General features: G+C 33.7%; 12 protein-coding genes across 17 annotated transcripts in view; 2 read left to right on the top strand and 10 right to left on the bottom strand.

The window, feature by feature from the left end:
• The first annotated feature begins 4,177 nt into the window (after positions 1-4,177).
• LOC120338730 (unconventional myosin-Ie-like) lies at positions 4,178-25,024 on the top strand. 3 transcript variants are annotated; one of them, XM_039406670.2, is made up of 26 exons: positions 4,178-4,335; positions 5,801-5,935; positions 6,712-6,801; positions 7,343-7,498; positions 8,510-8,789; positions 10,998-11,120; positions 11,498-11,611; positions 12,131-12,275; positions 12,858-12,990; positions 13,153-13,323; positions 13,576-13,709; positions 14,100-14,219; positions 14,472-14,583; positions 15,130-15,299; positions 15,721-15,865; positions 16,229-16,351; positions 16,540-16,701; positions 16,834-16,979; positions 17,878-18,027; positions 18,437-18,585; positions 18,945-19,229; positions 20,639-20,758; positions 21,304-21,505; positions 21,956-22,058; positions 22,499-22,577; positions 22,962-25,024. In XM_039406670.2, the coding sequence occupies exons 1-26, from the start codon at positions 4,333-4,335 to the stop codon at positions 23,036-23,038; spliced, it is 3,627 nt and encodes a 1,208-aa protein (XP_039262604.2). In that variant the 5' UTR covers positions 4,178-4,332; the 3' UTR covers positions 23,039-25,024. The 3 variants fall into 3 exon arrangements, with proteins under 3 accessions (XP_039262604.2, XP_039262596.2, XP_039262613.2); XM_039406662.2 differs by having other exon boundaries at positions 20,627-20,758; XM_039406679.2 differs by lacking the exon at positions 20,639-20,758.
• A 2,561-nt stretch (positions 25,025-27,585) lies between these two features.
• Positions 27,586-36,905, bottom strand: LOC120338891 (large neutral amino acids transporter small subunit 4-like). The gene is made up of 13 exons (XM_039406881.2): positions 36,720-36,905; positions 36,225-36,301; positions 34,101-34,267; positions 32,866-32,921; positions 31,899-32,068; positions 31,683-31,816; positions 31,403-31,525; positions 31,125-31,324; positions 30,382-30,499; positions 29,939-30,059; positions 29,788-29,861; positions 29,412-29,535; positions 27,586-28,725 (listed from the first exon to the last, which is right to left on the bottom strand). The coding sequence occupies exons 1-13, from the start codon at positions 36,874-36,876 to the stop codon at positions 28,444-28,446; spliced, it is 1,803 nt and encodes a 600-aa protein (XP_039262815.2). The 5' UTR covers positions 36,877-36,905; the 3' UTR covers positions 27,586-28,443.
• A 3,935-nt stretch (positions 36,906-40,840) lies between these two features.
• On the bottom strand, positions 40,841-48,655 carry LOC120338936 (alpha-tectorin-like). 2 transcript variants are annotated; one of them, XM_039406961.2, is made up of 11 exons: positions 48,588-48,655; positions 48,142-48,245; positions 47,802-47,913; positions 47,411-47,588; positions 46,104-46,273; positions 44,235-44,409; positions 43,555-43,625; positions 42,990-43,176; positions 42,637-42,774; positions 42,295-42,433; positions 40,841-41,619 (listed from the first exon to the last, which is right to left on the bottom strand). In XM_039406961.2, the coding sequence occupies exons 2-11, from the start codon at positions 48,194-48,196 to the stop codon at positions 41,387-41,389; spliced, it is 1,458 nt and encodes a 485-aa protein (XP_039262895.2). In that variant the 5' UTR covers positions 48,197-48,245; positions 48,588-48,655; the 3' UTR covers positions 40,841-41,386. The 2 variants fall into 2 exon arrangements, with proteins under 2 accessions (XP_039262895.2, XP_039262885.2); XM_039406951.2 differs by having other exon boundaries at positions 40,842-41,622; positions 48,588-48,652.
• Positions 48,656-49,188: 533 nt separating this feature from the next.
• LOC120338996 (uncharacterized) lies at positions 49,189-57,516 on the bottom strand. Of its 3 annotated transcripts, none has more exons than XM_039407046.2 (8): positions 57,319-57,516; positions 55,947-56,069; positions 54,888-54,985; positions 54,593-54,758; positions 53,958-54,031; positions 53,482-53,727; positions 52,804-52,909; positions 49,189-52,297 (listed from the first exon to the last, which is right to left on the bottom strand). In XM_039407046.2, the coding sequence occupies exons 2-8, from the start codon at positions 56,061-56,063 to the stop codon at positions 51,311-51,313; spliced, it is 1,794 nt and encodes a 597-aa protein (XP_039262980.2). In that variant the 5' UTR covers positions 56,064-56,069; positions 57,319-57,516; the 3' UTR covers positions 49,189-51,310. The 3 variants fall into 3 exon arrangements, with proteins under 3 accessions (XP_039262980.2, XP_039262964.2, XP_039262972.2); XM_039407030.2 differs by having other exon boundaries at positions 52,804-52,981; positions 57,319-57,506; XM_039407038.2 differs by lacking the exon at positions 57,319-57,516 and adding an exon at positions 57,025-57,183 and having other exon boundaries at positions 52,804-52,981.
• Positions 57,517-60,353: 2,837 nt separating this feature from the next.
• Positions 60,354-63,481, top strand: LOC120341211 (uncharacterized). The gene is made up of 2 exons (XM_039409688.2): positions 60,354-62,395; positions 62,791-63,481. The coding sequence occupies exons 1-2, from the start codon at positions 60,379-60,381 to the stop codon at positions 63,231-63,233; spliced, it is 2,460 nt and encodes an 819-aa protein (XP_039265622.2). The 5' UTR covers positions 60,354-60,378; the 3' UTR covers positions 63,234-63,481.
• A 1,572-nt stretch (positions 63,482-65,053) lies between these two features.
• On the bottom strand, positions 65,054-71,687 carry LOC120339168 (ras-related protein Rab-34-like). The gene is made up of 9 exons (XM_039407251.2): positions 71,424-71,687; positions 70,860-71,075; positions 69,966-70,133; positions 69,330-69,394; positions 69,055-69,106; positions 67,402-67,486; positions 66,976-67,066; positions 66,724-66,840; positions 65,054-66,425 (listed from the first exon to the last, which is right to left on the bottom strand). Exons 2-9 carry the CDS (start codon positions 71,018-71,020, stop codon positions 66,367-66,369), a joined length of 798 nt encoding a protein of 265 aa, XP_039263185.2. The 5' UTR covers positions 71,021-71,075; positions 71,424-71,687; the 3' UTR covers positions 65,054-66,366.
• Positions 71,688-74,079: 2,392 nt separating this feature from the next.
• Positions 74,080-77,284, bottom strand: LOC120338956 (uncharacterized). The gene is made up of 2 exons (XM_078117560.1): positions 75,718-77,284; positions 74,080-75,676 (listed from the first exon to the last, which is right to left on the bottom strand). Exon 1 carries the CDS (start codon positions 77,282-77,284, stop codon positions 75,881-75,883), a length of 1,404 nt encoding a protein of 467 aa, XP_077973686.1. The 3' UTR covers positions 74,080-75,676; positions 75,718-75,880.
• A 1,064-nt stretch (positions 77,285-78,348) lies between these two features.
• LOC120338883 (histone acetyltransferase KAT7-like) lies at positions 78,349-81,018 on the bottom strand. The gene has a single exon (XM_039406869.2). It carries the CDS (start codon positions 80,978-80,980, stop codon positions 79,094-79,096), a length of 1,887 nt encoding a protein of 628 aa, XP_039262803.2. The 5' UTR covers positions 80,981-81,018; the 3' UTR covers positions 78,349-79,093.
• Positions 81,019-81,038: 20 nt separating this feature from the next.
• Positions 81,039-92,117, bottom strand: LOC120338804 (tyrosine-protein phosphatase non-receptor type 4-like). Its single transcript, XM_039406760.2, has 2 exons — positions 92,100-92,117; positions 81,039-88,627 (listed from the first exon to the last, which is right to left on the bottom strand). Exon 2 carries the CDS (start codon positions 88,564-88,566, stop codon positions 85,864-85,866), a length of 2,703 nt encoding a protein of 900 aa, XP_039262694.1. The 5' UTR covers positions 88,567-88,627; positions 92,100-92,117; the 3' UTR covers positions 81,039-85,863.
• A 2,436-nt stretch (positions 92,118-94,553) lies between these two features.
• On the bottom strand, positions 94,554-101,553 carry LOC120343697 (synaptogyrin-2-like). Its single transcript, XM_039412809.2, has 5 exons — positions 101,315-101,553; positions 100,125-100,196; positions 99,360-99,507; positions 97,433-97,578; positions 94,554-96,605 (listed from the first exon to the last, which is right to left on the bottom strand). The coding sequence occupies exons 1-5, from the start codon at positions 101,417-101,419 to the stop codon at positions 96,402-96,404; spliced, it is 675 nt and encodes a 224-aa protein (XP_039268743.2). The 5' UTR covers positions 101,420-101,553; the 3' UTR covers positions 94,554-96,401.
• Positions 101,554-112,282: 10,729 nt separating this feature from the next.
• LOC120346957 (uncharacterized) lies at positions 112,283-132,486 on the bottom strand. Its single transcript, XM_039416759.2, has 9 exons — positions 132,304-132,486; positions 130,098-130,282; positions 121,381-121,571; positions 120,744-120,839; positions 120,146-120,259; positions 119,186-119,403; positions 117,066-117,172; positions 115,108-115,255; positions 112,283-114,320 (listed from the first exon to the last, which is right to left on the bottom strand). The coding sequence occupies exons 1-9, from the start codon at positions 132,363-132,365 to the stop codon at positions 112,661-112,663; spliced, it is 2,781 nt and encodes a 926-aa protein (XP_039272693.2). The 5' UTR covers positions 132,366-132,486; the 3' UTR covers positions 112,283-112,660.
• An 8,939-nt stretch (positions 132,487-141,425) lies between these two features.
• Positions 141,426-144,179, bottom strand: part of LOC120341221 (uncharacterized) — an 8,449-nt gene continuing 5,695 nt past the window's right edge. The window contains exons 11-14 of the mRNA XM_039409699.2: positions 143,901-144,106; positions 142,957-143,128; positions 142,415-142,566; positions 141,426-141,926 (exon numbers count right to left, since the gene is read on the bottom strand). Of these exons, the coding sequence (XP_039265633.2) occupies positions 141,683-141,926; positions 142,415-142,566; positions 142,957-143,128; positions 143,901-144,106 (774 nt within the window). The 3' untranslated portion in view covers positions 141,426-141,682. The remainder of the gene's footprint in view (positions 141,927-142,414; positions 142,567-142,956; positions 143,129-143,900; positions 144,107-144,179) is intronic.

Raw genomic sequence — 144,179 nt, 5'->3', positions numbered from 1 at the left:
TTATAAAAAGAACTCGACATAATACAGTACCGTAATATGCAACAACCTACATACAGACATACCTAAGACTTATTGCAGTATTGTAAAAAAAATTATTTTCTGCTATAAATAATAAAAAAAATAAATTGTAAAATAACTTATAACAGTTTAAATACTGATAACTAGCCTATGACAGTATGATGAAAAATCTATCCAGCTATCTGGTATCAACAATGGAACATTATGGATTACTTGACAATATTAGATGAACATATCTCAGTATCTGCATATGCAGATATGGAATAATTGAGAGCTTTGTTCATGTAGCGTTGAGAGCTTTGTTCATGTAGCCTATATATTTTCTTTTTGTGTGTAACTATGATTTACATGTATTATTATTTATTTATCATTATCATCTTAATTTATTTATCTTTTTTTTCAAACTTTTGAATCCACAATGTCTGAATGTGTAACCCTTAAGAAAGGTTTATTTTGCTTTCCCTTAAAAAAACAAATTGAAAAAGTAAGATTGTTTAATCCTGTTCTTACCAGTCTGCCAGTGCGCCATGTATGCTATTATTAGATTGTTTCCCCATCGGGATGAGTGGGTCTTATTATAAATCATTTCAGGATAATTTTTATGAAATGATTTATTTTAGCCATACCAATACTACTATTAGCCGAAGCACATCGTCAGACTTCCAGATTGTAGGCACATTTAGACCTCCGGGCTTTAGAAAAGAGGCCAAAGTCAAAAATTGTGTTTATTTGGTGAAAAATAAACTATTAGCTGTATAATGAGATGATTTTTAGTCATGCTAGCCATCCCCATTTTTCTGTCCTTGACACATAGCTGACCGAAACCTGAATAAGCTGTAGTCTAGTCGCTCTAGTGGTGTGAGCTGATTATCAATTTAATACGCCTGTTAAAGATGTCAGTGGGATGCAGCTTTCTATTTTCTTAAAAATGCTGCTAAGCAAAAAAAATTCTATTATGTATGTCGGTTTCACTCTCTACTGAATTGAGTGACCTTTTTGATATATTCTATAGAGAGACAGTGAAAACAAAAAAATTAGTACTATTCAACCTGAAAAATACTCGGCTTTATAAGATAATTCAAATTAGGCATTTTAATATTTAGGTTGTAACAAGACATGTAATCTGAAATATGAAATTAATTTTAAAATTTGTTCTAATCTGAATTCTGAACTCACAAATTTTAATAGAAAATGGTTTCAAACAAAACTAATAAATTTTTAATTATCCATCACCTCTTTTTCGATGTAGAGATACCTCTTATGCTTTTGCCAGATTTTTGTGATGTTGATATATTGGCTGGCACATGTTGGTACGATATGGTTTATCATAGCAAATTCTTAATGAAATATTTTGAAAATTATTTAATAATAAAAAAATTTTGATTTGTTAGAATATCCTAATAAGAAAATGACATATTTTTCATTCAATTGCATAAAAATAGGAACCTTTCTTTAATCATTTTTAAATTTTGAATTCAGCTTTCACAGAATAATAAAAATGATTTCTGTGAATTCTCACTTATCTGAAAGAATGACCTATGGATTGTCTGGCTGAAATGTTTTCTTGGGCTTTTCAGATTAATGGTCTGGGAAAAATTTTTCCACAAGACCAACTAATACACCAATCAATTTCAAAGTTTCCATGCTTAAATATTGGGAAGAAAAAGCACAAACATTTTTTTTATTATTTTCCATTGGTGTCCTGTGGACTCGCTTGACTGCAAACTCGATGCTATAAGGCAGTTATTTTCAACCTTTTTTGAACTGCGAAACACTTTTTATATCACGAAATTCCGCGGAACACCAAATAATCGTTTTTAGTCATCTGTCTTTTATTTCAAATACCTAATCACCATAACGAAAGTAATCGCAATAACATGTGGTATAACGTGGTTGCAACACACATTGTGATATTGTTGGCAAGCTGCCTACCGCTGGCAAATGTTAATGATAAATTAAATTTCTGTAATGATGTCATAACAACTCAAAAGAATTCACTTACTTGATTTATATTATCAAGCAACAGACTTGTCTTAAAATCAGTTAATTGATTTTTTAATTTGTCCTATTTTATATCATTTTGACGTGGAACACCTGGGTCAAGGTCTTTCACGGAACACAGGTTGAAAACCACTGCTCCAAGGCCTTACCAAACTGATAACGAAGCATGACTGTGTCCATATATTGTATTGCTCTTATTTAGAATATTAATTGAATACTACAAGTTTGGAAATTCTTTCAAATCATATATACGGTAAAGTAGCTTCTTTAATTTTAGATTTTCTCTAGTTTTTTTTTCCTCTATTTGGTTTGGGCTATCTCTAAGATATCATCAATATGAGATTTAGAAATTCTTTTATGCTATTATGACATCATAGAATTAACTCACGATGACACATGATTTGTACTAGAAGGAAATGTCAGTGATGTGTCATCAGTAACACACTGGATTTCCCAACAGTATTTCCTCTCCATTATTGATGCTGAACCAATGGCCTATTGTATTGTTATTTTCTCATGACTAGTCGTAGAGGATGTATTACATGTTGAATACCGAAAGTGTGTAACTTGCTCTATGTTCTTGTCTTTTTTTAGTAACATTTGATCTCATTTTCAGCCTTGCAATCAATGTAGCATGAAAACAGAATTGACATTTGAATATTCTGTCTGGTTATGCTTCATTTATTTTGTATGGTAGTTGAGTCCTAGTGTTAATAAACTATTCCAAAATTGATCATTCGTTTAGAAAATTAAGGTTATGTGGTTAAAAATAATATTATTTCATGTATATGAGTGGTAGTAAAAATACCTGCCTGACTAAACAGACCCTGCATTGTTTGATATTGCTAAAAAATAGAATAATTTAAAAATCTTCTTGAGTATCATTTTCTCACTGATACAGTGGTATTATCATTTTGGGACCCATTTTCATTGGAGTTCTGAATTTCTTCATTGGGCTTGGTTTGAATTCCTCAGTCTTTTAGTTACTGGTATGCTATTTCTGTGTATACAAATTCCAAAGTTGATGTTCTCTGAGTAGTCTGATTAAACAAAGCTGACTATTTACATATTGTCTCATTTGTTTATATTCTTAATAGTAGTGGGTGTATATTTATATTTGATTCGTACGAACCAATTTCTACAGAAGGATGGGAGAAATGGTAAAATACCCTTAATAAGAAATTAATATATAGGTAGTTTCAATAACCCTGCAGCAAACATTCAATGCATAGGTCACTATGAATGACCCTTTTGGGAGAAGTATTTTATAGAAGATAGTCCTTCTTTCTGGTATTGGTGTATACAACATGCATCTTGCTGCTATTCAATTTCTTCTGACTTATTTCTTAGTCAGATCACGGCCGCAATGGATGTGACTCACTACTGTTCCTTTCCTGTAGTTGTGTTCGGTAATATGGCAACACCCGATTTATGTTTGTAAATTTTGATCATATATTATTCAGTAGGCCAAACATGAGTTATAAATAAGTTTTTATGATTATTTATGGCCATGTTTGTAGTTTGTTAAACCTGTATATTAGTAATATCAACAGGTTGGTGCTAAAAATTATATCTTTTTTTGTAAAGTGCTAAAATATGGTTCTGTGTAAGGGTAATACCTAAACTGTGTTATGCTTTTACAATAAGGAGGAACAAGATATTGGATTGGTATAAGTGTATATAAGTACTACTATTATGTATTGCGGGTATGGATTTTCAATATGTTCGAAAATTTTATGGATGTTATGCCTGCTGGTGAATTTCATGATTGTTAAACTTCTATATAGCACATCAGTATAGTAAATTAGTGTTTCATTTAAAATTTGGGATGTTTATAAAGTTTCAAAAATTTTATATTGAAAAAGGGATTTATTGATACCATAATGTAGTTCGTTGTCTGGTACAGGTATATTAAATGATGTGAAAAAACTGATTAAACTAAAACCAACCTGGTTAAGATATTTTAAGAACTGACTTCATATCAAAATTGAAATTGTGACAGACTTATGAATACCCTGTATATCAATGCATGTTTCTATTGTCAGTCTTATGCCTTCATTTGTGGTCATTCTGAGTCCAGATTCAAGTTATGGTTTTAAGAATGCTATAGAAAGTACAATATTCTTCGTGAAGGAAGCTTGATAGAACACCCTTTAAAATATGAATTTTGTTTTCACAGTTATTGTTAATATTCATATTTAATATACCATATCACTCATCACATGGACGTAACAACATAATAGCAAATTTACATTCCAAGGATTTTGACTTACTTTTTTACTTTAAAAAGCTTGAAGATTGAAGACAGCAAAAATGGTATGGTTACTATTTTTATGTTATTTGCAATTTTGTCTCTCATATAAACATTTATGCTTGACCATGAAAGAACAAAGATAAATTGAGATATTTATGACAGTTTGACAGATTTATTAATTGTTCATGTGTGGCCAATATTCAGGTATGTCCATAATGTTCAGGCATCTCCAATATGAGTTGAATATTCAAATAAATTTGTAATTTGATATCAATCACATAATTCTAGATTCTAGATATTATAGAATTTACATCGATTTGTGCGAATTTGAATTTATCTGTTGAACATGACCGATTTAGAAAATAATTTATTTTTAAAATTATTTTCAGAAACTATTAGGTATGACAAATTATTTAATTTAAGGCAACCTTGGCTTTCTTCTGATCAATTTTCTATTTTAAACCCAAATCAGCATAATTTTTGATCCGTTGTCATGATCATAAGAACGTGTTGTTAATTAAGATGACATCATTTTTAAGCCGCAAAATTTCTGCCATATATGGATCGAGACAAAGCCATGACTTCGTAACATGCCATGCGTTAATAACGTCCATGCATTCTGCAATGTTAAATTGGCATTTTGATTTCAAATTTACTTATTATCATGTGATGGAATCCATAAATCAAATTGTTAATAAATAATTTTTATTATATTTTTTTGCGACAAATATGGTGAACTTTTTGACTTCGTCTTGCCATATATAATCATTACTAAATTTGAAACTTATTTTATTGGTCAATTTGGGGCCAGATTGCAATTAATATTTGAATTGTTATTGTGACTATGACTTCAAATTTTACATTAAAGTTTTGCATATTAGGCCTTTTTTTTAAACTTCTTTGAAAAAATAGTACAAATGTTTCTTATTTTGTAATAAAACTTACAATATAATTTTTTAACTCAAGTCTTAACTGTTTCATTTTCCATTAAAAGTCTTTTCAACTCATTCCATTTCTGCATTATGAAATGTATCACAGGTGTTTAATCACATGAACTAAGTCCTAAGACCCCAAATGCTAAAATTCAATTGTATATTATAGACCGAAAAATGCCAGATAAGAACCTGCTATAGTTCAGTAGGCAGCATCTCATAGACCTATGGTTGGTTTAATCAAACCAAGTTTCTCAGCCTCAATTTGAGTAAATTTTTTGGGCCTGTATTATATAGTCATACTTCATAATAATTGTTTACTTCAGTTTAATTCAAGTAGGATTTGAAACTAAAAGCTTATTGTGTTTCTGTTGACTTCAAACTGATATTATTCATTCGTCATTAAACTTCCAGAAAATGATATATACAAACCTATAGGGAACTAGAATGATCTAGCAACATTATCTGGCTCCAGTCAGAATAAAACCTTACAAAAATACATTTGTTTTTATATGCAGCAAGACTTATTCAATCATTTTGAATATGCAAATTTGAACTGGAAAAACTATCCTACTATTTACTGTAACTGTTTCAGACTCATCAGAAGCATCATTGGCAGAGTCACAATGTCAAACAGAGTGGGGTTGATGACATGGTGCTACTCACAAAAATTACTGATTCTGCAATTGTAGATAATCTGAAGAAAAGATACATGGATGATCAAATATTTGTATCCTTTTTGTTAAGTTTACTATTAACAAAATGAGAGAGTAAAACGCAGTAATGTACAATCAATTCCAAACAGGATATAGAGACTGTATTAGAGAAATGATAGCCTATGATGTATCCACTGCCGTGTGTTTTCGGGCCAAAGCAATAAATCAATATTTACTTTGGTGGACTCCTTGACGTCATAGTATGGTCATTTACGGCTTCTTCTACCATCTTGTCCATGTATTTGAAATATATAACTAGTTAATTATTACCATGTCGACATAGACTGGTAACTGGCAAGAGGTGGTGGTTCACCCTATGATAAGGTCATCTTATCCTAATTATAAATTTGTGCCCGTGCTCAATGTCGCCAAGTTCTGTTATTTTTACCTCCTATCTAAAAGGATTCACTTGTCATTCACTACTAATCACACAACACAAAATATGTCATTATAGGATAGATTGATTTTTTGGCTCATTTATACACCAGACTAGATTTTTATGTATCGTCATTTGTCTTGTAGTTCTCTATCATAAATGAGAGACACGAAAGTTATCGAAAGCAAACCGCAATCTTTATTTATACTTGCAAACTTGATACTAATTTGCGTGCTTCTTTGGATTCTCTATGGCCCGTTTTCTCAATCAAATTTTACTTGCTCGAATATTTCCACAGATTTTCTGCGGATTAATTTTTATGCGTAACGATTATGATTTCGGTTCACTGATATATTTGTGCGTTTCTTGTATTGATAAGATCAATTTTTGAATTCCTTGACTGATTCGTCTCAGACATACATTGGACCAGTATTGGTGTCTGTCAATCCATTCAAACAGATGCCTTACTTTACTGACAAGGAAGTTGAACTATATCAAGGAGCTGTAAGCAAAAACTACATTTTATATTTTATTACATTTTTTGGCACACATTCACTAAACGACTTATGTACTTCTATTGCGTGGCACAACCATTTTTGCATATATTATTCCTAACCCCCACCTGGCTCTGTCATCCAAAGATTATGTCACTGCGACCTCACAATCATGTCGAAGAGCTCGCCAAAGTATAGCTACGATTGCTAGAAATGGCATCTTCGCTATTTATAACGAACTCACTAGCGCCAGCGATCTCTCTCATATCAGGATCGATACGACCAGAAAACGGGTGATCGTCTGCACGTCTTGGATGACAGTATAGTTTGGAGGGCCTTATTTTGTTACTGTGACGTCATAGTGACAAAATTTTTAAATGATGTAGTCAGGTGGGGCTTAGGAATGACATATGCAAAAATGGTTATCCCAAGCCAACTAGAAGTACTTACGTGGCCATATTTTATAATTACTATATCATTTTCTGGGCCTATGATATCTCTAAAATCTAGATAAGAGTTGAATGCTTATCATGATAATTCTTTTTTATCAGGCACTCTACGAGAATCCACCACACATCTATGCATTAGCAGATGATATGTATAGAAACATGTTGATCGATTCCGAAAATCAATGTGTTATTATTAGCGGAGAATCTGGTGCTGGGAAAACTGTCGCAGCTAAATTCATCATGTCCTATATTTCAAAGGTTTGTTTGTTATGTTTGTATTGATTGGACACTAAAAGCCAGGGCTGTCGAGTCGAAGAAAATTTATAATAAACGCAGACTCGAGTTGAAAAATAATTTAAGAGAAATTAGGTTTTTATCATATTCATTATTGTAAGTAATAATAATTTTTTGAGCACTTTTCAATAATTTAATAAATGCTTTTTTCAGTCTAATGCTAATTTCTAAACTAAAAAAACTGTTCTAAATTAGAATTAAATCAAGAATTTGACAGAATCCAATATAATTGATTTTTGATGTTGATCATGTTGATCTTTCTAGCTATTCAAAGTATTCCAAAAATCGAGAATTTAAAAATATTGAATATATTTAATTTTGTATCAATTTTCATTCATTTTGGACATTGTTTGACTCTCTGTATTAAGCAACAATATTATTTTATAAATGCCTACCTTAAATGTAACGAAATTCCCCATCCTGTTTAGGTCAATATAATGTTAATGTAGGTAACAAACTGTAACAGATAATACTACAAATGACTCAAAGATCACTACTAAGAACGTGGGATTCCAAATGTAATCCAAAGTAAGCCATGTAGAAATGGCATAGTACTCAAAAGGAAGTTGGATCTAAAAGATATTAAAATTGGCTTTCAGAATGTTTGTTTTTGAAAATTGGGGCACTGGATATTTATGAACAAACCCGATTTTGAGTTAAACTTGGACTATTAGTTGAAATACCAAAAAATTTTGACTTCCACTCAGTCTCTGAACTCCCCAGAAAATTCAATTTTGATATTATTAAACGCTTTTCCGTATGCAAGCCTTCTTTAAAGGGGCGTACACAAGGCTGAGGGTTGGAATTCCTCAATTTGAAATAGTAAAAGATATCTTTTTTCTGTATCATACAACGCAATTTTATGTAGCTTGAAACGCAACTCTGATGAGTTTGAAATTATCACCCAACTGAGGTTGCAAGATTTGAAAATTATTTTTATCAAGTTTCTGAATTTTTTGTATTTTTTTGTTCCAGGTATCAGGTGGTGGAGCCAGAGTCCAGAGAGTTAAAGATATTATTCTTCAAAGTAATCCACTGTTGGAGGCTTTTGGAAACGCTAAAACCGTTAGGAATAACAATAGCAGTCGTTTCGGAAAATATTTTGAGATTCAATTTAGTAGAGGAGGAGAACCTGATGGGGGAAACATCTCAAATTTTCTTCTGGAGAAATCTCGGGTTGTCACGCAAAACCAAAATGAAAGAAATTTTCATATTTTTTATCAGTTACTCTCTGGAGCATCAGCTGAACAGAAAGGTCAGTTCTAGGTTAAATGCAATGGTACTCCCTAAGGATGTGAACAAAGATTCCGGACATCGTAACATAGTATGTGTACCAGGTTAGGGTTAGCCATAATTTCAGGTACAAATACTACAGGAATCACTTATTCACTTGGCTAGTTCCCGAACTCGTAATACAACTAAAATAAGAAAAATTGGAATAAAATTAGGGCCTAACCTGGTACACTTACTACGTTTCGTGTCCACCATCTCGGTTCACATACTCCGCACGCACCAATATACAAACGATAATTCTTATAAAAATAATTAAATACTGGGGAATGCTCTGGCCGAGTGAGTAAAGGCTTAGATCCAACTAGGCATCGCAGTTGAATATCCCGGGTTCAAATTCCTCATCCACCACCTCAACCAGAGTGTAATAATTTGAGTAGGCTATGAGTCTATGACGAACTGGAAGATTTCGATTATTCCTACTAAACTATAACAGGTTTGTATCTAGTATCGCCTGCTTGTGCAGAGTCTTGTTCAGAGCTAGAAGTGTATAAATACATCATATAAAAAAATTACTATATTTTAAATACTTGATTTAAGGAATAAGTTTGAATAGTTTTATTTGAGAAAATTATCATTTTTAACAATTAAAGTCTCACAATATGACAAAAGCCTTCTCTTAATTTTAATAATTTTCGAAATATGGAGAATCAATTAAATTCCTGTTATTTTAATTCATATTAACTTATGTGCATTTCTAAATTCAAGGTCATTTAGGATTAAATCAATGTTTATCTGTTCTGTATTTATATTTATATTACTGTGTGAGTGTGTGTTATTCTCATCTATAAATTATTACATGTATGTAATTTTCTGATGATTTATTACTATTTTAGAAAGCTTATATCACTTCCATTACCACAATATAATTTATGCATGCCTTATTTAAGTTTACAATTAAAGTTGTAACAATATCAAGATTATCACTCAGTGAAAATTAAAGTCTTTTTGGCGCAGAAGTTTTATTGTAATGTCATATTAATGTTTGCTAATTTTATTTCAATCATACATCAAGTGCATATTTAAGTCTTTTTGGCAAATAAAATAAAATCTCTATGAAATAAGTTTCAATAAGAAAAAATTTGAATTCAGTAAAATATCAATTTTGAACTCATGCTGAGGGCCAGTACAAATAGGAAATATTGGAATTCAATGGTGCCAGTATGCTGACACATACTTTTCCCAGTATTGTTTCAATCGAAATTATATCATGTTTATTGCTATTGTATTACCTCATTTCTGTCATATTCATCAAAATTGGGTTTTGATTACGGATATGAAAATGAACTGATTTGCGCTTTTTGAAAAATGTAGATATGAAAAGAGCAGTCATTAAAATTTTCGAAACATGTGTCATAAAATCATTATAAATAGAAGTAGCCTATGCCAAGTGATAGCTAAACTTGAATGATTTACTGTTACAAATACATTTTTTAATGTTGAATGTATTTCAAATTAGGTCATATTCAATGGGAGAATTTACAAAAAATTATTGTAAATTCATAGAAATTTAATTCTGTAATGAAGAGTAGTTCTTGATTGATTTTTTCCATTTTGAAAGTTTTTTTAAATTTCATAAATTTTTTTTGTCTGATCTTCTGGTGTCAGATGCCCAAAATAACAAATTTTCAAATTAAAATATTCGGACGGATTTTTCAAACCAAGAGTTTTTATTATTGGATATAACCAATTTTGATGTATTTTAATGTTCGATTCATTTGGACATCCATTATTCTGAGACAGTTTTAAGAATTAAATTCTATTTAATAGATAAAACTTTTTTCCAAATTATGTTGTTTATCAAATAGTATAAATAATAAGGATATAAGGAATTAAAAAATATGATTAGGTACAAAGAATGAATAATAAATAGAAATACTATAATATCAGCTGTTTTGGTAATTAAATCTTTAATTGAAATAAGCATTTTTTGGCAATTTTGAATATAAATTGACGAAATTATTCTATTTATTGATTTTTCTCTTTCCCAACTTCGTCGCAGAAAAGTAGCAGTTTTTATGATATCAAAATTTTTTACTGTCTAATTTATTTGAAATCAAATTTATCAAAATAGAAATTGATCAAATAGTAAAACAAATTTCGAACACTCAAAAAATTGGAAATAATTTAGTTTTCTAGGCCTTTTTCTTCAACTATCAATTTATTCACACAGAATCTCTTGGAATTGCAACTCCTGACTATTACTATTATCTGAATCAAAGTGGATGTTATACTGTAGATGAAATGAATGATTCTAAAGATTTTCAGGAAACTATGGAAGCAATGGGTGTCATTGGTAAGTTTGATCTATGACAGTGGTTCTCAAACGGCGGGGTGCGCCCCACAATGAGGGCATAGACAATTTTTTTAGAGGGGCGTGAAGCTAATCAAAAATAAAAATATTTGTTAGATTTGATCTTGCCCTCATTATTTTGGATATTTGCGTTTCATCCACATATTTCCAACGTTTTTTGAATAAAAAAAAAATTTGGACTTACTATCTATTATTTGTAGCTTATGTGGAACTAATTCACCCCAAAGGGTGTTGAATATATGTATAAGGTATAACATACAATCTATTGGATAAGCATACATAACTATCAATATTCCCGATTGTGTAAAAAAGTCTCTTTCATCACTGACAAATTCTCATTTTTGAGCTTATTTTTGCAGGTTTAACTCCTGATGACCAGTATTCTGTGTTGCAACTTGTCGCTTCTGTTTTGCATCTCGGAAATATCAGTTTTGCTGAGAGTGGCAATTATGCAGCTGTTGAAAATGAAGATTGTGAGTCAATAGTTTTGATTGTAATAAAAGCTTTTCTGGCCGGGCAAAATTTTTGTTTAATTCAAACCCAGACTCCTGTTTGACAAAAAAGTTGACTCCCTGGTTGAAGAATACCCCAATTCCCGGCTCAGATCCCAGCTCATAAATTTTTTCACAAAACTTGGCATATGGAAGCTATTTTTAGTTGTCTGTAAAATATGCTTAGTTCGTTCAATGCAAATTGTAGGAATATTTTACTTCGATAACGGCCACTCGAAATTCTGTTTTCAGCAAATACTCCATTGAATTGAAAAAATAAGAGAGGAAAGCCGATAAGGCGTCTAAATCATATGTCGAATCACGGCCTCTCTGGGTTTGTCAAACTGAGGTGAGGTGGCGAGCGTATTCCTAACGCTAAGCATGATGTGCCACACCGCCGAGCCAGCATCCTCAAGGCTTTGGCTCCATACCCACATCTTTGATTGTAATTGTAGAAAAGCCTAACGCTCAAATTTGTGATTTTACCAATTTTTTTTCCAGTCCTGGCTTATCCTGCCTTTCTTCTTGGCATCGAACAAGCAGCTCTACGAACAAAATTAACAAGTAGAGTTATGGACAGTAAATGGGGAGGAAAATCTGAAACAATCGATGTTACATTGAACGTGGAACAAGCCAATTATACTAGGTAGGTTGTTACATTTGGTTCATCATCTGCTTGGCTTGATGAACAAAAGAGCTGCTTGTACTAATTTTTTCAATAAATTTCGAATATATACCGCGTATAAGACGAGTTTAAAATTCAGCTTATGTACTCGCATAACTCTGATTGCACTAGAAATTCGGTTATATGCACATAACTCTGATCGCACTCAAACGAAATGACATTATACTAACTTAATTCCAACAGCATCCACTCGAACCATGCTAAGCTTTCACAATAAGAGCGTACTATTTGTTGGTTCGGCGTATATGCGAGTTTTTATAAATTCACCATTTTTCAGCCGCTTTCAGGTGGTCGACTTATATGTGAGGATATAGGTAGTTATCGGACACAAAGTGCCCATTTGGATTTGCTGAGTTGTTGATTTGGGGTGACTTTTTGGTGCAGAAAGAATTGCTGCATCGAAGAATTTCCGTAACTAGTGAAATAATCTAGTAGCCAAAATGCTACGGAGTTATTGTGTTATGAAAGCTTTTGTACCATTTTTAGGATGAACGATGGCTATTGAAGCATTATTTTTATCCCAATGCTGTTTTTTGTGTTCAGAGATGCTTTGGCGAAGGCTCTTCATTCACGACTTTTCGATTTTCTCGTTAACGCTGTTAACATCGCTATTCGTAAGGATTATGTCGAATTCAATATCGGAGTTTTGGATATTTATGGATTTGAAATTTTCCAGGTAGGATTCTTAATCACAGATATTGTATAACATATTATATTATTCTTCAAAATGTTAAAGTGTAACGGCTGGTCGTATTTGGCATTAGATGCATCAATTTGTAAAAATGACCGATAATATTCGGGTAAGTTCATTACTAATTTTGCTTCTTTGACTTTTTAGAGAAATGGTTTTGAACAGTTCTGTATCAATTTCGTCAACGAAAAACTCCAACAAATTTTTATCGAGTTGACTTTGAAAGCTGAACAAGAAGAATATGTTCAAGAAGGAATTCATTGGAGACCGATCGAATATTTTAATAACAAAATTGTTTGCGACCTCGTCGAATCAAAGGTATTGTTTGATAATCAATTTCTATTATCAGAATTCCTGAAACAGAGATAAGATTGTTAGATGAAATCATTTATTTTGAACACCATCATGCAATCAGTTTTTTGAGTATAAGAAATGTTTCTCTGGCCCCCAAAAAATCTTTTCGTACTGAGCAATATGCAAAAAAATCTTCTTATACTGAGCTAAATTGCATATTTCTAAAGAATTTTTGAATGAAAGTAAATTTATATGAAATGATTTAATTTCTCTCAGAGTCCGCCGGGTGTTATGTGTGTACTTGATGACACATGTGCGACCATGCATGCCGTAAGCGAAGGTGCTGATCAAAAGTTTCTCGGAAAATTAGTCGGTGCTGTCGGAAGTCATGAACATTTTCAACAGTTCAGGTAAAATATAGATAGGAGTTAAATATAGACTCTTGGTTACTGCTTAGTTAAACAATTTTTATTCATCAGTGGCTATTGTTCCTTGTTATTAAATAAAATTGAGTGAAATATCATCTCACCCGAGAATTTGGTTCTTTTAAAAATAGTAACTACCTACTTGTCGATAGATATCAGTGGCCGCTTCGTACAAGGCACGAATAAGCATCATATTAAAAAATCTCCCATTCAGGTAAATTCACACAATACAGCTCAAATGTATTGTCCTTGGTTTTATCTATTCATAACAAAAACTTTGTTATACGTACATCAAAAGTAAAATATGTTGTACATAGTAATTTTGATATAGATTTGAGTTGTTTAATATTATTTTATTTAAAATTTTGTCTACAGTGCTGGATTTGTTATTCACCATTACGCCGGTAAAGTGAGTTACGATGTTGATGGATTCTGTGAAAAAAATCGAGACGTTTTATTCAAGGATCTCATCGAACTTATGCAACAGAGTGAATAGTAAGAAACTTGTTGTATTTTGTTTGTAATCGGGTCAAATCCGCTACTAAGACTCTATTCTTTCCTTTTCAATATGAGAGATCTCGGAATTTGATGAAATCTGTATTTTTAATGGAACCTTGCTTTCATCTGTCCATTAAAAAATCAATGTGTAAAAAATCGGAAATCTCGAAAATCAATATTTTCTGATCTCTTTAGTTTTTTGGCCATTTTTGCGAGTATTTTGATATTTTAAAATGAAATCCTTTTCAGTGATTTCATTCGCAACTTGTTTCCTGACGATACATCTGTGAGGTCACGACCTTCTACAGCGGGTTCAAAGATCAAAACTCAGTGCAACAAATTGGTTGCCACTTTAATGAAGGTGAACATTATTTTTCCTATTTATTTATATTCTATATTAATTTTCCTTTTTTCCTTTTTTTTAATATTTTGAATTGTGCTTGTTCTACTTTGATGAGTTAGCAATATGTACTAGTCAAAAGCGAATATTTCTTCTCAATTGAAAAGAATACTGGTTTGTTTTATTTTATGATTCTAGAAGATTTTTGAAAATGTTTTTCTTTGACAAAGAGTCATCAAAAATGTGCCTCATGATAAACCAATTTGTTTGAATTAATAAAATATAGAAGATGAGATTTGACCAGCACTATTATTCTTACATTTTGCTCTTAATTACATTCAAATTTTTCTTACACATTCATTAAAGTGAGTAATTTCAGTTACATAAGATGGAACGACTTACTACGTATTCTTTCCTTGCGACTTTGCACTGGTTGATCCATATTATGCTTATAATACAATGATGCTAAAGCAAGAATAAAGAATTAATAGTGACACTAGCACGATTGTATTTCTAAAGAATTTGACCTTTAATCACATAGAATAATCCTGTTTATCTTTCTCAAAGTGCGTTCCTCATTATATTCGTTGCATCAAACCTAACGAGACAAAACGAGCTCATGATTGGGAAGAGAAGAGAGTTACTCATCAAGTTGAATATCTAGGACTGAAGGAAAATGTGAGAGTCAGAAGAGCTGGATTCGCGTACAGAAGGCCTTTTATCAAATTTCTGAACAGGTTTGTTATTGAACTTGTTTTTATAGTTCGGGATGTTTTTTTTTCTTCTGGGATTCAGAATTTCATGGTTTTAATAGAAATAGTCTCATCTCGCAGAAACATAAACAGAAAAACAGTTTTCATAGCTTTCTTAACAATCTATTAAAGAAAGTTTGCGGGAGGCTGGATTATACTCCTCCTAAAAATAATGTATAAGAGCCACTGATGTACCAGAAGCTGCTATTTTTTGAAAGTCTCACAATCTTTCCTATTCCATATAGCGTATACCCAACTTATTTAAACATTGAGTTTTGGATGGAGTTAGTGATATGGGGCCCAAATACTACTCCAGACTCCTAAGGCCTGGGGTAATCAACATAATGAAAATGTGAAATAGAATATTTGTGTTTTTCAGTCTTGCAAATGTTATATCTATACTCAGGTACGCTATTCTGACGCCGGAAACTTGGCCAAGATGGAGAGGAGAGGAGAAAGGAGGAATCAAACATTTGATGAACCATGTTAATATGGATCCAGACCAATGGCAATGTGGAAAAACTAAACTGTTTGTCAAAAATCCAGAATCGGTGAGATTTTTTATCAACCGCACCTTATGAAATTGGATAGGCTATGCTAAACTAGAATGATCATGGCTCCTTCCATATCTGCTTACATAGAGACTTGTTCTTAGTGAAGAAGTGAAAATGTATAAAAAAGGAACCTTTCGAAAAAATTGCCTTCTTTTATATCAGTTTGCTCATTCAGAGCGAAATGAATGAAAATTTAAAGACAATTGTTGGAAACAATATGGTGTGGACTGCCAATTATAGAATTGTTGGATATCAGAGACTGCTAGTTCAAATTTTGTGTTCGAAGCATAAATTTTTGTTCCACAAAAAAGCGTCATATAGAATAGAAAATCAATCTTAAGGTATAACTCTCTATTTCAGCTCTTTCTGCTTGAAGAAATGCGAGATCGTAAATTTGATGGTTTTGCTCGAGTCATTCAGAAAGCATTCAGACAATTTAACGCAAGAAGAAAATACCAAGAAATCAAAGAAGAAGCTTGCCAAGTAAGTATTGAATTGAAATTGTGTTTGTTTTTGAAAGGGAGGTCACACACTCGCGCACTCACTCTAAACTAAATAAGACTGTTGGTCATCTCTGAGTAATTTGAGATTGAGGTATTACTTTTGTGTTGTAATTGGTCTACTCAGGATGTGTATCATTTTCTGTTTCTGTAACAATGTACTATCTCTAGGTTGTTTGGAACAAAAAAGAACGCAAGCGAGGCAGCTTAAACAGAAACTTCATCGGCGATTATATTGGACTGGAAAATAAGCCAGAAGTTCGACAATTTGCTGGCAAGAGAGAACGAATTGAATTTTCGGATACTGTTAATAAATATGACAGAAGATTCAAGGTGAGTGGACCTTGAAGTTTTTTTATGATACTTTATATCATGTAGTTGTTCGCTTATCAGGAATTGATATAATATTGCTTTCCGTAATTTGCTTGTTTCATGTTTCCAATTTTTGTGTAATTTGTCTTGCAGAGCGTAAAACGAGACTTGATGTTGTCTGCTAAGTTCTTGTATCTCATTGGACGAGAAGTTGTCAAGAAAGGCCCGGAAAAAGGACAAATAAAAGAAGTTTTGAAACGACAAATACCTATCGAAACTATTCAAGCAATTGGTTTGAGGTATTTAGGTTTCGTAATATTGAAAATATATCACAAATTAATTGCAAAAGTTGTTTTTATAAAAATTGTTAAGTGTCACTGCTTAAAATATAAATGAGGAGCAATTTCAAAATATGAGAGACTACTCATTTTATAAGCTAAATAGTACCATCTGGAAAGTAAAATTGCTGTTGATGCACCCTCTATAAAATTGCTTACACATAAAACCACATTTGTGCGATACATTAGGTGCGATGGACTAGCGTTTGAAGCGTTAGTTGAAGCGTCCCAAACTTTTTAATATGGTTACCCCTAAATCAAATTAACAAAAGCCTAATTACCCCTTTCATAAAATACACTAGTCTAGTCTATCGTTATCACTTTTTCTTTGAAGGAAAGTGGCAATAATATTAACACCTATTGCATCCTCCAATCCGATTTTGAGATGGTAAACTTGCGGTATATCTCAGCATTTTAGCCTACAATCTGTACGGCGAAGTAATGCTATTATGTCCCTACGAAGTGCGTGACTAGATGACTAGGCTAACTGACTAGATACGAGCATTGAATGTCTCGCTTTCCCGCTGAGTAGTCAAATGTACGGAGATTACGAAACAAATTGTTGAAACAGTGAACGCCTGGATTACCACCTAAAAATTTCAAAATTACCCATTTGGTGGGTAATTATCCCCAATGTGGAAACCACTGCGTTAAACTGTGTGTTTGCATTGCACATCTCTAGTATTAATAACCTTCCCAAGGACAATTCAAGTCCTACCAAACTATAGTACCTCCTTCTACCAGTGGTTGCTTTCACAGAGTCTTGTTCTGAGTGAAAGGCATATTAATATGTTGTATGAAAAATAGTGAATTATTCGATTTTGGCTTCCTTGCTTAACATCCTGTTATATTTTGACAGTACCATGCAAGATGATTTCTTCGTACTTCAAGTGGCAAACGAATACGACTCACTCCTCGAATCTGTCTTCAAAACTGAATTTCTACATGTTTTATCCAAGAGTTACAAAGCCAAGACTCACAGTGATTTGAGACTTATTTTTGCAAATACGTGAGTTGATAAATATTTTTTGTAATGTACTGGTATTAAAATAAATTTAATTGTAATTACAAATATCAAATTTTTCATGGATTCGACTATGATTTTGAAGGTCAATATTGAGTTTTTTCTTGTGGTTTCAGTGTCTTCAAAATCTCGAAAGTAAAAATTTTTCAACTTTTTCAATTTTTAACCTGTAAATTAGATATCATTTTACTTTTCAAGTCAACAAACATTTAGTCTATTGTAATTTTTTAACAAAAAAAAAAAAAAAACTTAAATTAGTTCATCTCGTAATCAAAAATTATTGTCCATTTGAATTGGGGGTCACATTTAGATTTTTGATCGTCCTCGAGTCTTACAGAACCCAACAACCCAACCTGGGGCAATTTGTCCACATTTAATATTTTCTTCTTTTCAGTCTGGAGTTTAAGGTCAAGAAAGGAGGCTGGGGTGGCGGTGGTGCGAGAAATGTGAATTTCTCTCGTGGATCATCAGACGTGCCTGTCCTGAAAGCTTCCGGAAAAGTTATGTCGGTGTCTATCGGACAAGGACTTCCAAAGGATTCAAGTGAGTCTGGCTATTTTTTTTTTCACCATACACCAGGCTTCAAAATTGGCACTTGTTCGCGAGCCGCACACTTTTTCCTAGTGGGCCTCATTAGGCCGGAGGTTAGGCCCTGAGTTAGATTGTTCGTCATCTAGTGTGGAACCAATGAGGAACGACCCATCTCTGCAAGTGATCTTGCTGCAACCACCAGTATCCTGAGTATATGGTGTGATGAAGCCTCTTTATCTTTTTGCTTCCAGGGTTTAGCTGATATTCAGCCTCAATAAGGATCAAACTCACTTTGCTCAAAGCTTGTTTACATATGTTATATTATACTTGTAAAAATAAATGGTCGATAAAAATTTTCTTCTACGTTACAGAACCTGAGGTGAGGAACATCATGAGAGGAAAACGTAATAACGCCCCCCGTGGGGGAGGACGTGGGGGTTATGGAAGACAGCCCCAACCTCAACATCAACAACGGCATCAGCCCCAGCATCATCCTCAACAACAACAACAACAACAAGCCTCCAGAAGGCAGGCCCCAGGGAGACCTGAACCAGGTGGTGGGTATCCTCGACCCGGTGGACATGCACCCCCACCTCCTCATGCTGCTACCCCACCCCCTCCATCGATTCAATCATCATATGCACCACAAGGACGAGGTAGGTTACTAGAGCTGTTGAAAGAAAACAGCTTTTTTGTATCAAATATGCACGACCATGTATGTTTGAATGATTGTTGATGCAGGATAAAGCATGTATGCCCCATTATTTTCAGAAATCATACCATGGATAATATAAATACAAATAAATGCGAAAGCCGAAAATTTTAGTGCATTTTTAAAATTTGCTCTGTTTTGTAAAATGTTATTTTGATTTTCGTTATGAATTTAAGACATCTTCTATGTTCTATATATGTTATGCTTGGTATGCTTTGGTTTTTTATTATTTTTTATGTTATTTTTTCCTTTCTTGGGATACGTCTGTTTTGAAGTAATCTTGAAAACTGAAGAAAGGTGTAATACACATACGCTCATATTCTTTCACATGTATGATTTCTTCAAAAAACTACAAATACAAGTAGAATCTTTCTTCTGTTCTACTTTTGAGTAATATACTCATATGTGCACAGAGTTAGTATTGCACATACACATATACTCATATTCTTTCACATGTGTGATTTCTTCAAAAAACTACGAATACAAGTAGAATCTTTCTTCTGTTCTACTTTTGAGTAATATACTCATATGTGCACCAGGTTAGTAATGCATATACTCATAGTCTTTCACATGTGTGATTCCTTTACAAACTACAAATAGAATCATTCTTCCAATTTCTGATTTGGATAGATCTATTTCCAATTTTCTGTATGAGTGTTGTTTCAATAAAATGCACATGTGGTCGCACACTCTTACATGTGAAATTTTACGAACTATATTTTTTTTCATTTAATTCAATTTATATTAATGAACACTTAACTCTCTTCAATAGTCCCCATGATCATTTTGGATGAGATTAATTAATTTTGCACACATGTGTACATTTGCATGTACCTACATCCAATATTCTATATTCCCATCTTTATTCGACTATTGTATTACAACCTGATTATGGAATTCCATATACCAGTAATACACATTATTTCAGTCACACACACATGGATATTCACACACCCATTCACTTTAAGGGGGATCTTTGTTCTAAGTCTTCGTTTTTTAGTACTTTTCTTTTGGACACAGCCTGAAACACGGAATGGGTCATATTACTCATTTAGTTCAGTAATTTTCCTATTCACACTCACTAATGTATTCGGTAGAAACAAAGTTCAGTGTAAATTTAACATGTCAAAAGCTGATTCATTGGTGTTCAGCTTTGTTAAATGTAAATATAGCATTCTTACTTAACTCTAATATTCTTGTAACCTTGACGCATGTTTATTTTTAGTTCACATTACTTGCACACTGCACATGTTTTTGATTTATAATCAAAAAACGAAAAAGAATCAGTTTGTATTGCATGCTTTTTGTTTTTGACAAATTTTTTCGATTTTTATCGTTTAGTGTTTTCAATAGTATCCCAACCTCCGCAGCAACAAAGGGGTCCACCAAGGAGTCAATACAATGGTGGGGACAGAGGAAGAGCAGGTTTGGGGCAGGCCCCGCCGCCCCCGCATGGATATGCGCCTAACGGAAGTAAAAATTACGATTTTTAAATAGTGAATTATTTTCTATTTTCATTTTACAATTGATTCGGGTGTATTAGGTATTGAATTATTTTTTGTGTGAATTTGGTGCAAAAATTTATTTTGCTGCTATGTTTTGAACTTTCTCTGTGATTGCTTATGATGCAAATTTTAATTGTAAGTATGTATATCTTTTTTCGTACAAATCTGAATCCTAAAATTTGAAGTATGGTATTATTAATTTTGATTAGTACTCAAAAATTTCACACTTTATAAAGACCTCCTATTATATTTCATATTTTTATTTAAAATCTCTACTTGACCCATTTGACTGCCATGAGTCATAAATCTATATTCTATTTCTAATTTTACACTCCCGTTTTGTATCAAATTTACATTTATTCTTACTATGTTTTTTGTATTACTAAACAGTAGTACGTCTTTACAGGCCATACTTATTGATCAATCGAAATGTTCTTATCTTCAAAGACCACACTGTTCAAAGTTCCATAATGTTTCTCTCTCATCTAATTATTTATATTCTTAATTTTTTAGGAGCACCGCACGGGCCCGCTCATGGGGGTGGACCACCACCTGCTCAAAATCAAGGCAGATTCAGGCTGCCCAGCAATACTCACCAACATGCTCAACCAAAGCTACCACAAATGGGACAGCAACGTAGAGCAAGAGCTCCTAGCAATTCTTCTGGTCCTCAAGATTCTGATTTCATGAGAACACCGGATGCTGGAGTAGCAGGGTATGTGGCTAAGTTTAATTTGTGTTAATTTTAACATCCTACCCTTTCGTCAGGCTTTATTTGGCAATTGAATCTTTGTGAATGTGACTTGCGGTATTGAACATTCAAATGTGGATATTCATTCATGTGCACTGAAACAAGCCTCAGTATAGCTTTGATTAAACGTGCATATATTGTCGCAATTTTTCAATATGGTGTGGGCCGCCGTGTGGCCTGTGTTACTCTAACAAGTGAATGCCCCATGAGTCCAAGAACAAACCTACGAATTAATCCATTATAAAAAGCTTTTTCTGCAAAAATTGCATTGTAAAGCATGAGCTTTATTATGAATTCAAACACTGAAATGCAAACCAATGTTGACTTGTCACACTGTTGCAGTATTCAAAAGCATGAAATTTCATTGTGACCAGACTAGTTGAAGATTGACCAATCTATATTTTTTGTTTTTAGTATTCAAAGAAGAAAATCACAACAAAGGAGTCAACGTCCAGTACCAGGAGGCAATCGTCCTAAACCAAAACCAAATCCAAAACCTTCATTACCCAAATGCAAGGTGAAATTCTCTTCCACTAATTTTTGATATCAACTAGCTTTAATATTTTGATTTTTCAATATAAATCAATCCTTTAGTTTTCTGAGTGCTTTTAGCCAAAGAGGCAAAACTTAAAAAAGCTGATTTGAGAAAATGTGTAAAACAAATATTTTTGATTTTTGAACCTCTGTTACATTTTTAAAAAATACTTTTGAGTATTGCTTCTACCAATGATATTTAAAATATTGAATTTGCTATAATATTGCTATATGAATCTTGTTGTAGTCCCTTATATCTTGATGATTAGATCATATAGCCATATACCAAACACTATTTACTAAGCAATCAGCAACTAAGAATCATTGCATTCGCAAAAGTTTTGGTGTCTCATCATCACAAGAATTTTTATTGCTCATACTGTTTCATACACTGATTCATTCATTTTCTTTGTTATACTTCAGGCAATGTATGACTATGCTGCACAGGATACCGATGAAATCAGTTTCTCTGCCGATGATATATTAGAAGTTGTTAAAGAAGGTAAGTACAGAGTTGGAAAGAGAAAAGTTCATCTCATTTGTCAAACCAAGAATACACAATTTATGCATATATTTACAAATATTAAATAAAATTATGCTTTCAGTATATGACTGAGTGGAACAAACGATTGTTTGTGGTCGTCAGAGTTTGTTACCACTCAACCCTCAATGTTAGAGCTTAAGTCATTGACTAGTCTCGAGTAGAACTCAAGTCACCTCTTATCGAAAACTCGAGTATAAGGAATGACCTAGACTAACTAACCGCTGGTGAGACTTTCGGTAACTCAGGTATTGACTTGCCCCAAACTCGAATGACCTATGACACACACGACTTGATATTCGACTTGGGTGAACTTATTATAATTTCAATTTTATAATAACACAGATCCCTCTGGATGGTGGACTGGAAGATTCAGAGGAAAAGAAGGATTGTTCCCTGGAAACTATGTGGAAAAGATTTGAAACAGTCACAAAAAGTTGTCTGAAATTTTTTTGGCATGCTTTGACATCATTTGTTCCCTTTTAACTACTGCAAAACATGATCAATTTGCTGTTTATTTTTAACAGTGCGTGTCACTTAAAGTTGTCCTTTGTGGATATTGACAATTGACCCAATCGAGCATTCGTTTTTTAAAGCACTTGCTTATATTAGAAGACCATTCAAATTTTCTACATGATCAAGCTAGGTAAAATATAATTGCAATCGATCAAAGTTGTATTTACCAGTATTTATATTTTTCTAATTGGTCTCCGATCTTATCAGTACAAATGGATATAGTTTTTATTATGCAGATAACAGTACTTTCGTGAACACTATTCACTTATTAAACTTTTGTCTGTCTTATATAGCTGTAAGCTCTTTAATTATAGAAAAAACTTTGGGCGCTCTAGAAGTATATGTACCAATATGGAAGTAACTAATTTTATTCGCCTATTTTACATCAAGTTGTGATACTGAATGCCTATGGCAAGGAGGAATTTTACTTGGATAACACAGACAGTCCCTGAACTCGTAATAAAACTAAAATAATAAAAATTTGAATAAAATTATGGCCTAACCCTAACCTGGTACACACCTTAGAGCGGTTTGGACATTCATTATGAATTTACTCTTTGACATAAATAGTTATAACTGATATTGTGGTTGGTAACATCTTCCATATTATTATTATCATTGCGGTATTGTTCATGCCTAAATATATTTTATGACAGTTTGTTCCTATTCCATTTTCTTGTGTACACTTATCAAATTAGTGGCAATTAATTGAAATTCTCAAGAACATTTTATCTATGAGTTATTGAATGAAATATGAGTTATTCGTATTTGAAATATTACTGTATGCGTAAATGTAATAAACACTCCATGACTAGCTGAAAAGCAGTTCATGGTGCAGTTTATTTAGGGTATTCGATAATTAGCTAAACATTCACTTCCAATATTGTCAATTATTAAGTGTCATATATTACGGTCTTTACCATGAGTTTTTTCGTATCCACAAACTTTTTGCAATTATAGAACTTTTTTCACACTGCCTTAATTTAAAAATCAACTCATTTGTGACTATGACCAACTTATGTTATCATACTGTATCTTACATACCCACCTGTACTAATGTAGACCAATTTATTCAGCCTCCATAGTTTATGAACTTGTACTCTACTTTGTTTTTTTCTGGTCAATACAGTCTTAGCATGTTTTTGTTAAGTTACTGAAATGTTGAACAATTTGGATTCGTTTCGCTTCCGAACTGTAAACTTGATGATTTTTATGTTGTAATAATTGATTAGTATCATTCTGCAAAGTGTTTTATCAATTTCCGCCGATATGAACTTTGACACCGGTAGTCTAAATATTGCTGATGAAAATAATTTGTATTCTTTTCATATTTTCCCATCTTTGTTTCTCGCAATCTTTAAGAACGATCAAAAATGGCGGTAAATTCTTTCTGACTTTCAACCCATAAAGCACATTTTTTACTTTTCATTTATTTGTACTAAATTGTACATTCTAGGTAATTATTCCAAAATATGCAAAAACATAAATTTTTGCTAAAGAAAATCATGTTTTTTATTATGATTCAATATTGAAGTAATATTCTGGAATCATGTTCTAATCAAAAAGCACTTAAGCTTATGTACATAGTGACGTCATGATTATGACGTTATATTACAGTGCCACGTATTATAATAGAAGTGCACTTTGCCCTTTTTGCACTAATATTAACCTTGATTGTTACCATTTTGTAAATAATTGTCAAGTGTGGGCCATAAATGGAAGGCGCCTGAACGCTGCTTTTCCATGTATTGTCCAGGTTTGACTCTATGGTGACTAACACATATATATATTGTTAGTCGTCGCTGTAACGCTGTACTGATCGATGATTATGTATTAATATATAACTGATGATCGTTTTATTATGTATATTCCAATAGAGATAATGACTTTTATTTCGGTTTGTTTGTGAGGAACGTCTGGAGGCGACGTTCGGGTGTGCGGTAGAGATGTACCGATGTATCGGTATCGGGTATCGGCAATATCGGCCATTTTTTCGGTATCGGCCATGTATCGGTATCGGTTAGATTAAGGCCGATATTTCCGATATATTTACCATTTTGATATGGTCCAGAATATTTTGAAAGATAAGTTGGAATAGTACTTTTTAATTTATTTTTTGTTTGAAGAGATCGTGAGCTATGATCTATACATGTCCCACCCCCGCGATAGAATAGGATTCACGTGTTTTTAGCTATTTATCAGCCAAACCGCTCAACTAATTTGGCTATTTTCGCTGTTAAATATTTATACGACGACATTTTTAATATTACATAGTAATTATGAAGAAATATATCAACACAGCACAAAACAAAAAGCAACTAGGCACCCAGTTTTAAATCATACAGTGGAATTGGGGTCCCTATTAACGCCACATAGACTTTTGGCACGGGTATAATTTCTAACTTTTGTCATCAAGTACGAGTGTCATTTAGTCCGTCGACATCGATAAACTTAATTCCGACACAATTATCCCTCTACGCAGGTAATAATTTTAATTTTGTTTAACTACACAATTACTTTATAGATATATTAGCATGGCCGCCTAGCCCTATAGACTGTCTCAAAATATATGATAGCAATTGTAAAATATTATAAAATAGTAAAGTAAACAAACATTCTCGACGGTTATGGGTAATCCTCCTTTTTGTCGGTGCTGATTGATAGTCTTTCATGTTGGCTTTGACTTATTGCTTCGACGATTACGATTAGCCACGAAATAAAAAACTTGTAAAATGCTTTTAATTTGAACGTAGGCGCTAGAATGTGTGGGCGATATTCTTTTAAACACGAATAACGATATTCGAGGATCGCGATATTAACATTAAATTCAAATTGGACATCCCGGCTTATGAGTTTTCTAATTGAACACCGAGATTACTAGCGTTACTGTACAATGTATCTTAATCAGTTAGAGCAGGGGTCGGGAACCCATGGCTCGCGAGCCATATATGGCTCTTTTGGTGACTGCATATGGCTCCCAGAAAAATCTAACTTTCTGAGGCTAAGCTTACTATTATTACGATAACTCTTTTATAGCCAAATATGGCAGGAAATTTGTCAAAACGTTTTGAAAACGCGAGCCAAGCGCATGTAAGAGAATTACCAGACAGGCATTGTGACATAACTAGCCGCAACTAGGGAATTCTGTAACATATATTGTGACATCACAAATTGATGAAGTCGTATTTTTTCATATTTAGATCTGACTAGCAAAGCTAGTTTTCAAATACTACGGAAATGCCTAAACAAAAGAAGGGTGATGACTGTTGACATGAGTGTCGTAGATTTAATCTTGTGCTGTATATGAGCAGCCGTTATTAATATCCTGTAGCAACAACATGCAGCATCAGAAGTCATATAAACAGATATTGACATTGTATGTGTTGACTTTTGAGTAAATATTTCAGGCCTGATTAGCTGAAGAAATTCTATATGGCTCGCGCGAAAATCCAATTGTACCTTTTATGGCTCTCTTGACCAAAAAGGTTCCTGACCCCTGAGTTAGAGCAAACACCAAACATTAATTTCATATTCTGTGATATATCTTTTTTTTCGATCTGAAATAATGTGTACTACGAACAACGCTCAAAGACCATTGTTTTAACCCGTCTGCCTTACACAGCACACCTAATTAAGTAATATTCACATAGTATCGGTATCGGAATATCGGTAATATCGGCGTTTTTGTAGTATCGGCGTATCGGTATCGGCGACAAAAGTGGTATCGGTACATCTCTAGTGTGCGGCGGGGTTGTGTACTTGGAAGCAAACTTTTTTGCATTTATGCCAGCGTCGAACTGCAGGAGTCGTAATTGTCAAGTGTACCAAATTATATCAACCTAGAGTGCAGTGCCTTAGACCAAAATTTGTATACGGCAAACGAAACAAGCCCGAAAACTTGTACTGCTTTTTTGTACTTGGGAAGAAAATACAGTGTAGAAACTTCACAATATTGATGCATATCTTGCAGTTACAAGTTATAGATTTAGAATATTCCGATTTGAAACGGACTTTTCATTTGAATTTGATTTCTATCTACAAAAATTATAGTATTAGTAAATAATGAGTGTATGCGATATTTGTAAATTAAGAATAGTTGAAGTGATACTGGTACATAGATCCTACTCTGATAGCAATATCACAAAAGTTGTTTCTCCAACAAGCCCATTCCACGAAAAGTACCCTCGCAAAACAATTGCCTCAAAAGTCGTTTGCCCAAAAACCACAATGCTCAAATGTTCCATTTTCGCAAGAATTCATCATGGCGATTATTCGTTCTCACTGAAATCTATTCGCGCAAAACTTTATTTTCTCTTATGCGCATTCCAACAAAAACATGCGTGGCTATGTACTACGGGTTTTCTATGGCGACATACCACCCACACAGAATTATGATTTAAAAAACTCTGCCCTTACATTGTATCCGGTAAATGGACAAAATGACAGACATTAATCAAGAATTTCATGTTTTTAATTCGTTAATAACTGAATCAGTTCACAGTTTATTGTCAGTCAGATGCGACATATAAATGAAAATAACTAGCATGAAAAACAGAAAAGGAATGAAAGTTATTGTATTTTCCCGCACTATACGGACATAAGTTTCCGTAATAAACGCTATTAATGTAAAATAGTTTCTCGAATTAAAAGACCTTGTCGTATTTTTTCTGATTGTCAATTCATGGCGTAATGTCGGCAATAATTTCCCATGGGTATTGTTAACTCATTTTAATCGAAGACACTGGAAACGCGAGACCAAAAATGAGCACGTATTTTCGTTGCAAACGTACTCGTCTAGATTATAAACCTAGTTTACAAATATTTGCCTAACCACTGTTGTGAGCATAATAAAAAAAACGCATGGGCGTCTCTCTTTGAATCCAATCTAGTTCAGGGGTGGGTAAATTGAAGTTTTCCATTCGGCCCACTTTTACCTGCTGAAATTACAACTAGTTTTTATGGATATGAATTTCCGGTACATCAATTTCAGTACTTCAATTCTTCTGTCTATATTCACGTCACTTGCTAATCTTCCAATTTTATCGACAGCATCTCCTGCAGCGAATACCTATTGCTTTATATCAGTGAAACGATCCGACAGGCAGTTATTTGGTTTGATGGATTATTATCGATGCCAGCCAAATAAACTGTTTTCATTCACAGTTTCATTTTGAGTTATAAACCTCCGGCCCAGTAACCAAGTCTATTATCTGTGAGTGGCCCACTTAGGAAAGTAATTGCCCACTCCTGATCTAGTTGTACCACGCAGGATTCAAAAATATAGTTCAAAGTTATGACGTTGTTTTAAAGTTTAGAAAGTAATGGCAGATATACTCAAATGTAGCGCTTGTTCTTCTTCCAAGTCTTTTGGCTCTTTGTTGAGGTTTTTATCCGAAACGTGATATCCGTTACCGTTCATTTTGGCGGGCTCATCGTCGTCGTCTTCTTCTTCGGCAATAGCATCCAACTTTTCTGCTTTCTTTTTCATTGCATCGGTCAAATTTAACTGTCTCGTGTATTTTCGCCCGTAGATGAATAAGTAAATTGGAAGACCAAAGCCTGATATGCTTAGTATAAGAAGTCCGAGGTTGATCTGAAAAAATATAAGCGATGACTGCTGATTCGAAGCCACACAGCTTCCATGATTCCGTGACTATAAGTTATAATAGTACATAGAACATAGCCAGCTTTTGTCTTTTGGCAAACACTAGGATGATGCATGAAATCCCAGCATGGAGACACCAATTTTCTGCTATGCACATAAATATAAGGTATGTGTGCATGCGGAAGTCGATGGTGTTATTTTTCTTTAAGTTTTAAGGCAAGCTGTGTTCGGTAATGAAGCTTTTCTATGGTACTTATGAATAAAAATAAACATAGAAAATCTAAGAATAGATAATTAGGATATTTTTGAGTAGATGAAATCAAATAGATTATTTGGTCAACACCTTATGGCTGCCATTCCGGTACTCTCGCAGTATATGTACGAGGTTACGGTTAGGCCCAAATTTTATTCCGATTTTCCTTAAACTTTCCGGTTGAACTGAGGTTTCAAAATTAGATACCTCGATATTGGCACATACACTTCTGGAGCGCCGCCATTCCTAGCAGGACATGCGAGATTAGCTAACACGCACCGTAGTTTGAGTTTTAGATACACGAACTAGACTAGATTGAAGTGAGAAACTGTAGGCAATAAGCAGTTACATATATCATCATCTCCCGCGGGATTCAAAGTTGCAATTTGTTGTCATATGCACATTTCAATTATCCACTTACCCAAAAAGGATCTCCTCCGAGGGAATTGTTGATTACTACAAATAGAGGATCTTGAATTAAAATAAACAGTGCAGAAAGAAAAGATGAAAGTCCAGTTAACTTTCCAAAATGCGAAAAATGATACCTGCAAAATTAAAAAAAAATAGTAATTTGAAGGCGTATGAATGAATCCTAATTTTTTTAGTATTGTCAATTTGTTGGCTGATGATTTTCTCGTGCTCTAAGACTAGTGACAGTGTAAACTCAAAATTCATATAAAATATGGGCATTATTAATACACATTTTTGGAGATGGTCTTCTCATATTAGGTAGAATACACCTCGTTGATGTCAATTACGACTCATGGCTGGTTTCTCCAACAATACATATTACTTACATGCAAGCGTATAATCCCCCAAGAGATGAATGCAGAAAAGTTCGAATGGCAGTGTGCATTACAAAAGCAACAACCTGCAACAATAAATAAAACTGTAAGTCTGTCCTTTTTATCAAAAAAAATATATATATATATATTGCGCCACACTTACTTGTAAAGGAAGGCATTTTTCAAACATAATTATGATTCCGAAAGTGACCATCAGAAGATTGGTCAGTCCAAAAGCCATCATCAAGTTCCATATGATCTGACCTTTTCTATCTTTTCCGTTACTGAAATGATAAACAAAAACCAACATTTTTCAATAAAAACTTAACAATATGGTATATATATACAATTGAAATCATTTTACTATCTTATGTGATGCGAAAATGAAGCGTTTTCAATAGGCTATATATATTTCAAATACATTTCACGCTTGGATAAGAATCTAGAAAAGTATGTATATATACGATATTTCATGCAATTAAGTTACGAATTTTTTGTATTGAAAATGAAAAAATTTTGATTACCGGTATCTATTTTCTCAAATTTGAATGATTTCAAGCTACTAAAGACTTTTGAGATCTCTACAAAACAACTAGTACAACTTACTGTCTGACATCCTCATTTTTGAATAGTTTTAACTTCCAATCCATAATGGTGCCAATTATAGGAGCCATGAAAAAGCAATTGACTTGCAGAAGCCCAAATATGAAAGTGTATTTTTCAACTAAAATGTGAAAAAATGGGTTTTGTTACATTCACAGCTCATTCTACAAGTACAAGTTTTGCACAATTAAATTCCACAAAATGAAAGTTAAATTTTACAGTTTGCTACGCATTTATTAAATAATTTAGATTTTGTCATTATCAATGCTACTTTCACCAAAAAAACAATGCCAGCCGCGTCAGCGTTTTTTTTTTATCTTAAACTATATGGAACGGGTCGAGTCTGACCCTATGGGGGGGGGGGGGGGCAAGGTTTTTGGACCAGGGGCCAAACATTTCGCCCACCTAGACTGGCGGGCCATGTAAGCGTGACGTGAAAAGTTACATTTTATGAACAATATGTTACAAAAGCAAAAGTGGAAAACAATAAGACTCGTGCCAAAACTAAATTTAATCGCAATCTCAACAAATTCAGTGAGCTTTTTTTTAGCTAAAACATCAAAACTTGGTTTTAGTTTGGTTGCGGCAGCATCAGATGGGCCAGATTGAATCACCCAGCGGGCCGGATTTGGCCCGCGGACGGTGTTTGCCAATGTCAGGGGTAGACTCTTCCCTTCTCCAGTTTACCAACAACTGAAAGGTTACAAGACATTATTCTAGTATCATTGTGTCTTACATATTCTTACCAGTCTCATCTTTAGTTTCTTGATCTAATTCATTAAGGTCAGCAGCTGCCTTGAAATACATTTCCATCCATCCCATGTATGCGATTAGGCGGAGTTGAGTTAAACTAATTGTCAAAAAACTCCACAATACACATGGGGTTACTATAACTCGGATAAACGGGTCGATTTGGGAGCTATTTTTGTTTTTACTGATGTCCATCCTATGAAAAAGTAGAATTTTTAAAAGTGAGAGAAAAGGGAGATCATAAACGAAGAAGGGAAAACGATAGAAAACTTACAGCGACTCAAGTGGATCAATATCAATGCTACTCATTCGTCTTCCAACACTTGATGTATGATGTAAAAATTGTTTTCCTGATATTTTATGATCAAACTTCAGATCTCCAAAATTGAATTTGATTCTGCAAAAGAAACAAAAAGACTGTAATGTGTGGCACCTACCATGTGGGACCAGCACTTGTGACAAAGATAACACATGGAAGTGGATAAAAAAAACTTCAAAAATCATACGGGGAAACATGGCATCTGGAATTCAAAATAATCTAAATTGTAACTCACGCATAGGTAATGTCATCGGGTCCCGGTAAAGGTTCTTGAGGTATATTCATATAACAATTGATAAATGTAAAAAATCCTAAAATTGCATGAAACATCATCAACCATGCAAATGGTATACCGGTATCATAAGCAGCCTGAATAAAAATGAAAAAAAAAGTTACAATCTGGAATTACCCGATTAAAAGGACTTGTCTTGAACCCGAACCACATACTCACTTTGAATAACATATAAATCACTGCAGACGCAGAATATGATCCGATCATTAACGCGATCATAGTAGAACGAATATTTTCGAATAAATTTGGTATTTGGAAGCTTGTAAACACGTACACAATTCCTCCCATACCATTAAGACAAACGGCTGGTGCCATAAGAAAACTGTATCCTGTAAAACAATATATATAGCAATGCTTAAATACAGGACAGGAGTTACGCGATTGCAATACGTGAGGCCGCAGTGGGCTCCAATTTTCCATAGGCCCCGCTCTAACTCTTGGTGTAAGTTTTACATTTAACTATTATAAATAACAGGAGAGCGATGCTCAAATAAATGCACACAGAGACCAAAACGAAGTAGTACGCGCGGGTATGCAATCTTTCACAGTAGAATACCGGTACCGCGACTCGCTTCACGACTCGCTTGACCACCAGATTTCAACGAATGCAAACGCGGAACCGCCACGAAGTGCGCAATATTCAATTTTGACACACACAAAAAACGAAATCCCACAGAGCCCACAGAAATTGGAATGAATAAAAGCAATAGCCTTATGTCGACAAATACAATTTTTAACCCCGGCAAATAAATTTTATAGCAATTGGTGCAGTAATTAAAAAGAAATGCGACTTTCACATACCAACAAGAATACGAAAAGAAAGACGTCCAACAAGAGGAACAACAAAATAATAACAAAACGATCTATATATACATTTCGTGTCCCAGAAGGGAAAGATCCTCAAATATATAGTTACAAACGTCGCGTACCGGTATAAAATTTTTGCCACAAACCGTACCTTAATCCGATGAAATAAGTGTATAATGTTCAATGTTTTTGGAAGATGGCATTCAAATTCTCGGCATATATAAGCAAGAATGAAGAGTCTCAGAGAAGGAATGTATTAAAAGTTTGGACACCTCTGCCGTACAATATTTCAACGCTATTACAATTTTTCATTACTTACTGTCGGTGTCGAGAGATCCAATTGCAAAACATGCACAGGACAGCATAAATGTCCAGCTGTTAGAAAATAAAATATCTTTGTCATACTGCCAAAAGTAAAAGATAAAAAGAATGGTTGATATTGGACGCTGTGTCTTGCGATAAAACACGCGTAAAATGGTTTCGTGGTTAGATTTTACATCAAGTTATGTAAAGGGACTGAAACCTATGGGCAGGGGGTATATTCACTTGTCTAACACAGACAGTCCCCGAACTCATAATAGAACTAAAATAAGAAAAATCGAAATAAAATGATGGCCTAACCCTAACCTGGTACACACACTACGGAAGTACCTATTTTGGAGCAAAAATGTCAGTGCGGAGTCGGAGAGATTTCTGTCGAAAGATAGGAACTCTTTGCGAGTCATTGTTTGCTGATATTAGGGTAGATTCGGGGTGGTGTGAAAAAGCCCTAAAAAATTTGTTTGTAGTATTGCCGCCCAATATCATATATCTATAGAAAACGGAAGTGACAAATTACTTAATATAAACGTCTATTTCGTTGAAGACACAATGGTTCCCTATGTTAAGAAACTATTCTAATAGGTTAACCTTGTTTTCGAACTGTGTTGTTGTCGTTTGCCGAAAATCAAATGAAATTCATTAGAATAATGTTCCAAATATCAACTCAAGCATATCCAAACGAAGCTGGTGTGAATTTAAACAATAACAACGAGAAACGACCTTTAGACTCTTGAATAATGTATGAACTCGAGTAACCTTTTGTTTTCTTCAACAAATGAACGCGAATAACCTTTGGTTATTTTGTTTCAGCCTTAAAATAATATTTTACGGCTTGCTATCGTCAAATCTGTCAGATTGTAACACCACGGTATTCAAGAAAACACGGGCTGACTATTCAAGTATTCACACAAAGTAATATGGACGTGGATTACATTAGAAGTTCGCGTTAAATCGTGCACTGTATTTAACTAGCGGAAATCTTTGCAAGTTCGTCCTACCTAACAGGCGAAAACGGTTGTTTTTGATTATACTTTCCCGCGATTACGTTAAAAAATATATAAACGCCCTGTCGATATATTATAATTATTGATTACCAAGAAGTTTTGCTTTTAACTTTCGAGAAAAATAATATTTTCACATGGGTTCACCCCATAGGAGTAGCTGACGTGCATATGTATGAAATATAATTCGATCACGAATAAAGTCGAGATCTAAATTCATTCACATACTTACCATCCAACCATTCTCATAACTCGTGATCCATACTTGTCCATGATTATACCGAGAACAACAGTTACTGCACTGAGAAGACTAGATCCAATAGAAAAATACCGGTTCAAGATTTCGTCTTGTGCTGCACATGTTGGATGCTGGAATTCAGATTCTGTGGGAGTTGAGTTCTGTTCGAAAAATAACATTACACAGTTTTGATACACGATTCGCGATTACTTTGAAAATAAAAGACAATCTTTACAGCTAAGTGGACTTTCACGAGCTCTGTCATACAAAAGATTTGAAAAGTTATATAATAACAGGGATAGACAAGAACGAGGTGGCCAGAAAATAAAAATAAAAACATTTTAAGGAATCATATTCATCATCCAGTGTGACGCAATAAACGCCGCAGTGAAATGAAGGGTTGCCATCGCCAGATGAAACCAAAGGTGAAATTCGCCGGTATGGGGTGGTTAGAAATAGAGATATAGAAGCAGAAGAATTCAGTAGCGTGATGCCCTCTGAACGCAAACCCATTTTCCGGCCTTTGAAGAAAAGTGAAATAACCCATTTAGTGCAATAGCGTTATGTCACACTTTGAGACAACGCCCGCCCAACATAAAACTCAAGGCCGTATCTATTGATATTATATTATTATCAAAACCAGACTTCACGATTAGTCTTTATTATGGTGCCTGCTATAAATTTCGCATTCATCCTTCAATAACGATAAGACAATATCATAACTCTTCTACAATAAACTATTCTACGCGCATGATCTTGGTATAGCTTCCAATTTTCTCACTATTTTATTACGCGAGTTCGTCGAAGTTCATGTTTGAATTCCGGGTAGCTTGAAGTCTCGGCTCAACAGCGTCCCATACTTGGCCGGGTACGAACTCTTGAATAATAAACTATTCTACGCGCATGATCTAGGTATAGCTTCCAAATTTCTCACTATTTTATTACGCGAGTTCGTCGAAGTTCATGTTTGAATTCTGATTAGCTGGAAGTCTCGGCTCAACAGTGTCCCATACTTGGCCGGGTACGATTTTTCGGCCACGTTAAGCAAATTCGTCAATATTAAACTAGTGTGACGTAATAAACGTCGCAGTAAAATGTTGTGAAATCACGTTTTGAGTGTTTGTAATTGAACGACCTATCGTCCGTTTCAAAATCAATATTATTACTCAGCGAAATTGTCGCACGGAGACAATAAAATACATTTAATACGCACTATATAGCACAAACTATCGTATTTTCCATCCGCTGGTGCGAGTAAACATGTTAACTAATTTTCATTATTTTTTCTATGCATATATACATACTAACATACATGTATATAATATTGGAAAGCCTTAGAATTTTTATTTTTTTTTATTCAAACAGCGATTCGAATATTTAAGTTTTAAATTCGACAACCGCCGAGCAATCAATCACTTCGCTTTTGAAGTTTTGCCAGTATATGTATTTCAGATGTTGAGTCTTTCTGAATTAAATTTTATCACTGGTGAAGAATTATTATGAATCTTTCTGTTGGGATATTTCCCATTCAATTTACAGTAGTATGAAATAATGGTTCAATAAATCTCCCGGATTATGATCCATATAATTTTACCAGTGAAATTTTAGGATGGATGTACTTCATTTAAAGGTATTTTTCAAATACAGTACTAGAATAATTTGAAAAGCAAAATTAACTCTCTTACTGATCATATGATCATAGTTAATCACGCTTTCCTATAATTTATCCGATAATTTTTCGAGTATGCAACGAGCTCGTTTGAATTCGTGCCTCCGAAAATGAAGGCAAATCTAAGATAGCCATATCACAATTTTGAATTGCAGGGCAATTGGGGTCATTTCCATCGGCCCATGCTTGATGTGTTATAAAAATAAAACGATTTTCGAAAGGTGACATTTTATGTATTTGATTCGCTAATAACAAACAGTTTAGCGGTTGCACAATGCGGAACTAGGATTACGTAAATTTATTTGCACTTTTCTGTAGTAATTTCTATATGTTTCTCAGGGATAACACCTGTACAAATTCTCTGAAAAATGTGTACTCAGAAATGAAAATTCCAAATTATAAAAAAACTAACAAAAACCGAAATAGGGAAGCAATAAAAATCTACTTACGGTCGAGGTAAACATGACTGGCGCTGGTGACGTCGCATTTGGTGAGGTAGTGTTATATAATGTTCCGTTTTCATTTTCTAAAAAAGCAAATATATAAATACATACATGTACTAAGCGCAAAACAATCAGTCGATTCGGAATATGCTGCCTATCTTGCGCAATGAATATCAACAAGATTTCGTCCAACGAAATTAACAGTTTAGTAGAAACGGGATATGTTAACCCGAAAAGTAAATTGGATTTTTGTGGCTACGATTTAGATCCCCATTGAGTCTTGTCGCATCCCGACCCGATATCAGCACAGGAATAATGTCGGTAACTTTCCCGATTCTTAATCGGCCTCCCCAACGGCTGAACGGCGAAGATCAATACTATTATTGAGGTGGTATCCTGGTGACACGGGACGAGGATTTCTCATTACTTTTAAAGATATTCATTCTGCAGTTTTGTCAATATTCTACCCTTAATTATAGAGGGTAAAAAGCCAATACTTACCTTCAATACAAAGGTTTGAATAAAACCCTTCTTTTTTCAACATTAACAGTAACGAACTCCATCCTAGTAATACAGCCGCAAACGTCAAGTTTTCTATAACCGCTGTTATAGCTATCCACCATTTTCTGTGCTTAGCTTGAGCTAATGTAGGCGCCATAGTAAATAAGAATATATATTCTCTAGAAATAACAAAATTATAAACAAAAAATTACTATCAAAAATAGAAACATCGTGAATGCAATATCATACTTTGTCACCAAATTATTCCGTCTACTTAACTGTAGATAACATTTAAATAATAGCTGAACTTTGAGGCGTACTTGATACACATGAATCAACTGAAAATGTTCTAGAAAGTCACCCACGAAAACAGAAAACACGCAATCGACATCACATATGATATTACTAATGAAAACGTACCGGTATTCAATTCTTAGACTATGAAATTTCTGCCAAACTAGGCTACAATAACATGCATGTAACAAAGCCACTCTTGCGCGTTTTGTGTCATGCAGCATCCCAATTTCTCATAAAAGTTTTCTCTTCAAATTTTTTAATTGCCACCGTACTTCCGCAGAATAAACCAGTGACCATTTGTTCTCAATTGACGCCACATTTGCCACAGACTTCATTCGCTGCGTTGATGTCTCTTGTCTGCTGCGTTGTTTACAGCTTTCGGACACTAAATCGTAACGGCGTGTGTGACTCGTTGTTTATTTCAGACTACAATTTCTTTGTCTGGCTTTGAACTCTTGCATGAGTGCTTTTACGCAGATGCAACAATATTTAGGACCAATTTTCAATATAGTTGAAATAAAGATACGAATAATCGTAATAATTTACTTGGTATTTAAACTGTTTCCTTTCCTTTTCACAATGTGAAATACCCTTGTCACAGTAAAACACAGTTTGTCAGATTTGACACGAGTGTCAAAGGTTTGTTAATTGAGCTTCAAAATAATACACTAGTAACCAAGTAATAAAATATTCCTATGTCGCATTATTATAACCGTAAAACTAAATTTTCAATTCGAAGAGCGTCCATAAAATACGGCCACGATCCACGACCTCCATCACGTTCAGTCAGAAGGCAACTACACTTCAACCAAATGGGGCTACCGCAGTAAACAAAATATATTTGCACTGAAGTACTTTGCAAATCAGCTATTAATGTAGACCAATATACTCATATCATACCCTGCCGACTGCTGCCTCGTGATGACCTGTCATCTTACTTTGCTCAAGTAGCTAAATGTAAATACCCTTATTATTTCGTAATGTGTCGAGCCACATGTAGAAGGTATTATTCATATAATACCTTATTGTTCAACATTAGGAATGTAAAATTTACTTACTTTCTACTATGCAGAAAACTATCAAAAATAATGTCTGAACTTGCTTGCAATACGCTGTGATTTTACATTTTCTCCGGGAATTACTGTTTTATTTTTATTCCGACGATTGAATGATACTAAAATTCTACTATGTTTTACATTATTTTCTCTCGATAACTTTCGAAATCGTGAATTATTTAATGGTCTCCTGGTTCCATATGTTCCTCGATGTAACGCCCACTCAGTGAAAAATTAATTTACCAGATTAACATAATATATTACGTTATGACATTATTTATTGTCTTCCGCTTTTTAAGAATTTTGAGTTTTGGAAATATGATTCTGAAAGGCAAATTTGTTCAGTCTGGAAATAGTTTTTCAATCTTATATATGAATCTAATTACAACTTAAAAAACAACACGAAAACAAAAACATACAAATATTTTTCTCAAATTTTATCAACAATAATTTTTAGTCGTAAGTAGAACATGAATATGCATAAAAAACAGTAATTCGAAGTTTTTGTTTCAAGCACACGATCCACCAACGATATTTTCGCGCCTGCTTTTATTATAACATGTAACCCCTTTCCGGGTAACTAGCTTTTCTCGTCTCGTTTTTACTCACTTCAACTTGTTTAAAGGCTCGAAACTTGCTCTGCAAACGATGGGAAACAACAGTTGACCATAAAGAACAATTCTCCAACAGTTGTACTGCGGTAGCAAGCGGAAATATAATGTGCGCTAATCGGAAAGAGAAAGAACAGATGTGGCAACACAAACTTTACTTCGTAGTGGTGACCAACACAGAACACACCAATGCACATCAATTTCGCTGACTGATTCTGACTTAGATGAAAACTGACCAAGCAGTCACTGGTAGGTTGTATATGAAATATTAATAAAATTTATCATTCGCATTGTTCACTGTTGTTTGTTCAGGTATTTCACACAGTGTGAATGCAACGCTTGCATATATTTTATTTACACAATCTGCAGTCGACCAACCGCTTGTCGTCCATTTCCACCTCCCCTTTTAATTAAATACGACTCAAACAGGTACGGAAGGTATGGGAATAAAAGGCCAAGCTTTTACTACAACGAATTTCTTGCTTATCTCCATGAACAAAGACACAACTTTGTCGGCACATTTCCATCTGTGCAGCTCAAGTCATCAAAGTTTAAGTAACAGGAAAATAAATGATTCGTCGGCAATATGACGGCGCTTGTGCAATTACTCATAACACCCGTATTGCGAAACTGTTTGCGTCGTATTTTGTGTTGACTAGGCACCAACACCCGTTTTATTGACGTCCCTTGTTTATGACGAGCACGTAAGGAAATACACGCTCAATGCATGACCCAAACATGGCTTTTATTTGCGAACTCAAATTGCGAAATAGATAGATTTGCCACAGTGGACGATCATTTTCATCCGGCACGGCACAAAGTTGCAAATGGCGTATAGGATTTGGTTTATCGACCACAGAATTTGTTTTAGTTTGAATAACGACATCGTAATGAGTTGGAGACATGACAACTAGAAATACATTTCGTATTCCATGGAATTGCGATAGCAAAATCGTGGCATTTTGGAACATATCTTTGCAGTCTGGTATACATACTCATTATCCTTTTTCTTTCATGGAGTATTTATATCAAAATCGTGGCATATACTTAATTTAAAATGCAAACACTTCACTACAACTGGCTAAAGATGACATTCTATCTGCAGACAATATATGTATCATATGTAAACTCAAATCTACTAGACTACATTCTTATTCTCTATTAGTTGAATGGGAACTAACACTAACATGGGAACTAACAAATGCTATTTCATTTATTAGCTGTTCACTGTGCTTCAATCAAATCCGAAAAACAAGTCTGGACGATTGGATGTGCCTCCGATACCACGTACTTGTTTATTCAATAAATTTATGAAAGATTAAAATCAATACTGACGTTGCCAGTTATAATTATGTATTGCTAATCCGGAATGTGTTTTTATTTTCACAAACAACATCAATCACCTGGCATCTTATTGATCAGTTTTGTGGCAGAGATTGATTTGGATAGGGAAGATGTAACACTTTTATAATTGCATATAACTCGTTCAAACATTTCTTCTTAAAGGTGGGTACTTTTGCTTTGACTACTATTAATATTTCTGTAATGGTTGTAAGCAACGCATTATAAAATTCGCGAACGCTAAATTTAAATTTGAAACAATTTATGTTAATAACGAGTATCAATGTTGCCATAACCTAAATCTTGTTTTGGAGCGAATGAGCGTGGAAGAGCAGTCACCACGTCGGACGAAAATTATGGTCAATACCTCTAATCACGTAAATTTTATTTTTCAATTTTATGTAGTGTGCTCAAATAAATCATAATCCGTCGTATGTATCGTTAAACCACACTTCTGGCGTTTACGCAACATGTTTATTGTGTTACGAAACCCAAAGGGGGCAATTAAAACAGTCTTTCCTCCTGGTTCAAATTTATGAGTACTGAGAATAGCGAATACACACCGCTTCTTTTGGATAAATTTTGTATACTTTAACCTTACTTTGGGGTTTCTCAGCTATACTGATTCTGTAATTCATTTTTAATTTATTTTTTATTTTAATTCATTATTCCTCGCCTTACATGCTGATTATGGAGTCAAAATAAACTTATACTTGTGCATCGGGGTGCAATTCCAGTCGGACTTGCAAACTGAATATAAAGGAATGAATCAAATAACTAAGTACCTATATGGGTAACAGCAACCTCGCTATACAAGAAAATAACATTACAATTATGCAATTAAGTTGGTATATATTTATGAAAAGGAGCACTGGCGAAAATGACATTTTTACGTGGTATCATTCCACTTTGAGAAAATACAGATATTTCCACAAACCCACATATTTATCGAGCATTTACAACCGAAATGACCCTAGTATCAATAGACAAACTTTAGCACTTCGACTGATGACGTCATGATACGATTTTATTTCAAATAATAATTTCCATGTGTTCGTAAAATGACGACAAAACGAGTCTGGCATTGTTTTGTTGAATCCCAATTTGCGGATACGTTTGGAAACATATCATTGCCAATTATCTCGGCAAGTTTCTCAACTTGCAACCGGGTTGTCATGGAAACGAAGGTATTCAAAAATCCACAATAACACATACCTTTGTGGTGGCCAAATATGGTCAAATATAAAGGGCGTATTGTAATAGTAAATTCACGTATTTTCATATGTTTTGTTTTGTAGATGTAAAGAAATTCTATAACATAATATCTGAGTATATTTTATGTATTATATTGGAAATAAACAGATTAAGCATTTTCACATAGAGGTATCTTTTCTTGTGGCAAATTTCCAAGGTTTTCCAGATTACTCGCTCTCACGGTTCTGCAGTACCGGCAGGTGGCGTATAAGAGCACAACAAATACGGCAAACATGCAGACAACAATGGCGGACATCTTTAGACCTTCGACGTCGATGTTCTCTGCGTTTTCGATTACTAATTTCCATTTTCGCAAAATGGAAGGAATAGTTCTGTGTGGAACTTCTGGAACAAAAGCAGATAGATTACAAATTTATTACGACAGTTTTTTTTAAAAAGCAGCAGGGCAAAACTAAACACATACTTAAGCGAAGAGAGTAGTAACGCGGCAACGGTACAATATAAAAACAAGAATATCGGTCAGAGACCGAGGACTCATCGATTGAAAGTTGGAGGATCCCCCAAAACAGCGCTCTTACTCCATAGTGACACTTTGTGTCCCATCACTAATTAATTAATAACTCGCTAATTATACGACATAATTCGCCCAAAATCTCAAATAGGCTTTTGGTCCGAGATATGATGAATGCACATGCAAAATCTGGAGCAGATTCAATCTCGCTTTCGTGAGATATCGCGTGCATCTAACAGACATACACACAGACAGACAGATACCTATCAACAAAATAAAAACACCGGTACCAGAAAATACTACTATTCAAATATGACATCATTAGTATTACAATACAATTTGGGTGAGGGGATTAAAATAGTTAGATTGTTAGAATATAATAGACTCAAAAAATTTAGAATAACTCGAAGAATCTTTTAATAGGAAATTTTATAATTCCAAAAGCACTATTAATATATTTTTTATTTCGAGTGCCTCCAAATGAAAATAATCTACTGAAACCTATCGTTTATGTTAAGTTTTATACAGTCTGCGTTAGAATATACCTGTTGAAGTCGGCATCTCGTCAAGGTCTTTTCTCAGGCACGTCTGGTCATCGTTTTGCAAATGATAGTCTGAGTAGCATCTACAAGCTCGCGAACCGTTAATGACAGTGCATATCTGCTCGCATTCAACCGGTTCCTTCTGGAGTTTTATTGTTGAATATTAACATATGTATCATTGAAAGATATAGAACAAGTATATTTAATTTAAGTATTAAAAGCAACATGACTCAATTTTTATTCATTTTAGTTATAATGCCCATGAACATCAAGCTTTTCAATTTTTCACAGAAGTTTTTACTTTGATAGAATAAGTCAGAACTAGATGACTACCGGTAACATTACCAAACAGATAGAGTCCTTTATCGCAATTGATATTGGAGATATTGCAGATGAAGTATAATTTGTTCTTCTCTGCTGTTGTTCTGTCCCGTGTCGTAGTCCCGTGGAAAAGATACTGCGCTTTTTTCTTGCGGAACAACTCTATATATAAAAAATTACAATTATCATCATATATAATTTAGCTATTATAGTTGAGGAAGCAGAGGTAATACATCAATGCTGCTGGAACTATAAGCTTGGTAATTCTACCTAAACTCATATCTTGACTGACTAGAACAGGATGCGTGGTCAGTGCAATAGCATTGTGGGTAATGACAGACGATTTTCAGGCACATCTCCTGCAATATCTAACTTACTTGTGTCGTACATCCCGTCTGTGCAGTTGAATCACAGAACGCTAGACTGCAGTGAACATAGATTTCCTGTCCGGACACAGAGAACCCAGTCCACAAGAACGAACGGACTCCGAACACAACTGTATCAGAGGCATAGTTTTCAGTCACGGTTACTCCGGAATCTGCGTATAATGTTGCTTCAGGACATCTGAAAATATAACATTTACAAACTATATCATAAATTTGTAAACAACGATTTTGCCTAAGATGGAGCTTTAATTTTGCCAAAAAGTCATGAATTTTATCCCAAAAATATTTTTTGACAGTATTCCTCCCGGATCGTTCGGTTTTGTGCTTATAGGGATCTGTTAGGCTACTTCTATAGGTCCAACAAAGGGTGAGTGAGTTTCATGCAAAAGAGATTTAGATTAGCTCGTCAACCACACGCGCCACTCTTCGTCTTCGTCACCGTTCATTTAATTGAGTTGTTATTTTACCTTTCCGTGAGATTTACTGAATTGTCAATTCGACCTGTGGTTACTGCAGGCCTACATTGGACCGGGAATAATTGAAATATAAACCTTACCCGCCAACAATTAAATCGATCCTTTCACTATTCGTTGAGTCTGACGTAGGCGTGGCCCAGCAATATTCGGCCTAAATTAAAAAATTGAAACTAGGGTTTACATCCCAACGTTATATGATTATTTGAATCTTTTGTAAAATGTAGATGTACTAATGTAAAAATGGGGGATTTGAGTAAAACACCCACCCTACGTTTTAATCAGTAATTATCTAGTTTGGTCCAGGTTAGGAAGGATTTAAAAATTTGCATTTCCAGCGCTATCTGTATTCCTTAATACCCTAACTGGATAATTACTAAATTTTATTTTGAGCGGTGGCGAGGGTGTTTTTTTGGCGGGGACTATCTAGAAAAGATCCTATTATTCTAAATAGATTTAATTTATCATTTAAATGAGGATGTTTGTCTACCGTCTGACGAATATAAGAGAGATGGTCGGGTCTGTTTAGGAGGCGTTCGCCGCCAACAAAGTTCACGTATCTGGAAAAATCAACTGATTTAGGGTTACCAGATGAGGTATTTCGTTTGGTCACATGATCTGAAACGTCATATTTTTTTTTATCGGAATATATATTAGATTTCTGCATACTCTTATTTGATTATTTGAGCCGTGTTTGGTGTGAAATACAAATACAATACTACAGAAGAGTAAAACTAGTTTGTTAAGTCAATGTAATATATACTTGTAATATCAATCCGACACCAGCCTTCTTGATAACCATTTTAATGTAAAAGAAATCTGGAACAGTGACGAGGCGATTATCAGAGCTCAGTGAATTTGTGAGTGAACTGTCTGCAAATGCTTTCATTCTGACGGAGTACGAACCAGTGGAAATCTGATCAGTCAATTGGTAACTCCTGAAAACAAAATGTAATTGTTAAATTACTAATGGTGTTCAAGCACTATCCCGGCATTCAACTTTAGGTATATTTTAGAGGCGCTTCGGAAGTGTGTGCACCAATATGGAGGTAAATAATTTCGTTCGCCTACTTTACAGCAAGTTGTGTAATAGGACCGAATCCTATGGGCTTTCACTTGGTTAACAAAGACAGTTCCCATCTCGTAATAGAACTAAAATAAGGAAAATCGGAATTAAATTACGGTCTAACCTGGTACACATACTACGGGAGTACCATTTTAGAAATAACGATGGAAGTATCGTCATAACAACAAAAATGCAATGTTGGTTATATCCTCGTGTTTCATTGGATTAAACTCTCGAACATCATTTTTGCGAACCAAGCACACCCGAGAAAGCCATTATCCGCAGAATTATATAATATGCTAATTATAAACATTTATCTTTGTCAGCTGTTGTTTATAGTTCTGGATTCCGATAGCATCGCCTATAGGCAGACATCATATAGGAAGACTCAACTTTATAAACTCGACAACTGATATGTAGGCTACTATAATTTTTGACATTGTTACATTTTATTGCGAATTAGTACCTACCTTATCCGGAATGCAATAAATTAGGTAGACAATAGAATAACCGGAAAGATTACTGACCTTCAAAAATGGTAGCTCTCTCGCACCTCAGTGGGTACTCATTCTAGGCGTTGTTTGGAATGGAAAATCTTATATATATTATATATCGGCGCTAGGCGAGATTGTGATAGTTGTAAATAATTTGTCTGCACCAGGCCATTCATGTTTTGACTCATAAAATATCGATTTCTACCTGACGCGTTCCGTCAAAATTAATAATTTCCGAGTAGATTTAGAGGAACACTAGCTTTATTCACTATATATACTATATATATCGTATCATTGCAATTGAATGTCTGCATGTATGAAAATTGTTTTTCACTGTCAGGTAAAAAGAGTGAGCGCATACAAACACACATGTGGTTGATTCGAATCCGCTTTTTTAATCCAATCTTCGGTTAAAGGTCCTCTTGGTGTTTCCTAGAATTCTCGTATATTTCTTAGGATCATTTTCTTGTGTATAATCGCTTAAATCTACTGAATCGCATCTTGTAATTCGACATGAATTTCGAAAACACCAACCGGAGCGAGTGTTCGAACCAGATACGGTGCCTCAGAAGCAAGATGATATATTTTATGTGTATATTGATGCTTGCCTATAACAGCGTCTGGTTTATGCAGTGGTGTGATTCAAAAAATTAAGAATAAACAGGTTTCCTCATTTAAGAAAATGTATGTATGTCGCTGTATAGGTAAGCTACATTAACATGACACTCTTACATATATATATATATATATATAATATATATATATAATATATATATATGTAATATATATATAACTTTCGAAACAATGAATATACCACCAGTCGTCAGCTGCGGGTACTTTACCCATTAGCTGCTGTCGCCTAACTTCTATAACGAAAACAAGAACGGATTCACCTGCATCACAATACTTCGCACCAACCCCCTAAGTCTCCCCAACTGGTTTATGTTATATATATTAGGTATATATATGATAGTTCGAAATAGACTAATTTATTCCTCGTACTATGGGCCGGAATTGACTTTAAAATTGTCCGGCCTACGAAAGATTGCTTTTGCAATAATAATAAACTTACACTTGCTCGGGGTCTATCGCGCCCAACGTCATATCCGGCCCAACTAGGTAGGAGCAAGTGATGGAAATTGAAGCAATGTTGTCTCTTTTTATTATGACGTCATTAATATTCCAATTTCCCAGCTTCATGTGCAAGAAATATTCAAACGTTCTGACGAAATTAGCGTCTTCCTGTATAAATGTTATAATATATATATATATGTGTATAAAAGTTTTACATCGACATGCACAATTACATAAACGTGGTCAAGTCGAGTCAAGTTTATTTTTTCCAACCAGTAAATGAATAAAAAAATAAACACAGAAAATACGAGAAAAAAATGAAAATTACAGTTTTACTCAGGAAGGGAAGTTTCGAGAAACCAAAGCTGGTTATCCAGCAGCGACACCCAAGGTTAAATATCTAATTTGAAAAAGTAAAATTTTAGGATTTTTGATCCTTGACACATTAGTTTATCAAAATGTTATTTTGAACACAAGATAAACTAACAAAGCCTGCGAAGCCTGTTATTTCGGCGCAGTACCAATAAGCAGAGATGTTAATCCTTTTATCACAATAATATTGCTGTTATTAATGCATTAAAATGACTTACAGACTTCAAAAACCTCCAAAAAAATCAAGTGAGAGGTTTTTACAAAAATTGTGGGTTAAGATACGATTAAGATAAAATTTATTAAATGCGTCTCTCAGGTTTTCATTATGACAACATTCAGACGACTAGATTGGTTCAACTTGTACCAAGAAGTCATTGCTTCCATGTTTCCTCGAAAATAAGACCTAGTCTGAATATATAAAATGATTTTAATATAAGCCCTCCCCTAAATAAGACCTAATCAATAACTCGACATTTTTTGACCTAGTCGATAGCAAGAAATTTCTTCTATACGCGTTTTAAAAGATTGATAGTCTATGTTTTGCAGTTATCTTGAATAAAAAGGAGTTATTCATAAGCAGATGGATATCGATTTTCATATTTTCTATATTTCAAAATCTCGCAATTCTCTAATTTGTAAGTTTGTTTTCGATAAATGAAAATATAAGACATCCCCCGAAAATAGGCCCTAGAGTTAATTTTCGGGAGAAAATTGAAATAAGACCCAGTATTATTTTTGGGGAACACGGTATCATATTCACATTTTTTTTCAACCTATCCAATATACCGGTATTTATCATGATTTCTACTTCGTATATTCATCCTCATTACCTTTTCTCACAGTTTTCTATTCTAACCCAGGATACAGAGGTGGTTTCTTCGCTGAAGGATCATATATATACTCACATATATAAAGGATCACATAAATACTCACAGCAATAGTTGGGTTACACTCATTCCAGTTAAAAACGGCATAGTAAACTTCATTGACCGCATCTAATGTAAATTGACATGTACTTCCAACGTTCGCAATATTGATACTGGAAGAAGCATCGATAAATACGCCGTCTATGCTCGTTAAACCGAGTTTTTCAAGCTTGCAAGACGAAACGCTGCAAAAACATATGAAATTCGTCATATTCAGAAAATGCAGGAATATTCAAGCAGTGTTATATCGCTCAATTTACAAGAAGAGTTACAGATGGGTGTTGTATAATATATATCATTAAGTTTTGGTCCTGTGGTTACATACAACCCATCCAAGTAATTTGTCCATGATATGAATATATTGCCCAGTTTTTTCAATGTGCTGAAGCTTTACTTACTTCACGTACACGACCCATGTTTCGCAATCAAATACAAAATCTAAATATCCCAAAACAGCGGTCATGTTATCAACACTAGGTGGTTCTGGACTATCACAAGCGGACGATACATCTGCAAAATATTAAAATATTTAGAAAATGTCATGAAAGCACTCTCTGCAGTTTAAATCAGTTTTATTTAAAATGACCACATTTATTCTATCTCCTTTCGTAAAGGCTAACAATTCAATTTAAACAAGTTGGTTTGCTAGGAATTTGACAATGCTTAACGAAAATAAATGAGTTTTGGCTGTCCGCGATGAGTTACTTGCATGTGAGAAAAAAATATGATCCAACTTACATTGTACGTTATTGAGTAAAAAACACGTAAGTATAAATCCAGTAAATATATCCATTGCAGTTTTAGACAAGATTTGACCTCGACTTGCTCGTTATTTAGATTTGCTTGATATTAAAAGAAAAATGGCATTAAAATAATTATCATATTATCCCAGTTGCGATGTATATCTCCCGCAGAATCCAATATTCAATTGCGATTTATTTTATTATTATAAATAGTTTCCATTATATTTTTTTGTAGTTTTCATATCCTCCAAGCTTGGCGTTTCGTGCGTGTTATTGAACGAGGAGTTTTACTGGGCGCGTCCATCGTTACTGTTTCAGGCATCGGTAAGTCAGCGAATCAAGAATTCATGCTGGCAGAATAAGTTTGTTGTTGACGGATTGGTGCGCCACGCATATTTATAATTATTTATTTAACGAAATAATTCAATTCATTCTAATTACCAAAATTTACTGCCACGTCATGTGGTACATAATTCCCAACTTTCCTAATATCACCCTTGCAATCATTCTGCATTACATACATCGTATTGCTTAAATCTGCATGTGTAGCATACGATGCAAAACACAATCTGCAATTACAATGTCCTATATTTACCTTGTTAACAGGAAGGCGATTACATTTGTAAGCCTATATAGTGAGAAAAGGAAACGCAAAAATGATAAACAGATCGGGGAAAGCGCTCATTACGAATTTTACAGTGGGGAAGATGATATTGAAATAAATTATTAAATATCCGAAAACAATGCAATAGCATGAAGTTCAACAAGTCAACAACCTCATGGAGTAGGTAGGTACAAAAGATAGTTCTCAATCATATATACGAACGTATTTGACCCGCTGGGTCCACGTCGTAACATCATTAAACAGATATACGACAGACGAAGATGTTCTCAAATGATACGCGTAATTTTCCGCTTCTGTGTTTCCAGTTGGATCGAAAACAGGTTAAGCCCTTTAACTTAGGTTGGCCACCATCAAAACTCTACTCCATTTTTTGGCCCACTTTTACACCCAGACGAGTGACAACAAACAAAATTTCCATTTTTCGACATTGTTAGTGAATGATGTTTATTGACATTATAAAATGATTTTGTTAACCAGCTCCAAAAAAGAAATTGGCGAAAATATACATACAAGCATGGTTGATAAAAAGCAAGAAAAAAAAGGTACTTTTCTGGTCAAAAGGTGAAAAAGCAATAAATCGGTTCTGAAATTCTGTAAATAGAGTCTGTTTCCTAGTAAAAGCAATAGGATATGCCTACATACTTGACACTTTATAAAGAAACAAAAAATTTCATATTTTTCTGAGACACCCACAATGCACAGAAAATATTGTAATGAAAACCATTTTAAGCAGCAAAAATCTTAAAAGTGCTCTGTAGATAGAAATATAATGGAATAAAAAAGAAACAGATTTTATATTTTCGAGTGCTACAGAAAAAAAACTGTGTTTAATCATGATAGTTGTTGTACATAAAGCTTCATGAAAAAGGGTTTCTTTTGTTTGAACCATAATTTCTATGGTATTCGATATGAGAACCGTTTTACAACTTGTGAAACACTGCAAAACCGGGTTTTAATAGTATGTAATAGGAGAATATTCATATCCGAAATGTTTGGTATTTCGGAAACATTCCTAAAATTTCATTTCCATTTTAAAAGTTTCAAATAATGCTGTATCGCGATTCGCGAAATTTCCATAAGAACACTTATTGATTAACTATTTTCAACCAAATTTTTTGGGTTTCAAATAGTTCAAATGCAATATACACAGATATCTACTATGGGAGTTCAAGAGGTTTTCAAAATGGATGTCTTAATTTTAACCGGCTGGAGAAAGTAGACTATAGATTTGAATTAAAAGCGAATTTTTTTCTTTAAAACTAATACAGATTGTTTTACACACCATACTGATTCAAAGATGAGAGAAAATATTTGTTGTCGTTACTATTTATCAAGATGTGGCTATAATGTAAATGAAGGTGACTGATATATCTTGGATCAAAAATTCAAGATGTTAGTTGTTCTCAACATCACTACATCAGTTTGAGGATTTTCCGAAAATATTGAGGAAATGGCATCTGAGTGCCACAGACCAACATATTTGATCACAAATTTCTACTCTTATTTGTATGTGTCCGGGCATTATCCAAAGTTGTCATGTTCTGTAGAGACTAACACTATTTCATCGGTATGTGCAATAACAGTACACACATTTAACCAATCGAGACAGACCTCGGTCGTCCGTGTTACGTATCGATACAAAAATGGGTATAAAAATATTTTACAAAACAACAATACAGGGCTTAGATCAACATAATGTTTGGAATATATAAAATGAACTAAAAAAGAAACATCGATAAAATCTATCACTTCTCAAAAAATGGCACCACTCTTTTATAACATATGTAGCACAAAAGCGATATAATTCATTCTCATATAGCGGTACTTCAAAAATTCCGTCACTCATTATTTGGCTTTGAATAAACAAAGAGATATTTTGGTAGGGCCAAGCACTCGGTGAAAGAAAAAAGACTTGTAACCTATTGCAATTTGTATAAATGTTATTCAAGCATTGGTGTGGAATAACTGATTAGTGTTAGTTCAAAGTGAAATGAAAATAAATAACAAGAACGGGCAGAAAGAACATGGCAAATAGTGCAATAATACCAAGACGCAACACCCTTCCTTTCAAACTGAAAACATATATCACAGCCATAAGCAGGATACTAAAGAGTTGAAACAACAACAAAGCAGTTTTTAGGACAAGGTTTAGAATTTAATATTCCACAAATTCAACATTGCCAATACTACCAATGGAATCTAATATTGATTACACCAAGGTGGTCTTGCAATACATAGAGAATATTCAATTCATACGATTCTGATGAAAATATAAGATGGAAATTCCAAAATTTATGACTGGTAACTCGCAAATAATGCAGTGACGCAGACTCTAAGCAAACATTTAGTTCTATTAATGGTGTATCCCGAGATGGGGTACAATAATACTGTTAAAATGGGAAAATTCATTTTTTTCACGAATCTGCTGCAAAAAGTTGGTAGAATGCAATTCAAAAAAATGATTTGACATGTTTCTAAACAAAGAAACCTTTTGAATTTTGAAACTTCTTGGCATGGATCTGCTTTCACATGGCACCAATTATGGGAAGTTCATCCTAGGTTGGTCCCATTGCCATTTCAAAGCTGCTTGGTTAATAGTTGTATGTCCAGCACCAGTTGCCCCGCCTTTTGGGAACGTTTCAATTATGATATTACCGTCACCGACAACAGAGGCACCAGAAAGCATAATAGACTGTGAGGACGTGAGGGGCTGAGAAGTCACAATTGGAAGATTTAAAGGAGATGATGACGTCACTAATTGTTGGTTGGTAAATAGGTTATTGTCCAGAAACTGGGAAGTGTTTTGTATCTGGTTGTACGCAACGGAAGAAAAGAACTGATTTACTCCGTTTGCATCATTACTATTGTCATTCGCTGAGGCGGCAACACTCAAGGCTTGCTGTGGCAATTTAAGCATAACATCTCCTGTGGTAGAGCCGTCAAGAGGGATACCTAATACTTCTTGTTTTACATTGTTGTCACCCAGCGAACCTTCCGTCAGCTGGGGACTACAGTGATCAAGATTTACATCCAGAGGCATTTCAACAAGAATTTGTTCCTGTTGTTCTGTCTGGTCGACAAACTGTTGTTGCTGTTGTAGTTCTATTTTGGCTACGCTACGTGGTTTCTGGTTCTTTCTGCTCTTTTTAGGAGCGGGGGGAGCTGCTTCGTTATTAAGGTTTACATCCATAGGCATTACAACAATTTCAGTATTTGACTGGAAGCCTGGCGATGATTGGGAATTGGGTGGGGGCAATGGGGGTGGATCGATACCTAAAGCGGCAGCTGTGGCAGAAATGGACAACTGCAATTTTGTCTTGCATTCTTCCAAGTGCTTTTTAAAAGTTGCCTCACGCACATAAAGTTTTGAGCAGCCCGGGCAAAGGAAAGGACATATACTTTCATAATGGACAGGAACAGGGACAATGTTTGCTGCGGCTGCAGCTTGTCCTATAACATCAGGAGGCATTGACACAAGACTAAAGCATCCGGGATCCATATTATCTTCAATGTTTTCTTTGTGAACCTTCAAAACACAATAATTTTTTCAAGTATTGATAGAATTGGCACATCTATACGAAAAACATGAACCCCTTTCATTATATTAGGCATTTAGATGGCTTAAAACTCACTTTTGGGATAGAACCAACATCGAAGCTCAATATACATACTGTATAATCTGACATAAAAAATATATCGCTAAGAAAATTCAATTGGTAACTGTAATATTTTACACTATTAATTTGATTTCAATTCTGCACAGACACAGTCCATTTGAATCATCTATCAGGACATCCAGCAAGATACGCTCAACTACGACATTTATCATAAATTACTACCTTAGAATATTGTATCTTTGTTTCATAAATAAGTAGATTGCCATGATAACTTGTAGCCAACTCTGACTACATAAATGCTTTCACCCAAACTCGTTATTATGGGCCTTTAAGCAGGGGTGGGAAACACTGGTCCTATTAGTCTGACACAAAAGTCCGTTATCTTCAATCTCTGCGTATATTGAACTAAGCATACCTGATTTTCGACAACGGGTATTTCTGGTTCTTGTTGAATTTTCGTATCGTTTGAGCTCTTTCGCTTCTGGGTCTTCGGAGCGTGTCTCGCGACGTGTGCTTTCAGACTGGAAATTTGAGCAAAGGATTTGCCACATTCTGGCCAATGACATTTGTATGGACGAACTCCATTGCTAGGTCTGGGGTGAATAATATGGAGTCAGTAACAATCTGATCTCATATGGGATTATATATGGCCGACCAGTATTGAAGAGTTGAAACGTTAGATCATGCAAATATTACAGGGCCGGGTAAGAGAAATCAAACACCAAAAAGCATGTCATGCTCTAGGACAAAATACTTTTGCCGACATGCTTCATCTTGCCACATTAAAGATTATAGTAAAGCATGTTATAAGTAGGAAGAAGCATGCAGTATAAAATTTGCCAACTGTATATCCCATGCCATAATGAAGAAATGTAACTTCATTGATATTCCAAATATTCGCAAAACCTATATTGTTTACTTTTTACTAGTTGTTCAAGTTTTGCTCTAATGGTGTTTTGGAATGGGGCCATGTGCTAATAAATCGGAAAAGCAATTTTGCATATGAGCTTGCAAGTGCTTTCCCTGGTTTGAGCAAATGTACTTCATAATAAAATTGTGAATAGACAAACAATGACATGAAATAGTCACTTACTTCGGGGAATGTCTTTCAACGTGGCTCTTGAGATGAGATTGCTGAAGGAAAGCCTTTCCACAATCAGGCCAATGACATTTATAAGGTCGCACTCCCGTGTGAGTTCTAACATGCTGTTGTACGTGCGATAGTTGTTTAAACGAATGTTCGCACATTGGACATTTATAAGGTTTTTGGCCATTGTGGATTCTTTCGTGTTGTTTAAGGTAGAAATTGGTAGAAAAACCTTTTCCGCAAAAACTACACCTGCAAAAAATATAACCAACTTTGTTTAAAATCGCTCGGGGTAATGCAACTGAGATAAAACATCTCAGTTAAAAAGATAAAAACCTTGCAAATGATGTCCATTTGCAGTTCACTACATAAGGTTGTAAACACATTAAATCCAATGCAACAAAATTTTGATAATTTTTTTCTCCATTGAAAAAAAAAAGAGTACAGCAAATAAAATTTATCACAAACACCAATTATCAAACCTGTATGGCTTTCCTTCATGATCTGTGTGAATTCTTGAGTGTACAGTGACAGCACTTTTATTCGGAAATGTTACCTGAAGAAAGTAAAGGACAATTTCAGATATATTTGTTTCTTTGAGTTCATTTTAATTTCCTATTTTATTTGCAAAGCAAACAATTTTAGAAAACCAATTACTGGTAGATCTATTTTTACATTAAGTTCTTACGCCAAATAAGCAGATCGAAAGATGAAATCCAAAATATAAAAACATATCAATAATTCTTTTCCAAACTACATTTAAGATTGTATCTATGATTGCCCACTTCAGAGATGGCCAAAACCGAAAAATCTACTATTATGAATATGAATTCAAACTAAAAATATTTCGTATATATTGATTTTGAATATTCAACAAAGAACACAGAGAAGTTAATATATATTTAATGAGTTTGAATTTTAGGTATTTGGTAGTTTTTGTATCCCGAACAATTGTAATTGGATTGTTAGATTTCTATCAAGCATGAATAACTGATCAGGTGGACCCTTAATGTTTGCACCATCTATGGTGTATGTTGATTAAATGATGAATATTTTTTTAGTAAAGATATCCACACTTTCAAATCTTAAAATTTTTTTACCACAATTATTAGCATACCTGACATATCCTACATGTGTAACTACGGCTTTGTGGAATGATGGCATCTGGATTTATGACACCATATGGCAGCAAGCCTTGTTGTGTATTGGTTGGACTACCAGCATCTGCGTTTACCGTGGTATACAAAGCTTGTTGGCTGGTTGGACTACTTGACGTACTCAACCTAAATGAAAAGCGTGTCAATTATAACATTTACTACAAATTTATCAAAATGAAAATCAACTAAAATGAAAAAAAAAAAAAAATATTATCACTTTAGTTCATAATATATTTAAAATAAAAGTCAACAAACCTATTATTGTTATTGGCATTTTCTCCGCTTGTTGCAATTATTGACGTAGGTGATGGAGAGGACTCCGATTGAATGTGAAGTTGCATTTGTGATGAATCCTTGAAAAATTTAAAATTGCTACTGTTAGATTTCAAGTCTGTTTTTGTGTATCAAGAGGTTATATCATTCCTAATTAAATTACCGGTACATGTCTTTCAACAGCAATTTTCTCACTACATACCATGCCTAAATATTTATATACCAATATTGGGCAAGATTGCGATCCAACTCTTTTGGCATCATTTCTATCAAAACTACTGGAAATATCTAAAGGATTTTTTCATGTATATAAAAAAATACCTGGGCACTAAAACCTGAACACTATTTCAAATGAATAGAAAACTAAGAAGCTGTTGAATTTTAATGAACAATGAAGCAAATTAAAGAAACTGATTGATAGTGAAATAAAGCTATTTTATTCCAATTGTTGCTTGATCAACAAATTTTGTTACTTTTGAACAGTTTCATATAAGTTTATTAAAATTATTAATTAGGCTATTATGTTACAGCTTTTCAAAATTATCCCAAGTCCTACAACAAAGTTAATAAAAAAATATAAACAAGATATTAGCAAGTCATGATGCAAATGCATTTAAATTGGGCTTTTCCAACATAGAATATTCATATAAATCCAAGATAATTTTCTGATATTTTTAAATTAGTCTTGAAGGTGTTATCTTTTTGTGATAAAACTCTGATTACTTATCAATTTATTTTATGATGCCATGTATTTAGCAAGATTGTGTAGGGCGGTTTATCAATGTAATTGATTTTTCAAAACTAGATTGATCATTATTGAACTAGAAAGCCTAAACTAATAAACTGGAAAGTGAGTGAAAGCAGTGCCAACACTTTTATGCCTAAATGAAACTATTGCGATCATTCGTGCCTTAATTAATTATGCCTGCATGTGGCATTGAGCCAGAATTTTGATCAAATTAACCAGGCCCCAGTTTCACATACAATGATGAATTTTAGGTAATCAATAATATTGCGCAATTCACAAGTATTGTAACATACTTCATTTCCCTGTGATACAAAATTATCAAATGCCGTTCGTTGCAATTGAAGATCACCATTACTGTCGCTCGATGACATAGCCTGCCAAAAAAAATCATTGGCACTATCAGCAGACATGATGATCTAATAAAAAAAGAAAAATAGGTTCAATGTTTATTATAATTACTGAATTAATCAAACAAAGAATTACATATAGGTTTATAGTATGGAAAATGGGACTGTTAGTCAGGCAGATCCACAGCATTTTGACAAAACAATTTGATATTCAGTACTCTCAAATTTATTATTTTACCAATTTTGTATTTGAACTTTCAGAATTTATGAAAATAATTCCCATTTTTCAATTTTAAACAAATGTTCAAGAAAGGCTTGTTAACCTGTTCTCAATTTGTATATTGGAGTGGCACTTTAACAATCTCAAGATGATTGTGTTATTGTTAATATACTTTGTTTTTCTAACACAGTAACACGCCTAACTTTATGATTATACACTCGGCCTTCTAACAAATTTAATAATGAAAATTTCAGCACTATTGAATGACTGATGACTTAAACACTAATGTCTGAATGTTCCTGTTGTTTGTTTTCATACAAGATTGAATTTTCCTCTCTCTAGCATTTCCATAAAAATAAGTGAAATAATTCAGTGTTTGCCATCATTATGTAGAAGAGTAGTATTATCATTAATTTGTGATACCATAGCTAGCAAATTAATACAGTAATATGCTAGATTACGCTTCATTGAATAGAAGTACTGTATTTTTGTTTTCATTATTATTCTATTGCCGCAGCGGATTTAAAATTGCAGTTTCAACACTTAAGAGTTTAACTGAGGGCTGCATGTACAAAAGCATCGGATATGCCCAATGTATAGTTTCATTGGCAGGTAAAGGATAAATTTCTTATCATACATATTCAGTATTTGGAACATCACCACGGTACAAGAAATTGGAACAAGAAATTGGAAACACAGACTAAAGTTCAAGAAATTGTCTCATAGTGTGGCCCCTTGAGAGCTAAAATGTTGTAACAAATTTGAACTTTGTGAAAATCTAGCCTCAAGGCTACAGTACCGTACCTGACCTAGTTGAGAGTGGCACACAATTCAATATTGTGACATCATAACATGCATACATGACAGCATGATATAATTTGAATTAACTTTCAAAACAGGATGGAAATGAACTGTGTTGTGTTCACTGATTACCTAGATTTACAAATACAATATAAAAAAAAGACTAGATTATGCAGGAAAAAATATTATAATGAAGTTCGTTATGGGCTTAGTAAAAAAGAGAATGAAAGGACAACACCACATGCGTCCATGAAACAATATTCCCGCTCATTTACAAAGTTTAGCAGTTTTATTCACCTGCGCCTCTTTAACTTTTTTCTTTTGCCGGCTCTGTCTTATCCAATGCTACTTTCTTCCTCTATTTCCTCACTTTCTTAATTGCCTTTTACTCCTAGCCTTTTTCCACTGTCAACAACGGAAGAAAAAATGTCGGGATCGAAGCCGAATCTCAAACTACGAGATTGTACAATACGCGTTCAATTTCGCACTCCTAATTTATCTTGCCGTTGAAAATTATATGGCTTCGCCTAGAGGTCGCTATTTTATATTTTATAAATTGAACGCTTCGACTTATTTCACGTAAAATGACGTCAAAGTGTCTGGGATTTGATTGGGCGAAAACGAGACAACCGTGTGAGGAGAAAAAAGCTTCGATGATGCCGTGTCTATACTTGCGAAACGATTGATTATTCTGCATTTTGCACGTACAAGCGCCGGATCAGCTTTATTGTACGCCTGCAGCGTCGGTCGTTCTAATCTTTGACATTACGCAATAGCCTCGGGCCAGTTTACAATGAATTTTCCTCTTGATAGAAGTAATTTTTCAACTTCAAATATTATAAATTCTGTTTAATATGACTAACATTTTTCCAAATTTACTAAATCATACGTGCAATTGTAAACATGTCGCGAAACAACGTTTTTGAAATGTTGCATGGTCAGCACCGTACTTTGGCCACTTCACTAAGAAACTATTACTAATGTTCCATAAATGCCTGGCATCCATATGACATTTTAAAATGATTCCGTTTGTTTTATTGTGGATTACAATCTTGACTGATATCAATTTTTACCTATAGTAATTGTGTGTCGATAATTTTGTCTGATATTTCAAGAAAAATGCTCGACATCGATAATGAAATAAGAGTAAGACACAACTTCGCATCACAATCACAAGGCGCAATCTGCACCGAGGGGTTAATTGCATATGGTTGGCCAAGTATGCGATCAAGGTTATCTTGAGATCAAAAAAGATTGTATTCGTTTGCGTCTTTGTTCAATTTGTTCACTCATTTTTTTTTATTCAAATATATTTCTATCTCTATTATTCATTATTTCACCATTATGCATGCGCCAAGAACTCTCTCATAATAACAATAAACGTATAGGAGAAGAATTAGAAAACACCAATTTTGGCAAGGCTGCGGTTTTCCGCCTTGATATGAAAAAGAAGCTATCGTGTCAAATGCCATTCTTATCGTGTCGTTTTTTTCTGGTGACGTCATAATTGTTGTTTTGTTTTGTCAACATCAAACTTGTCATATTTCGATCAACAAAGACATATCACTTCAAACAATCATTGACACTGACGTCTGTAAACAGAGAAATGTTTATGGTTTGGAACTTATTAATTCATATTATAGGTAAATATTGTTAAAATAAAACATAAAGACTGTTGGACCCTTTCTAAAATAATCGTTATCTTGACAATCGGTTACCCAGTATACTTTAATTATTTTATAAATTATACTTTAATCTGCAACCGCGTTATGCATGAACACATTAGATAATGAAAAGTAATTTCATGTTTATTCCATGAAAACAAAGTAAAAAAGACTTTACCATACGACAAAGTGCCGCCATTCGCTAGAGCCACGCAGCTAGGAATTTTCATAGGGGGATGGTTCTGATATTTATAGTTGCCAAGTAAGACCGTATCAGCAAGCGCGCGGAGTCGTAGGCCGGATAACGTGGGTTTGCTGTCTTGGAGGTCTAAAAATCGTTTCAGGCTACGAAAATTGCTATTGATACAGAAAAATGCTTTACATTTCAAAGGGCGACGCCCCTGGTGGTGTGCATGTTGATGGGCATTATACGGATGTTACTGCCCAACACCATATACCTCTGGGATGTCGCCAGTAATACATGAAACCGATATAAAATATAGTCATTTTAATATTCGTTCAGTGTTTAGGGTGAATTCATGTTTGGCTAATGATTCTTTGATTTGCGTAATGAACATGATTTCACGATATTTCATAGGCGTTGAATGCGATTTTGTTTACAATGACAAATCTATGAGTAATTGAGGATTATACAAATAAAAATAAACTTTAGCAGACAAATTCACTTCCTGAATTCAACATCATTTTGGGGATATAATGACCGAATGGGTGTATCTTGTTCACAGTTATGTGATGTAGGCCTGAGATGAGTTAGTTTAATTAGTATGAGCGTTTTGTTACGTCGAAACCTCACCAAAAACTTTAACTACCAATAGTAATGCTATCGAAGGCTAATAAACTTTAATATAATATAAAACGCGCATATAGCCCTCGAAACGAGGTGTCAGATATTTCTACATGAAGTTGTGACAAAGTTTTCGTGGCCTGAAAATTATGCGTCGCTTGTTTTGTTTTTTCAGCAAGAGCCTAGAAGTTATTGATTTTAATTTCTAGTAAATTATTTGTTTATTTTATATTTGGTATTGAAATGCTGCTCAATAGAAATTGTATATGTGGGAAGTATCACAGCGTGAAAACTTAATAAGCAAATATCCACGCCCCTTTTTTAAAAAATCAGCAAACTATAATATATAACAATGTTGAAATAATAAAATAAATGTTGAGGAAATAACTGTTATGTAAAAATGATTTTTTGTATTAGTAATTTAATTTTGCGGCTATAGAAGCACCTACGACATGTCGCTCAGTTTTTGATCATATCTTTGGGTCGCGAGATTTTACGATTTTTTTTTTTTAATTTGGATCGCTTGAAAAAAAGTTGGGAACCACTAACCTCATATATCCACGCACAAAACAGAATAGGTACCCAATCCACAAGTTTCTAAACAAATGTATCGCAACTTTTATAATAAGAAAAAGTGGTCCACTGATACGACTCTCGCTTAAATTATCCATGCTGTTTCCTCTTTTTTTGACTTAAGAAAGACATTTCAACCAGGTTAAGGTGAATCCGGTCTATATGTTACTTGGCAGATTCCATATTCCGTGATTTGCAACGATATATGGTTTTGAATTTTCTCTGAACATGCACATTCAGTCGACCTAATTAAATGTTTTTTTTGTGTTTAACAGGATAATTTTATTTATATTAGTTTGTCAGATCTGAATCAAAATGATTTTGCACACATTGGTTTTGTTCGTACTAGTTTGTTCAGTTGCGTCCCAGAATTCTAATGCCGCTAATCCTAATCCAGGAGAAGGACCAGCAGATCCAAATCCCCAGGGTAATGCCAACGGAAAACGGTTCGAAGGTTGTTCAGAAGATGCTATACTCTTACTCAAACAAGAAGAGTTGAGAAGCGCGACACTTGAAGCAAATTTAACTTCGTCAAAAGAAATGTTACAGACAAAAGTACGAGAATTGAATAATTGCGAAACGAATCTACAAGGTACAGGAAGATTAAATTCTGAATTAGCTTTAAAACTAAGAGTATCTGAAACTGGAATTCAAGAAATGAATAAGACAGTCAGATTGTGCCTCGAATCTCAAGCCACACTGACTGAGTCTTTCATTACTGCTGTGAGGCATGCTTACCAAACTCTTGAAGTCATTCAACAAAACTCATTAGAATTGCAGAATATAGCAACAGAAAAAATAAAAAATTTAACAACAGATAATCAACTTCTTCTCGATATTATCGCACGTTTAAAGAAGGAAAATACAAAACTGAGAAATGAGTCTGAAACAGGAAGGATAGAAATTGATGGCCTCGTCGGCGAATTGGAGGAGAAAATCATAGAAAATGTAATAGCAGAGACAAAAGTAGCAGAACTGATGCAGAAAAACAAAGTATGCGCTGAAAATCTCACTTCTACGATCCAGAATTTACACGATGAGATGACATTAAAAGAGAACGCAACATCAGATGCAGTACATTGTAACGAGAAAAGGGAATCGATGGGAAAGCATATAAATTTATTATACAGGGAGAAAGAAAATTTGAATGACGATATTAAAAGTTTGAAAGAACAAAACAAGAATATTTCATCAGTATTAATAACATGTAACAATGCATCAAACGAGCTTGGTTCACTGAATGCTGATTTAGTGTTAGAAATCTTAGATGCAAATATTACAATTGAAGCTCTCAGGGGAGATATCGAAAGTTTGACCGAAACGGTGGAACAACTAAAAACAAATCACACATTCGAAATCGAAAGCTTCGATAACGGTCGAATCAAGACAGAAACTGAACTCCAAGAATGTATCCAGATAAATGAAGAATTGAATGGAATCGTGGTGTCAACAAATGACACATTAGCGGATCTAAATCGAGAAATGCGAAACCTTAGAGAAAAGGCATTGCGTTCTTCTCGCAAATTAAAAGTATGCAATGAAGATCACATAAAAGTGCTTGACGAATTTATCTATCAAAGAAATGTAGTGAATAGCCTACAAAATTCGATAAACACTTTATTTAATAGTTATAATGAGTTGTTTACCAATTACACAAACTGCCAATCTGGCATCGCTACTCTTGAATCCAGTAACGGAAACCTCACGGATGCTCTTTTGAAAGTTGAAGAAAAGCTCGCTAATCTAACGGAAAAACTAAAAGAAATTCTGAAGGATGAACTAAATGGTTCACGAAACCACACCGAAATAACAGAAATAGTGGAAACTTTTTGCAATATAAGATGCAATGCTATTTTGGAATTGAAGATCGCTGAAATGAATAGTACTATCTTCACTTGTGAGAGGAAATTAGCGGAGAGTGATGGCAAAAACACAGGACTGACTCAAAAGTTAAACACAACAATGCAGCGTCTAAAAACATGCAACGAAAGTTTATTTTTAAGTCACGGAACAATCGAAGATCAAGAAAATACGATAGAGAAACTAGGAGAGGAAATTCTTTATCATATCGAATCATCGAAAGTCGATAAAAATAAACTTAAAAACCTTCATGGTAAATTGCATTCTCTAAAAGAAGAAAATCTGCATTGGAGAGAGAAATGCTCCAGAAAAAGAAGAAGAATGAATGCGAGAATTGCTTATGTTACAAATTTCGCCCTTTCTTCCCCAGCTTTTAATAACCACGAAGAGATCGATACTTGGGACATGCTGGTTCAACAAGGGTCTAGTTTGCTAAATAAATCCATTGTCGTGATCAAAGACCATTATCCAGGTTGGTTAACTTTCACAATTTGTTTTATTGTCAAGAATCACTTTAAATAAGGCCCACACTCGTGTTTGTTGCACTCATTTGTTATCAATTATTTTCATGTAAACGTTTTTTTTTTATGTATAACCGAGTTATGAAACTTACATTTATCGACTCCTACTGTACCCGCTCGGCAATAATTGTTGAACTAGCTAGCATTCACTTCAACCTTGATATCATGGATTTCGTACTGACAGTAGCGACAGTGATATATAAGACTGACTTTTCACCGAAGCTCTCTATTAGGGCCTACCTTCGCAGTCTTTTTTTCAATCACACTAATTAAGCTATTCACTTATATATTATGTGTCACGTGTGAATACTTGCTAACCACTCAATATTTTACTTTTATTATTCAGGGTACATCGACAAATTTTTGGATTTGGAATTTCAAAAATTCATCATTGATTTGAAAAAAGCAATTTGTATATGCGAACACGGTGGAAAGTGTCGCTTTACGCCCCTGAGACAACTATTCACAAGAGAGATGATAAGAAACACGATTGAGAAGATTTCTAAGTTGATTGGATATTCGATCACACGAGTCGATTCGGAATGGGTTATTCACTTAAGTCCAACCCAAAACGGAAGATTCCCTCTTGACCCAATCAAAGCCACCTTTGTTGATGACATCTTACCAAAAATAAGAAAATATGCTATTCATCGAAATGAGGCCCTTTTGGATAAAATGAGAGAGAGGCATTTTAAATGCGAATGTCCTGATTATGCATCCGGTTCAGCGTGTGAAATTGTAACACCTGATCGACATCGCCGAGAGTGTGATAATCCAGAAGAAATTTAGAACGGGCCTGAATTTCTAGACTTAGTTATGATTTGAAGCTTTACTACACTGAGTATGGTTTTCCAACAATGGTGAATATTTCAAATTCAACAGTTAAGTCGACACTATGGCATTTTTTTAAACTTATAAACAAAAATAGTTAAGAGTACTTCTTTCGATACTCGAAAATAAATGAGGCATTGGGATTCAAAATGTATTTTCGGGGGGCCCTTTCGATTTATACAATTGCAATACATAATATATATATATATATATATATATACGTTTCCTTTCCGGTTCATCTTACAAGAGTAGTTCTTTACACATTGTAAAATTGTTAGTGGTTTCTTGTTCGGATAGAAAATCGTGAATATGCGTTGTAACCTGATTTTGGAACTCCCTGACGACCATCCTCGTGAATCGACGGTAAAAATATGAAAGCCATCATTATAGCTTAATCATAAACCAAGTGATGTGTGTAGTCAACTAATATGCAATCATAACGTCGATAGCACAACGTAGTTTAGGCTGGGCCAGTAGAAGTATTGAAGTACCAGCAAAACTGCTACAGCAACCCGAGTTTTGTCTGTTCTCCCGCATAATATAGTTGCGTCCACGCACATTCGCTTCCGCAAATTACACTAAGAGCAGTCGAACCAGAACCTACATACTTTTGCATCTATAGATTTTAGAACCAGTATAGAGTTTGTACTCATGGATATTTGATTCTATGAAAAACTGAGAAATGCACACGCGGAAAACGCAGTTTTCCTCACGATCGTCGTTTTTAGCTAATCAGGGATTCGATGTATTGAAACGAACTTGTTCAACACCTCGGAGCATCGAAAACTGAGCAAATTCAAGGTTTTTGTTACTGCCTGGTGGGTGAATCATTGCTGTTATAGGCGATTACTTTTCCGGAACTATCATGTACGAAGATTGCTCAACAGTTCGCCTTGACAAGGTTTTTTCTCATTTGGCTTACTCTCTCGATTCGATTTACGTTTTCCAAATTTTTGCCCTGATCATATATAACTCAACCTTAATCATTTGACGTTTTTTTGACGTCATTCAGCTTTAATGGTGTCGCTGACACGATGACTTGATAGTTTTTCGCGGCTCCTCGTTAATTGCAGTCGAAACATTATGTGTCTGTTGTTTTCTTTTGCCTTGATTTACTATGCTTGTGTTGTTCATAATGTTTCTTGCACGACGAAAATAAATTATCTGAATCTCCCGGCTAGCCTCGCCTACAAAGGCATATGCACCGGACAAAGTGGAGTATATCAATCGCCATATATAGTCGTAGAACGTCAGTGGTTCAAGACTTACCGTATCTTCCTTTGGAAAAAATATATGAACTTCCCTTTTCTTCAGTAATTTCGGCAAGTGTAGAGTGTATGCAATTGTGAAGATAGAGCAGGGGTGGCCAAGGTTTTTGAACCAGGGGCCAAAAATACTGACCACTGGTGGGCTATGTAAGTGTGACGTAAAAGTTACATTTTATGAACAATATTTAGAGTGGTACAAAAGCAAAAAGCCTCGTGCGAAAACTAAATTTAATCGCATTCTCTACAAACTCCTTGAGCTATTTTTTAGCTATAACATCAAAATTTGGTTTAGTTTGCTTGTGACAGCATCAGGCGGGCCAGATTGAAGTACACAACGGACCGGATTTGACCCGGCGGCCGTAGTTAGCCCATGTCAGAGTATAATAGTTATTCGGGAGGCGGGGCAACGTCGTTCATCAAGCATCACACCACTTGTCGCACTAATGTACTTAACTCGTTCAGTCTGACCTTCATCAGCACCAAATCCAACTCGAAAGAACAACACAAAACCCCAGTAACATAATAATTATTAACATAAATATGAAAAAAGCGAATAGACAACACCATATCATAATAACTGGAACTGTAGTAGCTTTTATAGTTTAATCAAAGAAAAGTATTAATCGTTTGAAAAAGTAATATGCTCAGAGTCAGTACTATTTAAGAGAGAAAGAGTTAAAAACGAACAGTGGGAAAAAAAAAATGTGTTCACAATGCTTAGTAGATGTTACTATTACAGAAGCGAGAAGAATAGCATACATCAGTGCCATGAAATGACTACAGAAGATTGTGGGTTAATGTAGATGTAGTCTGAAATACCTAAATAAATTAGTTTTTATATTTTTAAAGTTGCAGATAAAGCATATTCAGGAAAAATTCCAGTACTAATAAAATGGCTGTATTGCTAGTTATTGTGCAAAATAGGCTAAAGTTTAGTACTAACTAGGCATTGAAGAAAAAAAATCACTTTTCATAACCTAAATATAGGTTATGGATAGGTACATCCGCAAAGCAGCTAACAAACAATTTTTTAAGAATACTTGACTGGTCTTGCCTAACTAAACAGCAACAAGCGATAAGCATAAAAGAAATCAAAAAGCCACCAAAATTGGTAGATAGAAAATGAAACTAATAAAAAACGCACCGAAATTATGAAACAAAAATCTGTCAATTAAAAAGAAGAGTGACAATATGAATGTGCTATACAGTACAGTATTGCATGCGTGCTGATAAAAATATCATCAAAACTAAATATATATCATATGAAATCTGAATTGTACCAAAGTTATTGATTCGGCAAGGATAGACAAGGACGACAATTATTCATATATTATATGTAAAGGTGTAGGCACATTTCTTGATAGAGGGACTGCATTTAATCCGAATCATATATGAAATAATCGAAATTATATAATAACTTGTATAATTTGCATGCTTGCTTCATATATGCATTATAAATAAACACTACAGGCTCATTTCAAAGTGGAGTTATGTTTAATGTCAAATTCACATCAGAAAATATGACTGTGTATTGGTATATCACAATTTGGCTCAAAAACCCAGAGTAAAACTGATTTTCAAACTTTTCAGGAATTCTTTAGTCTATCCAAAAGTAAGTGGAACATCTCGACTAAAACCCATAGTTCTGTTAGTTCATAATTCTTAGAGAAAAATGGCTGGAAAATATTATAATTCTTTGATAATGAAATTGAAATATTTGGCCACTAAGACAACACACAGTATCGAATACAGAACGAGTGACAGAACATGTGTACCATATTAAAATTAGTTGTATTATAGTTTTGTGAAAAAAAATATCAATTTCAAGTTTTACAACAATTTGTTGATTTAGAAGGTGTTTTGGTATCTTCTTGCTTGACACCTGTTAATAGGAAAGTTTGACATGAACAAAATGCTACCAAAGTAAAAAAGTTTTAAACTTTTGCTCTGAACAGGGGAGTCACTCTTTTTGGCAGTGGGTATATAATCTAAGATCTCTAACTTATAAAACCATTACTGCCATTATTATTGTAAGGACAATGTAATGATGAATTGAATTTCCTCTATTGAAGGAATCAAACAACATGAGAGCATCAAACATTATAAACATCCTGCATCCATGATAAATGAAGTTTATTTTATCTAAGCCCCAAATCTGGAAATGAAGTCAAAATACTTACGCACTAGATCGCCATCTCCCAGTTTTGAAGCATTTTTACGATGTTCAGATTCTTTTAAAACACTGTTTTCAAAAGCAAGTGCAGCAACTCGGAAGAAAAATTTCTTCACATTATTACCTATATGCAAAAACAACCCAGCAGATAGATATATGCATTGATTTTTATATAATAAATATGATACAAGCACATTTATAAATTTTCTTGCATGAAAATCATTCTGCTATAAATTGGTTACAACTATATCATGCTCACCAGTAAGTGCTGAAGTAGACCAAAATTCCGCTCCCAATTGTTTTGCCATCTGTACTGCTTCTAGTTCAATAGCTTTGTATGCGCTGTCTGACTGATAAATGTAAATTTCATGACATTAGAATAAATCGGCCTCTCGTCCTCCACCACTCGGGTATGGAATTATGGGATTAGCCAGTTATTTGTTTCAGATGCACGGACTTGATGGTGGAGGAAGCCGTAACCGACCAGCGATTACGCGAACTACCCTTCGACAGCGAGGAGTCCATCCATACTCTTGCACATAATTTTTCCTCTGGGGATCCCAATCTGCAAACCAACGCATGGTAATCAGAGGTGCGGTGGCTAGCGTTATCTTATCGCTTAGCACGATGCACCGCATTATTCTAAAATATTAATTTGGTTCAACATAATATCTTTAATACTAACCACAAGATCTCTTTTAGTTCCGACAAGAAAAACTTTGATGTCAGTTTGTCCTTGATTTTCTTTCATTGCAGATTGCAACCATACTCTGTAAAAGTTCAAAATTTGACATGGCATATTTGCATATGAAAAAACTAAAAGTTTCATCCTCTTATCAATGTTGACCAATATTTCTTCTATCTTGAAATATTTTTTTCAAATAGAAGATGCTTTTTGCATGTATCCTTAAAGCCAAGTATGACCAATGAAAAATATTCTACATAGATAAGGGCATTTCCAAATGAAGTACTTTTCCCATCTACATAACTTACATTAGGACTATTGAAATACCAAATTAATTCATGTGTGTGTAGTGTAAGTGGCTTAGAATGAGAAATTGAACATAGTGAATTGTAAAGCATGTTGAAAAAAAAAATTGAATTAGAATGCGTAAAAATTTAGAATGGGTTATTGTCGGGACGTTCATTTTAGTTTCAGAGGAAGTCAAGTCAATTTTCTGTCTCGTACATGCACATAATTGTATAACGTTTGGACTGGGGTATAATGGACAAAAAAGCATTTTCACATGTGAACAGTCACGGAAAACAGTCCAGGTTATAAAGATGTAAAACCCCTCATAATGTAGCTCCTAAAGGCCCATCTAATGAATAGTTGTGCAAAAGTAAGCAAACTGTGGATTTTGACTGAATCACTTTTTGTTCAATTGAAGAAATTTTAGAAATATGTCTTTATATCTTGAACCAGTGAGGTCAAACACTGCTTCGTAGCTAAAGGTTTAAATCAACAAATGATAATCTTATGAAAATCATTATATTTATGATATGGGAAGAAAAGTAAACAACAATAATTGTATGAGAAAGGCGAGGCTGGTAAAATATTTATTTATATTGTATGAGAAAAATCAATCTGTTATGGGTTCATAATGTATATCCTGGAATATAATATGATATAATGTCTATTAATAGCTTCCATGTTCTTTTAATTTTTGAATGTATTTAGAAATTGAATGATAAATGTAAAATTACAAATTAGTAAATCTGGTCTATCGTCACATTGATGGATTGAACACTGAAATCAATCCATTCACAGGCTGTCCAAAAAATTTTGCCCGGTATTGTAGTAATAACAAGTAAAATTTCGCCCGATGTACGGTAATAACAATTGTAAGTTTAAATAAATTTTTCGGACAGCCTGTATATGAATTGATTTCAGTGTTCAATCCATTAGGGTGACAATAAACCAAGATTTACTATTTCGTTAATTTACCATTTAAATACATGATTCAATTGGGAACTTTTCATAGAAAAATATGTATTTTGCGATGGATTTTGAGGCAATGTATGTCAAACTACTCACTACTAATGGGTAAACAAGAGGACGAAGACTAGGACCCCTGCTGTAGGCTATGTAATATACAGTAAATGAGAATTAAACTAAATATGACAATAAAAAATAAAGACAACACTGATTTAAAGCAATGAACTTTGGCATTCAGTGAATCTTTCATGTAACCACTGAGACGCTAAGAGAGTTATATAGATGGATGACAAAATCGCACAAAAAAAAAAACACGAAATAAAACTTATGAAAAGGAATCAATGTTAAAAGCACCTGGACCAGGTAATCTACAAAAAAAATTAAAATAAAAGATCTTACTTTGCATTTTTCAAACTTTGTATATCTGATAGATCAAATACGATTGATACAACTGTAAAATAACAAAAATAGAATATTATTTTTATTTTATTTGACTCTTGGTATGTCAAGTCGAGTCAGTTGGGCAAAACAATTATAATTGACATAGTATAGAACGAGAACATCATAATTCTGCAGCAAAATAGATGAATTTAGATGTTTTCATATATAAAAATAGTTTGAAACAACCAAATATCAGAATGTAAAGCATGAACAAAAGAATATAATAGGCATACCATGAGCTCCACGATAATATGCAGCTGCTATACATTGAAATCTCTCTTGACCAGCAGTATCCCACCTGGCAATGGAAGTATATTTTTGATGTTTTTATTGAATGGATAATAAAACTCCATAACTAAAAGTGATTGTTTCCATTATGTCATGATGGTGAGATGTTCTCACCCATTTATGCATATATCATGCAAGGTAAATGATTTATCTCACTATATAAAATTAGTACATTATATAAAAGCACATTCATGACAATTTGACTGTGAAATGGATTGCTCGAAATTCCAAAAAAATTTAGACCACTGTATATAGAACTATGCAGACAATCAGACATATATAATTTTGGTACATGTAGACATGTTTAGGGAGTAACACCTATCTGTTATCATGTTCAACAAGTATTGAACATGGAAATTAAACCAACTTATGAAAAATCGTCACACAGGAAGAAGTATGTGCCAAACCCAATGAATGATAAACAGAGCAATAACAACACCACAATTTTTATACCTTAATAATCCTGTAAACGAACTTACATTGCCAGATGTATAACTGAGTAAACATATTTTTTTCAAATAACTAATTTAACTTGGAGGTACAATCCTCTTTGAGGTCTACTAAATTTTATAAAATAATACATTTGTAATGTGAACGGACATCCTAGAATTTCGAATCGTTCTACTTCAAAATCAACACCAATTGTTGCTTTGTAGTCTTTATCAAAAGCAGCTTTGCAAAATCTTGTCACCAATGAAGTTTTACCGACACCAACATCTCCTATCACAATCATTTTGCAAATCTTCAGCCTGAAACAGAAATAAAAAATGCTTAGGTAATATATATTTTACTTGTGATTTGAACGCAAGTTTATATTCTGACCAGTGAACACCAATCAATTTTGTTCTAACTGGTCTAAAACAAAGGCCCGACTTAAACTTGAGATTAGGTTCAAAGGAATTTATTTGAGAATATTTTTACAATCAGTCAGCATTGGGAAGGATTGAATCATTGACTTGATTTGGACACGAGTCACTATTGATCAATGACTAGACCCCCAGAGTCATTTAACTCGAAAGATTCGAGACTCATTACCAACTAACTGCTAGTGAGACTTCAATCACATTTTTGAGTCTTTCCAATTACTCTATATTTTACAATTACATGAAATAAACTATTAGGGAAGGTAGATAAATTAGGCAGACAATGTCAAGACTGAAAAATTCTGGTCTTGCCAATATATTGTAGATCCTTAAATATTAAAGGATGCTTATACCGAATATTAATCGGGGTATAGTGGTGTGAAAACAATGCATAACAAATTTCATAGTGCAAAGAGAATTTGATAGCAGTGAGTCAGAAAAAAGATTTTCATTACTTATCACTTATCATTAACTACTAGTGACATTCATACATGCTATAGATATATTGATGGTTAAATTTTACTCTAGCACCATACAGCCATACTGATATGGTCAGACAGTACTGTGTCTTGTTTTTTTTTGACATACAGAAGTCATTAAAATATAACTTACCCAATACTCACAGGTTGGCGTGACCTGCATATTTCCAATGTCCTGGGATCATAATCCTGCTTATTATCAATCACGGCATCATTGTGGAAACATTTCGGAAAATTTGAAATAATTCGATCTTTGTGGACTGTGCCAGGTCTAGCCTGGTATGAATTATTCATAATAATATTAATTGCTAATTCAGCAACTACAGAATTTTCTTTCTCAACCAGTAAACTGTAAAACGAAATGATATATTGACTGTATTCAGATACTTGAAAAGCTGATTAATGTAATAGAGTCACATGGCAGAATGGGTATATCTGTATACCATTACGGGGTCAAAAGGTAGAGTAGAGATATAAAATGATAACCTTATCCTTAACATCAGCATTTCAAAAAGACACATTCCAAATTCAGTAACTACAAAATCAGATTTAAAACAATAAAAGGAGGAACATTGAGAAAGTATTTTATAATTTATAGACAGCAAAACATAAGGTTAGACTCAGACTATCAACAATAGGATTTACATATTTCTCCTGTTATACGCGACGCAATAATAGTATACCAGTATATCCTTACCTTTGTGCCCTGGACGTAGCTGCTAGGAACTTCCTTCTGTCAGTCTGTCCTTACTCAAAAACAGCAACACGAATGGCAATAAACAGCACGAATTTGAGGAAGAATGTATGGGGTCAGAGGTCGGTGACACATTTGCAAGAGAAGTCATTACAAACGACAGTTCCAAATAAACATGATAGTCGATGCTCTGGCGAAACCTCCTTTAGCTATCAGTATTTACCGGTCCCTATGGTTATGTAACATAGACAAAATATATCACGCATTAAATTGTACATTACACGGGTTATCCATTGTATTTGTGCGTTGTCTTTACTTATATAGGGCCCGATACAGACATTTTGTACACTTCACCCTTGCCTCAGTTATCCCTTTCCATGCGATTTTTATTTTTTATTAAATAATCGTATTTGCTACGCCGACTTTATGCATTTGTACCCCCACAACTAATCGATCGACTAACGAAAAAGTAATGATCCTCTGCTGCCCACTGACGGCTCGTTGGAAAGCTTATTTAAAGAGCTTGCAATTGGCGATTGAAAATTGTTTTTTTTTTCAAAAGGGGTGGTCTGAGTCACAAACCGGAAAGAAAAAAGGCATTTTTTTTTCTTGGGTGTTGAAACTTCAAACCGTGATAAAAAATAGAAATATTCGCTAAATCCTTTACTGTTACCGCTTCTTGGTTGGCAAACAATAGCATAATATTGCTGTAGCAATTTCGTTGTCTAACTCAAAATACTTTGGTAGATGGAAGGGATAATATGTCTTCTATTACCACCCAAAAAACACCGAAATTTGCATAAATTTCAAAAACACTCCCTCGTTCCGCCGCAAATAAAATTCCCATGGTAAACGAAAGCGAGATTTACCGTCGCTTATGTTAATCTCGAAGAAGACTTCTTATCAATAAACTAAAACCCAGAAAAACTAGACCCACAGTTTGCGACCGATTGCTAAATAAAACAGTGGAGTACATCAACGTACCCGCCGCAAACTAGCGAGTTTTGTCGTGGGTACGTATACGTGCCCACCGCACGGAAAGGGTTAAGTCATTCATTTTGGCAATCGAATTGGTCAGCGTCAGTAAAAGCGACCTTACCATTCGAGTTTGGCCCAGAAGTGGGTTAACAGTTAATAATAATTCCTAATCATTTAATTGATACATGCTACCTCCCTTCTGTGTCCCCTATTTATCTTATCTCTGGTGATGAACACATATAGCTATATCAAATACCCCGTGCAACAAATAGGACAGAATTTGGACCTATTGAAGTATGCGCACAACCCGAACTCAGGTTGTGTACCAGGTTATGCGACATCTTGGTGCGCATACTTCAGGAGTACCCAGAATTTCCCATATTTATCCGATGGCGAACCACGGCTCCTCCTTCGTTCTCAAGTCGAATATGGGAACAGTAGACCTACCAATTCATTGTTCCGAGGGGATTGAATTGAATAGTGGTCGAAACCGTAGCCATGAAGAGCATTTTCATCCCCATGCTCTTTTCAAAAAGTTTAAACTGCTTGTGAGAAGTCTATTTCGCCAACCAAACGATACATCAAGATAAATTCTGGGAACTGACTCGAGGGTTACAAAGGAACTACCAACGATTATACGACAGCAATGGCGTAAAAATGTACTTGCGCGTAATTATCCCCGGGATTCTAACCTACGTTAAAATAAGTCATGCGATGTTGTACATAATTCTAGGGCTTACCGTAGAGCAGGGGTCGGCAACCTACGGCCCGCGTAGCGATATAATCCGGCCCGCGACGCTTTACTGAATTATAGTGACAAATTATAGCTGTTTTGTCGATTATATTCTTTACGCCAGGCCTGCCCAATCTTTTTCGTCTCGCGGGCCACTTTCATGTGAAGAAATTCGTTGCGGGCCGCAAACGTTTGTACCAAACATTGATACCAGCTAAGTCCTGATTTCGGTGTAGGTAATTTACATAATACATGAAAGGCAAGTTTATTATGATAAAATCAATCAATTTATTAATTGCTTTCGGGTTACTGAGTAGGGCTGGCAAATTATTCGAATATCAAGTCGAATAGTAGAATAGCAGTTAACTATCAAATATCTGGTAACACGTGGCGTGGACATGACACTTGCGTTTTCTGACGGCCACGCGAGAACATACACATCACGTCGAGATTGAGGGGTATATTTGCGTTATAGTGTTTCCATTCATTTATTTTCAGTAGCTATGGTACTGCCTCAATGTTTAAATGAGCATAATGTGCGCCAATGTCGCGGGAATATCAAGTTATGTGGGCCGTTTCGTAAAATTTGAAACACCAGTATTCAATGAAGTAACATTACAAAGATTCCTGGACGAATAGCCGATATATACTGATTTGTGACCAATATGCAGCAATGCAATAATTTCATCAAAATTATTGACGGATACGCAGTGACGACATTTCCGAAATCTTATTTAACCCAAACATTAGATAAAAAATACTAACATAAAAGGACAACAAGTCCCAGGACCAGTACCAAAGATATCGTTGACTTTTTATTTTACGTTGGCAATAAAAACGATCAAAGAACACACATAAGAAAACAATCAGAATGAAATTAATTTGCAAATTTAGGCTCCAAATTCATTCCTATAATTGCGCTCAGCGTTTGTCCTTCATAATCGCATAATATCTTTCGAGTTCGTCGAACAAAACTCTCAGTTCTGCGAGAAATAAAAAAAAAACTGACGTCGATGTCCCCCAGGGTGCAAGACTTGACACAAACGTAATAATAAGTTCCGGCATTTTAATGTAGATAGATGGCAGGAATAATCACACCAAAATCACGAAACATACTTGAGCCTATATATTGAAATGTAATATGGGAAAAACTTAAAAAGTCTGCTTAGAAACTCATAGGGCGGGCCGCAAAAAACAGTCCGACGGGCCACATGCGGCCCTCGGGTTGGGCAGCCTTGCTTTACGCAAAAGAATTTACGTGTAGACTAAATTATATTATAACGTAACAAGTATTTAATTCACAATTACTCGTTTATTGAGCCTATAATTTTAGAAAAATGGCAACAAAACGCAGGAGAGTTGATGATAGGTGCAAATGGTTTAATGGCGCAAAAAATATTCAAATGGTCAGTCTTCGTACGCTGCTTAAAATTTAACTTCTGATCTGTGTTATAAAATGTGATTCATCGGTCATCCATTCGATTTTTAACTTTCTAAAACTATGTGCGGCCCACCAATGACTTGCAGGCTTTAATTTTGGCCGCGAGCTACAGAAGGTTGCCGACCCCTGCCGTGTAGCCTAAAATACAAGTTGAAATTTTGACGTCTCCAACACTAGCACTGGTCGACTGTACATTCATAGGTGGCACAGAGGCGTCATCAGCGCCTGACATATTTTCTAGAATTGAGGGATACTACACCGGTACACAGTATTTTCCGGAGACCTGCGCGTTGATCGCACTCTACCTCAAACAGGGTACCGTAATGTCTGGCCAATTTCACGAAAATTCCATATTCTCGAATGACTGTGGTCAAACTTGCTTTTCAAAGTACAGTATTAACAAAAAAGTAAAAATAATACACTGAGTCCGAATATATCCACTGTTACAATAAAGTGATGAAAAAAAAAAATCCACGGATATTTCAACAGAAGATTTCATAACAAACTTCAGAATCAGAATTTAATAACAAAAATAATTCGCTAAGATTCGAGCAGCCAGAGTGAATGATTTACTTGGCAGAAATAAAAGCGGATTCTTCATTTTGTTGTCAACAATTTCGAATTTATTGATTAAATTATTTTTCAAATTTGAGGCTGTGCAAAACTGGAAATAATCATTTATGCTTGCGCAATATTTCAGTAGCAGCAATATTAAACTTGAAGTGAAGGCACAAATAATGAGCAAATAAATTTAGTACTTCTCAATAATTACAAGTGATAACCATTGTTATTTAAGCATGCAACTTTTGTTAGGACAATAAGTACTATTCAATAAAACTCATTCGACTGAAAAAATATAAGAAAAAAGATGGCAGTTAGGTCATGTATACAAAAAAAACAATCAAAAAAAATGGCCAGTGGAGAGTGAAATACCATGAACCACACAATCCCTGACTAGGGCTGAGCATTTTCGAACACCTGATGGTTTCAGAATCGAATCAAATCTTGAATACATGTAACTGTGCATGGCGTTTCATATGTCAGAATTGTATTTTCAAAATATGGCTTCCTTTGATGAACAATAAAAAACAAGATGGTGGCAATCTGAAATTTTCGTTTGAACCGATTAGAATTTATTAATAAACTTGAAATGCCCAGCCCTATTTCTGACACAGTGAGACAAGAAGTAAAGAAGGCTTCACTTCCTATACAAGTTTATTCAATAACAGAAATGCCTTATTGCACCATACATAGGAATCAACTTTCTTCAACGATAAAAGATCTTTACTGTACCATAAACAGGATTGACTATATACAACCATTTGTTTCCTGGCCGATTAAGTCCAATTTTACAAGAACACCTTCCGATTTATTTTCAATATTCGTTTCTTCCCCATTGTCAAATTGTACCACTGTGTCACCATTTTTATCATGAAGAGCCATATGATAGCCCCAACTTTGCTGATGTGCAAATTTGTTACCGCAATAGACACATACATATGGCATTTCTTTTGTGTGGATGCGCATGTGATTTTTAACAGTACCTCTCTGGGCAAAAGCTTTGCCACATATTTTACACTTAAAAGGCTTTTCATTTGTGTGTGTTCTTGTATGTGCAATCATTGTTTTCTTCAGCGAGAAAGATTTTCCGCAAGTTCCACATATAAATGGACGTTCTTCTGTATGAGAACGAGCATGTGAATTCAAATTGCTCTGTTGTGTAAAATTCTTGCCGCATGTTGGACACGAAAACGGTTTTTCATTTGTATGAACTCGCAGATGCATTGACAGATTTCTTTGGCAACGAAATTCTTTGCTGCATAGGTGACATTTAAAAGGTTTAATATCACCATGTGTTTTCATGTGAGCATTTAAGCTACTTTGCACATGAAACACTTTATCACATTCAGTACATTCTATCAAAGCTTCAGACACATGTGTTTTTGAATGAGCTCTCAATAAGTCAATCTTTGAGAATGCTTTATCACAAAGATCACACTCAAATGCTTCAGGAGCACATAAATGCGAAGTAAGTTCTTCGTTAGATGTAAAGACTTCTTTGCAATTTTTACACTTATATTCTAGGCCGTCTTTATGAATATGCATGTGTTTGTTAAGTCTTCGGAGTGTGGTAAAATATTTGTCACAAAAAACACATTGATGACTTTCAGCGGATTCATTATTCTTACTACCTTTCGTGTTATTCTGTTTTTTTCCCTTTGATGTGTTTCCCGCCTTTCTTTTGTTTGGAGGACGGGAAGCAGCCTTTTTTCTGTTGCTACCCTTAAGCTTGTCATTGGATGAAACCAATTTGTTTTTTTTATTCACTTTTTTCAATGGTATCGAATCATCTTCAGATGAACTGGAATCATCGCTTTCAAGTAAACGTTTTCTGTGCTCTACTCTTTTTCGAAGACGTTTCACGGGTGACTTGCGTTGTTTCATTTTAGGGCTTTTACTTTTACCTGACACAATTTTTCCATTTGTTTCAATGTCAGCTGAATTCATATTTAGAATTGCTGCGTATTCTTGTTCCTGCGGGAAAAGTATTGCTGATGCTCTTTTGCCAGAATCAATTATGTCATCAATACCATCGCCATTTTGAGATTCAATTTCCTTTATTTCCACTATTTTTGAGTTAAGATAGTTTTCAGTACTTCCGTCTTCAGATATGTTTTCTTCACCTGGTGAACGTGAAGGTCTTTCCTTCATTTATTATTTAGTATTGACATAAATTTTGATCTGTATTAAAAAACAAAAAACACACAATATATGTTAACATATATAAAATTTATGGGAAAATGTATGATCACCTAAATAATTATCCAACATACATAGACATAATGGATTTATATCCAAATCAATTTCAAATTCACGTACAATTTAGTAATATAAGTGTGAAGTGGAGTAGTTCAATTATCTGATAGTTTTATAAGACAATAACAAATTATGAGTTAATACTTATGAAGGTAACTCATAGTCATAACATAAGATTAGTCATAGTATAATGACGCAAGACCATGAACATAAAGTTGAATGATTTTGGAGCATACAAAAATATTTACTCTTTAGATTGAAAAGTTAGGAAATATTTACTAGTTGGGTGGTAAAATTTTACAAATAAAATGAATTAAAACTAAGAGTTAAAAAATTCAATCAGGACTTCTGCTGTCTTCTAATGGTTCAGACATTATTTTCCAGAAATTCAAAGCTTTAGGTTTAAAAGGAACTTGATAAAGTCTACTTGAGTGAGGGATAGATCATTCAAGTATGTAAAGTATTATCGCTGTTGAACTAAAGGTTGACCTAGCGTTTGTCGATGAGACAGAGAACTGTGTTCAAGTTTAAATTGTTTTAAAATGTCATTAATATGGTCCATTGTTGAAATTTGATCAAGATAAAAACCGTATCTCAAATTCAATTCGAAAAACCATTTGCAAATAATATAGCGCGGACGCGTGATGATTGCCAATCAGCTTATGATGGTGTATATGACAGGGTTGAAGTATGGGTCTCAATCTATCAAACAATATTCAATAACTCAATCAATGCCAAGTAAATATATAAAATCACCAAATCTATTTACAGGCATTTCTTTCCAGCCCAGTGCCATCTTTTTATCAGCGTGTTACCTGCTTTGTATCAACCGAATTTACTGGTGAAGTTAAGTCAAGTAGTGCAGCAATTGAAGCGAATCAATGACAAAAGGCAATGCAGACGAAATCGACACTTTCAATCAATGCCAAAAATGACTTTAGTGAGAAAAATTTGACGCCTGTTCAGATCAAATAAGACATAAAATTTTGATGCTACATTATCAAATCATACTGAAAAGCTGAACTTGGACCAGTTTTAAATTTCTATCGAATTTCAGTGGTAATAATGCTCATGAGTCATTATACTGTGGTACAAGAACTTAATTCAATGGGAAATATACAAATCTCATAAACACAAGAGCACAAAGACATTTGGGCAATAGAATGTAACAACATATATCAGGCAGGCAGTTCACACGATGAAGGAATAGAACAAAAACCAGTTGTATGACTTATCAATAATACAAATAAATGTATTATTGATGGCAATAAGTAGCGCATTGTAAGAAAAGAGCTCTTAATTTCACATGAAATCCGTATTAAATGGAGCACATTCTCGCGCCTCACAATAACCCAAAAGCTTGAAATCCTTGTACAAATACCACTAAGGTAGGCACATAAGGGCTAACTATGATTGAGAGATCTCTGGTTTAAATACCCTGCCCACCAGCTCATCCAAGCTGGGTTGGCTATACTGAACCATAAAAATTTGTGGTCCTTCCAAAAACATCTTGAAGGACATAGCAAAGCAAAACATAGCTCTTTCTGTAAAAAAACTTGCTTGCTAGAAGCCCTTGTGAAGGTGTGAATTATCTAATTGAAATACTCTTATGCTTGTTTAGTTATCAATAAGCTGAATTAATAAGAGTTGCAACAATTTAAAACATTAATTCTCAGTCATTTTCATGCAAAAAATTATCTTATGTTAGCTCCCAACAGCTTTATTTGGAGGAGTCCATTTCAAAAATTCTGCATCAATATTTCGTTGTTGTACAAATTCACTTTTCTTCTTTTCTTGTTTTTTGACCCAAACATCAATTAGTTCCTGTTTCTTTAGAATGATGTGTTTACCCTTCCAATATTTAAGCATTTGTAAAGCCTGTAAAGTGCTTACAATATCAGCCGGATTGACTGCAGTTTCTTGACTTATATCCCGAATTGAAACTTCGTCAACCGAATCTTTTTCACATAAATATTTTAATATGACGTCAGTCCAGTAACTTCTATAAGATAACAGTCCCAAGTCAGATAGCGGTCGTTCAGGTGAACCAGTTTTGCCTTCTTTCTGAGACAACAGATAGCTGAAATCAATAAGCATTTTTCCATACCCTTTACGCATATACTGTGGCATTGTAAGAATACAGGATACATTGTAATTTAAAAACGAATTTTTTTCTTTAGAAAAATATCCAACCATATGACATCCCATCATATCAGCTTCAGTCATTACGTAGAAAAGAAATGGCTCCACATCGTAATAAAGAGTCTTGTGGTCTAGAAATAATTTTGCTAACAGACATAGGTTTTGACAATAAATTTTATTCTTTTGTCCGTCCACTTCAAAAACTGAAATTGTCCCCTTGCGGTATATTTCATCACCAGGAGGGTGTCGCCAAACGCATTTTGCCATGTGTCTTCTCAAAATTGTTCCACTTTTTATATATTTTAAACAAAATTCACAAATATATAACTTTGACAATCTCACATATTCTTCAGGATAGGGTGACGCATACCAAGTATCCATCTCAAATCTACCAATTTCAATTTTCTTTATTTTGCGATCTTGAGAAGTAGTCGATGCTGCATTAGTAATTTTATCCATCTCCTTTTCGAGCTCCTCCGAAGCTAACATCTGAGCCCGCCGAAATAATTCCAGATCATAATCAGAAGTCAAACCTTCGAGCAATGGTTCTCTGTTTAAGCCATGTTTTTGTCTGTCAAGATTTTTTAGTTTTTCTGATTGCTTTTCAAAATGTTGTGATCTCAACTCATTGACAGAGTTTTTATATTTTTGTTGTGTTTCGTTCGGACCGCTATCAGATTGTTTTCGTGTGTTATGCATTGGTGTTCTATCATTCTTCAATTCAAATTCTCTTTCCTCTCGAATGCGCTTGTAAGCTTCATGATTTGCTTTGCAGTTTTCAGGTGTCAAATTGTGATATAACGGACATGCAGCTAATGTGAAATGACGTTCAAATCGACCAGTTAAATGACCTTGTGAATCACAGCTAGGAGTCGGACAATGTTTTAGGTCAATGTTATACGAAGGAATTACTTTGCGCTGGCGGAGCCGACCATTAGCGGTGTCAGCAATGACTCGTGCTATTACTTCATCGTTTCCAGTATCAGGTACCTTTTTAGGACTTGAACGTTTTGGTGATTGGTTGTTAGCGTTTGATGAAATACTAGAAGTTTCATCTATTTTATGTCGCTTCGGACTTTTCATCAAAGGTTCAATATCATTGTCAGTGTCATGGCCAGATGCTCTTGTTCTCATTCGAACTGGAATCGCAGATTCACTATCGGATTCTGCATTAGAACTGCTGATATTGTCGGATTTATTTTTTATTGGTCTCTTTTTCTGCTTTAATTTTTTAAGCTTCTTTTTTGGGTAAACTTTTTGGTTGCTTGAACGATCTTGAAGTACTTTGCTTTTCTCCAATGATGCTGCATGTGAACTATCAGCCGACGTTACAGAATCAGAACGACCACTACTTCTCAAAGTTATTCTGTAGTCACCTTCTGATGAATCAGTTTCTGACAGCTCTGATTCGGTGGAATTGCAGCCCACACTGCGGCCCCGCCTGCGCATCTTTTTCAATAACTACTATTTTAAAATATTTAAGTAATTTACCTAAAAACACAATCACCTGCATTGAAATATTCAACAAACACATAAAAAAGAGTATTTTATAGTGTGTGTGTGTGTGTGTGCAAGTCAAATGACAACAAAGCGACCAATACATAAGCATCATTTAACTACACTCTTGAAAATAAAATAATAAACAATGAAACAAAAAATTACAATCTTTTTCATCTGTGGCAAACATTTGATAAAGCAGTGCGATAAATGAATCAATATGATAATGATTAAAAACAACTAAAAAATATGAACAGCATTTTAACAAAACTGAATAAGAACGAGCTACTGATACTGATGTCATGACCGGTAACGAGGGCACAATTTGAAGATACAATTTCATTTTACGTTCAGGTGAAAATATTCTTTCTAAAAAAACTTTCTATATTCAACAAATCTTTTCAAATTCCAAAACACTATCAATAACATGAATTAGCGTTCATATTTCAGAGTATGTATTCAATGCAATTTTAAATCCAATCGTGGTTACTTGTTAATTACCGGTACAAAGATAATACAAATATTACAATACAGGAAATTGGGAGTATTTGCATCTCATTTGCTGCATCTGTTACATATAGGTATAAATATATTATAATGGAAAAATGTCAATAATAGTTAAGCATCTCAATGCTCAGACAAATGGTTTTGAAAGTGAATGAAGACAAATAATCAATTTTCAAAGGGGGCAATAACTAGAGATGTCCATATCTCAATGAATGACTTTTTCTGGACTCTGGACTCAACATTCTGGGTATTATAAATCATAATGTATGCGAAATTTTACTGTGAAAAACAGATACACCAGCAAGTAATATTGTCTAAATTCCTAAGCTTCTCTACCAAAAGGTATTGATACAAAATGATGTTTAAACCAAATTACATGGACAACCCTACTAATGACAAAACAATCCAGCTTTACCAGAAGGGCTTCCAATTTTTGAGAAATAAAAAAATTGTTGGTTACTGAATTAATAATATAATAAGCAGGTTGCAAGTAACCAATGACAAATCAGAATTAAAAAAAATCTGCTTTATAAAAAAGGGCTATGTCTGGCAATGGATATCTACTTGAGTTGTTTTCATTTCAATACCACTAAACCAGTTTCCCAATACACTAACAAGTAACAACTCTAATGAATTTGTAAATACACAGAATTTTCCCGACATACTTAACGCACAATATCAATGTATGCCACAATTAATTAAAAAAGGCTTGAAAATAAGCCTTGTAACAAAAGGTTGATTGAAAAAAGATTTTGCTCATATGAATGTGTCCTTATTATGAATACCAACGGATGTGATAAATATATATATAGATATATACATCAGACAAATGATTAAACAATAATATTGACGTTTTAAAAGAAAATACAGAAATATATTTATAAGAATGATAAATTATACAATCATTTACTGCACAAAAGACAACATAACAGAATTTAATATTAATATCACACTAGGTAGTAAACGAACGATCAAACTTATTTATGATGTGACTTGCATTTCTTTCTAAAAAAGAGGTCTGGTTTCCGTAAACAAAGTGAAAATATTCCAAATAATTCCTAGAGCTCACCACTTAAAATATAATAAATTTTTGATATAATTGAATATTTGATTCGCAAGTTCATGAATACAAGTTCATATTTCTCAAAATGACCTAAAAAATGAGGACTGAATTTGAACACCATAAATTGATTTGTAGTTTTACATTCTTATCCTACCCAAATTTCAATATATATATTGTGTGCACACTATATGCAGCAGTTTCAACAAATATGCAATATAAAATTGAACAATTTATCATCATTTTGTAGCGTATTGTCAAATTTACACTGGAAAAAACAGTAATTTTGTTCCCAGGGAATCTTACAACTAATATTTCATATAGCACAACTTGAAAATTTATCAGTGATTAAATACCATCCTAAGATGAGCATTTTCATATGTTATTTTATTACGCAACATTCAAATACTTCAATTTGCCTTGGCAATACATTCAGGAAATTGAGTAACGCTATCATAAAGAGATAATACTCATAAGCATCAGCCAATCTTTTGATTCATTGTATTGTAATAAATACTAGGTTCTATACTATATTAAGATGGTCACCATTTTTGATACACGCTGCATGTAACAAGTTATATAAACCATAATTTTTTGGATATACAAGCAACAAAATGAAAATAAATATCCAATTTTTAAAAGATCAAAAAAATGTATACCGGTAATGTATATGCAATCCGAGCAAAGATGACTACAAATGAAATATTGCTGTAATAATTATTGGTGAACCAAAATGACAATTCATCTGATGAGGATTTTAAGAAATCCATAAAATTAAGAATAAGCTTTGTATATCAATTTCGAAAATTTTTATTATTCCATTTGGGTTGGATATTCCTGATATCCATGAGAAATGAGAAAAGCTGGAACTTTCTTTGAATTGAACAATACAGACGAAAATGACCTACAATGAGAAAACCTACTGTCATTATAATCAATCTACTGTTATAGGATATGCAGAGAGTTTTTATAGTACATCTAATGAGCACAATAGTCATCAGATCTTAATAAATATTGGTGGAATATTTGTGACGAACTTGGCATAGAAGATTGAACAGTGAAACCAATACATGGAATCCCACCCATAAAATTTAAACGATAACCAAAAAATTTAGGATCGCCTATGCAGAGAATTAGTGATTCTGTACCAAATTTAACATAATAACATTCAGCATAGATAAAGATTTCATTGAAAATCCTTCAGAATATTCAAAACACAATTCATATCCAAGCAAGAGTTATAGTTTCAGAAATGCAATCTATTTCAATCCAAGGGTCTCCATAGAGAAATTAGATTTTCAGTAACCAAGGGATGTGGTTGAAATAAGAATGGTACATACATTATACGAAAAACACATATACACATAGTAGCGCCAATAATCTGTAAAATAAGATAAAATTTCTAGTAATTCTACCCTAAGTAAAATTTGACTGCATGCATGTATAGCTCACTATTCATGTCAACAATAAAAAACGCAACACAAAAATAATATTAATACAACACATGATTAAGGTATTAATTAATTCATATTAATTAAGATTGCCATGGATAATACAAGTTTTTATTAGAAATATAACAAAGAAAAAAGTCCAACATTTGTAAAAAATTGAAAACAATTGAAAAAAGGGGTATTTTTCATTGTAGGCGCAGACTGTCAAAAAGCCTAGTTCAACTCTGGGACATACCAATAAGGAACTTTCATGGCTAGGAATATATTTGCCTACTAATATGTTTGTCCATTATCGTCATGATTAAATGTAAATTTGTATAAATGAAATAAAAACTAGTTTCATTATTGGTGCCGTCCTATTTCATCTTCCAGAACTAGATTTGGTAGATATAAATGTTACAATCATACTGGTAATTCCAATCTGAAAATATTGCGAAATTTGTGCAATTGAATATTAGGATACGAAAATCGTTAATTCAGTGTTACAATTACAGACAAAATGAGGCAAAGGAAGAACAATACAGAAAAAAAAATTTATTTGAAAAAAACTTCTGGTCAGAATAAGTTCGTGAATTTGCTTTTGTTTCAGTTCTTTTGAATGGAACTAAGTCTCGGTATGAGTTTTGATTTCGAATATTCTGAATCAATTTATATTTTAGCTGAATCATCAGTGAATATTATTACATGAATTTGATAGGCCTATCAATTTTCATCCAATGCATAAACAACAAATGAAAAATAAAAAAGTTTTTTAATTTCTGAAGTCTCAAAATTGATTTTGGTCAATTGAATCAATTCCAAGCGAAATTCTGTTGCTAATTCTCGATGCGATACATCAGGATAATATGTAACATGCCCATTGAAAAACATGATATCAGGTTCGATTCTAATTGTACAATATTAATATCACTTTGACCAGAATTCCGGAATCTAATATAAACTGCTATGAAAGTTCAAGAGATCAAATCGCAAATATGCTTATAAACTCCAGCATATTTTCTAGTATATCAGTGTTCCCAAAAACAGTTTTAACAGGAAAGCTTGTGAAAACGGGAACACCAAAATTGAAAGGGCCAATATTGAGAACTGGGTATCAATTAACAGCTTTTAACCAGGGCGTGTAGGGCCCCAAATTAATTTTTTAGAGAGATAATATAGGCCAGAGAGGAGCTGATCATGTTAATTGATGATAAATACACATTGAGATTTATTGAATTACAAATATTGACAAAATGGAATTGGATGATTGAATTCACCAAGCGAAATTGTTTTACAATAAAATTGCACCATGTCATGGAGCAGTAAAACCAAAAAAAAAATGGAGAAGAACGTCAAATTTGGTTCTCAAAAAAAATCACTTTTTTATTTTATGCAGCAAATCACGATATCATGTTTTACAAAGCAAAATTTGGCATACATTATGATTTGCTCAATTTTAGAAGTTAGGAAGGACCAGTAAGTTTTGAACACCACAAGTTTTTTTAAATTTGGCCATTTCTAGATTTGGGAAATATTCACAAAAAAGATGTACAAATATAACGAGACTTCTCCATGATATTTTTCTCCTAAGTTGACACCTATTTTTGCTTTAAAAACCAGATTGTGATTGACAGTGCTACGTTTACCATAATATGAGAATAGAGACACAAAGTTTTTACTAAATAGAAGTGATATAAGTGCTTACAACATGAACCGACAACATACCCGTCAATGATAAAGTACAATTTCCTAATAAGAAACAATGTGACGCATTGCGAATTTTCTGAATGATTATGATTATTAAGTTTTTGACTCAGTGGTAACTCCCACATTAAGTTTTACGTCAATTCTTCTGCTTCATTGCCGTTATCAGTATCACCAACCATAGGCTGAGCAATTCCTTCTCTGTAGACACGTAAAATAGCCTCACACACAAACCTAAACTGAAGAGCAGTTTGAATCATCATAGCTCGCTGGTCTCGCATATTTTGCGTGATTTGTAAAGGAAATACAGGCTGATTAGCCTCAATTAAACACATCGCTGTTTCGACAGCAATCATGACCCCCGTTCTTCCTATGCCCGCACTACAGTGAACTATCGTTGGAACGGTCATGGCCACTCGTTTCTGCCTAACACAAAGAATGAACTCAAGAAAGTCGCTAGAATCATCGGGGACACCGTGATCAGGCCAAGCAACATATTGAATGTGAGATACATCCCTTTTATCAACAATATCTCCGTCAGAGTTTATTGCCCCGATTTCGAACTCTCGGAAAATGAAACAAGATGAAGCTGTTTCCGATTTTGATGTTACGGCAATGTTTGCAAACTGTATAGTACAGTCAGGATTAGGCCAGTATTGAAAACATTTAATCATGCCTCTTTCAATTGTAGTAGTTACCATTACAATTAATGTTGCCTTCTGTTCCCAAACCATGGCCCAAAAATCACCACTAGTGTTTTGAAGGGGACCTTGACAAGCAATATAATGATTTGCAATACCCGCGTTTGGGATTTCCATTAATATATGATTGCCATTAATATAGTCCGTTTCCCAATTGCTAAGTATCACTCTAGTATCATCATAAGGTGAAATGTCTCTATACCGATTCTTAGGTACATTGTGGGGTAGTTTTGCATCTTTCATCAACAGACCCGGCTTTTTCCGATATAATCTGTCGAAAGCAGCCATGTCACGGCCGTTTTCCAATTGATTATTGAGCACCGACATAGAGTATTCAAGACTATTTACACTAATTTCGTCTTCTGCGAGTAAAGGCCCGTTTTCAATTTTTGGAACCTCCATTTCATCGTCCTCATCTTCGTAGGTAGTAACAACAAAAGGTCTAGTTAATAGCACCAACTCTCCAGCAAATTGTTCTCTAGTAGCACGTATAAAATTAACGACCTGATCATGAGTGAGTGTATTTGCGTCTCTGCCATTTATTTGTAAAATTTCATCTCCGATGTTGAGACGTGGATCACAGATGTCCGCAGGAGAATTAGGAGCAATTTTTGACACTGTGATAGGCATGTTCTGATCACTTCCACCCTTTATATTAAAACCAAATCTTCCGTGATTATCAGGCTTCAACCGTACAAGTAAAATATTATCAGGTAAAACATATGGCTCTGGAACTTTAGGTGGAACTTCAGGCTGTGACGTTTGAAACGGACAATCTGGATACGATTCCAATGGTTCACTTGCCACAGAATTAAGAGAAGGTTGGGATAAATCATTTCCATTCAAGTACACTTTGTCGCTCATGAAACTAGTTGCTGTTAAATCATGATCACTAATGTTGTTGGAATAAATTTCTTTGTCCAAGTTAACGGCGAGAGTTACAGACGGTGGTGCACTTAATCGCCTGGACTCCTTTGTTTCCTGATCAGGAAAATCGTTACTCTTATTAGAGATGAGATTACTCGTTGTTAGCATTTTTGAAGACAGGCTTTTTTGTGGGCCACGAAATTTCAATACATCCCTTTCTGCATTATCATATCTTGATTTCGATTTACCACCCATTGCAAAAAAGCCACCGAAAACTGGTTTCTCTGGTTTGCCTTGAACATTATTACCTTGCTTTCTGTACATTCCTATCATTTTTTCTCTTTCTTGACGATAAAACGAATGACAATCGACACAATTTTTCCACAACCGTTTACAAGATCTGTAATTGTCCATTGTGAATTCAATCATTGCCACCACCTCCTCTTTGATTTTATCTTTTTGGAGTTGAATATAAAACTGTTTCCGTTTGAATGAAATTTTAACGATTTTTGACCATTCATATTTATTGCACAATTCTCCGTTTTTGAATAGGCCTACTCCATCGGTAGCAACTCCGATTTCGAGATCGCTTCCGTCAAGATCTTTAGCACGATGTATATCGACACCATATCTATTCAACCTTTTTGCTTCCTGTAAAAATAGTAATTCCGCCTGTACAGGGCTTAATCCTTTATTTCGTCTGTGAAGCTTTTGAACCTCCTGCTCAAACTCCGCAGTTTGGTTAGCGATAAACTTAAACTTACTGAGATATTCCCCTTGGTGTTGATCAGAACGGTAATCGCCAATTTCAGATTGAACAGCATAGGACGCAAGGAGGGCAGCGGTGTTAGGAGAACAAGCTAATCTTTGTTCCAAAATTTCGAGCCTCACTTGTAAAAATAGTTGATATCTTGTTGATGCATCTTTTAGTCGATTTATGTCGAAAATATAATATTTTATTCGATAATAAAGAAGGAGTGGATATCCGCGTTTGAATTGCTTTCGGATTGATTTAGCCGGATCGAGCCATTTCATTGCGTCTGGAACATGTTGTGGAAATTGAAGGCCGTAAAACTTCGGTTCCTTACATCGAACATTTTCAAACACAGCATCGAGTAATACTTGGCCACGATCTCGCTTGTTCACCTGAAACTCGACTTCTGAATTGTCGAGTAAAACTACAGCAATTGTTACTGATTGATTTTTGTCTTTACTTGCTTCCATTGCATGCGGCAATATTTTACGAACACCAACTTTAGTCCATTTCATCAGGTTTTTCACATAAATATTGAGGTAATGTTAGACTTAATAATACATTAAATACTGATATCTGTGATATTAATTACAATTGTATATTGTATAAATATTGATAAAAATTCAACATAATTAAATTGATTGATTTTTGCGGTAAATGAGAGAGCGAAAGAAAGATATTCATGACTCAATCAACCAAAAAAGTGAGCATTGCAACAATAATAAAAATACAATCACATATGCAAAGTTTTTCAATAGCCTATAGACTTTGGGGGGGATACGACCATACAGTCATCAGAGGCAGCTCCCCCAAATGGTCATAGATTTGATAAGCTGTTACCTGTGTATTTATCAATAAAACTTGAAAATAAAATAAATTAATGGAAATTTTATTCTTTAAAAATATAAAACGCCTATATAATTCTATATAACTTGTAGGCCTATGCATTTAGAATTTTTTTTACACATAATTGGCGATATAAATTCTTATTACCTGAATTATGTATCTAGTATATACAGTCACCTTGCCTATATTTAAAAGAATCAGTTGAGGTAAACTTTGCTCAATTCACAGATTTGAAATTAAAAAATTCAGCAATAGCTACATCGAGCAACAGAATAACTAGCCTATATGTATCGTGATTCAGTACTTTAGTTTAATTCCCCTTATCTATACAGTAATACAGCTAACATATTTCATTTCATACAATTTAATGCAACTGCTGCACTAGCTAAATACTAATGATATCATATTCCCCACTCACAACACAAATCTAGTAGCAACTGATGAAACATCATTAAAACCTAATGCTACGTTAACCTATATCTGAGTCATCATATGAATACTAAAATGTGAAAAGTCAGAAATGACTACATATCTAGTAGTCAGAATATATAATGCTGAATTATCTTAATTGTTTTATTTATTTTTAATTTCTGGCCGCACCCTTGTACAAAAGCAAATTTGAAATTGCTACAAAAATTCAAAATGAGAAGTAGAGATGAGCGCAATAAATGTAATAATTGACTCATCAGCTGTCAAAGTATTTGAAAATAAATATTTAAAATTATCAGTACAAATAATTCATATTACAAAAATACATTATTATATTTAGTCTTCACTACATAATTATTTTGGAAATATTAGAAACATGATTAAAAACTGGATGATGGTTCTTCTAAATAATTTTTTTCCACAAAAGTGATAGGTGATTGTTTTGTTAATAATGAGAATACTAAACAAATTCATTTCGTCAGAATATTGAATGTGTATGTTTGTATATACAGTATATTCAAAAGAGTTGGATTTGGATTTTTTTAACTATATGCTGAAGAGAAATAAGGCATAGCTAGAGGATTCCCCAATATGTTAAATTCAGCTCTCACCGAACCGAAACTTTAAATATTTTATAGATACTATTGAGAATTGCTATCTGAAGACTAATTTTGAATATTTATAGCTTCAACTCAGACTGCGAATATGATACTAATAAATTCCTAAAAAACTGGACATTACAATATCATTAATTCGTTCCCTGACAAAAAAAATGTCGGATGTCAAATATGATCCTGCTAAATATTAACACAGTACGCAGATCATATTATTTACTTAATTAACGTTGCTGAGAACTGTAAAACAGTAACATAATTACTGTCATATAACTATAAAATAATAAAGTAGTTTTACAACTTTGTTTTATCATAAAGAACAGTTGAAAAAGGTAGATATGAAGGATAAAGCTAGTCCAAAAATTCATCACTATGGTGTTCGGAAATTCAGGGTGGGAAAGATTAGGTTGGCTTTCGCTCAACATACTTTTCGATCACATGACTGTTTAAGTTATGATTTTGTTTTACATTCATCTCGGGGTTTGTTTAAAAATAATCATATACAAGTACATGTAGATTTATAGGACATTTGGGCATAGTTAGAGTTAGGACGTTACAAAGTTAGGGCTGTACCAAAGCCGCTGGTTAACGGTATACGTGACTGCTGAATTGAACTATTATTCAGAAAAAAAATTATGAACATTTGTATATTATTATTTTGAAATAACTCCCAAGGCGGCAAAGAGGCAAAGTCATAACTCAAACCGCTACATGCCACCCAGTGATCAGAAAGATCCAAGGGGCAAAAAGTCTGTACTCGGTTGGCTCTATGATAAACCATAATGATTATAGTGCTTTCAAAAACATAAGTCGTTATATAGGGTCTCATGTAGTTTCGTACCTAACATACTTCTAGTGGGCATAGCATAACAAATTTTTCATGTGTCAGTCCTAACTCCCACCTGACTACGGCATCCAAAAGTTACGTCACTACAACATCACGGTGATGTAATAGAGCCCTTCAAAACTATACAAACTGTCATCCAAGACAAGCTGACGAGCACCCGTAATCGAACAGCTATTTCTCTCGTTTTCTCGACGCGATGATCCCAAATGAGAGAGTTCGATGACATTAGTCAGTTCCTCATCGTCGCCGCCGATGCCATTTCGGGTGATCGTATGTATATTTCAGAATACTCGTACTAAATGCTAAGCAACTACTTCGTTTCGTTTACTTCGCTAGCCCTCTGTATACTACTGTACTATGTGCATTATATTTACAGAAAAAAAAAACGAGTTATAGACTTATAGTCCAGATTAAATGCAACAGTGCAGTCTGTCAGTGGCGAGAATGCAATGATTCCTAATTTTCATATGATTTTCAGGAAAGTTTTTAACATTGTAAACAAGGCTCGAGATGAGCAGTCACCGGGTCTAGTATAGTTTAGTACCACAAGTACTTCCGGTTGGCGTAGCATAACGAATTTTGCATATGCTAATCCTAACCCCCACCTGACTACTGGACTATGCCATCCAAAAATTACGTCACTACGACGTCACCATCACGTCATAGGGATTGCCAAAGTATAATTACGATCGCCCGAAATGACATCTGCGCCACCGATAACGAACTTGCTAAGGCCAGCGATCTCTCTCCTATAGACTAGTGATCGTTGTGACGAGAAAACGAGAGCTTGCTCGATTTCGGGTGATCGTCTGCGCGTTTTGGACGACCATCCGCATACTTCGGTGGGGCCTATTACGCCACTGTGACGTCGAAATGACGTAATTTTTCGGTGACTTAGTCAGGTGGGGGTTAGGATTGACATATATGCAAAAATTGTTGAGCCAGATCAACTAGAAGTACATGTGGTACCGGTACTAAACTATACCAGACCCCAGTCACCTTCATATAACTGTATAACGGGTCTCGAGTAGTTTTGTACCTAACACACTTCTAGTGGGCGTAGCATAAAATTTTCAAGTGTCAATCCAAACCCCACATCACTGCAATCACGTCATAGAGCTTGCAAAATACTGGTATTCAAGTATTAGGAAAGGATTTGCATATTTATTCTGTAATCCTGTATTCTGGCATTGCAACTTCATAATTTGCAATTTACTAAGGATAGAAGGCACGTTAACTATCACACAGTTCCACAGATATATTAGTACCGGTATATGAGTAAAGAACTTTGAGTATAACACTTGTGGCTTACCGTAACTTTGCTGAGATCTGGAAAGTTTCTTCTCTCAATCGCTGTCGCGTAGCCGTAGGCATGCAAGCAAACTCTTCTGGTGCTGTCGGCTCACGGTAAATTCAAAATCGAACAACTATGCCAATAGTGCACGTAGCATAACGCACGTACCACTTGATCAACTTTTAACAAATGAAACAAATACCAATATCTCCGTTTCGAGAAAGACTTGCCGGCACCCGAAGCCGCCCTTATCAAAAACACTGAGGAGACTTCTGCGAAGCCGCCAGCAAATTTAGGGACGTATTGAAAAGTCTACGCGGCAAAAACGCGGAAATATTCAAGACAGATATACAGTTGTCAGAGAGATAATGATTTATTTTCCGAATACAGTATATCATACAGTTTATAATGAATGAAAAAAACTATCATCAAATATAATCGGGAGGGGGCGGGCAAGACCAAAAGATCAACTATGTCCACCGATCGATCCCTAAAAAAGAAAAATTTCTGTTAGGACATGACATTCAGGAGTCATGAGAAAAAAGGCTGCGTATAGATTTTACCGCAAATAATTACAGCAATTATTTGATGGATTACACATAACAGTTCCAAAGATACCATAATATAAAAAGGCGGATCACTCAACAAGTTAGCTAACACAACACAATCTTTGAAATAGGGCCTACTCGAATTAAAAAGAAGGAGTGACAAAGATAGATACATATTTCAAATAGATTGTATTTTAAGCCTGGTTAAAAGATCTCAAAAAAATATTAACCACAAGAAAAAAGAATATCATATTAAAATTTACATAAAACAGTTATGCACGAGGAAAAGAAAATATTTCAAGATGGGCCTAAGAATGATTAAAAAATTCTCAATATGGTCTTACATTAGTAGTAGCCTACTTCATTTACGGTTAGACAAATAGGCAATCAATCATCAGAATAAGGCAATTTATATGAATAGGTGAAAAAAGTTTAATGTCACACGTCAGAATGTAATGGGGTTTTTCTAATAGCATCATCTTTAGATTATTTGACACAATGTACGTACAATGGATCGTTTCCATGGAGGCGAATGTTGTCGTAGAAAAACCCTCGGTTTTCTCCCTAAATAACGCAACAATAGATTTCAAAATTCCTGAACCTAAAAATGGAAGAAGCCATTAAAAGTGTATTGATTGTATTTTTTTGCAAATTCCGTCCCATGGAAATGATTTTTCACGAAGTATTTTACTTTTTATTTCATAATGCTCACCCTCTCCGTGTTGCTAGGCCATCGATTTTTTTAGCAAACTCGGTAGAATGCCCTATAGGCCTACCTGTCGAAATATTTAAGATATTGTTTATTGTGGTTGCATATGTCGCCTACCACAACGGCCATGAAGTAAATCAAAAAAGGTGGAAGAGGACACTATTTTATTCTATATTGCACGACCGCCTCCGTACTGCTTGTCAGCGATTTTTTCCGCAAGATTGTTTTTTTTTTCAGATCTCATCAATAGTCAGTACCATTCCTCTCTTGTTTTTTTGAAGATGGCGGCCCAAATAGGTGTTCATATTATACCAAATGTTGGTTTCCCCAGCTGTTTGTGAAACTATTATTTTTTTTTTTCAAAACATTGTGAGAGCCAAAAATGTTGATTTATTCATGTATTTTGCATTGGGTAGTAATAGACTCTGCTGACCTTATCGGTCGTATCCACGTATCGTTACCACCAAGTCATATATCGAAAACTTTTAATTCTTATCTTGCATATATGTGTATGATAGTTTTCTGGTTTGACGAAAGCAATTCTCTCTCTCTCTCTCTCTCTATTATGATGAAATTGTATATCATTGAATTTAGATTGCTAAACGCTTGTCAAAGGTTCCCGATATTTTAGGCCCCAACGGAGGTGGAAAATTTGAATTTTTTAAATTTAAATACCCAAAAGAGTAGTTTTATAGAAAGCTATGTTTTGGCGGGATTTTTGAATACGGCCTTCAGAAACTTTTGAGACTTGCATTGCCCGTCTGAAGCAAAACACAATAACCCACGCACACGAGACGTGCGAGTTTTTTTTAATGTATTGACATTCCAAATATTAAGCAATGCCAATTGTTCCTTCTTCAACCGTGCTTTATTATGGAAGCAGGGGGAATATGTTATTCTCACGCCCTCAAAATAAAAGTCAGAGCTTGTCGTTGGTACCGTGAATATCTTATACTTTTCTACAGAATATCGTTTTGTGCCATCTGGGTTTTTGAAAACCCACCAAATCGAATATATTACACAAAAACAGTCTCAGAGGGGAGCGAATTTTTTTTTTACTATTAATTTTAAAATGCTTTGAAGTACATCTTTTTTCCAGATCTGATATCACTAATTCACTATCACGGCATTATTTGTACAATATTCATGAATATCCGGAATAGAAACCCTAAATTATCCAACATAGGCACCCGACACAGAGAAAACAAAGGAGACTTTAAAAGTGCTTCACAATTTGTTGCATACAATACACATGAACAAAAACTGCACTGTTGTTTAATTCAAATAAAGTCAGGTACTGCTGATATGCTCAAATATACTAAAAGACAATTTCTATTTATGTCAGCCAAGGAATGAAGTAAACCATTAGGTAATCCATTTACAATGTTGACTGAAGATATACCAACCAATGAGAAATTGAAATAAAAAAATTCAATAACCAAGCTCAATCTACATAAATTATGCCTATTATACACGGCCAAGCAAATCTAGAGAACAAATTCTCCAACAGTTGACCAACATCTATATCTATAATAATGTTATCACTACATAGGGAATATATAAGTACCAGGCTTGAACATAGTAAGAATAAAGCCTCATTTATTTGTTCCTGTGGCTAAATATTTAACAAAAAATTATGACATTTTCTCAGAGGGGTTAAGGACTGATTCTATCTTAAAGTTGATATTGCGCTTGCTTGATTTTGAAATTGTCTGACTATTAGATGTCAGGTTGAAGCAGATAGAACAAAAACATAAAAAGGAATATTATTTTACACAATGCAATAGTACAACACAAATAACAAAAATGATTTGAAGTCTTTTTATGCTAGAACATTTTTGACCAATTAATGACTCTAAGCACAGTTCCTCCAATCACCGACTTGCAGGGAGCCATGCTTGTTCCATTTCCAATATCAGTGACAAATCATTTATGTAGCAGGATTTCTCAAAACCAGATATTTTGTGAAAACTGCACAATTTGGAGTACCATTTTATGAAATGCTTAATTTAGGAATAAGCATTCATATTTGATCATTTGGAAGTCACAATTTTAATATAGTATGACTAAATTCAGGAAAATTAAATTTCATGCCATAACACAAATATATAAACAGCTCGGTATCGAAAAATTGATTGTGTTTCAATATATATATTATACAACAGTGTAAATTATACAAAAGGACCGTTTAAATTCCAACCAATTTTTTACACCATTAGTAATAACAGCAATCCGAGGACCATGCATACAAATTTAGTCACCCAATTGAAAAAATGCTGGTTAATAAAACAGCAAATAAGCATTTGGAGACAAGAAATTCAAAATGAGTACTAGCATGTATAACTCGCCCTGAATAGAAATCAAAGTACAGTCTATTCCAAATAAATAAACTTTACCCAGGTTTACTTGCACCTTGTAACTGACAACAATTATTTCATTAAAATAATAATATACCATATAAAGAGACACAATACAAGGAAAATAATAATAAAACTTATCTTAAACGGCTTTAGAAGGAAAACATGCCTGAACCATATACATTACATGGATGCCAACCTGTGTATACACATATTCAACTGGCGAAAAAGTTTTCTCAAGTTCAATTTGTGTGCTAGCGAGGAAATTGGATAGAAGTAAGATTTTTTTTACAATATAACGCATTAAGTCATAAAATCAGCTGTAATTCGTAATTTTTAACACAACCCACTGACAAAAAAGTGTGTAAGCCAATACCACTCAAGCGATGGTGGGAAATCAAACGGGCTTCAATCAATCGTGCTGCTGCTCTGTATCAATATCACTAACATCGTTTTATCCACTTCCACTGGCAAAAAGCAGCACCTTTACATTTCTTTAATCAATAGGTTTAACAAAATTACGAGGGGTTGGTAATAGCTTTGTAAAATAAAAATGTTGCATGCAACAAAGTACATTTTAGAATTCTTCTAAAAAATATGTTTTCCCACTTCAATTCTAAAAGGTATAGGCTCACATGCGAATGCTATCTACGTTAACTATATTTTTAAATCAAAATTGTGCAAAATGTGTTTCGAATAGAATTCATCAATATGTAGGCGGCTGATATTCCGGTGCAGGATCTTTTGCTGAAAACGGTGGGTCTTGATAAGATCCTTGTATTTCGCTATCGCCTGGGAAAGAACTGTAAGGAGAACTACTTTGCTCCAGACTTGGATCGTTGTATGTTGGTGCAAAAGCAGACAATGTTCCTTCTCTGTAGTCTGAGATGCAGAAGTATGTCAAGCATCCCTGTGAATCAGAAAAGCCTTGTTTATTCCATAAATTATTACCTAATTTGAAGCTATATCAAGAGGAATCCCCTAAAAATATTGAAAAAATTATAAACCTCGCTCGTATTCTTGAACTAGAATTTCCGCCAGTTTTATATCCTAATTATATTCCAATTTATTATAAATCAAATATTCTACTTTTATATTGAATTCAGCTTTAGCAAATTTTGAAATTCAGTGACTATGAAATACTCCAAAGTGGCATATCAACTCCCTAAAACACGCAAATACACATATTTCATTTATTTTCAATTTTATAATGTAAAGTTAATGCCTAATTGCCTATAATGAGCTACCAGTATTAAAAACCGGCTTTGATATTTCAAAACAAAGCTTACATCGGGTGTATGATAACAGTACTAATTATTTTAGTTAACCCCCAGGAAGTGAAATAGGAAAAATGCACTACTACATTCCAAGCTTCTTTAAAAAAATAAACATTAACTAATATGTCATAAGTAACTCTATAACAAAAATTTTAACGTTTTAAAATAATTTTGTTACTACATTTCCATCTGACCATATGCATTATTAAATATTACTGACACGTTGAAACTAAATGCTTGCTTTAAAATTCATTTCTATAATTTAACCTATTTCTTAGAAAATTGATTTTTTTATCAATGAATCTGCCTCAACGATAGAGCACCTTCTTCCCTAAGTGTCTTTTATATAATATTGATTGGGAAGGCTCGCAGATTGCAGCTCAATAATAAACAAAAATAATTTAAGTTAAATCTAACCAAGCATGTTCGATAGATAATTGGCCTATATGAAAGGGCTTACCCAAGTTAAAATAGAGAAGAATGAAAATGCAATTGCGGCTTTAGCATTTCCGGCACCAAAAGAGTGATCTTCTGGTTTTGTTTCCCATGAATTCCATGCATGTGTCAAGTAGCAAAATCCAACAAAGTATAGGAATGTCCATAATGCTAAAAAAGAACAAGATAGCAATGCTCAAATATATGGAACTCAAAGTCAAAGGTCATATACAAGTATTCCATATGCCATATATAAAAGAATTTACATGAATGAAAATAAAATTGCAAAATTCAATTTTGGGTCCCAAAGGATTCAGAGGAAAAAAATAGAACATAACAAATAGCCTTTTAGAAGTTTCTAAAATCTTCCAGCAATGTAAAGTTAAAATTGTTTGGTCTATTAGTTGTAAAAAATAGTGATTTTTTTCACAACAAAAACAAATGCCAACAACAATTTAGCACAACCATACGCATTTGAAAAAAGAAAGAAAGCAGAAGCCCACCAGTGGCTTCAACCACTGACAGTTTGAAATTGATTAGTGCATTAGTTTCGAGAAAAAAAAAAGATTTTTCACAACTTATATATCAAGTTGGTTAAGTATTAACTATTAAGTGGTTATGAAAACGACCAAGTAGTTTAGCAAAATGATCGATATCTTCATGTCTGAATGTGATAGAGTCAATATTGATAAATACTAAGAAAATGCAGGATGTTAGCGATGATTGGATCAATCAGTTTCCAAAAATTGAACAGGATGTAAAAAAATAGCTTGAAATTGAGTATAGTCTGAACAGGTATTTGACAATTATTAAAAATATGTTTCATAATCATTGTTCATAACAGAGATACCCGAAATGAATCAAGTTGAGATCAACCATATTCAATATTTATATTCTTGATTTTAAAAATATTTTAAAGTAAATTTGTCTGAAAATTTATTATTTGGAATGATAAAAACCGTCTCTATTGAATCTTTGAAAAGTAAAAAGAGAAAACCAATAAAATTACTTTATCTCAGCTTTCCCAAATTAAAACTCATTGAATATAAATTGACTTCGAATAAAAGTTTTTTGTCAACATGATCCAATTTATTCTTTCAATATTATATCTTGAAAAGTATCATTTCAGATTGTATTCGAAATAGTAGATAACGGTATTCCATTTCGAACATCACTGGATTATATTTTATTTGAAAATTTTCACTTATTTTGTTATTTCTCTAAAACAAAAGACACTGTTTATTGAATAAAACAGTTCTTTATTCTTAAATGCAACTTTCTTTATTAAATATTATTAAACACAAGTTTTGGCTAAATCAAACTTGATAAGTGATAATATCTAAGTGTTCAATATATAAATATATCGTATATGAAGACATCAAGACATTTATATTAAATTTGCATTATAGTGTGGGAGGCTATTATAAACAACTACAGAATTGGTTCTTCTCTAGACCATGCTAATAAAATGCATCAGATGTGCCACTAAACGAATTCATTCAATAAAAGATAATCAATGGCATAACAGAACACCCAAAGTAAAACAGTGCACATAAAATTCTTCGTAATACCATAGAACGAACCTTAATTTATTATAGCGAAAAATAATTGCTACAAGAAAAGTATGGCCCATACATGCTCATTCTCTAAATAATTTTGACAGAAAAGTAGCCAAATGCACCGGGGCAAATGCAAGTATATTGATTAATTGTGTGGTGAATCAATAAATAATTCAGCTCCAGAAAATTGTTTCTGCGGTCTAACATGTGGAAGGACTTAGGGACACAAATCTCCTGGGGAAGAAAAACATATAAGCTACAAAACTTGTATCGCAAAATTGCAGCAAATGCCAGTCGAAGGGTAATAATGTAATTGTGTTATTAAAAGCGAAGCAAGGAATCATTGACTTATGCCCATTGTTTATTATGATCTCTTCTATTAGGATAATATACCTGAAAATGCCATATCAGCTATGACAACCTTTTTCCTCTTTTCTGCACTAGTGATGCTTGGAAATATAAGATCGCTAACAAAAAACACAGTTGCTCCGATGAATGCTAGAATTCCAATAGCAACCCCATAATGGCAAGCATTGGCATCCTGAATAGGAAAAAATATTATTGATGTAATAACCTCGATGTAGCCATTATTCTCACAAACTTTTGCCAGAGGACCTTAAAAATCAGATTGATGAATAAGAGTTTTGGTCATATTTTCAGATCTACTGGTCTAGTAAAAGACTCTTTAACAAATTTATATATACAAATACAATTATTGTTGTTTATTTATCAACCTAAAAAGGCTTGTCTGTTGAAAATTCGAAGCATACGAATGATTGATAACCAAGCTGGGGCTGGATAGAATAAAATATTTGTCATATCATACATGTTCAAATAAAATTTATCTTGAATGAAAAACTGAGGACTACTGTATTTTTTATAACGATAAATTTATCATGAACTGTCAATTTGTTCGTGGCCATTTCGTAACAGAACTGAATCTTCGATTTAAAAATTGGACAAAAAATAATTTCAATAAATTAATATTCGATTTTTAATATCCAAATTATTAGACATCAGTCATTACTGGTTATAATATAAAACATCATAAGATAAGATACTACCGTAATACATACTTTTAGTTATGTATACAAATTTTTCATCCCCCACACCATTTATCCAAATTATGATGTCATTATAAAAAACAAATAAACTTACGTTATTATATACACATTTCCCCATGTGATATCCTTCTGAAACAATGCATCCAAAAACTATGATGGCGAATAACTGAAAAAAAGAGAAAATAGAAATAATGCAAAATACATTACAAACTGACATCTAACAAAGTATGGATGATATTGAAATGTAGAAATTAAAATGCCAGAACTTCATACTAGATGTTGTTACCATCAATATTCTGGAAAATTCAATATTTCATACAGTTCACATCAATAAAAATTTCGATCACATACACACGTCAGACACGTGGCTCGACAGCAACTAAAACAGTGTATTATTAAATACACCAATTGAACAGTTGTTGTTAAGTATGACTCACTGCCTAAATCAAAATTTTATAATCGAAACATATGAAATTATATATATGGATATAGAATACATTTTACAAATTTATAAAATCATTCAACTTCATGATACATCGTATATTCTGCCAAAACAAATGTATCACATAACACAAATATTTAACTAACAACTTTTCAATCGTGATGACATATTAGCGAAGCTTAATAACAACCGAAATTCGTTTAGTGAATGTTTTATCACTACACTGAAACATGTGACAAAGAGATTTGTTTACAATTACGTCTTTATGTATACATTGTTGTTGTATCGTATGTTCAGCCTATGTTCATGATAAATTCCATACTATTTTTATTCTGACAACTTTGGTATAGATCACATGCTATTTTATATAGGCTGTATCCTGTATGTATAATTTACTTCTAAATAGTATATTCAAAAAATCCTTCTGGAGTCGATTGAAATTTTGAAACTTAAATAACTCAAATAAATACTTTAGTTTATCATGTCAGTATAAGTTTCATACAAATAGGAAACTTGGGAGGCCTGAAAACTCAAATTCAAAAAAGTTAATAGTGTTAATATATTTGAAGATGTTCTAAAACTTTTTGTCCTATCTCCTTTAAATATTAAAAATTCTACAATACAAATTACGATCTTAATTGGAACTGTTTAAAAATAACAATTGGCTAAAATGTCTTGTCTGAAGAAGTCTGACCTCGGTCAGACGAAACGTTACATAAATATATTTGTGTTCGTGTGCAGCAAGACTCTTGAATTGAATAGAATGGCTAAAATGAGTAGTTGATTCATACTAAAGTAAATTAGGAAGTATAGTTAATATTAATATGCAGTTCCAATCATACCCAACTCAGAACTCTCAAAATTGTTTTTGGACGTTTGATAAATTCCACTGCATTGAAGGGTTCTCCCGCTTTTGCTGCTCCGTACGCTCTACCGGTTGACTCCATGATTAAAACTAGACTTCAAAATTTGATGTTTCACAGACAACGTCACAATACAATACAGTGCTGTTGATTCCAAGATACCAAATATATACCAGAGGAATATAGATAGTCAATGTAAAAATCAATATATTATAACCTACAAAATAAAAATCATTATCTCTATTAACCTTATAATGAATCAAGTATGATTGTCAAGTAAAAATACACCCAAAGATCATATATGGCCTGGCATTATCAAAAAAATCAATGTTCTTATTGATTTATTTTTTCATTTGAAAAGGTTAGATTGGGTTCTCTCCTCTTCAGTCTTCAGTCTATAGATCAAAGGTATTGATGAATGAATGTTAACATATGGTAACAATAAAAAGTAATTGGCAAAGAAAAGTAGGCTAATAAAGTCAGAAAGTACGACTCTACTTCAGTTAAGGATATAGAAACAATTTACTATGCATACATTGACTGCTGGACTGTGAGAATCAAAAATCACAACTAAATGGGCTCACAGACTTTTCGCCACACAGACATTTCTTAACAACTAGATGGCATAAGATGGTTTGAGTTTCAGTCACCCTGCTGCCCTGGGAGTAAAAAATATTGATATATAAGTAAAACATCTGGGACGAAAGTCTGAATACTTATAAAAAGTGATATTTATCAAAATCTGCATTCAAAGTCTCATAATTCCACTGTTTACAGTATGTATATTCCGGTATTTGAATAATTGAAAAATAAAGAATTATGAAAAAAATAGAAATAAATAATAATACCTTTTTGGGTACCGTATCACACCTAGTTCAACCTGCATACTGGCATAAGCTAACATTCTACTCCTGTACTCCACTGTGTCTGTTGATAAAGCTAATACTGTAATATCTGAATATAAAAATAGTTCGCCATGTGAATAATGTCTTTTCTTCTGTCTCTGGAAATATATATAAAAATACGTTTCGACACGTTCTGTCAGATTTAAAATTAGTCAGATATATTACAGCAAATCATCACAACCCCATGATAACGATGCTAATGAATCACGTGATAGCATCAAAGAACAAAACGTCAGAAGATTTTGAATTCAGGACATCAGGAAAAATAGACAAATATTTTGCGCGTGTTTCTTGGTCAAAATTGAGTTTAATAATTTATCTCTTATTTTCTTTGCTGATTTCATAATCATTTTTTTTATTTGTTCTTACCAACCATTCTATCACCTGGTATGCTGAGTATGGAGTCGATAGGAAGGCTAAGTTATCAGTTGGATTTCCTGGAGCAAGAAACTGAAACCGACCATCGGTTGCGCGAGCTACCGTGTTTCCCCGAAAATAAGACCTAGCCTGAATTTTAAAAATGATTTTAATATAAGCCCTCCCCTTAGAATAATACCTAATCAATAACGCATTTTTTTTACCTAGTCGATAGCAAACAATCCCTCCTCCACGTTTCAAATAATTTTTAATCTATGTTTTACAGTTATTTTGACTAAAAACGTGTTATTTATAAGCAAATGGATATTGGTTTTCATATTTTGTATATTTGAGGATCTCGTAATTCTCTACTTTGTAATTTTGTTATTGATAAATGAAAATATAAGTCATCCCCCGAAAATAATCCCTAGTTTGAAATAGGACTTATTTTCGGGGAAACACGGTACACGCACCTGCGGTCTGCACACCCCCCTAAAATATCCACCTCCTAATTTTCAGATGTGACACCATACTTTAATTCTTAAGCTAAATAAAAATGTATTTGGGTATTTAGGAAGCGACTTATATGCCGGTGAAGATGATCAGTCAAATACATAACACATTTTTATAATTTAGAGTTGTCATATCTACCACCCACGAAATTCGGAAACACCCCCCGCTAAAATGAAACGCCGGAGAACATACTGGCACAGGGTAATTGGCGGTGAGGTGGCATGCGTACTGTATATCCCAAACGCTGATCTCGGTGTGCCAAACATTGAGCTAGTTCATTGATTTTGAAATTTCTGCAGGGAAGTTTTTGTTTGATTATTGAGTAGTGACCACTGGCGTGTGTATTCAAGTTTTGGATCTCAACGAGGGACAAGCCACTGAAAAGGTAAACGGAAAATGTGATATGTTTGTTCGTTTTGAAATGTAGGAGCTAGAATACCCGGGTTGTGGTTGTGTTTATCCTCATTGTTTGTATGACGCAGGCATGTGTTACCATAATGCTTGCAATCTTAAGACTTACTAATGATTATCTGGTATGCGCACCAAGATGTCGCATAACCTGAACCCAAAGCTGATACACAACCTACTACGGAGTTCAGGTTGTGTGTCATCTTGGTGCGCATACTTCAGGAGGTCCGATTATCTTTATTATTGTCTCTCTTACATTCTGTGTGTCGGGGTGTCGTCGCCTATGTACCGTTAGTAGTTTCATTATAGAGGGTCAACTCATTCTCTGTGGTTTCATACCACATGTTTGGCCGCGAGACGAGGCCCTGGAAAACGCCCAGAAAATGAGTTTCGTAGCGCACATAAGGGATCTACCTGGAAATAATTCTAAAATGTTCCTTAGAAATTTAGTAACAGATTATACCTTATCCCCATTTTCAAAAATTGCACGAAAAAGACGCTTTTACTGCAAGAAATATATGCTACGATCTGTCCTATATTCTCTACTTTTCCGGCAACATTGGCCAATGAACGCAGACTTCTGCATGACGTAACAATTGAATTTGATCAGCTGTTATCGGGCGGATGAATCTCAGTTATTACTGCTTGACCTTGCGTTGAGTTGAGTAGCCATTCCATCGACTTTTTTTAGTTATCATTAGTTAAGTTAAGAGGGTGTTAAAAAGAATGGGTAAGTTATTAAACACTTGTAGATCGCAGAATCGCCATCAGGAATCGGGGTTATCAACGCCTACGAAAACTCAGATAGCTTACGGAGCATACTGTGCATAAGTTCGCATTCGCAAAGCCGAAACTGTAAGTACCATCTCGAAAATCCTGCAATGAAATCACGTACTGTCCTGGAAATATATATCTGTGAATGAAACAGTATAGTATAGTAAAGGGTGGTCCAAACCCAGGCCACGTGTGGCCGCCTGCGGCTTCATTATCTGTGGCCCGCGTCTCATTCGGAGAGTAATCAAAAAATCACATTTGGTGTTGTTTCTTCATAAAATCACCAGAAAAATCACTAATGTCACTGAATTGACTAGTGTTATTGCTAGCTGAGGTAACTAGCGAAGTTGAATTCCTGGCAGTCTAAATTGTTGTCTGGCTTTTTATCTTTTTGGTCGGGAATATATGCTAACAATTTTGGCATCATTAAAAACTAAAAATTAAAATTCTTTCAGCCTAGGTTGGCTATGCCTGGTAACTGAATATTAATGTCATGGCTAAACAATATAATTCATGCTGGGTGTTTTTTTGCAACCACGCTAAACAGTATTACAGAAAATGCTGCCAATTTAGTAATTACCCTCTTGTACTTCACACATTTGGTAATCAATCAATCTGCAGTTATCTGTGAACATGAGTTTGAAAAAAAAGCTGACGAATTCAAACAAATTTTTAACTATATGTGGGAGAGAAAATACCACAATGCTTGCTTGATATGTCGGTAACAAAAGAATTGAATTTTAAACAGCATTTTAGAATCTTGTGAGCTATTTCCAAAGTTGGGATTTTTGCTCTGGAAAGCTTAACAATGTTCGAAAACTCTTACTCAAAGTGTTGTTCTATATTGCATATATTGTTCACCTATTCCTGTCACTATTGCGGCCCTCAAACAATGCAAAAATAATTTTGCGGTCCCAGAACAGATAACCGTGGACCACCCCGTAGTACTAAGCTATAGTTTTTGGACACGTAGTGGACATAACGATCGTTTCAATATTATGTTGTTGTTGTTGTTGTTGGACACGTAGTGGACATAACGATCGTTTCAATATTATGTTGTTGTTGTTCTTGTTCTTGTTGTTCTTGTTCTTTGACACGTTTTTAAAAAGTCGCTTTTCTCTTCGAATACTGGACCAATTGCTTTGAAATTTTCAGTGGTTGAAGATTAATTTTTTCGCTAGAAAGCTATTACTTTTGTTTATTCTTAAATGTAATATGAATCCTATGAGATATGATATTTCATACAAAATTTCGCGGTATTTATTTTTACTCATGGGAACACTGTTTTACACTTATTTCAAGCGGTTTCGCGATCGATTGTCTTGCTCAGTACTACAGCTACTGTAGGTCGGTACTGGTAAGTTGCCATACCGGTGCCGTAACGCAGTGAAATTGACTTATTCCTTCCGCGGTATTACTAATGCTGCAATGCAAGTTTTATAGCCTATCGTATGCGGAACGGAATATCAGACCTACAGGTTCGGTACCGGTACTGGTAGCTCAGTACGTAAGTACGATACTGGTACTGGTGCCGGTACCGGTGTCTTACCACAATGAAATTACCGTAACTTATTCTTTCACGGTCCTACCAGTGCAGTAATGCAAGCGTTGTAGCACTTGTAGCCTACTATATTTGTTTATTTTGATGAGAGTCTACTGGAAACAACATAAAATTTGAAAGGGAAGAATTGTTCTGTGATCAATTATCTGTCCTAAAGTGTAAATAACATAAAATTTGCAAGGGAACAACTGTTCTGTGATCAATTACGGTACCGTATATGGCCTACAGTGTACAGGTAAGATGCTGGCTGACTGCTAACCGGTACTGGTAGCTCAGTACGTAAGTACGATACTGGTACTGGTGCCGGTACCGGTGTCTTACCACAATGAAATTACCGTAACTTATTCTTTCACGGTCCTACCAGTGCAGTAATGCAGGCGTTGTAGCACTTGTAGCCTACTATATTTGTTTATTTTGATGAGAGTCTACTGGAAACAACATAAAATTTGAAAGGGAAGAATTGTTCTGTGATCAATTATCTGTCCTAAAGTGTAAACAACATAAAATTTGCAAGGGAACAACTGTTCTGTGATCAATTACCGTATATGGCCTACAGTGTACAGGTAAGATGCTGCCTGACTGCTAACTCAGTACCGCTTGACACGTTTTTAAAAAGTCGCTTTTCTCTTCGAATACTGGACCAATTGCTTTGAAATTTTTAGTGGTTAAAGATAAAAATTTTCTCCAGAAGGCTATTACTTCTTTTTTCGCTATGACGTCATCAAAATTATGTGACTCTACGTGTCCATATATTTGAGCATAGCTCTCTTGTTCTTGTTATTGTTCTTTGACACGTTTTTAAAAAGTCGCTTTTCTCTTCGAATACTGGACCAATTGCTTTGAAATTTTCAGTGGTTAAAGATTAATTTTTTCGCTAGAAGGCTATTACTTTTATTTATTTCAAAATTTTGCGTGAATTCTATGAAATTTGATATTTCGTTTAAAATTTTGCTGTATTATTTTTTATCCACGGGAACACGGATTTTAGTCAGTGTCGTGACTGGCTGTACGTTTTGATTCTGCAAAATTCTTGCTACTGGAAATTCAGAACTTTTTTGAGGGTACCGGTAGCGTCGTAGGTACCGGTAAGGACTGATTCGCTCTGGTCTAACGTGTCCATATATTTGTGCGTAGCTCTCTTGTTTTTACTGAAATCACGTTTTTCGTAATCGTCTCGATAGAGGGAAAATAAAAAAACAGAGCTTAATTATGTGACGAACGATGGAATGCATTAATTTCGTTGAGGTCCAGTCTAAGCAGAATACAGAGATTTTATAACTATCTTAATCTTACCTGATGTATGACCTGGGGTGGTGAAGGGGGTGGGTGGCCAATGAGAATCTATACATTCTCACTGGTTAAGCCAACGTTTCCCAGACGGGGAGGAATTTTAATGTTCTTTGGAAGGAAATATCACTTTGCATTTGGTGTATATTCAAAAATATTATTTAGGTGTTTAGTATAATTGTAATACGAATTTATGGAGTATTCACGCTGTGTAAAAGTCAGAGTGCGAGTTGTGCATAGCCCTAGCCATGAATTCATTGAAGATTGAACAAACAACGGAAACAGAATTTTTGTGTAGTGAGAGAGGAATGAAAAAGATTCGAAATAGACAAAGGTAGGAATTTGTCGAAATAGGTTTGGAACCGCTGGGTTAGTCAAACCCTGCGGCGGCGAGATGTCTCGTCTGCCACATTATCATCAACTATGGACCGTGGGATTCGGACTATGCAAATTCAAGCATAGAAATCAATTTGAGAACATATCTTGTCTAATTTGAAATGGAAAAGATCATGATCAATTGATGTTAAAAGTTGGTTAGCATGAAAACTTTGCTTGATCAATTTGATTCTAGATATTTTTTCTAAAACTTTTTATTCTAGAATTTTTGACGCTTCCTATCTACATAAAGTCGACTTAGTTTTCTACCTATACCGCACAAGTCGGAAACGGCCTTTGTATAAAGTTGTGCCAAGAACTCGTTTCAGAACTTGTATTGACGGACTGTACCCGTGTGACCACTATTTTCTGTATGTTTTCGTCGTCGCGTAGTTTCATGAGGCCCAAAAAATAATTGTAATCCAAAACAGGAATACATAGTCACACGAAGCTCAGAGAGTCGGGCAAACAAGCGATGACAATTTTTGCAATAAACGAACCGGTACAAGGTAGTATCAAGGTAATTGTCATATAAACCAACTTAGAACTGGCATAATTTATGCATTTCGTCAACCATAGAATCAGGTGCCATTACATATTTGAGTACCGTAACGTAGTATAGGAAAAACTGAATGCAATAAGTTAAAGTATTAACGAGGGCGGGATGTACAATGGAGATGTTATGGAAGTGATAATGGTTGAAAGTGAATATAACAGTGAAGCTCATGCAGCGCTATAGATACCAGTAACATTTGATAGGATTTGCACCTTAAACAGCCAGGCAGTAACAATTTGCCAGGTAAACGTAAAATCCCATCAATGGTTTAATGCTGTCATAATTACACTGCGAAGAAACACCAACGCCACAAACTGCGGTAGAAAATACCTATACTGGTGCCAGATATTTGATCACTTTAAAAAAATCAGGCCTGTAGTATGGCGTCATGGCACCGGATAACTGACGTCATGATAACCCTTCCTAGTCGCCAAAGTTCGAGGGAGGGTGTCATGACCCTAATTGCTGGCAAATAAAACATTGCTGATGAAAAATGAGCATTCGAATTTTTGTGGGTCTTGAACAAGACTATAAAATTAAAAAACAACTTGAAAACGAATAATAAACGGTTCGAAGGTGGGACAGATGTGTCGACGGCTATAAGGTGGGCCGAATATAACAACTCAGTTGATGGACTTGGATTATGAAAGATAGGAACAGTTTGCACCTAAAATGGTGGGCAACGAAGGAATAGGATTCGAATAATGTTGACTACGTTGGTAGCTGTCAATTTATCGAAAAACTAAAAAAGAAGAAATGATCGGTCATTTTATATGGAACTACATTGCACCTACGACACAGCCCTCACGTCTGATTTTATTCACAATAAAGGATTTCATGCAAAAACATTCAGAAACTTTTATTAATCTTGCTGGCTCTGTTTTCACCTAACCTACGTTACTTCACAGTTGTTTACCTCACTCAAGTTTGGTTTGCTTCGAATGCATCAAACATATTCTAAAGGATAAGCAAAGAAATACCATGTCCGCTTAAACAGTTTTATGTTGTAACTCACCATGCCTGCAGTGTGTTTATGTTGCACAATTTAGACGCCGGATCGATACACGTTCGTGTTTTTTTTATCTTCCTTTATACTACATGTTTGTATGTGTGTAAGATGAGTAAACTGGCACATGTAAATCTACATGTTCAAAACTTTTTTAGGGTTTTTCCGATTTTCCCAATCTTTTGTCTGTTCATTGTTTTGTGTAAAATAAAACTATACTTATTGGAAGAGATGGAGTGATGATATAGTTTTTTTTTTAACTCATTTAGCTAGGATTCTAATGGTAATGGTGAAAGATAAATGCGTATCAAGTAAAATAAGTTGGAACAATTACAAAGATAATGATATAATAGAAATATTCGTTTGAATCAGTGCAAATTTAGTGGGCTAAAAGTTTAATTGATTAATTTAATAGTACGTGTCCGAGTCATTTTATTTAGATAGAGAGTGACTCGGGTCGAGCATAATATTTCTGGAACATAATATTTTTTACAATACAGAATTTAAAATGTTAATATTCGCAGAGTGAATAGCGTGCAGCGGCGATTATGGCTTAACGCTCAATACGGTATAGAATCTTGAGGGTATTTCAAGCAAAGAGAAGTTACACTTCGTCGCTGCATGAATTCAACCTCACTACAAAATTCTGTTCGATAATAATTTACGTACACGCAACTAGGACCCTTGCACTCTTGCAAAATGTTAAATATTTATGTCTACGCGACTGCAAATAGTATTTGCTACAACATTGAAAACTCTGCAAAGATCACATGCAAGAAGTTTGTTTGGAGCGACAAGCAGCAGCGCCAGCACAAACCGTTAGGTGGCGCTCTGAACACATTTGGAATTTGAGTAAAAAAAGCGTAAACTTGAGGTTGGTTGTGGATACCCGCACACCATAACACCAGTCAAAGCATCACGTACGGAAGTAATATATTCATATGATATGTACATAAAAATGGTTTTATTTGTTTTTAGTTCTTACCATGGTAGACATTTCTCACATTTTCTTCATCGAATGAGCATGAATTGTTTATCCGGATTTATCCCATGCGTATATGGAAGTACCAAATGTTAAAAGTTGCACAGTGTTTATTCTAAGATGCGGTTTTTATATCGTAGTGTGTAAAAGAAACACTTAAAACTATTATGATTTTTCATGACACTCTGTCATAGTATGTAGTATGTCGCTGTTGCGTCATGTACTACCCTATAGTCATCGTGACATTCCGTGGTGTATTTTCGATTTGTTGAGATTCTTTCTCTGTATTGTGTTTAAATTTAAAGTAATTTTTTCATTCCAACTTCATTGTGGCACCCAGTGGTTTATTTCGAATTTTTTGTTGCTCTTTTATATTCATTTTTTTCATATGATTGTATTTAATTGAGTAAATGTTTGATATTCCACGGTCTGTGACTTCCCGTAGTTACTCGAATTCTTTTGTTTTTCCTTTTTTGAACGATTGTGTACAATTAAGCCAATGTGTATTATTGAGTTTTATTTTTTTTGTCCTTCCATTTCTGTATGATCGTTTCCAATTAAGTTAATGTGTAATATTGAGTGTCCTGTTTGCTATATTTCCTGCTTAATTTCAGCTGCAAGGTGTCGCTGACTAGATGACTCTCCGAGTCTTTTCGCGACCCCGCGTCAACTGCAACAAGCCGATATCTGTTTGTCATTTTGTTAGATTATTTTATTTATTCATTTTTCATATCGCGCATTGTTTTTTGCATGACGAAAATAAATATCTGAATCTGTATAGGACATGTCTCTATTATGCAATGAAGGACTAGACGTGGATATTTGCAAGTATGACACTTCTTTCCAGAGTATCCACAGTGTTCTTGACAAAACGTAAGATCAATAAAACGTCTTTGCTTAGTAATATGAACGGCAGATGCACCACTATGTGATTGGATACGAAACATCCATGCCAGAAACCTCACTGTATTCTTTACTTCCAACAACACATCTTTAGCCATTGAAATGTAGGTTGACAAAGATTAATTTACTTATCAAATCGTTTGAAGTGTAGGTAGTTCGAAGCTTGATTCCTCTTATATTGAATGTTTCGCACTAAAGCGGAAAGTGGTGGTAGTTTTAACAGAACTGCAACGACCAAATGACTGTTAAAATAAACTTAAATATATATAAGCGAAGTATTTCTATTAACTAACATGTGTATGACCATAACGTCCGCAAGGGGGAAAACATCTGTCGATAGTTTAAAATAAGAAAACGCATCTTTCCACACTTTCGAAGTCATTTAATGTGTTATAATAGGAGTTCGTTAAATCCTTACATTCTAATAGATTCTGTTCTGCTAAGATTGAAAATACGGTCGCCTTCACGTCAAGTCTCTCGGAACCTTTCGGGTTTAGGTATTCAGTAAAACGAATTATATCAATGTTTACAGATGTCACCGAGCTTCTTACTCCTAATAAAAGAGAAGCAAAGCATCTCTCATCCCGCACCTACTACTAAGCTTTAAGTAAACATGAAGTATCGCCATTAACATATGCCGGTGATGAAAGATTTTTGTTATTACGATAACGATATTTTACGGTGGTCTATTTTCTTAATATTGTTTGAAGATTGGAAAAATAATATTTGGAGTTATTTGCATCGTACCCTGCTATATGCTGTTGAATATATATACGCTAAATTTATAGTGATATTTCTTGAAAGAGCTGAGTCTAACTTGGCCAACATTTCGTGGACTGTGTAAATGAAATTACAATCGGCAAAGGCCCCAATTTACTTCACCTTTTCTTCTACATACATTACTAAACAGATACTTTAGCGTCAATTTTGGCTTGATAACATCGCATTAACATTTTACCTTTTTTGACGCATCTCCATGAATTTATTCTCTATTTACGGAACTTTAAAAAATCATAGCAACCGATTTTATCAATTATATACTTATCATTGCCTATATTCATCATTAGACAAATAAACAATTTTTATCCTTCATATTTTTGATAAAAACTGAAGTGTTGATGTTGCAGCAATAAACTCATAACTTAAGTCGTTGGGCCTGGAACCACTGTGTATTTTCTGATATTTTCTGATATTTTCTCGTTTTTTTTTGGTATCCGGGAATTCTATTGGCAATTTGTACGCATCGAAGTGAAAACTGACTGTAATACCACCATGCAGAAACTTTATAATTTCATGGCAAGTGCTGTAGAAATATTATATTTGAAGACATTTCATCGAACGATAGAGAAAGAATATAATATTATATAAAAATTAAAGTAAAAATTGTACAATAGCGCAGTAAGGTTTTTAATTTAAATGCATATAATATGATTGTTTTTTAATTTATTCTTTTACCAAAAATGTGCCAAATTTACCAGAATTTGAGAGTAACCATGTTACCGTTTTGGAGGGAATTATTACACTTATTTGAACTTGAGTTCAAGTCTTACCTCGTTTTCAATTTCTCCTAGTTGGTGCTGTACTTCGGCTTTCAGAGTTACCCGATACTGGAAATTTGAAATAGGTTTCAAGTCTGGTGCGTTTGGATCATTTTTGTTACAGCATGTGTAAAAAATTATTAAAGTTAGAAATTTTCAATTAACAAGTATCAATTTTCTTAGAAAGAATAGGAGGATTCATACAGTGGTAAGGTTGGTATTCGGCCATACTTGCGTATTCGGGATGATGGTCGTATCCATTTTGATAATGGTATGGTTTTCTATGCTTACTTGCAGTACTGTGAACACTTTCATAATGTTCAGTTGAATCGTGAACAGCATTTTCTTGTGAATTTGGGCCTGAAGACTGTCTGTGATCTTTTGCAGCATTTGAAGAATGGTTTTTAGCCACAACACGAACTGATGCAGGACTCGAACCCGTATTCTGTTGCTCGTTATTTACGTAAATATTTATTTCGTTTGTTATTGTGCAAGAACCATTATGAGAAATCATCTGATTGGTATTTGGTATGTCTTTGGTATTTTGGTAACCATTCTGAGATCTGGTTTCGGAATTTTGATCTGTTCTGTGCTCAAAACACCCATTTGCATTAGTTTGTCGGCTGTAATCAACCGGAGTGTCTCTGGTAGAATGGCCGCTCAAAGAATTCTTGTACGTCAGAGGCGATTGCGTAGATGATCTCCCACTTCTTGTATCTGAATTTCCTTTTCTACTTCCGCCATTTCGAGGTGAAAGGTTAAATCTATCTATATCGTTGTATTCTTTACCGTGAATTATATTTGCTAAGCTTGTACTATACCCATTAGTAGCAGACAAGCTTCTTGTAAATTTGCAAGAAGATTCGAAACTCCTGCTGGGATGTCGAAAATGTTGAACGTCATAGTGGTGTTGACGATCAAAATGGCTGCTTCCAAAATAACTATCGTTGTAATTTTTTCCACTGCTGTCGTTCATGTAATACTTTGTTTGGTGGCCAAAGCCTGGCCAATGTGAGTAATAGTAAGGATATGAATTCATTGACCTAAAAGATGGGTCGTAATAACTTTGCTGCCACGGGTCACGAAGAAACTGCGTATCGGCAGGACTTATAAAGTCTCTCGATGTCCAAGGTATGTGTGGATCTGTTGGATTTTGCCATATTTGTGATGGAGGGTAAAGTCGGTCGTTTGGGTAATATGGATTGTAAGGAAGACATTGCATTTCCGAACTTACTCTCTCATGTGACCGAGATGCTGGGATTTGGGAATCATATGATGTTAGTTTTGACGATGAATTATAATGTTCAAATCTGCTATTGAATGAAAAACTTTGTGCTACATCGTCTTTTGTATTGATGTGGGGTACAATAGGTGCTTTGCAAGTTTCTGGCATTTCAGTGCCGGACACTGCGCACGACTTGCTTTTCGAATCAGCCTTTTTGTTGATTTGAAAACTTGGATAGTTGGAATAAGAATGTTTGCCTCCAGTTCCTGAAGAAGTTGACTTATTTTTGTCCCACTCATCATTCGCGCTTCGTCTGTTATTTTTTGATCCATTTGTATTTTCAGTATTAGAAACAACTTCTCCTGTAATTACTTGACTACTCCGTAAAATTCGTTTATGTTCATTTTGCGCCTTCTGACTTCTTTTACTTTTTGATTTTTCGTCTGCGGATTGGTGTTTACGTTTCTTTTCGTTAGCGCTCCGCCCGTTGCCGGAATATCGTGATTCACTTGACCCTGAACATTTTCCCGCGTATGCCATCGCAGTTGATGGTCGAATCTGCTGTTCCGAAAGCACCTCATTCGACACGTGGTGACTGGAAAAATAAAACAATTCACTTATAAATTGGAAACAAAGAAGCTGTTGGGAACCAATATGCTGTAGCTATCTATTTTAAAACTGATTTTAGAATACGCTTTAACAATTATGCATCCGATAGAAAATTTGTTGTCTGTTCATAAATACTTACTTATGTACGCATTCCGTACTGATATTACGGTGGCCGCAGGAAGCAATAATCAATAGTTACGTAAACTACTCTACACAGCAATCTTTATGCATAACAGCTTAACACAATTCAAATTTTCCTACGCCTAATTATCAACCAAGGGATTGCAGCCCACGCGGCTCGCAATAATGTGGCTTATATCAAGAAGAGTCGGAAAGAATATATACTGAATGGGCAAAGTATACACGATACCATTGTTACATTATGAAAAAATAGGCCTCTGTTGAGAGTGAACAATCCAAAATGTTGCAATTTAAGAATATATTTGAATTAATAAATTTTCATAATTACGAACAAATTGACTAGGTGTTTGTTCATCGAGTCGTTGCAATATTTAACCATTGGTTAAACGTTGTTTGAATTAGGAATTCAATTATCTTTGAATGTTTTTATATACTTTTTTTGAATCAAAGCTAGTTATATATGGAGGTTTGTACTGCCCTTTAACTCGTACTTACTAGCGTTTATCTCTGCAAAAATGTAATGGGTCGGACGCGTAGGTCACTGGCGGAGCTACCACAATTTTGAAATAAAAGTACACACAGACAAAAATCCACTGCAAACTAGAAAATATATTTTATGAGTAATATCCTACCTGATAACAGTATTTATGCTGACAATGCAATGTGGTCGAGACGATCGACTGTTATGCACAATCGTGATCCGACTCTGGACCCACGCCCACCCTCCGTTACGGGTTAAGATACGATAATATCTCGTCTCCACTTGTCCCTTTATCAATACTAAAACAAAAAATATATACATAATTGAAAAATTCAAATAAAACCAAATGTATTTTACAGTTATTCAACCTTTCAACATCAATAACATGATGATACTATTGAACAACAACAACCATGGAGGGTTATAGGTTAATTGCTCCATATTGTAATTTCATTTAGGGCTTATGATTACCTTGTTGTCACATTATGCTTTAACGTTTACAAAGATAGGTGTGTTAAAATAACTTAATTTTCATAGCAGTGTCCACAGGAAATTATGTTCTGAAGTTCAGACTTCCTAAGCCAAAATTATACAAGTTTAAAATTGTACTTCACAGGTGACAATGTTTTTGATCGTTCTGATAAGAACGGTCCATTTGTAGTCTATTCACCAACACTACGACACAGATAATGTAAAAAAATATTTTGTATTTAACAATTTAAACTACTTAAACAAGAAATTTAGTTGATATAAAACTCAAAGGTTTGTATTTTGAAATGTATAGTATATCGGCTCCACAGCAATCTTTTTCTGCTGACATCGCCTATTTGATTTTGTGTATTTGTAAATGTTTATTTGTACAAAAATTTTTTATGTTACATCAGCAAAAAGTCAGACAATATATGCTTGCTGTTTGATACTTTTTAACTTCTACTTTGCTCCGTAATCGACCTTATGCCTTTTGCGGTAAACATAATACGGAAATTGGCTCATAGCTTTTAAGAAGTTATGGGTCGAATGAAATGTCTAGTTTCAGTTTAGTTTTCAAATTTGTGTAAGCTTTTTTCCGCTTTTTGCAATTTGGAAATGGAGAGATTGTATCTACAAAAATATTTGACGTTTGAACTAAGCAATGCAGAATATACAAAAAAGTTTTCTCATTCAAATATACGTAAATAATATTTCATAACAACCAACAAAAATTTTATTTTTTGTCTGCACCAACTAGTTTTAAAATTACCGTTTGTTTCTCAAAAATTTATTTTTATAACATGTTTCTTATTTTAACTTCAATAAATCAAGCAATACTTTTTACCAAAAAAATTTTTGTTTCATCAAAAAATGTTAAAAGATATTTCTCTACAAATTCGGTAATTTTAATTTCAGAAAACGACGCAAAAATCAAATAATTTAAATATAACGTTCATTTCTATCTGGTAGCTGCGATCAGACTTGTACATCATAAATTCGCATAACTCTTCTCACTAAGGCATTCGTATATTTCGCAAGAGCGATGGTCATTGGTGATATCGAATGACTAATCTGACCTATGATATGTCTGATAACAAATGAGTCACGTGGTATTAACGGTTGTAAAGACAATTTGTTTGGTACTCAGACATGAAAACAAGCGTCTATTCTAAGTATTACAAAAGAAGTTTTTTTCATTTAATTGTCTGCCTTCAATGAAAAAGTGTCCATTTTGTTTTTCATTTTCCATAATTATAATCATACTAAATGCTAATCTTGTTTTTAATTAAACATTTAGTTTATTATGAGCGATTGAGCCATAAAATTGAGCAATTGAAAATGTTATAACGAAATGTTAAATTCCAAAATGATAAACTATACTATAAAATGATAAATATATAATAGAATATGAAAAAAATCAGTTCAATTCGAAAATTAATTGACTGTTCCAAATAAAAATAAGTGGTGGACTGATCTAAATGGATTGATATAACTCTATAATATTTGACATATCTTAACATAATGTTTACTTCATTTTTTCAATTTAAAATGAATTTATAATTAGATGGTTTTGTTTTATGTCATGTTGTGTCTTTACTGTTATTTATTTTTGAATCTGATTAAAAATCAACAACTTACATTTATGATGAGCTTCTCTCAGGTCTGCCATATCCATTGCGTGAACATATTGGTATAATGTTTTTTCTACCATATCTTGCGGCTCATATCCAAGAAGTTGCGAAACTCTGTAGTACAACATAAAATAAAGTTGACACTTATCTCAATACCTTAAGCTCAAAAAAGTCATCAGAAATTTAAGTTTTTACAATTCATTATCATTTTATTAAAAGTTTTAAATTAAATTTGACAAACTAGGACTTTTTTTGTAACTTCCAATTGAATTATTTTAAACTAGAAGCGAAAAAATTTCAGTAGCTAAAATATATTAAGTAATAAATAAAAACAGAGCATCGATTGATTTTTACTGAATAAAAATATATATCTTAGAATATATATTATTTTCTTCAAATTAATATTTATCTTTTAAACAATTTAAAGCAACAACGAATAAAAAGCCAATACAACAACCACAACTTTATGTTCTTATTCATATCCTTTTACTTCTTTATTATTTTGCATATTGAATACGGTAAACAATATTCCTGATATAATTAACTTCATTCACTTAAACCTTGTTTGCGTAGATGAAATGTCAAACACTCAAATTTTGCAAACTGGCAAGATAGGAATGTATATATTAATGAAGTGTTTAATTTGATGAATACTGTACATTTCGCCATTTTGAATTTTACACCTCACTGTTGACGGTGTAGGATAAACAAGTGTTTTCACACTTATATTAGATAAAGGGATTAACTTTTCCGTGGACAATTGATGCACAAATATAAGCTATAAAATATGCTAGAATTGTGAGGCTTCAAGTACATTATGGCTATAATAAATATCGATAAACAGGTATGAATCAATGAAATATATTTGTGTACTTTGGTTTCAGTTTTCTGCCTTTTGTGTTTTTCTATCAACTGCCTAGTTGTACGTAAACTCCGATGATGCAAATATAGAACAAAACGTTTCACTTTCTGCCATAGTGGTTTTTATTATTTAGTTTTTTTTATTGTCGAAAAACTCATAATTCAAAATTAACTGATAATAAATATCAAAAAAGTCTGTTAATTTTTTATGTGTACTTTCAAACTTTTGATGAGAAATCATCACAGAAAATAAAAAAATAATAAATCAATGCGATCTATAATAAAAAAGTCAAATAGTACAAGAAATAGTTCACATGTCAGACGTTTTGAGAAGTCATTGTTCCCAGGATTAGTTTCATTATATATTTATTCCTAAAATATATTTTCCCTTCTTTAGTTCAAATAACACTCGTTGAATTATCGGAAATAGCCCTCATATATTTACACATACACAGAATTTATAATTAATTGAAAACTGAAAGCCATAAAATTACCTTTTATTTTTCTGTTTCTTTTTTTACGTTTTACTTATTTGATGGTTTTAAAATGGGTCTAAATTAATCTATAACTGACTATATATAAACTTTTACAAAAATTGTTACTCTCCTAAATAAATTTTTGTAAAAAAACGAAGAGTATTATTAATGTCACGTTCAACAAAATGATTTTGATTTCCGATTTCTTTAATATTAATTTGTTTTGGTGTAAAATAAATAGTTTAAATATTGTATCCATTATTTGAGTAAAGGGAGGACAATATCTCACATTGTCTTTATGATTAAACGCCGAACAAAAGATATGCAACATGGGTTTTATAAAAAAAACTATCATAAATTGGTCGTTATTCGAATATCAATTAATGGTTTCCTATTAAAAACCATATATCAATAGTAATAAATGTTAGAAATATTGACAGAAGAAATTTAAGCGGTATTTCAGAGATTTCTTTACCTCATAATGGCATTTGCTGTCCCCCATATGAAACCCGTTATATTGCTCATATAAATATTACAAAAACAAATTTTCTAATGTGTTAGACATATTATTCACGCGTTTACTGAAACTGAATTTACAATCTATTCAAACAAGTTGGCGTGTAGAACTAAAACCAATAACGATGTAATGTGTATTCAATGATTTTCTTTTGCTGTTCTGAATTGGTATTTATTTTTATAACAAACTAAGGTAACAAACTACATAAAAATTAGATCATATTCTTTGAAAACGTTCTACCACAATTCAAGTCAAATCGCTCAAAACACTCACATATGATCCAAGAATATTAATTTCATGTCCAAGCTTGCTCTGAACATGAACATATTGTTGTGCAGTTTTACTTCTGTTACTGAAGTTGACGGTAAAGATTGTCCAACAGCAACCAAACCGATATTTTGGTAATACCCTACTCTTGTAGGTTCATATTGATTGAAAGTAGGTTCACAAACAGAGTACCGAACTTTCAGATAACCGCTGCAGTGTATAACCTGGTAATAAAAAAATTGCATTAGTTATGCAACACGATTTAGAATTGCTCATATCCAATCATTCAAATCTAAACGAAGTCAAATCTGGAAAATAATTACGCCACAAAGATGCACCAAATATTGTCTTTATTTTTTTTTCAATCTATTCACAGCTTGATATAACCGAAATAATTTAATGTCATTTAGAAGTCATCTGGTAATGGTATCTATTATTAATTATAAACAAAAATCGTCTACTTTTTTGAACAACTTGTTTAATTGCTGAAATTACATTTATTATTACTGGAAAATGTGGTATTTGTCTTGAAAAATATCATCAATCATAAATGTTGACAGGCGTACAATTTCTTTTACTTCTCAGCCAAACGACTTTTTATTTTATATTTTAGATTATTGTTATTTACTAGACCATGTTTATGATTTGGGTTTTTTGTTTTGAAACGAAGTTGAAAAACAAACAATAAAAAATCTAGATAGATTCGCTCGATTTGCGAGCAAAGTTGAAAGTCAACGCAGCTATAATATAGAGAAGTAGAAGAGTTTTTTATATTTATTTATCCACTTAACTTCAACTTAAAATAAAAAAAGAAATAAAAATACGTTTTTCTATCTTCAGTCGTTTCCTTTGTCGAATATTACTTTTTTTGTAGTATAAGTTGGGACATTGCTTTTCAATTGAATTAAATATTTTTATTTTTTACTTAACATTTTTCTTGCTTAAGAACTATTTAACCAATCTTACCTTATATCCCCCGCTTGTTAATCCTGAATTTCTTTTGGCAAGTACACATTTCATTCTCATCATGAACGAACGTTGGACTTCATATTCGGGATAGAATTGTGGAAACACTGAATTCTAAATAGAACAAATTATGTGTTTATTGAAATTTATTATTCATCTTACGAAATTTAAATAAAATATTTCCTATTTTTTTCTTGGTTTTGAATACTAAAATTTATTTTTATTTTTGTAGGATTAACCCTTGAATCATCACATGAACTCCCATACTAATTATCTTTAACTGAATGTACCAATGAGCGTAGTAGTGTCTAACGAGAATATTTTCGCTACACTTGATAAAGTTTTTTCTACACTGTAATACAAAACAAGACCTAAAAATGTTTGGAATTTATATTTTTTATTCTTGACTTCTTCTCAAAAATGATTTGCTGTTGAATTTATTCAAGCGTTGTACCAAACAAATACCAACCAGAATAACAAAATTAATGTTTAAAGAAAAAATTATTGGTCTTATAATACCACAATATTTTTTTTACAAAGTCAGCATTTTGTACTCTAGTTTTGTTCTGGTTGCGAAGTCAAATTAAGTCGTGCATACCGGACACGGGGGTGGTGGAGTCGACAATATTGCTGCTATTTCGTCCTGATCTTCAGGTTTTATGTATTCGTATATACTGTTTCCGGTCAATTCAACCTGTGATACATATTTTTATGGTAAATAAACTTTTCATCGATGTATTTTTATTTATATTTCACAATTTATTTACTTCCATATCACACATTTAGATCCAGAACTTGACATTTTCACCTTTGCAAAGCTTTCTTCTAACTATTCAGAAAGAAAGAGATTATTTATATCGAGGAGTGATAACCACGTATTTAGTTACCTCAATGTACGATTTTACCACCATTTTTGTAATATTTTAACACATAAGTATACAAATTTGTAGTGAGAATGCAGTTAGGTGTAGACAAAAAATAACTGATTTCACATAAAAATATATATAATTTGTCGTTTTACTGATTCATAAGAAGCTATTCCCATGTATCATCGATGTATAATAGCTTGCTACAATGTAAAGTTACAGTGTTCTGTGATTGCCTCTAAGTATTTTTGGTTTGAAAATTCAATCGAATTTGGTACATTTCAATTAACATTTGTCAAAATGAGTGCGCTTATAGTATTGATTTTGGTAGTCATAATTTATTTTGTAGATAACTATACAATCACTAACCTGAGAAAGTCCAAGATTGACTGACGCAGTTTCTGAAATATAAATAATTTTCCCATCTGGTCCCAATATGAATAAAAATCCATCCAAACTTTTCAACAGCAATGCACCAAGAAGATCTCTTTCTAAATCAATTCCGTTCGGATATCTGGTTCTTTGCCAGTAGTGGGCTGGTCGATGCATACGAAGATGATCTAGATAAAAATTTAAATTTTTTTTTATATAAGGTATACTTTTTACTTCTATTTTTCAGTACTGTTGTACCAAATGATTCAATTCTATTTTTTTATTCTCCAATAAATCTTACTATTCTACATATTCTATTCTACACAGTTGTTACAGTCAATAAATTTCATGAGAATAATAAAAATCTTATTACATTTTGTTCTACGCTTGCTTTTCTTGATTTGGGGCACACATCAAAGAATTGCTTTTGGAAAAAACACGACCCCTTAGCACCTTATCATTCGATTTCATTTTTAAACTAAAATATAGAATAAATAAATTACTTTTAATTTTTTTTTCATTTAGTGCCAATACTTATTATTCACATTCATTTGTCTGAACTCGGGGGAGAAGTGACGATCGAACATTTTTTGTATAAATATCAGGCATTCATTGTTATTACAAGTAATATTTCCGGTATATATTTGTATATAGCTGTTTTGATTAATATCAGGTCAGAAAACAGTAAAAAATTGAACTCGAAAAACGTTGTTTTGCAATTCGTTTGGGAAAATGACATATAGTAATATTACTGTATAGCGTATATGATAATGTTGTATATGTTATTCTAAATTCCATTTAGTGTAATAATCAAGGTATATAATATTTACTTCGAAGTCTTTGACTATTCAAAAAATGTTGAATTGTAACACATCTGATGTGTGTGATTACAAAAAATTATGATTTTATCTTCGGTTCTATAAACTCAAAATTACGAAGTCGGTGATGTTGACTTTTGGGATGAGTAACATGGGTGCTAAACACATCTTCAAACGCGCTACATAAATGAAAACTTCCCCTACAAAACGGCTTATCCAGATCGGCCATCTGGCGATACAATTGTGAAAATACCTAGGTGTGCTTGTGTAGGGATTTGTAGGGGATTGCGTGCTTCACACACGTTTATATCAGCGATTCACGATGTTTACTGATAGTATTACTTGTCTCAAAGTGCGGATAGACAAATGGTTACCGGGATAGAATATACGGGTTCAATATGACATAAACAAGCGTGGACCTATATTAAAGATTCAAATATATAAGTTGATATACGTCTACAAATTTGGTACGCCATGCGGGGGAGGTTTGCCAATTCGTCCGGTAGTAATCAAATGCTATCAATTCAATGATAGTCAAACAACAATAGCAAAATCGCGAAATAATTTTGTATAAAAATAATGTTTTCCCTTCCTAGTTTCCCTCCGTATTCGAAATTTAAAACCTTCCGAAAACGTCTGGTTGTAGGCTGGTGGCGCAGTTGGATCACAATACACAACTCATTCAGCCATTTTGTTTTAAGACCACCCAGGGAGGCGTAGGATAGCTATTTTACGCATTTAACATACATATACATTTTTTTACTATTATAGATCTAAAATCTGCGATGTCGAAAGGGTTGCTCTGAATTTTCAAGTGCCAAGACCAGAAGCACCATAGATGCCGTCCGGATTCTTTTTATCGGATATATAGTTTTCTAGTTCAGTTGTTGAAATTCGGGCACTCGTGCTAATGAAATGTTCTATGGTGTTAAAAATACGAACAAATTAACCAAACTATGCGAATACATGATCCACTATTACACTACAATGTATGTGGGTAGTAACTGTATATCCAAAGGTGCGCCTATTTGCGTCATTCACTTTTATATAGTGCTAAAAGTTGTCGTAAAAAGAGAGCAATAAATAAACTAAATCGTGTTTGATGTGATACATTTCTAGTAAAATTAATTATCTTATGCTCTCTTTTACTAGGTCGCTTAAGCTCCTCCAGTTATGATATAAAATTTGCGCAGGTGCAGAATAAAATTAGTCGTCGACATGTTTGTGTGAGATAACAAAACGGGTTATGCGATCACTGTGAGTAATTCCACATATATTTTTCATTCAATATGCCACGCAAAGCCGAGCTTCCAGTGCCATATAATACTCAATTTAAAGCTATTTAACTCCGGCCTAGGAAGATTTGCCTTGACAGCTGTGTGAAATAGCTCAGAATTTTGTAGTCAACGATACTGCTGAACCTGTTTCACTTGGGACGATAATTTGATTTGAGACACTAATAAATGCAAGTTTAACAAAGTTTCTATATGGGGTGTTTAGATTCTAAAAACTAGTTATGCTTATGGTTTATTGCTCTTTAATTCTGACTTATTAACGTTAATTCTCTGTTATTTTTTGAACTTTTTGTTCCGAAAGTATTCCATCGTTTCATTTGTTTGTCGGGAGATTTACGTCGTTCTCTTAACTCTACTATTTGCATAGGTGTTCAATATCGTTTCGCGGAGAATAAATAAAAACGGTGTTTGATTTGTCCACCTTCCTAAAACGACAGATTTTGACCATTTGTGAGAAATTCTTCGACTTTGTTTGTCCGATCTCCGGCTTGGACACATTGATTTCACAAATTTAAACAAAGAAATTTGCAATTTGTAAAAGCCATCAGGTGTGTTAATAAACCTATAGCTCGTAAACTGAAGGTAACGACTGCACAGAACAGACTGGCAGCGGCATTTTAGTTCTGGAAACCACCTTTTCACGATAAATGTATGTGGCCGAAGCAAAATGATTCAATCAACGCAACATATAAGCTCAAAGTCAATATTTTTCCAATTGCATACTTGTACATCGAGCATCGTCACAAAGAGTACCTGCAAATATCATTTAGAGTGATTCTAATTTTATTACAACTTTTGTAACAGTTAATTGAATGAATCATCTTTATCCTTTTACTGACACAGCTTCCACATAATCATTATGAAGCACGGGCCTTTTTATAAATAACCTAGTTGTAACTTGTACACTTGTTGTTTTTATAAAAGAACATTTAAGGACTGCACTGGGAGAAAGCAGGGCACATAAGCCCCAAAACCTGCAAAATGTTAAGTGAGAATCAGAAACTGGTAAAGTTGATCATATAGCTTTGACAATTAAATCAAACGTAGGCCAAAAAAAGCGACTTTAGCTTCACACTTGGTGTGCCGCCGACTTAAATTTTTTAATGATTCATCCTCACTCAGTGTACTTGCTAATGTTTATTAAAAAAATAGATATTCTAATTTTTTCAAAGTAGTATTTATTTCGCGTTTGGAATACATATGACACTAATGTATATGCATCGTGAGCGGTTGTATGATTCATTACAATTCGTACGGCTGGGTAACTTGGTCGACCTGCCAAGAGAAGGTCAATCCAATGAATGCCTTTGAGTGAGTCTTGCAATAAATCATTACCAGCTAACACCCTTCAATTCTATTGACGCAAGAAGGAAAACAAAACTAAAATCGTGATCGAATTTTTATTCATCCGTTTCGTATAATATCAGAATACAAATTACGGAGTCTTGAATTCAATTGTCGTTGTCCGTGGGCCCGATTTTGTTACATTAGGTAAACATTTTAATCCCCGACACGAGACGTTTTCTCAAGAATTTGTGTTTTACACAGCGATCTATTCGTCTACAATGGCATTTAACCTTTAACCTGAAAACCCATTTCCGGGCTCATTACCTTATCACGTGATCTAGTTCATATTTGCTCAACTTGAACTTGATACAATGTACAGTATTGAAAAATACATCAAGTTTTCTAAAATTGAAGATAATTCACATCACGGGTATTATTCAATTTAGATTTTAGACCAACCGCAGCGAGCATTGAAAAAAAGTCAGTACTTTATAGAATAGAGTATGTCAGTAACGTTATGCAATTGCTCAATTAGCTAGTAGTGTAGCGAATAGATTGTATTAGAGACGGGATTACATCAAACTTAGCATACTGTAAATTCCATTCCAACATTTCATTAATAATAATTTGTTATTGCGGTTAGTTTTTTTTAATTATTCAAAGAACAAATCCATTTTCTTGAGAAAACAGTCAACTAACTAGTTTATTTAACATTTTGAGCATCTGCAAAAGGACGCTTCGCGTTCGGGATTTGACTCCGAGTTTGAGTCGACCTCCGACTAAAATTAAACCTGCTTCACAAGTTTACAACCCCCAGCAAAGGTATGTTGCCAGAAAATGTCAAACTTGAACATATTTTTGTCACCTAAAGTAGGTTCTGATTTATTTTTAGTGTTGGCCAAGTTCATGTTTGGCGCGCCTTTTTAGTATGAGTACCGCACATAACTTGCGGTACCGGTGGCCGTTTCACGTCCGCCGATTGATATCACAGACTCGGGGTTTCTGGTTTTACGACGGGACGAATGAAAATGGAGACCGGTAAGCAAACAAAACGTGGTCACGCTCTTCCAATATTCTAAAGCCCGTTGCGAGTCCTTCGCTCGTCTACGCCAACCTCTTTGAAATCGTGAGATGTGAAGTCTACCGGCACTCGCGTTAGAAATAGTGAGAAACTATTGGATTTATTTGTTGATTGTATCTTGACATGGGTAAATATACTGTCAAATTTATAACCAGTGTGTTTTATCTTTTTTTGCAAGTGGTAACAAGCCATGCCTCTGTAACAATAATGTGATAAATATACCAACATTTTTGTTTTATCCCCCAACAAACGTCCTATTGTTTCCTAGGCCAAGTGTGGATTGATTATATATCTATATAAATACATCTGAAAACCGAACTTGGAATGTAATGTAATTTATGACAAGTCAAATTATACTGATATATCATAGCAATTTTACTTGAAATGTCTTACCGCGTTGTTACAAAGTATTTTGCGTCATAAAGTCACGAAATTACAACTACCGGTAGCAAACAATATCAAGATCAATGCTCAAATTCCCACCATTTTATATTTGCTTACCGCAATGTTTTTGAGCTCAACCACATAATGAACCAGCGTCTGATACCCATTCTGTTGTACTTGACAATTGACAAAGAATGATTTTATCTTGGTATTCTATACAATTGTGATTTCTCATCAACGTTACAAAGAATCTATGCTTTAGAATTGAAACATTTTTCTTTCATATAAGTACCTGGGGTATATCGTATGCAGAAGTTCGAACTTAAGTCACGACTTCGCACCGCATTAAACATATGATTTTTTTAGAACAATTCACAATGCGATTCTTATGTATATAAGTAACATTGTAATATCATCTAGCGATTCGAAATATTTCAGTTAGCGAAAAAACGTTTATCAACCCTTTTTGGTACGAAGCAATGATAAATATTCTATCGAATTTTCATTTTTCGCGTTCGGGCCAGAAAGGCGCCCAAGACTATGCCTACCATTTAGAAACTGAATAATGCGGAAATTGCAAGCATCTCCTGATGCATTCTAGATTCGAGACTATATATAGAAACATAGATGCTAGCATCAAACTTTACCAATTCACAACACTGCTGGGAAACAGGTAGATGGGAGAAGCAATGAGAAAATTACAATTTCGTATCCCCACACTCGGTAATATATATATATTGTTTTACCAAAATATTAGGAGGAAATTACGTCCACAATGTCATACTATTCAGATTAAGATTCTTCATTGTTGACCCGAATCAAGCAGCACAATTTACGGTTAACAATATATCTATATACTTTGTATTCCAATAAGTCACGTTTGGACAAGATATTTATATTTTTGTTTTGAATAGTGGGATGCGTCTAGCGACCGTCCAATTATGTAGATAATATCTTGTCTTGTACAGTCAAAGAAATACTCACAATTACCACCTATTTTGTTGTAAGCGCAGTTTCTACTATCGCAGTAGATTTCTACTATAAGTTGTATTTGATAACGGATTAGCAAGTAACTGAAATGCATGTTTAAGACCTTCTGTGCTAAAGAATATACTGAATGAAAACTCAACGATAGACCCTTGCCAGATTTTTCTGTGTCTGTAAGGCGGTCACACTCGCGCGTGCTTTTGACATGTTTATTGAGATTACCACTCATAGTTAATCGCAGTACGTGCACATGAAATTATGATATTATTGTTTTCACGGAGATTTACTATTCATAACCTAAACGTTTTGTAATAGGACGTTTTTACGAAGCAAAATATCCGAAATACGTGACATCTCTTCGGCCACAGTATATAAAAGCTCGGACACGCAGCTGACGTAAACAGTGTTCTTATGAACTTGATGTCAGTGCGACGAGGTGTTTTCAGTTTTGCCTTAAATTCCATCGAAACCAATAGTATGTATATTTTCGAAATACCATTAAGGAATATTGCAGAATACAGAAGTGTAACGTCTAAGAACCTGGATTACACTTTATGAACCAAATGTTAACAATGATCAATATTTTAGTATTGTGTAATTTGACTAGAAGGCAGATAAAATTAAGCCCATTTTTTACTTTTATCAACTTAAAAATGAAAAATTAAGGTGCTTCAAATAAACTATTTTTTAGGAATTTAAGCTACAAACTGGCAAATAAAATTTTGAAAACATTGAATAAGATATAGTTGTTTACATTAAACAAAATTGATTTTAAATTTCGACTGTTTATACTACACAAAAGGCCAGTGGATAAACTTTTAAAAATCATCGCACCAGTGAAAAACACAGCCATTTTGTTTCTCCCAGGAATTATCCAAAAACAAATTCACTCAGAATTTTATTCAGAAAACTAACGACAATGCAATGAACTGTATATTCACTGTCTTATCTTACTTCAAACACTATTCAAAACTTCTTACTGTTGAGTATAATTTATCGGATTCTAACCTTACCGTATAGGCATACTTGCCAATGTAAACTTTTCGTTAAGTGTTCTCGCGTTTTGGACAGTATTCCATGATATCTGAGTCCTATATTGATATAGCAATTAGTGATCACACCTATCTAGAGTTTGAATTGTCTTATGTGCTACACAGTAGTCGTTCCTGGTACGGATGCAATCTTTCTAAAACATCAACAGTGGAAGTATACAGTTCAGGGTAACACAACGATGTGTCATTCTCAGCCATCAACTAAATATATATATATATATATATATCACAACAGGTTTTTATTATAACACGTCAAAAATAGCAAAACATTCCCAATAAAAAGGTAGTTAAAGTTAATTTTATGCAACGTTCTGAAATTCAAATCACACTATTCTACTGGTATTTAATAACCTATCCTCCCTCTTACGCAAGAAATCCCTTAAAAATGACCTCGAATTATATTTTTCAATGATAGTTTGAAAAATGCAGATTTACACACAAAAGTGCGTTGTTAATTTTTTGAGTTAATGGTTAAGCAAGGGCTTTGAGCAAAAACCCCCTCGTAATACTCTGTCTCCTAATGCAAAATTTCTAGTTAGATATACAAACACATTGAAAAATTATTTTTAAAATAATCTAAAATTATTTCTAGTTCTTAATGAGATTGTGCAACTAACATTAGTGTATGGCATACTGCATAGCAAATCGTTCTACAAGTCCATCAGGATTATAAAAACACGTCTATGCTATACAAGTCTAATTCTATTAGTGTTTAATGAATTAAAAGCTCTTGAAAGGGATTTGTAGTTACCACTATAAAACATGACATTTTTCAATCTTCTCTTAATCATACTGTAACAAGATACTGTTTTGGATGGGTTCCCATTAATCAGTTGACCTGCCTGAGAACTTATTGGTGATACATTGACAAGAATTGTAAAAAGAACTACAACCAAAAGCACAATATCTCTGGAGAATGATTGAGAAAATTGAGTTTTGAACATATGTTCAAAGCATCATGAATTTTGCCAAATTTCATCGCTGTTTTTTTTTTTTGCATTTCATTTATACTGGGATAAATATATAATACTGGGATAAATAAATAATATTTATTTAAAATAAACTTCATTCGTTAAAAAATATCTCGGCATTCATACATTAAAATCGAGAATTTTTTGATCGTTTTTTCAATCCTTAGTGTTTTTTTTTTAATTTTTTTTTTGAACAGTAAGAAATGGTATTTATATATTGGCTTAATTTTTCGTCTTTTGATTATGATAAACATAATTGGTTCAGACACGACGTCACAACTTTAATTCATTCCAAAAGAAACAATTGATTTGGGTTTGAGTTACCATTGACCACTTGTGTTATCGACTGACCATTGAAATATTTTTTAGAAATTTGACCACCCAGTTACTTGGACCACCAACCGCTACATTACAACTGCGAACAATTAAACGGTGACAAAATCTATCGAATTACAAAAAGACTAGCTGTCCAGTCAGCATTTAATTTACGGTACCCTTTGACATTTTTAAACTGCAACGGCAAAATACATTTACATTACTGGATCAATTTTTTAATTGAAGTTAGACGCTGGCACTCGCCTATAGCCCAGAAGGGCGTATGAGATTTATTTCGAGAGCACGGGAGAGCAGTTTTTATTGAAGAATCAGACTCAGCTTAGCTTAGAAATAGCAGTTACATGAGGTCAGATTGATATATACATTCAACCTCCCTAATCTCGCAATCCTGATAGATCCATATGTGGATTTCGCCGCATTGGTTAAATATACCTGAAGCAGGTAGGCCTATTGCCTAGGCCTAAAAATACGTGTTTATGCTATGAAATAAAATAGATTTTTACCGTCTGGGAAAATCACACGCATCTTTAGGTAGCTCGCAGTGAGTCTAATGATTGATGCTTTATCCAACTGTGACGTAATAGCAGGTGACAGTGGAAGCATTGCTGCAAGTTCCGCAAATTCGCAATTTTCTTTCTCTCTCCTTGATCTGGCGGCAGTCTTTGATCGTTCTTTCATTTTCTCTTCGCTAAATAACAATGTATATTTCAAGTCGGCTTTATTTGTAGTCGTTAAGCAAGTCGATTTCTGACTGAAAAAGGTAAAGTAGTTCAAATATCAACTTTAGAAAAGCAACTACGACTGTGCGCTTCCGAAGATAGACTAAACTTTGTTACTGTTCGGAAATTTTTCAATATGCGGGTTTTCTCAATAAAATTTGAATTATAAGTGATTTAGAGAATCTTGAAATTTATACTGTTTCGTTCATACCGCAAATAATCAAAATTGGTAATTTTAGATCTATAAAAGATTTATTAGAAAAAATGGCACTGTTGAATGGAAAGTCTTGTCCAACAAGTTTTAAGCCAACGTGCATCACATGTTCAACGGTAGAATATATTAGCAAGGCTAACTTGAACCGAAGTATGAAATATATTTCATACAGTATTGGCTAAATTTTAATTTACATTGTATTGACTATTAATTCATAACTTCGTATTGGATAATATATTATGAAGTACCGCTTCGTGAATTTTCTGATAATTCTGTCGTTTTAATGAATTCACTTAATACCTTCTTGCTAGTAAATCTAAAATGAGTTCAAATATTTCCCACTCAAAACAAATAATTTGATTTCTTTTTTCTGACTAATTTTTATTAGAAACCGCTATCCGTGTATAAAATTGAAAATAATTAGTTACTCTGCTGCTTCACTCACCGTTTTGAAATGTCAGCTCAAAAATAAAATTATTTAGTAAATAAGTATTATGTTTTCCATTTATTTTATATGCATAGCCGAAACAATTAACGTGAAAAAGTTGAAGTCGAAAGAAAAAAATATAGAATTTGACGTCACAATATAGCATTCCGCACGTGTATCATGTAAATTGATGCAGATCATCCTATGCTCAACGAAGCGTTGGCACAAACACAATGTTATATTGATTTTATATCATGCAAGTGCCCCACTTCGCATTAAATAACTGGATAATTAGCCCCATAAATATTTTGAACAGGTGACGGTAGTTTACCTTGCTCATTAATTCAGTTTAGATTTGGCATCACATGGTAGGTCTCGACACATATGTCAATGTTAACCTGCTTTGAGTAGGTACTGTTACGTACGTAAGCGTGAGCGTGACTTCGCCTAAACATGATCAGAGGCTCCAACAAAGATTGTTTAAGTGAGTTGATTACATTTGTACTTAAACAATATCGTGAGTTGATTACATTTGTACTTAAACAATATCTGTTCTGAACGAATAACACTCTATATACTGTACTGTGTATTACGATACCGTTTTGTCTGCCGGCATTTAGGCCTACTGTTTATTGCGTGTGCATGCTATACCGTGAAGGCATACATGAATTCAAATCACTGTTGTAAGCCCGCATTGATATTGTTGATGAAAAATTGTTCAATTTATTACGAACACGCGACCAATTTTTAAGAATGTGTAACATTTCTAAATAACTACCGCTTGCGCTTTTATCACCGGATTCGTTTGAAACGTCTGTTGATTATCATCAAGTTAATACCATACGTACAAAATGGACGAACAAGTTGATAATGTTTTGTTTGTTTGATCTTGACTTATATCGAGCGAGTGAAAGTACTGGGAGTTCTATGTGCATACATTCGATACCTGCAGAATAGATATTTGCTAGTTTAACCGCGTCGTTTACCGGTACTTCACATCGCAGCACGGTAGTTCGGTATGATCTTCATCATGATTTTGATCAGTAGCATGTTTGTGGAGTCCACATCAGGACTTTTCAACTTTGTGCAACCCCTGATTTGCTGTTGGACTCATCCCTAAGTGTTCACAATAAGTGCTTTGCGGATCCCCAGTTGAAAAGTACCGGCCTAAAGATCATTGCCAAATCTGCGATCGCGTGTAAATTAAACGTGTATCAATATGTTTTTTTTAATATGAGACTGCTGTGTAATACATATAACGATTTGCTAACATTACATTAGGAAAGATTTATCTCCCAGACTAAGAATTTTCAATTTAATTGAAAACTAACAAATCAACTTCTACATACCTCGGTGACGAGTTAATTCCATTATTTGACTGTCCTCTCGGTGAACCAGCGTGTGTTTGCATGCCGCTTAATTTCGTTCCAAATTATTAATTTTCCAGATACCCCACTACGATAACATGACAAGGTAATTTAATATAAATATGTATATTTAAATATTTATTCGTTCTAACAAATAAATGAATATCTGAAAAACACTCTGATGATAATTTTATCCGAGTATAAATTTTATTATACAGCTTGACACTATTTGAGAATGTAAAATAACTTTTTACACCACAAGAAAATCGGTTTTCAGTCTTCAATTAACCCGATTTCACGGCTACACATACGTCACAACAGGCTCACAGCGAATATCTAAATATACCTTCCAATAAAACTAGACTTCTATAGTATTGCAGTGACTATTTTTATAAAGTGATATCTCTTGTCCTCTCACTGACGTTTTCACAGTCATGCATTGAGTTTGCAAACTGGCGAAACAGTGGCATTATTGCACAAATATCGTTTTTTCACTTGTATGTTGCCGTATTTGCACTTAACAAATCATCTCCAATCTAAAACTTATTGAAATTTTGGGCTGAAAAGTCAGAGTAACCTTTTGTATTGATTGCATCCTAGAGGCAATACAAAATTTAGCGAAAAGGAAACGTAAAGCTGCCGAGCATTATTTTTCCTGCGAATATTCTAACAAAATATTCACTAATTTGTTTTATATCAATTTAAATTGAAACAAAATTCTATATATTTTTCATATAAACAAAGTTTTGTAACTAAGATTGCCATCAAATTTTAACACGAGTCAATATTTCTATTTCTAATATTATAAAATGTCTAACTGATATCAGTTGTATATCATCACATTTTATTATGTTGATATTAGTATTATCCCAACTCATTTAATTTATTTTATTTCTTATCAACATTAGGCAAACTATGAGTGATATTAGTTTGTTCGAAAACTCATCCACAATAGAGTGATTTATTAGCTCAAGAAGCGCGTGAAAGTTTACTCGCAAATATGATAAACTGCGAGCAATGCGGCCACTGTTTGATTTCACCTGAGCCAATACTCTGGTTTTCACAATATTTTTTTTGTGTGTTTCAGTAAATTTATTAAAGGTGCAAACCATGGCCCGATGGAACGATAAAGAATGTATATTTTTCACATTCCATCAAGTAATAATATGTTCTTCGCCCTATATTGTGTGGGGTCATTACATCGAATAATATTTTTTTTCGACAGAAGCTTATATAAAATATGTTGGTTCTCTTTTTGCTTGTTAGGGCAAGTATGCGATTAAAATGATCATACCGTAAGAGTGATCATATCACCGACATGTTGTTAAAATTGATCAAAAATAAACGCAAATTGTTTGATCTTGAAACTTAGCCATACTAGAAATACACAACCCTGATAACTAACCATAACAATTTTGAACCTAATTCAACTATTAAACAATTTCTTGAAATTATTTGAAATAATTGAAATAGTAATTAAACTTATATCGACTCACGAATATTACGATAGTAAGGCAATTGTCATCAAATTATGTACTGGATTTTTCTGACCTTAATTTGTGTGTAATTTCGAAATCATTTGATGAGATCATATTATTTGCTGTAAGAGGCCTTTGTTACAAAATCATAATACATGATTAAACTAAAGATATGCTGAGAAAATTTACTTTTATGTATAGTCATTCCGTTATTGATTTTAATAAAGTGGAATAATTACAGTTGCAAAAAACAAATTTTTATCTACACTAATAATATATTACAATGTGAAATTAGCCTAAAAGCCATTCAATCAATTATTTTTATAGCTTAATTGAACATCGTGCAATAGCACAAAAACAATTGGAACACTATCACATTTATTTCCTTGCACCATACGTTGATTTTCTGTGATAATTTTTTGCTTTCTTACTGGCACATTGGTTGCATATATGAAGACCATACATTATTTATCTTATGTTGTCAATTGACACAATATAAATATTCCTGTTACGTGTGGGAAGCCATTATCGCAGATCGCACAAAATGGAGGACCTGTATAGGCACGCGGTCAGCTCCAGATTACATCTTGTTGGTACAAATACCACAGAACATTTTACCTGATGGTAAACTTACTTTCCTTTCCTACTTAGTATCATGTTTTGTATGACGTTTCTATATTATGAGTATGCCAAATGACTGGTTGTGTTAAACTGGGACTACTCTATGTTTCTGTTCTCCCTCGAGAATCCCAAATGAAGCGTTCTATCTAACTATTCCACATTCTCGTGTAAGATGGAAGGAACTGATCTGAATGGAATAGTATTTCACTTTCAATAGATACTTTTTGAACAGCTCTGCCTGTCATAATGCCTGCAGTAGCCTGACTGATCGCGCCTTTGTCAAACAGCCCCTTTGTTGTCTGACAACCTATAAATAAAATGGCGACACCACAGTGGTTGGATTTGCGCTTGTGACATTTAAGACGTGTCTTCCATTCATTCCTACGCATAGTCTGGAATGACTCTTTATGGAGAATTACTCAGCTGAAAGATTGGAATGACACAAATTGTTATGAATTTCTGAAATAAATTCTTTTATTAGAGTTAAAAATCTTTCCAGCTAAAAAATTCAGATCGTTTGAGTAGTATTTTCAATCTAAGTTCCCGAAATTATATATTTCCTTGAAAAATACTAGGCTTACATATATATTCACTGAAGTTTTTTACTCTTTTCCATTTCCCCTGTGCTATTTAGGATTCATTATTTTACAACGGCAAGTGGTTTATCTATTATATAACAGAAATGGAATAATTATCACTTGAATGTAGGAAGAATAGCATTGTCAGCGTATAATAGCAATGCATAAAAAATAATTTGAGACTTGAATAATTTGCCAATTTTAGTTTTTGCATATTTTATGTCTCACGAAAAAAAGGGATTCATATTAATAGAATCAGTATAAATGGAGTAAAATTTATACAGCTACAAGTATAAATAGGTTAATTTATAAGGCGGCTTCCAGTTCATTTAGATCTTCTGAAAAACCAACCGCTACACTCTTAATCGAAAAGGTATAAAAAATTTGTATTCCATATATCTACTGCCGTTTTTTCATGTATAGTAAACCTTCTACTTTTTTTTTATAATTCTAAACTTTTAGTACTAGACATAAGATTGGTTACAAATACATTCAAGTGGCTATTTTGACCAACAAAGGACGCCGCCCATCGCGTCCTGTGGTCATTGTTTACCTATGCCAAAAAGCCGTGTCAAATGGTCAACAGATCAGTGCTGCTCTACACACCTTATACGCGTGAAACCGAGGGTAACTGGACGGATGATTTAATGGATGAATTATCCAGATGACAGAAATCAATAAAATATAAAATACTCATCTTATGACATCCATAGGTGTAACAATAGAAAACACTGTTAAAAAAGTACAATTAATATATTTCACTGTAACTACTTGAATCAAATCATTTGCTGCCGATAAAACTTGCTTTAAAAATACCTCTGAGCGTCTAACATATCTTTGCTGAGCTGAGAGTTTAGATATATTATAAGCATTTATATAATGTTAAAATCAAAGTTAAATATGCAGTTATACATCACTAACTGCTAGACCCATTTTTCATCGTTCTCAGAGATATCTGTGGGTTAGGTGGTCTGACACCTTAAGTGGCCAGGTCACGGTATTTTACACTTGAAAGGCCTGATGTCCATCCCTGTATTTAACAAAAGATTTGATCTATCAGTTCTATGGTAGGTTTATGTATCATCTGTAATATTATTTTATGTGTATGTTTTAGATATTAAAATATCGATTTACTTTTCATATAAATTCGATTTGTTTAGATATAGAAGAGTGCGGTTTTATGATTAGAAAAATAACAGGAAAAATACAATTCATTTTCACTTTAATTACAAATATATTTTATTTGTCACCGCGGATAATATTTTATCTGTTTCTGCTTTTAATTTATTGTTTATTTAATCCCTTTTATGCTTCGAATCAGGATATTTTAAATTAAAATCTCTACATATGATGTCAGAATCATACAAACAAAAATAAATGTCATAACTAAATTTGATATGTACATTTGTTCAGAATGTGAGTAACAGAATGTGTAGATAATTTTAAAATTTATTTCAGGTAAAAATATTTCACTTTGAGTTATATTTTTATTTCTATTATGAAATATGACATCGAGAATACATAAATATAGTTTATATTTTTGGAGGGGCCGCTTTTAAAAATACCTATTTATCACATCGCATATTTTTTATTAGTAATTGTTTTCTTTAAATTAGTTTATTATCCGGATAGTCGTAGAAAATGCCACATTTCTAACTTTCTATCAGTGTGTGGTGTTGATGCACACAGGGTGTGGTGGTAAAAGCGCGGGAAGATCAAAGAGCTGCTAAAGGTTTGAGTTGGTTTATCTTACTGCTACGGATCGCCTACAGGGTGATTTTGCTATTAGCTTAGTCGGAATAATAGACTCCATGATTCATTTGCAGCAACATACCGTAGATAAAACCAATATTTGAAAGTCCTCAGCAAATTTTGGGGAAGAGATAGTATGGCGTATAGGAGAAAATTATTCTTGATATTACGTCTGTTTATACAAAACTACTTTACTGGCTATTTTGCATGAAAATTGTAACAACTATACTCGATCTAAATTGTTTAACAGACTTTAATTCTGTATCATCAGATTCAATGAGATAACATATTACCAAAGTGTTGCAAGTGAGCTTGGCTGTAAAGAAGATTTGCTTATTTACTAGTAATATATATATATATAAAGAAAGAAATTTGCAGAATTGCCAAGCTTACATCATTTTATATATCATTGCAGAGTAATTTGTAATAAAATATCGCAATTCAACTTCTATCACGTGTACTTCTCAATATTATTAGCATTTTTATTGAATTAGATAGTATATCTGCTTTCCAAATCTCATATCAAATCATTCACAGTATGAATTTATGGTTGTAGTCACATATATTTAGAAGGGGTACTGAGATTAGTTAGGTAAAAAAAGCAAATAATATATAAAAGTTTCAAAATACGGAAAACAGGAACAAGTAAATTTTAGAAAAGTATGCTTATACTGCCCGGGTTTTGGAAAGTTAGTAATTCAAGTGAAATACGGCAAAAGTTTTGTTAAATCACTCAATGTTTTTTTTTTTGGAAAACTAAAGATATATATAATACGCAGAGGTGAAGAAAGGTTTTAATAATAGAGTTTTCAATTCCAGTAACTGAACTGAAGACGCTTGTAATCTGGCACACTGTTTGGATGTTTAGTTAACCAGTAGTAAGTTACAATTATACCGATATATTAAATACCTATTTATAATAATCTAACATATACAGTATTATTATCTAGGACATAAAATTCAAAAAATGTCACAAAAAATTAATTTCATGAACTAATCAAGTTTCGAAATGGAACAAAACAATTTTTTTTTTAATTTCAAAACGTTAAATTGTATTTATTAATTTTTTTTTGTAAATTTGTGAAATGCTTATATATGACGATTGTACTATGCTGTACAGTACCTAATAATGAAAGGTCGCATATTAAACTTTGATAATATAAAAGTTATTATTTTTATTATCAGAAAAAAAAAACTAAATGAAACTGCTAAATAGGTACCTAACTTCTGTACAATCAGAGAGTGGAACAGCATATAACTGAATCAATACCAAAGTTCTGAATGAAATATTAATATAAATATTCATAATTATATAAAGTGTATTATATAAGTATCAATACACATATGATCAAAATTTACCATCAAGGTCCCATATATTGAATTGCTTGTATGAAGTGAGTTATTTATAATAAGCTTATCATTTATATATATATTAAATTAATCCTGAAGTAATATTATACCCAATGAATTGCAATTTTATGTGTTAATCATGTAATAATCGTATTTAGAATTAACACATATTATACTCGTTACCTACCCCTTTAAGTAAAAACTAAAACGCCCTAAACTACCCAATTATTTTGTATGAAAGTGGGGAATTCTTCAATATTTATAAAATAAACTTCATGGTGACCAAACAACTATACTATCACGACAATACGAACATCTGGCCAACTGACCGATGAATAGCATGTGTGATTAATTTTGATCAAACACAGTTTTAATATTATGACAAATATTTCGTCATTTTCCTGTTAAATATGAATGAAGCGTGCATTTGTTTTAGGTTTAAGTCGAACAATAACTTTTCCAAAAGAATAGTGCAAATCATGGGCGAACGTGACGAAAATTTACAAAAGATTATTATACAAATCAAGCTCAAAATGAAATGGTTTTGATCCACTGACAACTCTGAATAAGGAAATGGTATCTTGATATAATCTTAGGGGATTAGCGTATTTGATCCTGTGGGTGTTTAAAGGTAGATAATAGTTTTGTCATCGTTACTAGGAAAAATAATTCAAAAACTGTTAATACTGAATAAATAATAAAAAATAATTTTAAAGTTTCTACTGAAAGATTTTAGAAAGAAAATTTGAAATTATCCTATACGCTTCAAATAAAATTGAGTAATGCTCTACAAAACAAAATGGCGCATGTGGCGATTTTGTGCGTTGCATATTCACAACTGTTGTTACAATTTATAAAACAAATTCATTAATTCACAGTGTTAGTATTATTATGTTAGTATTTGCCATATAGAAGCTTGAATAACAATACTAGATTCTCTTACAATTTTAATACGAACTAATAATATTCAACTATGGATTATCTCGGAAGCATATTCGCGCCTGGAAAAATTATTTCGATACAAATAGAATGGTTCACCATTAGCGCTTTCGGTTAGCTACAAATTGGAGATCTGTCCTTGCCAAAACCAAAACACAAATCGAGATGTTAATAAAATGTTGGATGAAATTTATTACGGTACCTAAAAATTTATTCATTTAAATACTGATGTAGCACACTTATCTTTGATAATTTAAACTGAGTAGATAGCTATAGTATAGTCTGAATATATATAAAAAAAATTATGCCTAATGAATTGGGATGTACACTGATGCAAAAGGTTTTTGAAAAATATAATATTGCATTTTAAAATTTTCCAACGAAATATTTTATCCGAAAAACATCCTCTATATATAAAGAAATAGAAATGCTATACTATATTTAGCTATATAGTTCATCTAACTAAACCTAACTCTATCTAGTCTATACATGGATATCGCGAGATCTCAATGATTATTGTGTTAAACAAATACTGCACTTGATATATTTTTCTTCCTACGTGCGACTTTCAGATTGCCTTGAATTGATTTACATGATTACATTTTTGCCATAACTTGACTGTAGCAAAATCATATTTCAAATTTATATCCTTGACAAAGAACGCCTACCTTACTCACAAAAGAAAACCCATATCGCTAATGGACTCATAAAAATGCCACTGATCACGGGAATCGCAGACACCCTGTGTGAAATATGACGGTCGCGATGTCACGATCTTTATTGCTTCAAGAAAGAAGGTTTGATATGTTGAGGTATGGTTTACCAGTCGTGACTCATAGATAGGTTGTTCATTCAAGGGGACAAAGATCATTTCAATGGTGATTTCCCATTATAAGTCACCTTATCAATTTTAAAATATTAACGAATATAGCACAGCATAGTTTGAAATTGAAAATAATCATAAAACAATTATTTGGTTAATTTTATGTGGACAAATATTTTTAGCAAAAACCATAAAATTAAAAAATAATTGGTTGTATCACACACTTCATTGTGAAAAAATTCTGTTTGGACAAGTTTGTTATAATGTAAATTAATATTTTTGCGAGTTTTCATTTTGCAATCAAAACAATTTTGAATTATACGACGCTCTCTAACTAAATTCATTATTTTTATCCGGTCCTTCCGAAATGCAGAAACCCTTTTTGTTCGCTTCGTTGAGAGTATTATTCTGTAAAATGACGTTTAAAATGATAATCAAATCAAGAATCATTTTAGTCTATAATGCAATACTTCTAAATAATTGAACGTGAAAAACTGTTCTGTTTAGCTTCATCCGCCATATTTTATGTTGCAAATAGTGGCGTCACACTGACCGTGGTAGAAGTTTGATTAATGAAAGTGAACGTGACCACAACGCAAATTTACATAAAGGAACTCCAAGAAAAATGAATTCCTCGGTACATAGAAACACAGTTAGCGCATATCTACCTACTCACTCTACTTCTTTGAAATTGAAGTATAATTTTATCATTAGCAATAGGAGAGTCTAAATAACTTTTTATTGTATAGCAATGTGATTGTTATTTAAAATGTTATTTTTCTTTAATGATTTATTTTATTTTCAAGCATTCCTGCAGACCTGTTATTGCATGTGGGATTTTTACTTCGAATAGTTCAAATTTAATGCATTATGAACTGTGTTTATTAGGGTTCCGCACATTCAAACGTTCGAAATATTTTTTTAAAATAAATTGCACTTTCACTTTTGTTTGACTTGACCTTCACCGTAGAACGATACGACTCATTTGCATTGTGAATTGGCACTTCATGCGAATTTACAGTTTACTTAAAGACTCTGGGAGGCCATTTTGCTTTTCCTTAATCTTAATGTAATTGACATGATCATTAAAATCTTCCACCGAGCTCAGAAAACATTTCTCCCGACGACGGCGAAGGGCGGATAAAGTATTGGGTTTCGTTTAGTTATTTCGATAATGACAATTACTGTTGCTTTAGAGTGTCATAAAAAAATATTGCAAAATAAATGTTTTGCGTCGCCATGGATTCTTTGAGTAGAAGTTACACCGCGTCTAGGAGATTTACCATACAAAGTTTTAGAATCCGCTAGTGGGTAATAGAGGTATATGTACTGTTCAATGGTAAATTCCATAGGTTGGTGCTTCTATTATTTAAGTCTCTATTGCACTAAGTTGCCACTTAGTTTTCCATCAAGACGAAAAAGCTACGAATACGTTAATAAAAACACTGTACTGTATTGCGCTGTGTAGCTTGTTCTAATTTCAAATCACACCATCAACTATACCAACAGAAACACTTAAAGCTTTGTGTTATACTTTATTTTTAAAAGCTTATGTGCTGTTAAGGTATGTATATAATTATATTGCAAATACTGCTTAAATGATGCTACATAAAATTGACAAAAACATGAAATGCATCGAATAATATTTTTTTAATACGAAAGACTAATATATAAAGATGCATAATATCCAGATATAGACATTTTTCACCCGGCCGATTTATGCACGGTCATTTATTTAAAATTAATTGTAAATTGATAGTATGGTATTTGACCACGGTACAGTATTTTAAAGTCAAGCCTTGTGCAGTGAATATTCATTCTTATGCCACACTAAAACTTTCTATATTTCGTGGGTGTAAGTTTTTAGTAACCAAAGAATTATGAATTTCTTTCATATAATTTCGTTCCTCGTAGAACTTGTTTTCCATGTGTGAGATTTTCCTTTTCAGCAAATCGTTTTCAGATTTTTGTTGCTGTATAATTTTCTCGAGTCTGATATTCTTCTCTCCACTTCTCTCTAGCTGTCGAAGTCTGTCCGCCAACTCTGCTTTATTTGCATCCACCCTAGAATGACAAGAAAACGGTGTAATAACAGAATTCCAAGTATATATATTAACAGAATTAGTAATTGTTTATCATGTTGGCATCTTAGAGCCTTCCACTACATAATACCATCACCGTCCAATACTTTAATTAAATATCGGCGCAAATATTATTTATTGTCCAGCTGCAATCAGCCAGGAACACTTCATAACTGACACCAATATATGTGAACATTCATTGTTCATAATATAAAGTTTACGACAAATAGATATCAACTCAAGTTTCATCCAATCAGTGTAAAGTTTTTTATGGTAACTTTGGAGGTTTAAAATATGCGTAAAATTGTACGTTCATAGCTGAAAACATCTTTTCGAAGAGTGCTCTATGCTGATTTTAGTGTTGACAACCGAACCACTTTTTCTAACACTGTGTTCACATTTAACTGCGCCTTTAGCAAGTAAAATTCGCTTTGCATAAAATTGGCTACATTTTTGTAAAAAATTGCTCACTTTTCTTGAAGACAAAGTGCTAGATTTAAAGTTAATTCCGCTTCTTTTTCACTGACAATCATTTCATCACCCGTTTGACAAGAAACTTCTGATGTTTCGTTTGGAAGGTGAACTTGTTCTATCAACATAACTCGTGTTGGTTCTTCCTTCTTCTGAACAATAATAATTTATTTTTTGCCTTTCTCTCAGTAATTGCTATATTTATATGGTAAAGGAAGAAATCCAAATGTCGGATACAAAACATGATGCACTTTGACGATTATACAAATCGATAAGGTACAAATTTATAGAAGTCATCAATAAATGTATGACAATATATTATATCGACTGAAGGAATAAATAGAACTAGCAGTTTGATACTAAATTATGTTTGTAAGAACGTGGTATATTTATTAATTTCTACGTCCAATGATTACTATTGAAAGCAAATGGAAACTTTATTTTCTAGATCCGCTAGATGGCATGTTCAGGCAACGCCGAAACATACAATACCGTTTCGGTTGTACAATGTCGTGGACCTATGACAAATAAAACAAAATTACTTTTCTTTCAAGTTTCTTCTTCTCTTTTTCTAGTTCTTGTTTTGTGAAATTTAAAAGTTTTTCAATGCGTTTGCATTTATCTTCTAATTTCACATAATTTTCTTGGGATGTTTTGAGTTTTGTTTCAAAGGAACCAAGTTCGTTTGTTTTCTTCGTTAGTGCTTTTTGAGCTCTGCAAGAACGCAAAAAGCATTGAAAGCAAAAATTGAACGCAAAGTCGTTAGCGAGACTTATATATATATAAGAGTGGTACACAGTTATGTTTAGATAAACTTGTTATAGTGTTAATTGTGAAAATCCCGTAATAGGACAACAGTTGTTTTCCCTTAATTTAACCTTCGTATTAGGGTATTAGGCCTTTTATGCGCTTTGAATTTTTAAGTGTTTTGCAGGCATGAAAAACAAACTGGTTGTGCAGTTGGGTACAAATTTTACCCTTTTATGAAGAATATCAGCCTAATCAATTTGAAAAGTATAACTTCTACTTCTGGTACGAGCCAGCATCAGCTACAGCTAACAATCACACAACAGCTATCTAGTTGAACTTTCCAGAAACACAATGATGTTGGATAGATTTAATTGTATCAGGTCGTCGGATACATCTACTGCGTGAATGTGACGATTCGAGTAATGCATACAACCTCACCCAGGGTATAATAAATTGGGTAGGCAATGCCCAACCGGAAAAATTTCGGTCCCTCCAAACAATGGTAATTCCCAGCATATCGTGAGGTGTCAGTGGCTTTTTGTAAAGAAGCTTGTTCGGTGCAAAAGGCGCGAGAGAGCGTCGTAAAATTTTTGCGAAATAACAAACTCTTTCTCATTAGATTCGAAGGTGAGTTTTACGTAATTTATAAAAAAGAGTTTTGAATTAGTTTACACATAGCAACATTATAAGGGGTAATTTTATACATGGGATAGATACCTGATACACTATTTATTACCTTCCATGTGATTCTTTCAAACTTTTATTTTCAACAGCTTGCTGATCTCGAGCCTTCAGTGCTTGCTTCATTTTAAACTGAGCATGCTGAATAGCGATGTCTCTGCTTTCACATGCCAGACCCGGATCGGTTTGTATTCTAACATCGCGAGTTACCTTTATCATCCTTCGTCTTTCCTCTTCCATCTCTTTGTGAAGCCTTTTTATCTGAAATTTAATTCAACAAAATAACGTGCGATGGTTTTGTACACATTTCACAACGTTTATCCTCCGGGTTAAG

This window comes from Styela clava, chromosome 1 (assembly GCF_964204865.1).
Source record: "Styela clava chromosome 1, kaStyClav1.hap1.2, whole genome shotgun sequence".
Classification (NCBI taxonomy): Eukaryota; Metazoa; Chordata; class Ascidiacea; order Stolidobranchia; family Styelidae; genus Styela; species Styela clava.
Note: the sequence above shows the minus strand (reverse complement) of the source record. Positions and strands in the feature narration are given on the sequence as shown.

What these genes read in the sequence shown, in the direction of transcription:
- LOC120346957 (XM_039416759.2), bottom strand. Translation starts at nt 132,365, where the DNA reads ATGCAAACACACGCTGGTTCACCGAGAGGACAGTCAAATAATGGAATT. An exon ending in TAACAAGCGGGGGATATAAG is followed by an intron (nt 119,404 to 120,145) that starts GTAAGATTGGTT and finishes TTTTATTACCAG; the next exon opens with GTTATACACTGCAGCGGTTA. An exon ending in TTAATATTCTTGGATCATAT is followed by an intron (nt 117,173 to 119,185) that starts GTGAGTGTTTTG and finishes GTTGTACTACAG; the next exon opens with AGTTTCGCAACTTCTTGGAT.
- LOC120338891 (XM_039406881.2), bottom strand. Translation starts at nt 36,876, where the DNA reads ATGGCGCCTACATTAGCTCAAGCTAAGCACAGAAAATGGTGGATAGCT. An exon ending in TTCAAACCTTTGTATTGAAG is followed by an intron (nt 36,302 to 36,719) that starts GTAAGTATTGGC and finishes TTGCTTTTTTAG; the next exon opens with AAAATGAAAACGGAACATTA. An exon ending in GTTATGAGAATGGTTGGATG is followed by an intron (nt 32,922 to 34,100) that starts GTAAGTATGTGA and finishes ATTTTCTAACAG; the next exon opens with CTGGACATTTATGCTGTCCT.
- LOC120338804 (XM_039406760.2), bottom strand. Translation starts at nt 88,566, where the DNA reads ATGAAATGGACTAAAGTTGGTGTTCGTAAAATATTGCCGCATGCAATG.
- LOC120343697 (XM_039412809.2), bottom strand. Translation starts at nt 101,419, where the DNA reads ATGGAGTCAACCGGTAGAGCGTACGGAGCAGCAAAAGCGGGAGAACCC. An exon ending in AGCTGATATGGCATTTTCAG is followed by an intron (nt 97,579 to 99,359) that starts GTATATTATCCT and finishes GTTCTTTTTTAG; the next exon opens with CATTATGGACATTCCTATAC. An exon ending in TCTTCTCTATTTTAACTTGG is followed by an intron (nt 96,606 to 97,432) that starts GTAAGCCCTTTC and finishes TCTGATTCACAG; the next exon opens with GGATGCTTGACATACTTCTG.
- LOC120338730 (XM_039406662.2), top strand. An exon ending in GGAAGCAATGGGTGTCATTG is followed by an intron (nt 11,121 to 11,497) that starts GTAAGTTTGATC and finishes TTATTTTTGCAG; the next exon opens with GTTTAACTCCTGATGACCAG. An exon ending in TTGTCAAAAATCCAGAATCG is followed by an intron (nt 15,866 to 16,228) that starts GTGAGATTTTTT and finishes TCTCTATTTCAG; the next exon opens with CTCTTTCTGCTTGAAGAAAT.
- LOC120341211 (XM_039409688.2), top strand. Translation starts at nt 60,379, where the DNA reads ATGATTTTGCACACATTGGTTTTGTTCGTACTAGTTTGTTCAGTTGCG. An exon ending in GATCAAAGACCATTATCCAG is followed by an intron (nt 62,396 to 62,790) that starts GTTGGTTAACTT and finishes TTTATTATTCAG; the next exon opens with GGTACATCGACAAATTTTTG.
- LOC120338996 (XM_039407030.2), bottom strand. Translation starts at nt 56,063, where the DNA reads ATGTCTGCTGATAGTGCCAATGATTTTTTTTGGCAGGCTATGTCATCG. An exon ending in CATGAAGGAAAGCCATACAG is followed by an intron (nt 53,728 to 53,957) that starts GTTTGATAATTG and finishes TATTTTTTGCAG; the next exon opens with GTGTAGTTTTTGCGGAAAAG. An exon ending in GTTGAAAGACATTCCCCGAA is followed by an intron (nt 52,982 to 53,481) that starts GTAAGTGACTAT and finishes TATTCACCCCAG; the next exon opens with ACCTAGCAATGGAGTTCGTC.
- LOC120338883 (XM_039406869.2), bottom strand. Translation starts at nt 80,980, where the DNA reads ATGCGCAGGCGGGGCCGCAGTGTGGGCTGCAATTCCACCGAATCAGAG.
- LOC120338956 (XM_078117560.1), bottom strand. Translation starts at nt 77,284, where the DNA reads ATGAAGGAAAGACCTTCACGTTCACCAGGTGAAGAAAACATATCTGAA.
- LOC120339168 (XM_039407251.2), bottom strand. Translation starts at nt 71,020, where the DNA reads ATGAATAATTCATACCAGGCTAGACCTGGCACAGTCCACAAAGATCGA. An exon ending in GTCTACTTCAGCACTTACTG is followed by an intron (nt 66,841 to 66,975) that starts GTGAGCATGATA and finishes TTTTGCATATAG; the next exon opens with GTAATAATGTGAAGAAATTT. An exon ending in GGGAGATGGCGATCTAGTGC is followed by an intron (nt 66,426 to 66,723) that starts GTAAGTATTTTG and finishes TCCTATTAACAG; the next exon opens with GTGTCAAGCAAGAAGATACC.
- LOC120338936 (XM_039406951.2), bottom strand. Translation starts at nt 48,196, where the DNA reads ATGGATATATTTACTGGATTTATACTTACGTGTTTTTTACTCAATAAC. An exon ending in TTTACTCAATAACGTACAAT is followed by an intron (nt 47,914 to 48,141) that starts GTAAGTTGGATC and finishes AATATTTTGCAG; the next exon opens with ATGTATCGTCCGCTTGTGAT. An exon ending in AGACGGGATGTACGACACAA is followed by an intron (nt 42,775 to 42,989) that starts GTAAGTTAGATA and finishes TTTTATATATAG; the next exon opens with AGTTGTTCCGCAAGAAAAAA.